General features: G+C 45.9%; 1 protein-coding gene across 3 annotated transcripts; it reads right to left on the reverse strand.

Annotated features, from left to right (window-relative positions):
* Positions 1-32,907: 32,907 nt before the first annotated feature.
* Positions 32,908-93,659, reverse strand: fax (failed axon connections). 3 transcript variants are annotated; one of them, XM_076178620.1, is made up of 5 exons: positions 93,193-93,659; positions 65,635-65,837; positions 35,797-35,929; positions 35,308-35,445; positions 32,908-35,141 (listed from the first exon to the last, which is right to left on the reverse strand). In XM_076178620.1, exons 1-5 carry the CDS (start codon positions 93,529-93,531, stop codon positions 34,770-34,772), a joined length of 1,185 nt encoding a protein of 394 aa, XP_076034735.1. In that variant the 5' UTR covers positions 93,532-93,659; the 3' UTR covers positions 32,908-34,769. The 3 variants fall into 3 exon arrangements, with proteins under 3 accessions (XP_076034735.1, XP_076034736.1, XP_076034734.1); XM_076178621.1 differs by lacking the exon at positions 35,797-35,929 and adding an exon at positions 41,112-41,244; XM_076178619.1 differs by lacking the exon at positions 35,797-35,929 and adding an exon at positions 41,703-41,835 and having other exon boundaries at positions 93,193-93,658.
* Positions 93,660-117,606: the final 23,947 nt, after the last annotated feature.

The following is a 117,606-nucleotide window of genomic DNA, read 5'->3' on the forward strand; positions in this document are numbered from 1 at the left end:
GAAAAGACTTAAAGCTAAGAAAAAAAACGAGAGCAGAACAGAGTCAGAAAAAAAGAGATTCTATTGGAGAGTAGTGAATGTGAAACTAAGGCGGTTCGACATACAAGAGAAAAACAAAAAGGAAACGGAGAACACAATGGAAGTGACAGAAAACTAAGAGTGTCTTACACAAATATAGATGGATTAATAACAGGATTGAATGAGCTGAATTATTATTTGAAAGAAAAGGAACCGGACATAATGGGAATTGTAGAAACAAAATTAAAAGGCCCACTACCACCCAACAGTGTAGGACATGATGAATTATTGAATTAAAAACAGAGAGAAAAAGCAAGGGGGTGGAGTTATGTTCCTGACTAAGAAGGATATAAACGTGAAGGGTGTCATATATGGAAAGAATACAGTAGAGATGATTATGATAGAAGTGGAAGACAGAGATAAGAAGAGCAGAAAATTTGTGATAAATTATGTGCCTCCAAAAACAGCCTCATGGGAGGAGAGTGAACATAAAAGTATGTTAGAGGACACAAAGATAACATTAAATAAAATAATGGAAGATGGAGGAAGAATAGTTATGATGGGCGACTTTAATTGCAAAGACATCTGCTGGGAAGAAATGACAGTAAAGGGTGGAGACGGCTCATGGGGAAACGCTCTACTTGATATGATTACTGACCATACAATGACACAATGGATACAGTAGAACACTAGGTATAGAAATGAAGAAGAACCATCGAGACTAGACCTAATAATTACATCTGAACCTAGAATAGTGGACAAGATTGAATATAAAACACCAATAAGTAAAAGTGACCACATATTGATTGAACTGGAACTTAATGAAGAAAAATATATGAAAAGAAATTAACAGTATAGAAAAGGAAGAATGATGTATGAAAAAACAAACTTTGATAAAATAAGAGAATTCTTTCAAAAAGAAAACTGGGAAGAAATATACAAAGAAGAAGCAACAGTGGAAGAGAAATGGAATATTTTGACAAAAATTTACAAAAAAGGAGTGGAAAAGTATGTCCCAAGACAAAAACAAGAAAAAGAATATGTAAAATGCTGGTACAACAAAAGTTGTAGGGAGTTAAAAGACAAAAGAGACAAAGCCTGGACCAGATGGAAAAAAGACAGAAGACCTGAAAAATGGAAAATATATACCGGTTATAGAAATGAATATGTACAAGCATGCAGAGAGGAAAAGAGAAAATATGAAAAAGATGTCATAGAAAAGTGTAAAGATCAACCAAAACTATTTTACAGATTTGTAAACAATAAACTGAAAAACAAACAAGACTTGGAGAAATTAAGACAAGGGGGAGTTGAATACACTGAGGAAGTGAAAATGGCGGAAATTATGAACAAACATTTTAAATCAGTGTTTACAAGGGAGAACATACAACCTGAAGAGATTGAATGGAAAGAGAAAGTCCCCCCTATGGAAGAAATAGAAGTAACAAAGAATGAAATATTGACACACTTGAGTAATCTTGATGTCAGAAAATCGCATGGACCAGATGAAATGGCAAACTGGATTCTGAAAGAATGCAGGAATGAACTGGCAGACAAAATACATAGCATACTAAAGAGTTCCTTGAAAGAAGGAAAAGTTCCAGAAGATTGGAAAAAAGCAAATATAGTACCTATATATAAAGGAGGAAATAAAGAAGACCCTACCAACTATAGACCAGTCTCTCTAACAAGTACAATAGCAAAAATTTGTGAAAGAATTGTCAAAAGTAGATGGGTAAAATATTTAGAAAAAAAAAAGTGTTAAATCCAAGGCAATTTGGATTCAGACAAGGACGATCATGCGTCACCAATTTAATATGTTTCTATTCAAGGCTAATAGATATAATACAAGAAAGAGATGGATGGGCGGACTGTGCATTTCTAGACCTAAAGAAAGCTTTTGACAAAGTATCACATAAGAAGTTGCTTAAGAAATTAGAAACCGAAGGAGGAATACAGGGCAAACTGCTAAATTGGATGGAAGACTTTTTGCAAGAAAGAATAATGAGAGTAGTGATAAGAGACCAACACTCAAAATGGGATAAAGGAATAAGCGGTGTTCCGCAGGGAACAGTACTGGCCCCAATAATGTTTGCTATATATATTAATGATATGGATGAAGGAATTGAAAGCTTTATGAGCTTCTTTGCAGATGATGCAAAACTACTAAAAAGAGTGAAAACAGAAGAAGATTGTGAATTACTACAGAGAGATCTATATAAAGTACAGGAATGGAGTAGGAAGTGGGAGATGGAGTTCAATACAAAAAAGTGTAGTATAATGGAATTTGGAAAAAGCAAAAACAGAATAACAGGATCATATAATTTGGGAGAAGAAGGAATAAAAAAAGTAGAGAATGAGAAGGACCTGGGAGTCATTGTTATGAATAATATGTCACCTGAGAAACATATAAATAAGATTTTTGGAGAAACTTATAATTTAATAAGAACAATCAAAGTTGCATTTACATACCTGGATGAAGAAATGGAGAAGAAAATACTAATCACCCTGATAAGACCAAGATTCGAATATGCAGCAACGATATGGTCACCAAATACAAAAAAATGTATAAAAAAAAATTGAAAGAATACAAAGAGCAATTACAAAATTGGCACCAACACTCTCAAAACTATCATATGAAGAGAGACTAGCAAAACTTGAACTACAGACACTAGAGCAAAGAAGAGAGAGAGGAGATTTGATAGCTATTTACAGAATCATGAAAGGCATGGAAATTACTGATAGAGAGAATCTGATAAAATGGGATGATAGAAATACAAGAGGACACGGAAAGAAAATAAAAAAAGACAGCTATAGAAGAGATTTGAAAAAGAACAGCTTTCCTCACAGAGTAATAGACAGTTGGAACAAGTTAGATGAGAAAGTAGTGTGTGCAAAAACAATACATGAATTTAAAAATAGTTTAGATAAAATGAGATATGAAGACGGGACCTCACGAGCATAGCTCCCCTTCCCGTAAAATACAACTAGGTAAATACACACACACACACACACACACACACACACACACACACACACACACACACACACACACACACACACACACACACACACACTTTCGTCGGATGGACGGCGAAGATTGGAATTCTGAAGAAAACTCAAATTTTACTTGGATCTCAACGTTAAGGAAGTACCTTATTGTATTTGCAGGGAAGGGGAAAGCTCGTGGTGTAGTGGGAAGTTGGAAAAAAAGGAGAAGGAGAGGGATTACTGAGGGAAATGGAAGGAAATGAGGAAGGGGAGGACTTGGTCCAGGAGGCCAGGCGTCTTGTAAACAAACGAAGGACTGAGGATTTTGGAGAAGAAGGGATTAACAAAAATGTAAAGATTAGAAATATAGATAAGAGCAGCACAATGGAAGATGAAGATAATAATTTCCAGGGATTTAATGGGGGGGGGGGGGATACCAACCTCCCCCGATTAGCAAGACTAGAGGAAAAACTTGAAAAAATGACCAAACATTGGGAAAGTAGGTTCGGTAACATAGCAAAGATTGCGCAGAGAGTTGAAAAATTGGAAGAACTATAGAAGGTGAACAAAAACTTAACTAATGAAATAGAAGAACTAAAAAGACAGTTAAAAGAAGTAAAAGATGAGAATGAGGAATTAAAGAGGAATAATAAAGACAATAAAGAGGCCATAGCAAAAGAAGCACAGGGTTGGAAAAAAATCCAAGAAAACAGTAAAGTTGCATTTACTGACATAATAAAACAGCAAATGAAAGAACAAACTGAAGACTCAGTTATTAAAGTGATGAGACAGAAGGAGAATATAGTAAGAGACTTAGCAGATAAAAAAAAAGTATAATTATATCAGGAATGGAAGAGAAATATAACCTAAATAGAACCACAAGAATCAAAGGGGAAAAAGAAAAAGTAAGCAGTAAACTAGAATTAGTTCAGGAAGATGAACCTGAAATCATGAAACAAATTGAAGAGGTGTATAGATTCGGAAAGTATAGTACAGATAAGACCAGACCAATTAAGGTTAAATTCAGGTCACAAACGACAGTAGAGAATATCTTAGCAAAAACAGGGAAACTAGCAGCAAGTGAACAATATAAAAAGGTATGGATAAAAAGAGAAATGAATAAAGAGGAAAGAGAGGAGGAAAAATGAAAAGACGAGAAGCTAAGGGGAAAAAAAAAACGAGAACAGAACAGTCAGAAAAAGAGAAATTCTATTGAAGAGTAGTGAATATAAAAGTAAGGAAATGCGACATACTAGAGAAAAACAAAAGGGAATAAGAGAATACAATGGAAGTGGCAGAAAACACAAAGTGTCTTACACAAATATAGATGGATTAATAACAGGATTGAATGAGCTGAATGATTATTTGAAGGAAAAAGAACCGGGCATAATGGGAATTGTAGAAACGAAATTAAAAGCTCAACTACCACCCAACAGTATAGGACATGATGCATATAATTATTGGATTAGAAACAGAGAGACAAAACAAGGGGGTGGAGTTATGTTCCTGACTAAGAAGGATATAAACGTGAGGTGTGTCACATATGGAAAGAATACAGTAGAGATGATTATGATGGAAGTGGAAGACAGATAAGAAGAGCAGAAAGTTTGTAATAAATTATGTGCCTCCAAAAACAGCCTCGTGGGAAGAGAGAGAACATAAAAGTATGTTAGAAGACACAAGGTGAACATTAAATAAGGTAATGGAAGATGGAGGAAGAATAGTTTTGATGAGCGACTTTAATTGCAAAGAAGTCTGCTGGGAAGAGATGACAGTAAAGGGTGGAGACGGCTCATGGGGAAATGTTCTACTCGAGATGATTATTGACCATACAATGACACAGTGGATACAGGAGAACACTAGGTATAGAAATGAAGAAGAACCATCGAGACTAGACCTAATAATCACATCTCAACCTAGAATAGTGGAAAACATTGAATATAAAACACCAATAAGTAAAAGTGACCACATATTGATTGAACTGCAACTTAATGAGGAGAAATACATGAAAAGAAATGAACAATATAGAAAAGGAAGAATGATGTATGAAAAAACAAACTTTGATAAAATAAAAGAATTCTTTCAACAAGAAAACTGGGAAGGAATATACAAAGAAGAAACAACAGTAGAAGAGAAATGGAATATTTTGACAAAAATTTATATAAAAAAAAAAGGAGTGGAAAAGTATGTCCCAAGACAAAAACAAGAAAAAGAATATGTAAAGTGCTGGTACAGCAAAAGTTGTAGGGAGTTAAAAGACAAAAGAGACAAAGCTTGGACCAAATGGAAGAAAAACAGAAGACCTGAAAAATGGAAAATATATACTTGTTATAGAAATGAATTTGTACAAGTGTGCAGAGAGGAAAAGAGAAAATATGAAAAAGATGTCATAGAAAATGTAAAGATCAACCAAAACTATTTTACAACAACAAATTGAAAAACAAACAAGATTTGGAGAAATTAAGACAAGGAGGAATTGAATACACAGAGGAAATTGAAATGGCGGAAATTATATCAGTGTTTACAAGGGAGAACATACAACCTGAAGAGATCGAATGGAAAGAGAAAGGCCCCCCTATGAAAGAAATAGAAGTAACAAAGAATGAAACAATGAAACACTTGAGTAATCTTGATGTCAGAAAATCGCATGGACCAGATGAAATAGCAAACTGGATTTTGAAAGAATGCAGGAATGAACTGGCAGACAAAATACATAGCATAATAAACAGTTCCTTGAAAGAAGGAAAAGTTCCAGAAGATTGGAAAAAAGCAAATATAGTACCTATATATAAAGGGGGAAATAAAGAAGACCCTACCAACTATAGACCAGTCTCTCTAACAAGTACAATAGCAAAAATTTGTGAAAGAATTGTCAAAAGTAGATGGGTAAAATATATATATATATAAAAAAAACGTGCTAAATCCAAGGCAATTTGGATTCAGACAAGGACGATCATGCGTCACCAATTTAACATTTTTCTATTCAAGGCTAATAGATATAATACAAGAAAGAGATGGATGGACTGATTGTGTATTTCTAGACCTAAAAAAAGCTTTTGACAAAGTACCACACAAGAAGTTGCTTAAGAAATTAGAAATCGAAGGAGGAATACAGGGCAAACTGCTTAAATGGATGGAAGACTTTTTGCAAGAAAGAAAAATGAGAGTAGTGATAAGAGACCAACACTCAAATTGGGATGAAGTAATAAGTGGTGTTCCACAAGGAACAGTTCTGGCCCCAATAATGTTTGCTATATATATTAATTATATGGATAAAGGAATTGAAAGTTATATGAGCTTCTTTGCAGATGATGCAAAACTATTAAAAAAAAGTGAACACGGAAGAAGATTGTGAATCACTACAGAGTGATCTAAATTAAGTCTGGGAATGGAGTAAGAAGTGGGGGATGGAGTTCAATACTAAAAAGTGTAGTATAATGGAATTTGGAAAAAGCAAAAACAGAATAACAGGATCATATAAATTGGGAGAAGAAAATATAAAAAAAGCTGAAAATGAGAAGGACCTGGGAGTCATTGTTATGAATAATGTCACCTGAGAAACAAATAAATACGATTTTTGGTGAAACTTATAATTTAATAAGAACAATCAAAGTTGCATTTACATACCTGGATGAAGAAAGGGTGAAGAAAATACTAATCACTCTGATAAGACCAAGATTGGAATATGCAGGAACGATGTGGTCATCAAGTACAAAAAAATGTATAAAAAACAAACTTGAAAGAATACAAAGAGCAATTACAAAATTGGCACCAACACTCTCAAAACTATCATATGAAGAGAGACTAGCAAAACTTGAACTACAGACACTAGAGCAAAGAAGAGAGAGAGGAGATTTGATAGCTATTTACAGAATCATGAAAGGCATAGAAATTATTGATAGAGAGGATCTAATAAAATGGGATGATAGAAATACAAGAGGACACGGAAAGAAAATCAAGAAAGACAGCTATAGAAGAGATCTGAAAAAGAACAGCTTTCATTTCAGAGTAATAGACAGTTGGAACAAGTTAGATGAGAAAGTAGTGTGTGCAAAAACAATACATGAATTTAAAAATAGTTTAGATAAAATGAGATATGAAGACGGGACCCTACGAGCATAGCTCCCCTTCCCGTAAAATACAACTAGGTAAATACACACACACACACACACACACACACACACACACACACACACACACACACACACACACACACGCAAACACACACTCCACCGAACGGACGGCGTAGAGGACGTTCTGAAGAAAAAGTGAAATTTTCGTGGATCCCAAATCAAGGAAGTACCTATTGTATTTACAGGGTGGGGGGAAATTGCTCGTGGTGTAGTGGGAAGGCGAGGAAAAAGGAGAAGGGGAGGGATTACTGAGGGAAATGGAAGGAAATGAGGAAGGAGAGGACTTGGCCCAGGCAGGCAGACGCCATGTAAACAAAAGAGGTCCCGACCAATTTAGTGACGACGAAATGTCTAACAAAAATGTAAAGATTAGAAACATAGATAAGAACAATTCAATGGAAGGTGAGGATAATAATTTCCAAGGATTTAAAGAGGGGGAGGCGGATACCAACCTCCCCCGACTAGTAAAACTGGAGGAAAGGCTTGAACAAATGACTGAACATTGGGAGATTAGGTTCGGTAAAATGTCAAAACTTGCAGAAAAGGTTGAAAGATTGGAAGAACTAGAGAAGGCGAACAAAAACTTAACTGATGAAATAGAAGAACAAAAAGACAGTTAAGAGAAGTAAAAGAGGAGAATAAAGAATTAAAAAGGAACAATAAAGACAATAAAGAAACAATAGCACAAGAGGCACAGGGGTGGAGGAAGATACAGGAAAATAGTAAAGTTGCATTTACTGATATAATTAAACAGCAAATGAAAGAACAAACTGAAGACTCAGTTATCAAAGTGATGAGACAGAAGGAGAATATTGTAAGAGACTTAGCAGACAAAAAGAAATGTATAATTATATTAGGAATGGAAGAGAAACATAACCCAGATAGAACCTCAAGAATCAAAGAGGAAAATGAAAAAGTAAGGAGTTTACTACAATTAGTTCAGGAAGATGAACCAGAAATAATGAAACAAATCGAAGAGAAGTTCAGACTCGGAAAGTATAGTACAGATAAGACCAGACCAATTAAGATTAAATTCAGGTCACAAACGACGGCAGAGAATATCTTATCCAAAACAGGGAACTAGCAACAAATGAACAATATAAAAAGGTATGGATAAAAAGAGAAATGAATAAAGAGGAAAGAGAGGAAGAAAAAAAGAAAAGACTTGAAGCTAAGGAAAAAAACGAGAACAGAACAGAGTCAGAAAAAGAGAGATTCTATTGGAGAGTAGTGAATATGAAACTAAAAAAAGTCGACATACAAGAGAAAAACAAAAGGGAAACAGAGAACACAATGGAAGTGGCAGAAAACTAAGAGTGTCTTACACAAATATAGATGGATTAATAACAGGATTGAATGAGCTGAATTATTATATATTATTTGAAGGAAAAAGAACCGGACATAATGGGAATTGTAGAAACAGAATTAAAAGGTCCACTACCACCCAACAGTGTAGGACACGATGCATATAATTATTGGATTAGAAACAGAGAGAGAAAACAAAGGGGTGGAGTTATGTTCCTGACTGAGAAAGATATAAACGTGAGGTGTGTCACATATGGAAAGAATACAGCAGAGATTATTATGATCGAAGTGGAAGACAGAGATAAGAAGAGCAGAGAGTTTGTAAAAAATTATGTGCCTCCGAAAACAGCCTCGTGGGAAGAGAGTGAACATAAAAGTATGTTAGAGGACACAAAGATAACATTAAATAAAATAATGGAAGATGGAGGAAGAATAGTTATGATGGGCGACTTTAATTGCAAAGACATCTGCTGGGAAGAAATGACAGTAAAGGGTGGAGACGGCTCATGGGGAAACGCTCTACTTGAGATGATTACTGACAATACAATAACACAGTGGATACAGGAGAACACTAGGTATAGAAATGAAGAAGAACCATCGAGACTAGACCTAATAATTACATCTGAACCTAGAATAGTGGACAAGATTGAATATAAAACACCATATAAGTAAAAGTGACCACATATTGATTGAACTGGAACTAAATGAAGAAAAATACATGAAAAGAAATGAACAATATAGAAAAGGAAGAATGATGTATGAAAAAACAAACTTTGATAAAATAAGAGAATTCTTTCAAAAAGAAAACTGGGAAGAAATATACAAAGAAGAAACAACAGTGGAAGAGAAATGGAATATTTTGACAAAAATTTACAAAAAAGGAGTGGAAAAGTATGTCCCAAGACAAAAACAAGAAAAAGAATATGTAAAATGCTGGTACAATAAAAGTTGTAGGGAGTTAAAAGACAAAAGAGACAAAGCTTGGACCAGATGGAAAAAAGACAGAAGGCCTGAAAAATGGAAAATATATACTTGTTATAGAAATGAATATGTACAAACGTGCAGAGAGGAAAAGAGAAAATATGAAAAAGATGTCATAGAAAAGTGTAAAGATCAACCAAAACTATTTTACAGATTTGTAAACAACAAATTGAAAAACAAACAAGAATTGGAGAAAGGAGGAGTTGAATACACAGAGGAAATTGAAATGGCGGAAATTATGAACAAACATTTTAAATCAGTGTTTACAAGGGAGAACATACAACCTGAAGAGATCGAATGGATAGAGAAAGTCCCTCCCATGAAAGAAATAGAAGTCACAAAGAACGAAATATTGAAACACTTGAGTAATCTTGATGTCAGAAAATCGCATGGACCAGATGAAATAGCAAACTGGATTTTGAAAGAATGCAGGAATGAACTGGCAGACAAAATACATAGCATAATAAACAGTTCATTGAAAGAAGGAACAGTTCCAGAAGATTGGAAATAAGCAAATATAGTACCTATATATAAAGGAGGAAATAAAGAAGACCCTACCAACTATAGACCAGTCTCTCTAACAAGTACAATAGCAAAAATTTGTGAAAGAATTGTCAAAAGTAGATGGGTAAAATATTTAGAAAAAAACAAAGTGTTAAATCCAAGGCAATTTGGATTCAGACAAGGACGATCATGCGTCACCAATTTAATATGTTTCTATTCAAGGCTAGTAGATATAATACAAGAAAGAGATGGATGGGCTGATTGTGCGTTTCTAGACCTAAAAAAAGCTTTTGACAAAGTACCACATAAGAAGTTGCTTAAGAAATTAGAAACTGAAGGAGGAATACAGGGCAAACTGCTTAATTGGATGGAAGACTTTTTGCAAGAAAGGAAAATGAGAGTAGTGATAAGAGACAAACACTCAAAATGGGATGAAGTAATAAGCGGTGTTCCGCAAGGAACAGTTCTGGCCCCAATAATGTTTGCTATATATATTAATGATATGGATGAAGGAATTGAAAGCTATATGAGCTTCTTTGCTATATGAGTTCAATACAAAAAAGTGTAGTATAATGGAATTTGGAAAAAGCAAAAACAGAATAACAGGATCATATAAATTGGGAGAAGAAGGAATAAAAAAGTAGAAAATGGGAAGGACCTGGGAGTCATTGTTATGAATAATATGTCACCTGAGAAACATATAAATAAGATTTTTGGTGAAACTTATCATTTAATAAGAACAATCAAAGTTGCATTTACATACCTGGATGAAGAAATGGTGAAGAAAATTCTAATCACCCTGATAAGACCAAGATTCGAATATGCAGCAACGATATGGTCACCAAGTACAAAAAAAATGTATAAAAAAAACTTGAAAGAATACAAAGAGCAATTACAAAATTGGCACCAACACTCTCAAAACTATCATATGAAGAGAGACTAGCAAAACTTGAACTACAGACACTAGAGCAAAGAAGAGAGAGAGGAGATTTGATAGCTATTTACAGAATCATGAAAGGCATAGAAATTACTGATAGAGAGAATCTGATAAAATGGGATGATAGAAATACAAGAGGACACGAAAAAAAAAGACAGCTATAGAAGAGATCTGAAAAAGAACAGCTTTCCTCACAGAGTAATAGACAGTTGGAACAAGTTAGATGAGAAAGTGGTGTGTGCAAAAACAATACATGAATTTAAAAATAGTTTAGATAAAATGAGATATGAAGACGGGACCTCACGAGCATAGCTCCCCTTCCCGTAAAATACAACTAGGTAAAACTAGGTAAATACACACGCAAGGAGGAGATGACTCGTGGGGCAATGTACTGCTAGATATGACCATGGAGTACACAATGACCCAATGGGTCCGTGAAAACACAAGGTACAGAAATAATGAAGAGCCATCGAAACTAGATCTAATATTTACAACAGAACCTGAAATAGTGCATAAAGTCCAGTACGAGACACCAATTGGAAAGAGTGACCATGTACTCATCGAAACTGTACTAAAGGAAGAAATAGACATAGAGAGGAACGAAAAGCATAGGAAAGGAAGACTGATGTACAACAAAACAGACTTTACAAAACTAAAGACATTCTTCCGGAATGCAAACTGGGAAAATTTTTACAGGGAAGAGACAACAGTGGAAGAGAAATGGAATATATTGATGGAAAACTACAATGAAGGTGTAAACAGGCATGTACCAAGACAAAAGCGAGAGAGAGAGTACATTAAATGTTGGTTCAACAAAAGATGCAGTGAGGCAAAAGACAGAAGGGACAAAGCTTGGAAAAAGTGGAGAAAAGACAAAAAACAAAGCAAATGGCAAATTTATGTTAACTGTAGAAATGAGTATGTTAATGTGAGAAGAGAGGAAAAAAGGAACCATGAGAAGGATATTATAGACAAATGCAAAGAGCAACCCAAACTATTCTATCGGTATGTGAATGGTAAACTTAAAAACAAACAGGAATTGGTGAAACTATGCCAAGGAAACATAGAATACACAGAAGATTTAGAGATGGCCGAAGTCATGAACAATCACTTTAAATCTGTTTTCACCAGAGAGAAAATACCGAATTGTGACATAGACAAAAACAAGAAATCTCCCCTCATGAATGAGTTTACAGCATCACTAAAGGAAATATCAGAACATTTATCAAGGCTGGATGTCAGAAAATCACATGGTCCGGACGGTATTGCAAATTGGATTCTAAAGGAGTGCAAAGAAGAACTAACAGACAAAATACACATCTGCCTTCTCCCTTTCTTGCTGAACAGACATTCCCCCTCTTGCTCAGAGCCCCTTTCACCCCATCCATCCAGCTTATCTTCAGTCATCCCCTCAAGTTCACTCCATCAAGCTTTGCTTTCCACTCCCCTTAAGCTAATCTTTCTTCAGTCATTCTTTCCATGTGTCCAAACCACCCCAATAATTTTTCATCACCCCTATCAGCCAGCTCCCTCCTCTCCAACCCCGGTCTCCTCCTCACCTCATTTCTCACTCAATCCAACCTTGTAATCCCTACCATACTTCTGAGACACTCAGATACATTTAAACTTCTCCTTTCTGGCTTTCTTAAATTCTAAGTCTCCGCCCCTCACAGTATTGTAGGCACAATCACTCCTTCATACAATCATCATGTTGTATTCGTTCCCAGATGTCTATTTCTCATGACATTGTTAAATCTCCAAAGACATTTACTTGCTTTTCTCACTCTACAGATTACTTCCACCCACACTCCTTGATTTCCTGCCACATGTGACACAAAATAGTTAAAATTGTCTACTTCCTCTGGTCTCTCTCCTTTAAGACTTACTTCTAACTGCCATCCTTTCCCCTTGTACATCTCATCACCTTACTTTTACCCACATTTGCCTTCAATTTTCTCATATCATATACCTTCCTATTCACAATCACTAACTTAATCCCTCCACTGACACTGCCACAAGTACAGTGTTGTCCACAAACAACAACTGATTCACCTCTTCGCTATGTCTAATCATCTCCACTTGTCTGCCTATTACCATCAAATTTACCTCCCCATCCATATAAACATTGAACAACTGTGGCAACATGACACAACCCTGATGCAGCCCCACTTTTACCTCAGAGCACTTGCGCTCTCCATTACCAATCACAACACAGGCTCTACTACTCTTGTAATAACTCTTGACTATCCTTAATAGCTTTCCCCCATCCCATATATCTGCAATATTTCCCACAATGCCTGTCTACCCTGTCATAAGCCTGTGCAAGATCTATAAAGGTATATATATATATATATATATATATATTATATATATATATATATATATATATATATATATATATATATATATATATATATATATGACAAGTTTGCAAGTGCGGATGCCATTTTTGTTGCTGCTCTCTGGATTCTTTTTATTTTCTTTATATTCCTTTTGGTACTGGGTGACCACAATGTCGAGCATATTCTAGTCTAGGCCTTATCAGTGTGACCAATATTTTTTAAATAATTTCTTCATCCAAATATGTAAATGCCACTTTTATTGATCTTAGCAAGTTGTAGGATTCTCCGACAATTTTGTTTATCTGTTTATCATAGGACAAGTCGTTTAAGATAATTACACCCAATTCTTTTTCGGATTTCTCCTTCTTTACCTCCTTGGTTCCAATTTTATATTGTCATTATATTCTATTTTTGTTTTTTCCAAACTCCATTATGCTACACTTCTTAATATTGAAGTCCACTTCCCATTTCTTGCTCCAGTTCCATACCTGATTCAAGTCTTCCTGCAGTGATTCGCAATCCTTTTCAGTTTTTACTTTCCTTAACAGTTTGGCGTCGTCTGCAAAGAAGCTCATGTAACATTTCACATCATCATCCATGTCATTCACATAAATAACAAACATTGTTGGAGCCAATACAGATCCTTGTGATACTCCACTGATCACCTCTTTCCAACCTGAATATTTTTCTCTTAGCACTACTCTTATCTTTCTACCAGTCAGAAAGTCCTCCATCCATTTTAGTAGGTTCCTTTGTATCCCTCCCATATGTTCCATTTTTTTTAAATAATCTTTTGTGTGGTACTTTGACAAAAGCTTTTTGTAAGTCCAGGAAGGCACAATCAGCCCATCCATTCCTTTCTTGCACTATGTCTATTAATCTTGAATAGAAACATATTAAGTTTGTGGGACATGATCTTCCTTGTCTAAACCCAAATTGTCTTGGGTTTATTATTTTGTTGTCTTCCAGATGTTTTACCCATCTATTCTTGATGATTTTCTCACAAATTTTGGCTATAGTGCTTGTTAGTGAGACTGGCCTGTAGTTAGTTGGTTCCTCCTTGTTTCCTCCTTTATATATTGGTACAATGTTAGTATTTTTCTAGTCTTTTGGTATTTTTCCTTCTTTAAGTGAGCAACTTATTATGTTATGTATTTTATCCGTTAGTTCTCCTTCGCATTCTTTTAGAATCCAATTTGCAATTCCATCCAGGCCATGTGATTTCCTGACGTCAAGGTTTGATAGATATTCCATGATTTCTTTTTGTGTTATTGTTATATCGCTCATGGGGGAGATAGCTTTTCATTTCCTTCGTCCCAATATTGTGCTTTCTCTCTAGTGAAGACAGATTTTAAGTGATTATTCATGACTTCGGCCATTTCTAGTTCTTCTGTTTATTCTATATTCCCTTGGCGTAGTTTCACCATTTCCTGTTTGTTTTTAAGTTTACCATTCACGTATCAATAGAATAGCTTGGGTTGCTCTTTGCAGTTATCAATGATATCCTTTTCATGGTTCCTTTTTTCCTCTCTTCTCACTTTGGCATACTCATTTCTATAGTTTTTTTTTTCTATCTTTTCTCTATCTTTTCCAAGCTCCGTCCCTTCTATCTTTTGTCTCACTGCATCTTTTGTTGAACCAGCATTTAATGTACACTCTCTCTAGCTTCTGTCTTAGTATATGCCTATTCACCTCTTCATTGGAATTATCCATCAAGATATCACATTTCTCTTCCCCTTTTGTATCTTCCACGTAAAAAATTTCCCGGTGAGTATATGGTCGCTCTTTCCAATTGGTGTCTTGTATTGGATTTTATCCACAATTTCAGGTTCTGTTGTAAATATTAAATCTAATTTCGACGGCTCCTCGTTATTTCTGTATCTGGTGTTTTCACTGACCCACTGAGTCATTGTACATTCCATGGTCATGTCCAGCAGTACATTACCCCACAAGTCTTCTCCTTCTCTCACTGTCATGTTCTCTCAACAAATTTCTTTGCAATTGAAGTCCCCCATAATTACCAGATTACCCCCCGCCCATTAGTATCTCATTTAGTGATTGCTTTGTATCTTCTAGCATTTTCGTATGTTCGTTCTCTTTCCAAGCGTTCGTTTTTAGGGGCACATAAGTCACCACAAACTTTCTTCTATTCATGTTCTTGTCTTCGACTTTTATCATGATCAGTTCTACATTACCTTTGCCCTCCACAATTTTTGTCACATTCAAGTTTTTCTTGCCCAAGAACATGATTCCTCCTCCCTGTTTCTTGTCTCGGTTTTTAATCCAATAATTGTATAGTCCATGTCCAACATCGATGGATGGTATTTCCATTAATTTCCATTATGTCTGGTTTTTCTTCTAGCAGGTAATCATTAAGTTCATTCAGTCCTGAAATTAATCCGTCGATGTTGGTATAAGCCACTTTCAATTTTCTTCTTTTTCTTTTCTTTTTTTCTGTCTTTGGTTCGCCCATTCTGATGTACCATTTCCCCAGTCTCATGTCGATTACTCTCCAATAGAATTCCTTGCTTTCGGTCTCCGTTCTCTTCGCATTTTTTTTTTCCTTTTCTTCATCTCTCAATTATGTCTTCTACTACCATTTGTGATCTTTGTTTTATATTTAGGGGTCGATTTCTATCCTCAGAATAGTGACCAATCCAATATGCATCGTCTATGTCTTTCCCTTCATCTTGGGCTCCATTCTTTATTTCTTTTAGGATTGCTATTGCTGTCTCTTTTCTCTCATGTACCTCGCCAGACCATGTTTTTCTTTTAGTCCAAATACCACAATACATTTTTCCTATCCACTGTGCCTCTGACCCAATTTGCTTTTTCATTAATTACTTGGATAATTGTGCATTTTCCTGCATTTGTTTTTTGACTATTTCTTTGAAAATAATTTCTTTATTTTTAATGTTTTCCCTCCATTTCTTAATCTTTTGGATACTTTTCTCACCTAAGTTCATTTCGATTTTTTCAGTCATTTCTTGAATTTTGTTGTTTACCTCTCTTTTTAAGTTTTCGCTATTGGTAGTATCATTAATTCTCTTCTTTTCATTATCACTCTTCAGCTATCTTATATAATTTTTTATTTCTTTAATTTCAATATTTGCTTGCGCTAAGCAATCCATTAGTCCAGCAATTTTGTTCCTTAAATCCATAATTTCATTCTCCCACCGTATCCTATTTTTGCTCATTTCCCTCTCTATCTCTAAGATTCGACTTAAACTCCTTTCGTACTTACTGAATCCAGAAAAACATCGTTGTGATATTCCCTCATGGTCGCTGGAGTCCTGTAAAGTTTGTTTACACCGGGGTTCAGCATGGCGTCACTAGATTGCTCTGATTTGAAGTTGTCGTTCGAGTCAGACTTTTTTTTTTTTTCTAATTACGTCTTAATACATTTAACTAGCACCGTAGAGATATCATTTCGGACACCCACATTTTCTCCCCACATACAATACAAACCAGGTTTCATTTTTTTATCCTCTTCTTTGGAGCATACATATATGCATATAAACACATACACATACAAAAGACCCTTTTTCAATTATAAAGGGGGTGGCCAAAACAAAACACACCCACTTCATACACAACCTTTATATTGCAGGCGGCTGATAAGTTCAAGGCCTCAGGCAGGACTTGGGCAACAAATTTCTAGTTACATTCACTTCCAGTTCAAACTTTTTAGAAGCAAGTTGCATAGTATAATTTAATCTTATTGTTCATTTATTTATCTTTTTTTATTTAGTTGTATTTGTGCTAATCTTTTAATCTCTTACTCTCACGGGATCCACGACATTTGGGCACAGGATATTTGGGCACAAGATATTTGGGCACAGGATATTTGGGCACTGGACATTTAGGCACAAGACATTTGGGCACAAAGTGGCAGGTACGACATTTGGGCACAATATGAAATCGTCATAGTAACAATCAAGCAAATTAGTCTTTTTTCAACAACTGAGCTTTATTAATTCACACTGCTGTTTCACTTGAGTAACTCAGAGGCTCAAGAGATTACATCACTGCTTTCGTACTAAGTCGGGCACTAAAATGAGTACTTTTTTCAAACTAAAGTTTATTCATCACTGTCATGTCTTTATAAATGCATGCTGTGCCTATCAATAGAATAATATTTTGTATCAAGAAAGTTACTAAGTCTAGCAATAAAATGAGTATTTTATTTCAAACAAAACTTTATTCATCCATGAGGATTTGGAGACCACAGATCTTCAGATTTCTGGTTCATCAACATTGTTCACAGGTTTCCAGCGGATATTGTGGCCGGCACCTTTCAGGCACTCTTCAACTGTTTTGGCTCCAGAAGCTCTAGCCTGGCACAAGGTCTTCAATCTCTGCTGAAGATCGGTGTAGACTTTACGCATACGTTTCATAGGTGGCTGTCCTCTGGCATCCTGCTGTATTGTCACTGATGCAAAGCATTCGTCCTTCTTGAGTGCCTCTATAAGCTTCCACACAGATGGGTGGTTGTGGCCAACCAAGTTGGAGAATCTGTTATTCCATGCCTCGCAGAGGTTGTTGGTGCGTGGCTCATCGTTTAGTGTGGCCTCGTGCACATTCCAGAGATGTGGAGGGAACAGTGGCGGTATTCTTCTCATCCGTATACCAGTCTGACCTGGGATCGCTTGGGCCCGCCGGAACGTACCTGTCACATACGTCCTGTCGAAGTACTCGACAAGTGGCTCAGCACCATCGGGTATATGGTCCTTCAGCCACCGAAACCCATCCTCAACATCACAGAGTGGCAGAAGAGCGAGCGCATCCAGCATCCCACAAAAGAGTTTCATATCTTCATTTTTGCTATACAGCTGCACAAGACCAAGTTCTTGTACTTTTCGCCATGTACTCTGGGTCAAATGGAAAAAGCACCCACGAACTTGAACGTGCTCACCAAGGACAACCTTTATAGCACTGATGACTGCTTGTTCGAAGTCGCATAGGACAGTGGTCGGATCTGGATAAAGGTCCTGTCTGGCGCAGTGGTCCAACACTATCTGAATAAGATCTTGATAGGTTTCCTGTGATTTTCTTTGAAGAAGCGCATAAACTGTTGTCACTGCGGTGTCACCAAGCGGTACCCTGTTTACAATTATCCAAACAGTATTTTTAGAAAGGTAGTTAATGTACACCGGAGGGATGATGTGGACCAAAACTCCGGTGTATATAAATTACCTTGTAAAGACTGTGATGATGTTTACTGGGGCCAAACTGGCAGGGATTTGTCCACGAGATTAAAGGAACATAAAAACTCCATAAAATATGGACAAGTTAACTCCGCTGTGTTCCTTCATGTCAGCCAAAAAGACCATAGATTAGATTGGGATAATGCATCAATTATTTTTATATCACACTGTAGCTATCGAAGGAAAATTGTAGAATCTTCCCTAATAAAACATCATCCTAACTTTAATACCTCAAAAGGACAGTGGCCCCCAGATTGTATTACGAAGTTAGCGGTAAACAAATTATTGTCAAGAGCGGTCGGACAAAATAGCCCTAAATGTCCTTCCGTGACCCGGCCATTTCAAGGGCATGTAACCTGAGTCCCCCCACTTTGCCCCATCCCCCACTTTTATGTACCACCTCACCACCCTATATAAACTTGTATCTTAACTTTCTGTAAGCATTCTGCTGAAGAGGACTACAGATAGTAGTCGAAATATAGTTTCTCTTTATTTCCGTTATTATTTCTCCGATAGTGGGTTTACAGTGAACCATTAAGAAATATAGTATAATGGAATTTGGAAAAAGCAAAAATAGAATCTCGGGTCAATATAAAATTGGGACAAAGGAAGTTATAAAAGTAAACTCAGAAAGGGACCTAGGAGTAATTATCTCAAACGACATGACTCCAGACAAACATGTCAAAAAATAGTTGAAGAAACTTATAACATAAGATCAATGAAAGTGGCCTTTGACTACATGGATGAGGAAATGGTAAAGAAGATACTAGTTACACTGGTAAGACCAAAATTGGAATACGCAGTGTCTCTATCGACACCTGGTACATACATACATACATACATACATACATACATACATACATACATACATATATACATACATACATATACCAAAGGCTTTTTCCACTTACAAGGGAGGTAACTAAAAAACAAAAGCATAAAGACCACTCCCACCCATTCCATCCTTAATAAACTCCACTCCCCTCCACCGTCTACCCTCCCTCTTATCTTGGCACCTCCTGGATGATGGGTTATCCCTGCATCTTGTCCACTGCCCTGGGTCAGAAGCAGTGTCGCAAGACACAGCACATCCACAGCAAGGCCGCGATCCCCCCTCTCCGTCCCCTCATGCAGAAAAGGAGAAGACGGGGAGAAATCCCTTCGGGCTGCGTCAAATTTTTCTCACACATACTACCTCACCCCCTATCCCTTCACCCATTCCACCTCATGCATCACAACATCATCCATATACAACCATTCTCCATTCACCCCTGTCTTATGTCCTCTCCCATCCATCCTCCACAACATTCCCCTCTTCCCTAAAGCCCCTTTTACCCCATCCATCCATCTCATCCTAGGTTGCCCCCACATGTTCACTCCCTCCATTTCTGCCTTCCACACCTCTTTTACTAGTCTTTCTTCATTTATTCTTTCCATGTGTCCAAACCATCCCAACACTCTTTCCATCCTATCTCCCAACTCCCTTACCACCCCCGTTCTCCTCACTCCCTCATTTCTTACTCTATCCAGGCTAAACCCCTATCATACTTCTCAGACACCTAATCTCAAACACATTCAAACTCCTCTCTTCCTCTCTTATGTTTCATGTTTCTGCCCCATACAGTACTGTCGGCACAATCACTCCTTCATACAATCTCCTCTTAGCATCCATTCCCTAATGTCTATTCCTCATTACACTTTTTAATCCACCAAGGCATTTACTCGCTTCTCTCAATCTACATTCTACCTCCACCTCCACTCTTCCCTTTCCTGTCACATTCACACCCAAGTACCTAAAACTATCCACTTCCTCCAGTCTCTCTCCCTTAATGCTCACTTCCAGTCTGCTGCCACTTTCACCCCTTGTACATCTCATCACCTTACTTTTACCCACATTTATCTTCAGCTTCCTTCTTTCACACACTCTCCCAAACTCTGTCACTAATTTCCTCAGTCCCTCCTCTGATCCTTCTATAAGCGCAGTGTCGTCCGCAAACAACAGCTGTCTCACCTCCCACTTTTCTCCATTTTCTTTAATAATTTTCAATCCCTTACCCACCACCCATGCATTTACCTCTCGCACTACCCCATCCATGTATAAGTTGAACAGCCTGGGCGACATATCACATCCCTGATGAAGTCCCACCTTTGCCTCATACCATTCACTCTCTCCATTTCTAATCCTGACACATGCTCTACTACTCTCATAAAAATGCTTGACTGCTCCTAAAAGCTTTCCTCCTATCCCGTATATCTACAAAACCTCCCACATACAAACCAAATTTTTGGAGAAACTTATAATTCAATAAGATCAATCAAAGTGGCATTTACATACCTTGACTAAGAAATGGTGAAGAAAATACTAGTCACTTTGATAAGACCAAGATTGGAGTATGCAGCGACGACGTGGTCACCAATTACGAAAAAATGTATAACAAAAATTGAAAGAATACAAAGAACAATTACGAAATTGGCACCAACACTCTCAGAACTAACATATGAAGAGAGACTAACAAAACTTGAGCTACAGACATTAGAGCAAAGAAGAGAGAGAGGGGACTTGATAACTATTCATAGAATCTTGAAAGGCATAAAAACCATTGATAGAGAGGATCTAATAAAATGGAATAGTAGAGGTACAAGAGAACACGGAAAGAAACAAAAAATCAAGAAAGACAGTGATAGACAGGGTAATAGACGTTTGGAACAAGTTAGATGAAAATGTGGTGTGTGCAAAAACGATACACGAATTTAAAAACAATCTAGATAAAACGAGATATGAAGACGGGACACCACGAGCATAGCTCCCCTTCCCGTAAAATACAACTAGGTAAATACATAATCGGATTGACGGCAAAGATTGGAACACCGGAAAAAAATCGTGGATTTCAGCGACGATGGAGTACCTGTGTTGTATTGGTAGGGAAGTGGAAAGCTCGTGGTGTACTGGGCATGTAAAATAAGGCGAAGGGGAGGCGTTATTAAAGAAAATGGAAGGAAATGAGGAAGGAGATGATAACACCCCAAACGCCAAAAGGGGAGTGAATAAACGATGTGCAGACGACAGATGATGTCGATCAAGTAAGCAGAGCTGTTAAAAGTAGGAAGATAGATAAGAGCAGCTCAGTAGAAAGTGAAGATAAATCTTTCTATGGATTTAATGAGGGAGGAGATGACAACCTCCCCCGATTAGCAAGTCTAGAGGAAAAACTAACAAAAATGAACGAATCATGGGAGGTTAGGTTTAGCCAACTCGCAATAATTACACAAAGAGTTGATAAATTGGAAGAACTAAAGGAGAATCAAAACCTAACTAAAGAAATAGAAGAATTAAAAAGACAGTTAAGAGAAGTAAAGGATGAGAATGAGGAATTAAAGAGGAATAATAAAGAAAATAAAGAGTCCATAGAAAAAGAGGTAAGTGGTTGAAAAAAGTCCAAGAGGATAACAAAATGGATTTAGAGATATAGTGAAACAACAGATGAAGGAACACACTAAGGACACAGTTATTAAAGTGATGAGAGAGGAGAATATAGTTAGAGACTTAGCAGATAAAAAGAAATGTATAATTATGTTAGGAATGGAAGAGAAACATAATAGGACTACAAGAGTAAGAGATGAGAAAGAAAAAATAAACAAGGTATTAAAATATTTCAAGGTAAAGAGGAAATAGGGAAAGAAATTGAAGAAATATTTAGACTTTGGAAATACAGTATAGACAAGACCAGACCAATTAAGGTTAAATTCAGGTCACAAACGACAGAAGAGAATGTCTTATAAAAAAGCAGTGAAACTAGCAAAAAGTTATCTTATAAACAGGTATGGATAAAAAGAGAGATGAATAAAGAGGAAAAAGAGGAAGAGAAAAGAAAAAGAATCGAAGCTAAGTGTGGTATAGTGTATTGGGCATAGGACTAGTACGAACTAGTGCAAGGGTGGAGCGCTGCGTGCCCGACCCCCAGACGCTCCCCACTACTAGGGCCTCATTCATACTTATAACAAAGATCCTATTGTATGTGTTACAGTACCTAGCACCTTCGCCCACGGGCAGTTGCTCTGTAGACCTCTTGGGTACTTGACGTGCCCCCTCTACGCATAACCTACCGATTAATAAACCCACGAACCGTACGACCTGTTTCACTGCTGCCCCCTGCAACAATGCTTGCGATCCTGGCGCAGTGAGTAGGATCTTGCAATTGCAAGCATCCTTGCACCGTGCAACGGTGGAACACGAGTGCGGTTCGGTAATCGGTGGCGTGCAAGTGAACAAGTGCCAGTACGCGAGAATACACGATCCTGTGGTGCTTACGTGAACGAGGTGTTGCAGGAGTCCTGCAATAGTGTGCACGTCGAACCGTGCAGTATCGTGCACTGCAGTTCAGCAGTGGAGCCCTATCGTGCGACGCGCTTTGGCAGGCCCCTAGAGGACCGAACAAAAAGGTCCTTCATTCCAACCCCTTGGATACAGCGCTTTGGTAGAGCGCCCCCGACGCGGCCGCGACCCACTTAGTGAACGCGCTTACGTCACGCAATACCCCAGCTGACTCGTGTAGACCGCACCCCCCAGCCCGGTCCATGGCACAAAGGAGCGATTAACCCTCATCGCAAGACAGGGACGTCGAATTACACGCCCCGCCCGCGCTCACACCAAATGTGACGCTTCCACGGGATGGTGGCAACGACGCCGTGCAACGCCTAGGGGCGAGCATAGCGGTGATCCGAGATGAACGGAGGGAAGACCGCGCGAAAATGGACGCAATGGCGGAGGCCCACCGGGCGAAAATGGACGAAATGGCGGAGACCCATCGTGACCTGTTCCAATGCAGGCAAGAGCACGGCGAGTCCTTCGATGACTTCTACGGCCGCGCCAAGGACAAGGCCCGGGAGGTAGACCTATGCACCGTAGGTGCCGTCGCTTGCGCGGAGGCCCAAATGAAAACGGTCATACTCATGGGCGTCCAGGGCGAGGAACTCGTTCAGCGCATCAGCTCCCTCCCCGCAACCGCATCACTGCAGGAGGTTGTGACCCACTGCCTTTCACACGAGTCGGCAAGGGAGACAGTCTCGGACCGCCAGGGCAACCCGCAGGTGTGCGCCGTTTCGTCATATAAAAGTGCTCAACGCCAGGCGTGCGCACCCCCACCTCAACCGCCTCCCGAACCCTCCTCGCGACCTGGCGACACCTACCACAATTGCGGGACCAAGGGACACCGCCCTCACACCCGCCAGTGTTCTGCCAGGAACGCCCGATGCCGCGTCTGCGGCAAGAAGGGTCACTGGGAGAAGTATTGCAAGTCGTCAGGGGATCGGGACGAGAATCACCACGAGCCGCCAAGCCCCGGTGCCCCCGCACCTCCCCTTGGGAAGGCTGGCGCCTGCCGAAAGGTGTCCGACGGCTCCGGCCACTCCCCGACACCTGTCAACATTCGCATCCGCTTCGGGAACGTGTCCTCGAGTTTGCTTATGCTGCTGGACACGGGCGCGGACGTCACAGTGATAGGTGCGCGGCACCTGGGCACACTGGGGATATCTAAGGCTAGCTTGCAGCCACCAACCTCAGCGCCGACGTACATGGCCGACGGGTCCAAGATGCCCCCCGCCGTGGGACGCTTCCAGGCCACTGTCGGCAGTTGGCTATAATCCCGCCCGACTTCCCGAAGCCTATCCTCGAGGTGATGTACCCAAACAGGTGCGCCGCGCCAGCACTTCCCTCTGACAGCTCGCCAGCTGCCGCCCGCGACTACTTCCTACGAGAATTCAGCGACGTGCTGGTCTCCAAGGATGACCTCCGCTCCAACCCCTTAGGGAAGATGGTGGGTCCCCCCATGCGAATCCACCTGAAAGCCGACGAGGTGCCCTTCGCCATCCACTCGCCCAGGCCGATACCGTTCGCGTTCCGAGATCACGGCCGACCTGACGAAACTCAACTCTCAGGTAACGCGCCCCACTCACCCTTCGCCCACGCCGTTTGCTGCGGTCCGCGGCGTCACCCCCTCCGCGAGGTTCTTTACGACGGCGGACGCTCTCCACGGTTACTGGTAGATAGACCTCGCAGAAGAGGACCAGCACCTGGCTACGTTCATCACCCCGTATAGGTGGTACAAGCACTGCCGGGGACCGATGGGCTTCGCAGCCACCGGCGACGCCTACTGCCTCCGGGGAGACGCGGCTCTGCAAGGCGTGGCCAACTGTGTGAAGATGGTGGATGATATTCTTGTGTTCGACGACGACCTCCCCTCCCACTTCCGGAGATCCACCACATGCTTACAAGGTGCCGCGACCACGGCATCACCCTTTACAAGGAGAAATTCACATTCGCCGCTCCCAGCGTCAGCTTCTGTGGTTACCACCTCTCCGCCGACGAGAACAAGGTCAGGGCCATCCGGGACTTTCCCACGCCCACCAACCTGACCGACCTACGCTCATTCATGGCAAGGTCTATATATACCAGGTCTAACCACTTCCGACCGAATTTCGAGGGTGTTGGCGCAGCGGGCCCGTGACGTCACCGGGCTGGTCAAAGTGGGGTTCGCGCGTCCCATTGCTGTTAGTTGTAGATGGTTCGTTGTTGCCTCCTCTCGCACCGCTCCACGCAATTGGTCATATTCTGACAATGAAGATCTATATATACTGGTATATATAGATCTTGACAGTATGGCTTATTGTGCCATTAAGGGTTGTGGCTCAAACCAAAGAGGAAGTAAGCCAAATGTAAATTTTCATCGTTTCCCTGCAAATCTGTACATATGTGACATTGCCTCAAGAGGTTATTAATTTTTTGTAAGGACACGCATGTTTTTTAGAATGCGTAACCTAAATAGAAATCTAAGACTTCACAAGAGTGAAAAAAGGAAATATTCTAAACTAGTAAAATAAAAGTTATCACCTGTTATTTCGGTTTTGATATTCCATTGTATGTGTGTGAGAGAGAAAGAGAGAATGTTTACGTACAAGCACATACTAATCATTATCATCATCTTTGACGCCTGCTCCCAGGAGCTCCCACAGTGAGATGACCACGGCAGAAGAGTTTCCATCTCTATCCAAACACACTCTCCTTGCCCGCTCAACAAGATCTCTCAATGATCTTTCACACCTCTCAGTCACTGACATAGTCCCGCACCCTATCCCTCCATCATTATACTGGAGGTCACCCTTTATCATCCCCCCCCCTCTATCTCACATACACCCTCTTGATCATCCTACTCTCTTCCATTCGCTCCATGTGGCCAAACCAATTTAACGTCTATCTCTACCTCTTCAACCACTCTACATTTCTTCCCCTCGCCTTTGAGACCCATTGGAAAAATCTCATACACACTTTCATTACTCATTCTATCTATTCTACTTACACCACAAGCACTTCTCACATAACTCATTTCCACTGCCTGCACTCTAGACCTCTGACTCTCATTCCAAAGCCATGTTTCAATTGCATATGTGAGGGTTGGTACTATTATTGCATTTCTTAAATCCCTCTTGGCCACGCACACATACTAATGCATCACAATTTTTTATGAGTCCCAGCAGCGACAGGTGTAGATATAACACACACACACACACACACACACACTGATAATAACAATGAGCTAGAGAGAGATAACGGGGGAGGAAATATAATAATTTCAGTCTTCCTTAGTGTTTCACAGTTTTCTTCAGTGTTTCACAAAGAGAAAATGGAAGCAGCCCGATGACGTCAGAATGTGCGCAGAACGGCTCAAATGGTTAGACCTGGTATATGTAGACCTTGATTCATGGGCTTGGTGAACCAACTGGCGGACTTCACTCCGGTCATAACGGCGGTGGCTCAACCACTACGGCCTCTGTTGAGTCCTAAGTGCTCATTCACCTGGACCACGGATCACGACAAGGCTTTCGCCGACGTCAAGCGAGCTCTGTCGTCACCGCCCGTGCTGGCGCCCTTCGACCCCGCCCTGCCGGTGCTACTGCAGACAGATTCGTCGCGCGTTTACAGCATTGGGTACGCTTTCTTCCAGGACCACGGCCAGGGGCACCTGCGTCTCGTCCAGTGTGGCTCGATGTATGGATTCTTTTTTCAAAAAGCAGACTGGAAAAGGGTACACAAGGAGGAAACAACAGTAGAAGAGAAATGGAATATTTTGACAAAAAAAAAAAAAAAAAAAAAAAAAAAAAATATATATATATATATATATATATATATATATATATATATATAAGGGAGTGAAAAGTATGTTCCAAGACAAAAACAAGAAAAAGGATATGTAAAATTTTGGTACAACAAAAGATGTAGTGAGTTAAAAGACAAAAGGGATAAAGCTTGGATAAAATGGAAAAAATACAAAAGACCTGAAAAATGGAAAACATATACTGGTTATAGAAATGAATATGTACAAGTGCACAGAGAAGAAAAGAGAAAATACAAAAAGGATGTCATAGAGAAATGTAAAGATCAGCCAAAACTATCTTGTAGATTTGTAAACAAACTGAAAAACAAAAAAGAATTAGTGAAACTACGAGGAGGAAATAGAAATGACAGAAATTATGAACAAGCATTTTAAATCGGTGTTTACGAGGGAGAACATACAACTTAGAGATGTCGAGTGGGAGGAGAAAGTCCCCCCTATGAAAGAGATAGAAGTAACAAGGAAAGAAATAATGAATCATTTGAGTAATCTCGATGTTAGAAAATCACATGGTCTAGATGAAATGACAAACTGGATTTTGAGAGAATGCAGAGACGAACTGGCAGACAAAATACATAGTCTAATAAGCAGTTCATTGAAGGAAGGAAAAGTTCCAGAAGATTGGAGAAGAGCAAATATAGTACCAATATATAAGGCCCTACTAACTATAGACTGGTCTCCCTTACAAGTACAGTAGCTAAAATTTGTGAAAGAATGATTAAAATTAGATGGGTAGAGCATTTGAAAAAAAAAGTACTAAATCCAAGGAAATTTGGATTTAGACAAGGAAGATTATGTGTCACACACTTGATGGGTTTCTATTGAAGACTAGTAGATATAATAAAAGAAATGGATGGGCTAATTGTGCCTTTCCAGTCCTGAAAAAAGCTTTTGATAAGGTGCCACATAAGAAATTAGAAACTGTAGGAGGAATACAGGGCAAACTACTTAAGTGGATGGAAGACTTCTTGCATGAAAGGAAAATGAGTGGTGATAAGAGACAAACATTCAAATTGGGATTAGGTGATTAGTGGAGTTCCACAAGGAAGTTTTGGCCACAATGTTTGCCATATATATTTATGATATGGATGAAGGAATTGAAAGTTATATGAGCTTCTTTGCAGACAATGCAAAAATGTTGAAAAAAGAACACCAAAGAAGATTGTGAGTCACTGCAGTGATGGATTTTGGATTGTGTGTGTAGTATACCACTGGGGTGGTTTTGTCCTGTCATCATTATCAGGGCTTGATATTGTATGATTTTTAAGGTGTCCAGGTTTGTTTTCCCGATTGTTAGGAACCATGCTGTCAGGTGTGAGTCATGAGACATGTTTGTAAACTGGTTAGAATTTCCTTCTCCTGACCCAAGTCTATGCTATTGATTGTAATATGTTTATTTTCACTGTCAAGTCTTTCATGTACGGGCTGAAAGACATGTATCCGAAGTGAAGCCACCTATTTTAGGATTCTTTTCCAATGGAAAGATTTTGCCATTCAATTCCTTGATTGATGTCTGGGGCGAGTAACATTGCTGCCGATTTCTGAAGGGAGGCTCTTTTCTATTTTTTCAAGGCCACTGTTCAATTTTGGTATTCTTAGCAGCTATTTTGTAGTTGCTATGCAGAGCACCTAACTATATATTTGTTTCCTTCATTCTTACTCTAATTCACCTCTGAACACTGTTGCAAGTGATACTATATACTTCAAGCTCTTCATTTGTGTGTAATTAGGAGTGTTTTTCTTGTACAAATTTTGTGCCTGTGTCAGCTTCAAGTAGGTTCAATTTATTTCCCTTTACTGTTTTATTTCTGTGGTGTTTACATGGGTGTCCTATGTTAGGCCCTATATTTTAGGATTTTAAATGTGCTAGAATGTGCAGTCCGACCATTAGGTTTTAGATTCATAGAAATCCGAGGTGAGCACCGTCAAGAAATAACATAGGAATGAAGGAGACTGCAAAACCATAAACCTATACTAAGCAGTTCCATGTCCGTTACCATCTATCATCCCTTGACCTCTTAAAACAACCAATAGTTTCATTGCTCACAATTGGTTAACCAGCTCTTGCCCATTTCCTCATTGAATCTAAATTTGTCCAACTTAAAGCCATTACTGTCAGTCCTGCATTCCTCTCTTAATAAGATAACCTAGTCTCCATCACCCTTATTCAAGCCCTCAACCCATTTGAATACCTGTTAGATCACCCCATATTCTGTCTTTACAGATTGCAAGTTTAGGTCCCTAAGCCTGTCTTCATAAGGTAAATTTCTGAGCCCATGTATCATTTAGGTCATTCTCCTCTGTACTGATTCTAGTAAATTAATGTACCTTTACTCTTTGTAGGATGGATAAATTCAAAGTAACAACACACCAAACTCATTTAACATCCCTTCTACCTTAGCACATTATGGTTACAGGGTCATCCCTGTCCGTATTTACACCACTTTGGTCCAGGCAATGCAGTGACCCAGAGCTCTTCTACACAGGTTTGCTTAACCCTGCCACATTATGTGGTGACCCCTTCTTCATCTATTTAAATTAATTTACAAAGACATTATCCATTTGGGTTGAATCTTCCTTTCATCCATTCAATATCCACTCCTTTGTTGCACTCTTCCCTGGATCCATCAATATCCCAAAGGCTTCTTCCCCATTAAAAGTGGTAGCAGTCAGACACCCCCACCCTCATTTCACTCCTATCCACCACCCTTAGTTTTCCTCTCATCTGAGCTCCTCATAGATGAAGTCATACCTGTCTCCTGCCCAGGTCAGAAGCAATGCAGCAAGATGGTACTTGTACATCCATTTCCATCTAGATCTGAACCTCTAGTATCCATCCACCTTATTCTCAATATCTACTTCAGTCTTTCCACTCCTTGCTAGTTTCCATTTACACTGATTTACCCTACAACAAGTCCCTTTCCATCCTTGTTCTTTGGCTCAGGACCAATGATGAGTAGGCTATACTTGTGGTGGTCCTCCAAGACCCACAAGCTGCACTTTTCAAAACCTGTCTACACCCTCACCTCCATCAGGAGGTGCAGCCAGTAGTGTGCAGAGGTCTGGTGATGTCTGAGGCCAACTCCTTGATTGTATGCCCCAAAGATTCAAGTATAAGGCTTTGTACAGAGGAAAAAGGAAGATATTTTGAATATGTAAACAGATGAAACATACACTTTATTAAATTTAAATATAAATCAACCAAATTTATCAAGTTTTTCCCCAAATGCTCTGACTGGATGCCACCCACCACCCTTGCAGACCACTGAGCTATCAGTATCCAAATTGCTCAAGATCTCTAATAACATCAACTGTGTCTTGCACCTTTTCACCTATGAACAGCTAACAACTGGTGATGGGTCCCCTACATTCAGCTGGTAACAAACAGGTTTTCCACTTATTGAAACTTTAGGCAACAATTATTATGCCTTGTCTCACCTCAACATCTTTCTTACTCCAATGTATACCAAACAGCTTTTTCCCCCTCATTAGGTAGCCAGCCAAAGCATGCACCCATGAATATTTTTCCTAATTTCCAAGTCAGCTCCACACAGTGACATTGTAAAGCAACTACTTTCATGTTTCTCCAAATAACAATTTTTCATAGCACTTCATTCCAAGCATTTACTCATTTTCACATAATTCACCTCCACATCTATTCAACCATTCACTGCCACATGCAACCCCAAATAAACTGTTACAACAACCAACACCACAGACGAGTAAGCTAAACTATATATTTAGATTGCTGACTGCAAGCCTATTCAGTAGTACAGTGGAAGGAGGATGCTGTCTTAAAGTGTTTACTCCCTTCCATGTAAAGATTGTAACCTTTCATACACAGGCCAGATGGGGAGATTCCCAAGGACAAGATTGAATGAACATAATAGGTCTATCAAGTATGATCAAGAAAGTTCAGCAGTGTTTCAACATGAACAAATTTAATCACTGGATGGACTGGGAAAAATCAGACCTTATTTATAAACAAAGCTGTGGGTTCAGAAGGAAAATGGTGGAATCCACTTTGAATATTTGCCCATGATGAACATTTCCAAAGGTCAATGGACCCCAGATTTATCAGGATTATTCATCAAATTGTCGTTTCCTTCCCCTCCCGACCCGACCTCGAGTCATCCTCAGGTCACAAGGGTTGGGGTAATGACATTCTTTTCCTAGTTCCCTTCCCTTTGTAAGAGGTTGCTATTTAAGACTGCATCCTCCTTCCACTTTGTACTACTGAAGAGGATTGCAGTTAGCAATCAAAATATATAGCTTCGCTTACTCAACTCTTGTCTGACTGTGGTGTTAATTGTGATTTACAAATGTGTTACTACATTTCTCACCAGTGAAACTGTTACAAGTTGAGAATCCTTCATCTGTAACCTTCTGTGACAGCTCTGAAGATCTTCATTCATATTCGGTGATAGGTTGGGTAGTCAGGTGTCAATGTGTCCATGATATGACCATTGGGAATAGATTCATGGAGGGGTGGCAGGCAGTTTTAATTTCAGACATCCTGTGCCTCTTTCAATGCACACAGACTTAGCATTTAATAATTCTAGCTTGTACAAACAGATCTACTTTTGATTACTTCAGCAACAGATACTATTCTGAGCCTTGTAGTGGAGTTTGGTACCAAGCTTAGTCACAGTATCAATCTTTGAAGTTTGTTCACCTTTAGAAGTTCAATATATAAAAACGTGAATTTTGCAGTTTTAGCCTTTAAAATATCAAGCATCAAGTATCCAGATTTTTTTTTTCTCTGAGCACTTTCAATCCAACTGGCATCTGCATAAATTACTTCAATTATGGTATTGTAACTGCAGAATTTAATTTGTGACTAGATCTTGATATTCAAGTCGCATGGCATTTTATTTGTGCCTACTAGGAGTTCAGGGTGAAATACAGTTTAATTACATTCGAGGCTTTATTATATAAACTTTTAAAATACAATAAAACATGAGCACTTGTTACATGTAATGATTACTTCCATAGATGAACAGGAACATGGAAGTGAGGAAGTGTGACTTGGCTGCTTATATAATGTCATTAGTAGTCCAACTTTCACTTTCCCACCCACGACCAGATACAGTAAGCATTCAAACATTTACTGGAGATTTACTTTTCAAAGTAACCAAGTTAGTAACAAATTCCAGTAGCCCTTTGTAAATGTACAATTTCCCATATACTTAGTAAACCAGAGGCAAAATAATTAAAAAAAGTACAATACCTTTGCTTCTACAAGGTTCTTTAAAGCCAGGAACACTGACTTTTCAATCATACAAGTGGTTAAGTAGACATTCCATTTTATGCACACATTTGAATAATTAACTGGATACCCATTTTCTGATTAACATCCTTAGGGCGAAACTTTAAGGTTAACGAGCTGCTGACTGTCGGTACACTTCCTCGTTACCTGCCCGTTCTACTGGGTCCTATGTCTTAACCCAGTAATTCAGAATGGCAATCTACAATGGGAATAGAAAAAAGTATTCTGGGGATGGTTACACCATATTTCACAATGGAGAAGTTTCTAAACACTAACTACACACTGGTGAACCTCTGACCTTTGTATAACTACCATGCAAAGTAAAACCAATTTGCAGCATGGTGTTGCACTAACCACTAATAAATATACTAAGACGAAATTAAATGGGGGGAAAAAAATGGACATTCGTTCAATATTCTTAATTTTAATGGTTCAAGCCACAATTATAGAACTTTGAAATTTACCCCACATTTAAGGTACATCTATGGTTTCACCTAATCAGATTGTCATCCACTTCCAGAACAACCCACTTACTAAAAAACTTCAGACCATTTTGAACATGGGTCGTAAAGTCCTCTAGCACTAGCTGCCCAAATGATTAAAGCTTAGTACAAGTGGGTTTGGATGGGTAAAACTTTCCTTCTAGCTTTTAATAGACCACACTAGTTTCTCGTATCTTTCTTTCTGCCTGCAAATATGCAACAGAGGTACTGAAAGGTGGCCTACACAGCTTTGGCAGCCCATTGCCATTCACCTGCCTGAACCAACTTCACTTTAGCTACACACAAGTTGTATGGCACTTCAAAGTAACCAAAATTGTGCCATGAAACGTTTAGTCAAGAAAAAGCTGTCACAGCCAATCTCACCAACTGCAAAGCTCATATGATGCCCAAGTATTCTCTGTCTGCATTGGGACTTCTTGACTGCAGCTCAAGAACTGGGTGTTATGTGCATATCAGTTTTTGTAGAGGCTGTCACCCCACCTCCCCCCCTCTGCATGGTGTCAAGTTCCTTTATGCAAATTAGACTGGTCTACAAAGGGTATTCAAACCAAGTTTCCTAAAAGGATACATTTATTGAGGAACAAATAGTCCGTCTGTGTACTACAGGGTTGCTATGGTGTACCGTGGATGTGCTAGTAATAGAAATGCATATATCTTGACAACATCAAAGCGGAAGCAGTTCGAGTACAAAGTGTACAAAAGCAATGGGCAATTCATGGAGTTGGGGTTTCCAGGGTCAAAACCAACCAAGCCTTGGTCGCCGAGTCCTACAGGAGGAGGTCTTTGAGGTCAGGTCCAACATCCAATACCCACACTTGCTCTCTTCATTGTAGACCCTAACAGCTTCCTACTCTGTTTCAACACTACAGGGAGATGCCAGACATTTCGAGCGAAGGGAACGCACCAGACCAGTGTTTTGTAGACCAAAGCGACCTGCTTGTGACCTCGCGGCTCGTGCTAGGTGTCGTGATTACACTATCGGACACAAGGCTTTTTACTAGTCTTCTATTGCTACTCTTCTGCAGTATGCAATTCTTACAAAACTGGTGTTTAAGAAAGTTATCACAGCAATTTTTTCGTCACTGACCAAATAGTAATGTCAAACGTTACTTGTATCAGACAGTTTATCTTTAGCATAAAAGAACTTACATAATTGTGCCCTTAACCATAACCACTTGTGCTCGTTCATACCTATGCAGCAGACTGACCCACAAGCTGCAGACAGCTGGGGGGCCTCCCATCTTGTGTCTTGTAATGGAATTTTGATTGCATGGCACTGACTCATCCCCATACGAGGAGCGAAGGCCGGCCCCCTTGTTACAGATTATTCCTTGGTAATGGTGGTAGTGGTAGTAGTGGTGGTGGTGGTGTTTGTGGGATGAAGTCCATGGAGTTGGGTTACCCGGTACTTTGGAGATTCCAGGGTAGGCAAAACAGTCTTGCTGATTCCTTCCCAGGTCTAGTTCTGCAGGCAGTGCAGGTGTGGTTGTGACACCATGCCCTTGCAACCCTACTGGGGGGGGAGGGGAACAGGCAAGGAACCACAAGATCCTCTGCCTTATGGGTGAGCATTTCTATCACAAAAGCGGTGGGAGTCAAAAATTCCCTCTGGTATCAAAGAGAACCTATAAAATGAGTATTTCTTATTACAAAATAACTTTTGTCCATAAAAACTATCATAATGATCTAAATGCTGTAGTAAAAGCTAGTAATTTACAAACTAATGATACAAAAGTAAAATTGGAAAAAAAAAATAAAAAAAAAAATAAAAAAAAATATATATATATGGTAGAAGTGGCATGGTAGCATCCGAGCAAATAAACCATCAAATAATACTGCTTAAAATTGATTGTGCTCACCTAAAAGCATCAGAGATTACAACTTACAAGCTAAAAGAGCCACACACACGAAACTTGACTTCCAAGTTCCAACCTTCAACCTTTTCCAAACGTGACAAAACAGGCCTAAGCTTCCTTACACACTGCCTTTGACAATCGCACTACAGATCTCGGCCGCAGGTAAAGCGGTATGGTACAAACTAAGGGGTATGGACTGCGGCAGAGGCGGCGGCTGCGGTACAGGAGGAAGGAGGAAGAGGTAGAGGATGAGGAGTTTTAGTGAGCTCTAAGGTTGCCCGGAAAGCAACTGTCATGATATTTAAACTTTGGTGAAGGTGAGAACGAGCTGATTTCTTGACATGTGGCCCGTGAACCCCACGCCGACTACTTCGACAAGGGGGAGTGCTGTGTCCACGCTAACAAGAACTATACAAAGAGTCATGAAGCAAAGAAAAAAAAATAATAATAATAATGATTAAAAAAAAAAAGGCTTTTCAATAGCAACATTTATCACATTTATATTACAAATAAAAATTTGGTTCTAGACTGCTTTTAACAATATCGAATTGTCTTTCTTTACTTCTTTTCCTCTTTCTCTTTCTCCTCTGCCTTCTTGTTATCTTCCTTCTCTCCCTCCTTCTCATCTTTTTGAGACTTTTCCTTTTCTGAATCATCCTTTTCCTTTTCATCTTTCTTATCTTCCTCTTTTTCTTCCTTCTCTTCCGTTTCCTCTTTCTTTTCTTCCTCCTTGGGTGGCTTGGGGAGGTGAGAGTTGAGATCAAGGTTAGCACACATCTCTTCCCAGTCGGGGAAGGCCCTGTCCTTTACGCGGTTACAGAAGTCTACAAGATTACTACAGTGCTCAATCATCCAGTCACGCAGAGAGTAGCTTACTTCCTTGTCCATGAAAGCTACTTGGACTAAGTTAGCAAATGCGACCACATCCAGCTGTAGATGCAAGAGAAACATTATGGAGTTTGTCAATTTCAGTGTCATTGATGTCATGCATAATCCTTACACAGGAGAACTAATTCATGGCGATGATAATTTTACATTCCAGAAGTAAAAAACAAGTCTATCAAAAATAACTAATTGAACATGTAAAAATACTTACAGTAGTTGGTTCATCCCCAAAGAAGAATGGTTTATCAGCCAAGAGATCTGACAGGACCTTGAGGTCATTGTGTCCGAACTCTTCAATCTCTTCAGGCTTGTGCACTCCAATTCCATGTGCACGAACCTTCTTGGCAGCCTAAAAGTGGTATTAATGTCTTAGACACTAACTTGTAAAATTTACTTCATGGAAATTATTACAATCCTAGCATTCAATATATTGACCTAAGATTTATATCAAGAAAAACACTGGGCAGCAACACAGAAAGTAGAGGAAGGGAGGGGAGGGAGGGAATGAACAAGATACATGCATAAAACCTACTATAGTGTTGGTACACCTAGGGGGCTGCATCTATATTACATTTAAGCTTAGTCCACTACTACACGAGTGGCCATGTGCAGGACTGCATCAACAATGCTCCCTTGCTTCAGTCCATTGTGACCAAAGCCACATTTTCCACCCAAGATCCAGCAAGACAACTTGACTCACCCGCTTGAACTTGAGCTTGAAGATGAACTCAAGAACAGGCTTAGGCAGCTTGATGTCAGTCATGTGGTGAAGGTCCACCTTGTAGGCGCTAAGCATGCTGGCGGGATTCTTGGTGCGCCACGATTTGTTCACCCTACAAGAAAAACAACAGCCATGCAGCATGCTACCAAAGAACTCCACTTATCACCAAGGCTCTGTACATTAAAACCAGCAATGGGAGGTTTAAAAAAGGTTCAGTATCAAGTTTTGGGCAGAAAGGAAGGAAAGGCAAGGGCATTTCTAGGTTTAGGTATCTGTGGACAGGCTTTAGAAAGGATGATAGATTGAACAGTCTGCCAGCTGGTGTGATGAGGCTGGAAAACCCCAGAGGTGCAACTGAAAAGAGTCGTGAAGGGCCAAAACTGCGGCACCTAACCAGCATCAAAAATATCAAGCTGTAGAAAAGTTGAGAAATTCAGAAACAGGTGAGGGGATGGGGGTTGGAAACATTAAAAAGAAATGCAGTTTTAGAACAATGATAAACAGCAACATAAACAGTGGTGGCAGCAATGGCTGCATTGGCGTCGGCGGCAGGAGCAGCGCGGCAACAGGACAGCAACTGGCAAAAACAGCGTAGACATGAGGAGCGTGGCAAGAGCAGTGCAACTACATTTACAAGGCACAGTGAAAACAGGACAAGACTATAACAAAAAAGCCTTAAGGAGGAGGCGGCCGAGCATTGGGCTAGTCCATTAGTGGGGATGCGTAGTAGTGGTGGTGGGAGTGATAGTGGCAGTAGCAATGGTGCATGATAACCATGATGGCAAGTGTTGATAATGGGGTGGGTGGGTTTGATGGTGGGGTGGTGGTGATAGTGGGTGGTGGTGATGGTGGGGGGTGAAGATGGGGGTGATGATGGGGGTGGTGATGATGGGGGTGATGATGGGGGCGGTGATGGGGGTGGTGGTGATGGGGGCGGTGATGGGGGTGGTGGTGGGGGTGCGTGGTGATGATGGGGGTGGGTGGTGGGGGTGATGGTGATGGGGGTGCGTGGTGATGATGGTGGTGGGGGTGGAGAGACGGTGATGATGGGGGCGGGTGGTGATGGTCACACGATGGGGGCGGGTGGTGATGGTCACACGATGGGGGCGGGTGGTGATGGTCACACGATGGGGGCGGGTGGTGATGGTCACACGATGGGGGCGGGTGGTGATGGTCACACGATGGGGGCGGGTGGTGATGGTCACACGATGGGGGCGGGTGGTGATGGTCACACGATGGGGGCGGGTGGTGATGGTCACACGATGGGGGCGGGTGGTGATGGTCACACGATGGGGGCGGGTGGTGATGGTCACACGATGGGGGCGGGTGGTGATGGTCACACGATGGGGGCGGGTGGTGATGGTCACACGATGGGGGCGGGTGGTGATGGTCACACGATGGGGGCGGGTGGTGATGGTCACACGATGGGGCGGGTGGTGATGGTCACACGATGGGGGCGGTGGTGATGGTCACACGATGGGGGCGGGTGGTGATGGTCACACGATGGGGGCGGGTGGTGATGGTCACACGATGGGGGCGGGTGGTGATGGTCACACGATGGGGGCGGGTGGTGATGGTCACACGATGGGGGCGGGTGGTGATGGACACACGATGGGGGCGGGTGGTGATGGTCACACGATGGGGGCGGGTGGTGATGGTCACACGATGGGGGCGGGTGGTGATGGACACACGATGGGGGCGGGTGGTGATGGTCACACGATGGGGGCGGGTGGTGATGGTCACACGATGGGGGCGGGTGGTGATGGCGTCACGATGGGGGCGGGTGGTGATGGTCACACGATGGGGGCGGGTGGTGATGGCGTCACGATGGGGGCGGGTGGTGATGGCGTCACGATGGGGGCGGGTGGGGATGGCGTCACGATGGGGGCGGGTGGTGATGGCGTCACGATGGGGGCGGGTGGTGATGGCGTCACGATGGGGGCGGGTGGTGATGGCGTCACGATGGGGGCGGGTGGTGATGGCGTCACGATGGGGGCGGGTGGTGATGGCGTCACGATGGGGGCGGGTGGTGATGGCGTCACGATGGGGGCGGGTGGTGATGGCGTCACGAGGGGGGCGGGTGGTGATGGCGTCACGATGGGGCGGGTGGTGATGGCGTCACGATGGGGGCGGGTGGTGATGGCGTCACGATGGGGGCGGGTGGTGATGGCGTCACGATGGGGGCGGGTGGTGATGGCGTCACGATGGGGGCGGGTGGTGATGGCGTCACGATGGGGGCGGGTGGTGATGGCGTCACGATGGGGGCGGGTGGTGATGGCGTCACGATGGGGGCGGGTGGTGATGGCGTCACGATGGGGGCGGGTGGTGATGGCGTCACGATGGGGCGGGTGGTGATGGCGTCACGATGGGGGCGGGTGGTGATGGCGTCACGATGGGGGCGGGTGGTGATGGCGTCACGATGGGGGCGGGTGGTGATGGCGTCACGATGGGGGCGGGTGGTGATGGCGTCACGATGGGGGCGGGTGGTGATGGTGTCACGATGGGGGCGGGTGGTGATGGAGTCAAGATGGGGGCGGGTGGTGATGGCGTCACGATGGGGGCGGGTGGTGATGGCGTCACGATGGGGGCGGGTGGTGATGGCGTCACGATGGGGCGGGTGGTGATGGCGTCACGATGGGGGCGGGTGGTGATGGCGTCACGATGGGGGCGGGTGGTGATGGCGTCACGATGGGGGCGGGTGGTGATGGTGTCACGATGGGGGCGGGTGGTGATGGTGTCACGATGGGGGCGGGTGGTGATGGTGTCACGATGGGGGCGGGTGGTGATGGTGTCACGATGGGGGCGGGTGGTGATGGTGTCACGATGGGGGCGGGTGGTGATGGTCACGATGGGGGCGGGTGGTGATGGTCACGATGGGGGCGGGTGGTGATGGAGATGATCGGGGCGGGTGGTGATGGAGATGATCGGGGCGGGTGGTGATGGAGATGATCGGGGCGGGTGGTGATGGAGATGATGGGGTGGGTGGTGATGGAGATGATGGGGTGGGTGGTGATGGAGATGATGGGGTGGGTGGTGATGGAGATGATGGGGTGGGTGGTGATGGAGATGATGGGGGTGGGTGGTGATGGAGACGATGGGGGTGGGTGGTGATGGAGACGATGGGGGTGGGTGGTGATGGAGACGATGGGGGTGGGTGGTGATGGAGACGATGGGGGTGGGTGGTGATGGAGACGATGGGGGTGGGTGGTGATGGAGACGATGGGGGTGGGTGGTGATGGTGATGATGGGGGTGGGTGGTGATGGTGATGATGGGGGTGGGTGGTGATGGTGATGATGGGGGTGGGTGGTGATGATGGGGGTGGGTGGTGATGGGTGGTGATGGGGTGGGTGGTGATGGTGATGGGGTGGGTGATGGTGATGGGGGTGGGTGGTGATGATGGGGGTGGGTGGTGAATATGATGAGGGTGGGTGGTGAATATGATGAGGGTGGGTGATGGTGATGAGGGTGGGTGATGGTGATGAGGGTGGGTGATGGTGATGAGGGTGGGTGATGGTGACGGTGATGAGGAGGGTGGATGGTGGTGATGATGAGGGTGGATGGTGATGATGGGGTGGATGGTGGTGATGGGGTGGGTGGTGATGGTGATGGGGTGGGTGGTGATGGTGATGGGGGTGGGTGGTGATGGTGATGGGGGTGGGTGGTGATGGGAGTGGGTGGTGATGGTGATGGGGGGTGGGTGGTGATTGTGATGGGGGTGGGTGGTGATGGTGATGGTGGCGTGGGTGGTGATGGTGATGGGTGGTGATGGTGATGGGGGTGGGCGGTGATGGTGATGGGGGTGGTCGGTGATGGGGTGGGTGGTGATGGTGATGGGGGTGGGTGGTGATGGTGATGGGGGTGGGTGGTGATGGTGATGGGGGTGGGCGGTGATGGGTGTGGGGGGCGGGTGGTGATGGGTGTGGGGGGCGGGTGGTGATGGGTGTGGGGGGCGGGTGATGGGGGTGGGTGATGGTGATGATAGGGGTGGGTGATGGTGATGGAGGTGGGTGGTGATGATAGGGGTGGGTGATGGTGATGATAGGGGTGGGTGATGGTGATGATAGGGGTGGGTGATGGTGATGATAGGGGTGGGTGATGGTGATGATAGGGGTGGGTGATGGTGATGATAGGGGTGGGTGGTGATGGTGATGATAGGGGTGGGTGGTGATGGTGATGATAGGGGTGGATGGTGGTGATGATAGGGGTGGATGGTGATGGGGGTGGGTGATCACGGTGATGATGGGGGTGGGTGGTGATGATAATGATGGGGGTGGGTGATGATCAGGGTGATGATGGGGGTGGGTGGTGGTGATCACGGTGATGATGGGGGTGGGTGGTGGTGATCACGGTGATGATGGGGGTGGGTGGTGGTGATCACGGTGATGGGGGTGGGTGGTGGTGATCACGGTGATGATGGGGGTGTGTCGTGGTGATCACGGTGATGATGGGGGTGGGTGGTGGTGATCACGGTGATGATGGGGGTGGGTGGTGGTGATCACGGTGATGATGGGGGTGGGTGGTGGTGATCACGGTGATGATGGGGGTGGGTGGTGGTGATCACGGTGATGATGGGGGTGGGTGGTGGTGATCACGGTGATGATGGGGGTGGGTGGTGGTGATCACGGTGATGGGGGTGGGTGGCGGTGGTGATGATGGGGTGGTGATGGTGATGATGGGGTGGTGGTGATGATGATGGGGTGGGTGGTGATGGTGATGATGGGGTGGGTGGTGATGGTGATGATGGGGTGGGTGGTGATGGTGATGATGGGGTGGGTGGTGATGGTGATGATGGGGTGGGTGGTGATGGTGATGATGGGGTGGGTGGTGATGGTGATGATGGGGTGGGGGGTGGTGGTGATGATGGGGTGGGGGGTGGTGGTGATGATGGGGGTGGGTGGTGATGGTGATGTTGGGGTGGGTGGTGATGGTGATGTTGGGGTGGGTGGTGATGATGATGGGGTGGGGGGTGGTGGTGATGATGGGGGTGGGTGGTGATGGTGATGTTGGGGTGGGTGGTGATGGTGATGTTGGGGTGGGTGGTGATGGTGATGTTGGGGTGGGTGGTGGTGATGGTGATGGGGTTTGGTGGGTGATGGGTAATGGGTGGGAGGTGGTGTTGGTGGGGTGTAGGTAGTAGGGTAGTGGTGGTGGTGCGGTGGGTAGTAATAATGGTAGTTGTGGCGGCGCTAATGGTAGTGGTGGTGGCTGCGGTAATGGTAGTGGTGTTAATGGTAATGGTGTTCATGGTAGAGGCGGTGTTGGTGGTGGTGGTGGTGGTGGAGCCGGAGCTGACCTGTCGGTTACGTAGCTTGAAGGCAAAGGTGAGCACGGCATTGGGGATCTTTGTGTCGAGCGCCTGCTGGAGGTTAAGCTTGGCAGCGCGAACCCAGTCCCCCGGACATCGGCATCTCCACCATTTGACAACCCTAGGACAGTCAGCAACCGCCGTGTTAGTCGGCAACCATCGTGTAAGTCAGCAAGCGTCATATAAGGTGATAGTCGGCATGTTGAAGGTTCCTGCTCGTCTCCACCCCAACGCTGCAACATGGTTAGTGAAACGGCTACAACACGGGACTTGTGGGGGGAGGGGGGGGCGAGAAGTAAGAGCAGCATTTCTCCACAAAATGCTTCGCACCAAACAAGCATCCTAACCCACACATGCAAACTATATTAGTTCGTGTTAGTAATTATTGGGGGGAAAGGGGAAATGGGGGGTTAACATCAGTGAAGTTTTTTTTGGGGGAAGGGGGCTCGCGTTAGTCATCGAAGTATTAGGGGGGAGGGGGGAAGACAACACCAGAGAAGACGAGGAGCGAGAAGTAGAGAACCGCGTCCTGTGGCTAGTAGTTGTTGCTGCGCCAGAGGAACCAGTGTCGTCACCCACCGATTTTAGTTTTCGCTTAAAAAGGAAATTAAGGACGAATTGGGGAAGGTTCATCTGCAAAGCTTGCTGAAGGTTCACCTTGAAGCCCTGCAGTAACTCGCCGGGATGTGTTGAAATGAAAGACTTAACCACCCTGGAAAAAAGGTCAGTAGGTTAGAAACGGGGGGCATTTTGTGCACAGCAGGGAACCCCAACTCGGGAGGAACAAAGCACAGCATAGTAGTTTATTTGACAGTCATGAAGGCGGCGCTACAGAAGGCAGGAGGTAGTGGGCCAGGCACCGTCAGCAGCAGCAGCAGCAGCAGCAGCAGCAGCAGCAGCAGCAGCACCAGCGGCAGCCACCCACCACCGCCGCCGCCACCATGAAGCGCGTTTCTGAAGCAACGGCAACAGCTTCCAGTATCGTGAGAACGTAGTTCCGTAGCTACGCCAACAAAGAGTGGTTGGACCCGAGAGAGGATGCGTTCACACACCGTCCAGACAGGATCAATACCTCTCCCGCCTCGGTGCCAACACCCTTCCCTCACCTCTCTCCCTTCTCCAGTATCCATCACTGCCCTCTCTCTCAACGATATCTTTTCCCAAAGCTGGATACTTTTCTCCTTTACCCCCAACATTGTCGTACACTGGTTGGCCACCATTCCCTTGGTGCCATCCGCAATGCGTTGGCTCGTGCGGAAACCAAATGCAGCACAAATACATTTTTTGTAAATTAAGTATCCACACTAAGTATTCAGGCTATCAAATTCAGGCAGTCATTCAGTCTCCCCAAACGCCCGAATCGGCGATAGCCTTGCCCCAGCAACACGCGGGGCAACGATGACGACGTCGACGTAGATTCGTACCCAAGCTGCCTCAGTAAAACGTTTCTGGGTCGCTACAGGTGTCCGTGACGGCAACCTCAGGCGCCGATCATCCAAGACAGCCCTAACCCCACCACCACTACCCAACTTCCTCTGACCACCTTCCCATCGATTAGTACCGTCATACGCTTAAGTAGCGAGTAGCACGTCTAACTACTGGGCGTGCCTGCAGTGTGCATTCAACATGCACCTGAGGGGGCGAGCACAGCGACTGCGTGAAGCACAACCTTTGCATGCCTCGCTTCCAAACTATTGATCCAGCAGCAGCAGCACCCGTCGTCGCAGCTCCTGCAACAGCCCCGCCGCCACCGCCGTTCTGTCTGCAGAACTCTCTCGGAACCCTAGTCACCCTTGTATCCCAGGGTCCCCACCACCAGCCCGGCTGCCTACTCGAAAGGCAAGAGCTTCAAGTCTCTTGCTGCCGCTGCTGTCCTTCCGGCACAATTTCTTCGGAAGGTGTGGCCGTAGATGCAGAGCACCAACGCGAGACCAAAGCATCCCAACGCAACCTGCACGCACGCACGCCCTGCAGCGTCACTTGCTAACCCGTTTGAAGTAGTCCATCGACCTGACTGCCTGCTTGCCTGTCTGAACGCTCACCAACCTGCCCGTCCCGATGGCGAACAAGAGATGCTGTTCCACTCGTCATCTGCCGTGCTAATCAGACCGAAAGACGATGTACAACAGCTTCCCACCCACCTACTCGTCCCCCCGCTCACATCCATTCGTCTCGACCACTTCCTTCGTCTGCACCGCCCCCTCCATCGCCCCGGTCCCGTTCACCCTCCCTTCCTCCCTCCACCTTCGCCTCCCCCCCCCCTGTCTCTGGCGGCTGTCTCCTCAGTGACCTCGAATCCGCGCAATCCAAGCAGCCCGGAAAGTGACACCACCGTCACACTATGCCGTGGCATGGTGTCATGGCTTGCCACGCAACTTTCCCATCTAGAAAGGCGGCACATAGTGACGCTTCACCGCGAGGCCAAGTAATCCTACTCGGGTCAGAATTGACCTGGCACGACGACGATACGCGAATGTGGTCAGAATAGGCGTGGCATGCCAGCTCACGAAGACTCTCAAAAGGGACAATTAACGCACGATGTCCCTGTAGCCAACAAACTCTACAATGATCCTCCAGCAGTGGCGTAAACAAGATGTCATTAATAATATGATATGGGGGCAACGGGGGTACCTGCCCACCATCTCCCCTTCCCACTGGCGACGCCGTTTCATTGGGCGCGAATGCTGGGGTCAGGGGAACATTGATACCATTGCCACCACCGACACCAGACTGCTGCGAGAAGCTGGATGGTCGAATAGGTTCAGCTGCTGGGGACGCCAAGCCCCCCCCCCCCACACACACACACGAGATTCCTGCCTGCTCGGGTACAATGCCTCGATGCACCGTCATGTTCACAGTACAGCTAGAATTACGAATGCGATTACGATTTTTGGAAACCGTATTCTGGGAGCAGAACACTGGGGGAGAACTAAGCCTAACAACACGCCCAAGCAGACAGAAGTGCAGTCGGGCGAGCGACAGTGCCCTCCTGGCGTACACCCGCCCGCCGCCGTCCCATCCCGTCTCGTTCCCCTCCCAACATCCCCCTCTACCTCCCCTTCCTCCTCCTCCGTCGCCCAAACTATCATCGTCTTCTGTAAACAGCAGACAGGCCCATCCTAGTGACCCGATGCCTTTCTTCCGGGCCTGTCGATTCCAAAGTGAATCTAAACTGCTCACCCAGATCCAGCTACCGCCTTTCCCTCCTCATCTTCCTTCCTCCCAGCCCCATCTCTCCCTCCCTACCACCCTCACCAAACCGCAGTTCTCGCATGTCTCCAACAGAAGATAATAACACGTACAACAAAAACAGTTGCCGGCTCGCAGGATCCTGCGCTTGTGTATCCAAGACGAAGACAACGACGTTCAAATCTTCCCTTCTCTTACAGCTATCATACACGGCGCTCTGTATATTCATATGCAGATTGACACTATCCACTACCCATTACTTCTATTCATATGCAGATTGACTATCCATTACCCATTATTTCTACCATCACCTTCCCATGTACCAGCCAACGTTGAGCATCCTGGGTTTATGCGATGCTGTTCACGCGTTAGACATAATATTCGAAAAATGACCTACGAATCGGGAGGAATGCGCAGGCGTACAGAAATGTCAACTTATGTGACCCAACCAACCCCTTGGGAAGAGTCCACAGTAACAGGTTCCTTCGGAGAAAAAGGACACCTGCAACCGGAAGATCAGGCTCATGCTGAAACCATTAGTCATTCCCAGCTGCTCGACTCAAACAGGTTGTTCCTTTCAGATTTTTCAGAGGCAACTCCTCCCTCCACCCCAACCCATCTTATTACTAAACATGAACCAAATAAACGGCCTTTGCAATTTATTCCTTACAAAGTTGGATCACGTTTGGTATCTACCACGCTATACAGTGGGCTGCTATTCTACACTTGTCGTCTGCACTGGATTAACTAAAAGACTATGGGATTGCTTCGACAATGCCGTCGTAATGTACAAAACGAGACTAGATCCTCGACAATGCACGAGGCCATTAGGACACCATGGCGATATAGCACTCCCAAGAACCCAACATAATTTAATCAGAAAATGGGATGTGGTCCGGGTGGGAGCGAGGGGTTGCGCGCGCACAGGAAATCTTCACCCAGCGGAGAGACGAGACGAAGTACACGTTTAGCACCTCGTGGCACTAGACACCACATTTCATTCGACTCCGTGGCACTCCTCATGAGGCCATGGGGTTGTGCAAAAGATTTTCCCTGTGGGAAGCTATGGGCAAAGATGGCTGAAAACTGGTCAAGTGAGCATCGTGAAACTAGAAGCAAGGCATCCGAAGTCTGTCGAATCTGTTGTAAGTCCAAATTTTGACATCTGTGCCCAGACAGTTTTCCTGCTTGGCGCTCTGCCTCCTCTCCATTTACAGGGGAGGGAGGGGGAATGTTAGGAAATGGCTATGGACGTGATGAGGAAGAGAGGACGGGAGGTTGGAGGGTGGTAAAATAACATGGGACGTGATGGATAGTAAAGTCTGAGAGAAGGAAATATGGGGGTGAAGTACGGGTGGGGTAGAAGCGACCAGGAGGGTCGGGGGGAGAGGGAAAGTCAATTCATTAGCGCAGGGAAGAAGTTAGGGAGAATCGGGAGGGTGAAGCCCGGAGGTACCTATGGCAATGTGAAGGGAAGAACAGGGAAAACTAAAATATGCTCTTTTATTCTTCTTAGAGCTTCACTTCCAAGATCGAGACACGAGTGAAGAATGGAGAAATTGATGGGGTGGGGGGGGGAAGGATAGGAGGAGAGAGGAGGGTGGGGGGGAAGGATAGGAGGAGAGAGGAGCGTGGTATGGGTGCGGGGGTTGTCGAGGTGCACGTCTCGAACCGACCAACGCAGCTTTGACCCAAGAAACCTACCGGCACTGGTACTGTGGATCGACTTGTGGCACTGGAGGCTATGGCGGAGAGTGTGGGGACCACTTCCAATACCAGAGAACAGACGGATCACGAAGAATAACCCCCGACTTCGACAGGGTGACAATTCTTCGGTTGTACAAGTTGACAACAATAAGCATAACCCTCATTCAACCTAATCTTTATTCCACTTGTGATATTCGGCGTACTGGGATTCTACAGGTTCTCATGGGGTGACATTTTTGTGGGCGTTCTGGAGGTGAATTCTTCATGTAACCCGAATGAAACCAAGAGACGTGGATTCCCAAGAACGATATATAAATTGCGTGCATTGCTCCTATCACAATGACTCAATTATTCTCCTGTCTACATCTTCATTGGGTCATATTTTGAAGTGGCGAGTTTCGACACAGTTGCCTCCATTTGTTCGCATTGTCAGGAAACCAATCTCCTACCGATTCAGCTGCCAGCCACGGTTGTATTTACAATTGAAGCCAACTGTACACAATTTGACCAAGTAGGGCCAAGTCAACAAGGTAGGTTAACAAACGAGAGTCTGTGGTAGCAACGAGGGAATCAAGCCCAGAATTTAGAGGTCGATTTAGTTGTGCTTTAAGTTTACATTAACTTGGCAAATGTTCCCTTCCCTGATTTAGTTCAATGTCCAAGATACCTTGGTCCCCGATTCTACACAATATTTCAGGGCCCAGGTTTAATTACAAGACGTTGAAAAATAAGAGTTTCCTCAGTCCCGATCCGACGGGTAGGTGGCTGAACAATTATGCTTCACCATCCGCCCATGTCGATGACCAGGTGAATCCTAGTTCAGGATCAATAGGATCAAATCACATTACTTTTCTCAACCTTCGACAACCGAGGGTGGCAGGAGTGGGAGGGGGTAAAAATCATGTGTAAAACTAGGCGGCGGCAAAATACGTGGTGAACTGAGGAAAGGAGAAAAGAATATGATGTAGGAGGAAGTTCGAGTACGTCATGGAGAGAGCAAGAAGTGGAGGAATAAATGGAATGATGGGCTAGCACAAGTACAAGATGAGCACGTGGACAAAGACGAGGATAAAGAGGAAATGAAAGAACAGTACAATGATACGCGAGACCGAAGATGAGGATGTAGAAGAGGACAAGGATGACAAGGAGGACGAGGATGAAGGGGAGGACTAGGAAGAGGACGAGAAAAGCGGCGGCCTACGAAACCCGAGACGAGTGAATCTTCTCCCAGCGCGCCGTCGACCAACGGGGCTTGGCCAGTGAATCGACACTCCACTGGACACCATAATGAACACGTCTGGCCAACAGACAGATCCGAGGCACTAACATTGCGAAATCTGGATTACATTCATGAATACCGCACATTCAGTGCCGTGAACAACCATTTCCATACATTTCAAATGAACTCCTCACCCACCACGGCAGCATCCGTTATGCATGCGAAGCTAACGCGTTGGACTTCAAATCAGTCGTGTAAAACTCGCTCCCTAACTACTCCATCTTTCATCTCCCCCGTCCCTCTCCGTTCAAGGTCGAGGGGGCGAGGAGAGGTTGGGTTCCACCACAACCACCGCACATCTCACCACAAGCGAACCTCAAGGTTCAGGCTGTATTCCGGCAGCCAACGCTGCAATGGCAGCCCGCTCCCGCGCACGCATACAAACATCCTCTTTCCCTCCCACCCGCACCCACCCATATCGGCAGAACGCGCCAACCGACTTGGTAGCCGTCGGTTTGTCTGCTCGTCCGACTCGCATCATCTCCAAACACTTAACAGATGTGACCCCACCTACCCACCCACATACATACATACCCACTACCCTCAGGACGGGATTGGTCGATTGGCTGGCTTGGCCAACCATCCACTGCCAACAAGGGAAGAAGCCCAACTTTTCTCCCCTCGCTCATCCCAGCCAGGCGGTGGCAGCAGCAGCGTCGACGTCCAATGCAGCTGGCGGCCATCCACACTCCCCTCCTCCAGCGAGTCCCCGGACAGTCACGTGAACCTAGTCACGTGGAGGAAGACGTCGTACAGATGCTCCCACACTCCCTCTCCTCTCCTCTCCTGTCCCTTCCCTTCCTCCCTTTCACTGCGACGTCAGCGTCGAAACTTACGGAGAAGGTACTCATGCAATTATCGTTTCTTGTCCAATCTGGCTGTACTGCTGTCCTTCGATAATTTACTTTCTTCCGAGTCTACGTAAGATTTCTGCACCCAACCTCGTTTTGAAGAGAACAAAGGACTTGTTTAACAATAACCTAAAGAAGCTTACTGCCTGCGCCAAGTTACCAAGCGCCATCCCATCGCCACGCTCAATATAACGGCCACCAAAATGTTTAATTTAATTAGAATTCCAATTACCAGAACGATCAACCTATGCGAGGGGTGTAAGTGGCCGGATGTGTACGAACTGATCCAGAGTGGGCTCCTGTACTCTTGCATCTGCATCCTCTCCCATGAAGGATGTTCCACTGCTTCGCTTGACCCAAAATCTTTCCTCCACTTAAGTACAAGTTGAGCTGACAACTGGACGCTGACTCCTCATTCCCCTTCAACTCTACTGCTCCTATCACCACCACCGCTCCTTCTAGCCCTTGGGAAAAAATATCACCACACTTGTACAACAGGAAGTTCCTCTAGCGGTTCCTCCAGGAGAGATTCAAGGGTAAGCCTGCGGACTTGTTAACAATGAGGACTGGCTTTCCAAGTCAGTCCAACTTGGGGCAACAATTACTAGACACGTTCAGACAGCAAATGGAGACTCGAATGGCGGAAGCATAGACAATACATGCTGCTGCTGCTGTCGGTCCCGCCAACTAAAAACGCCTACGAACCGCACGGACAGCGTGCACCTGCTGGGCCACAATGCTCCTACGGCGAGTTCCCTCGCATCCTGGCTTCGTGCACCGCTGCATTAGAGTTGCAAACACCATACACCACACACAGCCCTTGCACAAGGAGTGGAGAGGTGGTGGGAGGGTACTATTCCAGCTACGCCAGCAGCCGACCGGGCTTCTCGAGTCATGCAGGATCCGGGCATCTTCAGCCGGTCTAGTCTCTCCTTGGACGTCTCCTGGCTATTTCTCCTCTTAAAAGTTTCAATTGGGAAGGAACGGGTCCTAGAATGCAGTCACTGGGGATCCAATTCTCTATCCACTGATCATTGTGGGAAATGGTCAACAAAATTAAATTTCAAAGAGGATATCGTGCGCGACAGTGGTCAAGTAACCGTGCATCAAATCCCTCTGGGTACGGAAATTGAGAATAAAACTAATGCAATAAAAGAATGTTGTCTCCAATTTCAAGACAAGAGCAATGAAAAATCTAAATTCGTCCACTTCATAGTGTGGCGAATCTGAACGTACCGCGAGGAGAAGGAGGGTAGACGCCTGATTGCAACGGAAATGGTTGGGAAGCTGAATTATTAATGGAGACTAGGCTACATGAGTCATCCATAAGCCAGCTGGATCTGCTGGGGTGGGCGGGGGGTCGTCTAGGCATTCCACCTTCAGTTTTACCTCACGTAATTGCATACATACCACATCATTTGAATTTCCTACCTGTGTCGTCTCGACAATCACGTTGAAGACGTCTTGGGCAATAGCACTTTTGGCAAACTTCGAACCATTTTACCCAGACAGGAGCGCGAAAGGGGGGGGGGGGAATAAGATTACATGGCAGGGTTTCTTCAGCAGTTCCAATGCATACGAGAAATTTGTCGAAATTTGGCCTGGTATAACAAAATGCGCCAAACTTTAACTAGTTCTCAATCCTGCCGACACACGGTAGGAAATAGGTTCCAGTCAAGATGCCGACTTTAGTGTACTCAAGAAGTTGCGTCACGAAATTTAGAGAATGCATGTCAAAACCAGTTTAGTTTGATTGTATTTTGGATAAACGAGGTTAATTTATTCATCTTCGTGACAAAACCTCGGGATCTGATCGCCTTTGAACCTCGAACATTCTTAACGAAAACATTCTTGGCAATTGCTTCCGCACTACAGTAGTTCGTCCTGAGACACGAACATTATTCATCGATCCCACTCTTTTACCCTATTACCACACTGGGTCTTAATTACACCCCCTAAATATTCATCGCCCACCGTATGAACGTTGAACAACTTTTCGCGGCTCGATGACGAAAAGCTTCAACGAGGTTTCAGCCGACCTCGTTTATTATCAGCAAAGCTGTCGCCAGATTTTATTCAGCTGGCATGGGAGACCATGAGCCGTGTGGTTAAAGTTTCCCCTGGCATGAATGGGTCAAGTTATTTCGAACTATCATTCAAATAATGGCCAGTTTGGGTTATTCTATTCTAGACAACTCCAGACTAATTTTCCAGCCAAGCTAGATGGGTGTGGGCGTCGGAGGGGAGAAGGGAAGAGGGTGGGGGGGGGGGGGCGAGGAGGTTGAGGGTACGAAACTTGTGATCATCCATTTACCCACTCCTGCTGTACTCGACCATGCTCGGAAGGGGCGGGGCTTCGGGTAGGAGTAGGTCAACACGGACACGGGAGCAAGGGCGCGAGTATCGATCCTTTAGGCACCTCACCTGTACTACGCTTCGACTAGGTCCAAACCTTACTCTAACAACTTGTTGCTGCATATCTGTCAACCTACCTCAACCCTTCAACCATCGGAGTTTTGTGGATTTACATTGTGGTCATTGCCCCCCATCCTAACAAAGTAAAATTAAAAAAGTGCTAATGTATCGTCACTGGTGCGTACGTGTACACAACAGTACCTGGTTCCATCACCTATTATAAGAACTGCATTTGCCATACATTTGGAGAAGAATCTCATTGACAGCTGCTCGATATTGTTCCTAACTGTTCGTATGGAAATAAAACTGGCTATTCTTAACCTGAATAGCAAATTTGTCAGCTAAATCGTTTCCCTCCTTCACTCCTGTCTGATTTTCAGAACCAGATTGCCCCCGGACACCCCCGCGTCCAGAACCCCCCCTCCCCCCCTACTCTAAGCAAATATAGCTACGACCAGCCTATGAAAATGCCTTAGAGATGCCGACATGATTACCTTCGCCACTGTCACGTACTCTTCTGATTAAAGGGCAACAATGAAGACCATTTTGCCCAGCAACCAATCATGGCCGTGGCACTCCGAACTCCATCTACTCCGGGGAATAATCCCCATCTACACGTTCACCGGCGACAACTCTGCCTAACCAAGCCCACTCCTCCTCCCTCCCCGAGGTCAGCAATCCAGATATACAGTTTCAAATCACCAAGACCGTTAACGGCGCAAGTTTTCTTGGTCAACCACTTTCTGTTCTGGAGACACCGGTACGACTCCCCTTGGCTCGCGCCCAAACATCAAGATGCAATATCAAAGAGGTATGCAACTCTCCCGCCTCAATTCTTCAACACTCCCGCCTTTCGCTAACAGAATCACCCATAAACTACCATGAAGGGCCTTCCATGTCAAGACAGTGCCATGGATAACGTAAAAGTTATCCAAATTCTTAACTACTGCTTTCACAAATCTACATTACACATTTGCTGCGTGCGCAAGTGCGTGCGAGTAGTTACTGTACCCATTTCCCTATTGTGACAAACCAGACTTCTTCAGGGACCATCCATCATCCGAGTAAAATAATCGTTGCATATTCTTTCCAAAGGGGGTCAAAAGTTGAACTTCAGTTCAGAGAGGTTAGGAGCGATATTAGCTCGAGGGAGGGGGTGGAGGAAGGCGGTTAATTTCAGTTATGAAATTAATTTCTTCGACGGTCTAACAGATTAAAAATAAATGCATTAAGACATCTGCAACGCCTGCCGTTGCTGCCCCCTTCACACAGGCGGGCAAACAGGATGACAAGACGCCAGACAGCCAGCCAGCTGCTGCATCAGGTGGTTTATCGAACCAGCTGCTGCATCAGGTGGTTCATCGAACCAGTCCCGCCACATGGCACTAAAGGGCATCCTACGTCTGGGCTCCACGACAGGCCGGACTTCCTGAACCGGAAATGCACCTCCCAAAGGCTTCCGGGTGTTGGCCCTACCGGACGACTTTCGCGATATTTTTTTCCGGGCAAATATTAATCATTTTGAGAGCTTGAGCCCAGCGATGAGTGTCTTCAGGCTACTCGGGACTTTTACGGTCAGAGTGGTGGTTGGGTGAGTGGGGAGGAGGGAGGGTCTATGAACCCGAAATAAAACAATTCTTGCCTGCAGGCTGCATTAAACAATTCATCAAGGTTCATATAGAACAAATTCAAGAATAGAATCATCAATGGGACTGATGGCACACGTCTCAAACAGACACGAGGCGTTGCAACTGAAAGCCGATCTTTTGTCGCACCAGCTGTGACGTACGTGGAGCAACGTGACGTAACGTGACGTGACGACGTGACAAACTGCAAACCGCGTGTCAGCAGCGGCGCCGACGGCGACCGTGCCGGTTGCAGGTGGGGGGGGGGGGGGGGGCTGGCTGGCCGTGAGGTGCGGTCTCAGAAGGGGGGAGGGGGAAGAGGAAAGTTGGAGGGAGAGGGAGGAGTTGGAGGAGGGGGTAGAGAAAATGACAAGTAGTGGGGAAAATTGCGTCGACAACGAGTAGGGAATTCACATGGGGAAACTAAGAAACAAGGTGGGGAATTTTTGGGGAGTGAATGGGGGAGGACTGGACGAGAAGAGGTATTGGGGAAGAATGTGGGGGCAAAGTGTGGGGGTAGAGAAAAGAGGGAGGAAACAGGGCGAGAAATTTAAGAATGGAGAAATTGAAAAGAATTGTGAAACAAAAGAGGGTTGAAGAAAACGGGGGTGCAAGTTACTGGGAAAAGAAAATTGGAGCAACGAGTTGGGGGCAATTGAGGGCAATGAATGGGGGAAACAAGTTGGGGGGGCAATGAGAATGGGGAAACAAATGGGGGTGATGAGAATGGGGAGGGTTTCAGCTGGCCTCGTCGCCTGGCGAAAGCGAAGGAGGGCAGGAGGTGGAGGACAGAGGAGGAGGACAACAGGAGGAGGACAGGAGGAGGAAGAGGAGGACAGGAGGAGGACAGGAGGAGGAAGAGGACAGGAGGAGGAGGAAGACAGGAGGAGGAGGACAGGAGGAGGAGGACAGGAGGAGGAGGACAGGAGGAGGAGGAGGACAGGAGGAGGAGGACAGGAGGAGGAGGAGGACAGGAGGAGGAGGAAGACAGGAGGAGGAGGAAGACAGGAGGAGGAGGAAGACAGGAGGAGGAGGAAGACAGGAGGAGGAGGAAGACAGGAGGAGGAGGAGGACAGGAGGAGGAGGAAGACAGGAGGAGGAGAACAGGAGGAAGACAGGAGGAGGAGGAGGAGAACAGGAGGAGGAGGAGGAGAACAGGAGGAGGAGGAGAACAGGAGGAGGAGAACAGGAGGAGGAGGAGGAGGAGAACAGGAGGAGGAGGAGGAGAACAGGAGGAGGAGGAGGAGAACAGGAGGAGGAGGAGGAGAACAGGAGGAGGAGGAGAACAGGAGGAGGAGGAGAACAGGAGGAGGAGGAGGAGAACAGGAGGAGGAGGAGAACAGGAGGAGGAGAACAGGAGGAGGAGGAGAACAGGAGGAGGAGAACAGGAGGAGGAGGGTGTTAGAGGCCGGACGCGGCGTCCTGCCGCAAGTACACAAAACCTCAATTTCCGCCTGCCTCCCTCCTCCTCTTCGAGTATCGGGTGAAGGCAGCATTCCCGGGGCGATATAAACCCCTCAACCAGGAGGAACAAGTCAAGATTGTAGGCGTCAAGGCATCTGGAAGGACTCCCCAACTCTAAATCTAATCATCTTAACTTTCTAAAATGGGGATACTTGTGGGAAATCAGTCTGGTTGATTGGGGGTGAATCTAGAGGGGATGGGACCTTCCTTTTATATTCCCACCGGTTCAGTTACAGTACCAAGATATTAAAGTTACTCACGGTAACCATTTCAAGAATGTAAAAAAAAATAATAATAATAATGTCCATGTCTTGTTTATCGAGGTTGATTGATTGATGTAAATACGTTCCAACTTTCTGGTTATTGCCCCTCCCCTTCCCGCCACAAGAAATATAATGAAGGACAACTCTCTATCGATGGATAGTCTTAAAACTAATCTTTTCCTCTCTTCCGGGAACCACTACTCTGCCTGGTCATTATGTAAATTGACCAAGACGACCGTTGCGTTGCCAGACAACTGTCGCCCACAGGCACACCTGCTTTAGGCCCATCGCACACGGCCCGCTGGCCGCACATTCCGCCGAGGGAAAACTCTGGGTCAGCCGACAACGTGCGACGCCATAGATGTGGGACATCGTCAGCGAACGGTGACGATTTAATGTTTCGACCTTTTCCACAACATTTCTCAGTCCTGGGGCCAACCTATTTCAATCAAATGAAGGCGCCCCCATTCGGGTTGGGGAAGGTGGGGGGCGTTGCTTGCTTGCTTCAAGTATATAAAAAAAGGCAAGAACATAGCGACTACATGGGAATCCGCATCAAGAAGAATTAAGAGATGGAACGGTCAAACCAACAAGCTCCACGGCCCAACAACCAAAGATAAACTAGAGAGCACGGTGACCCGACAAAGCAAACCGGGCCAGTGTGAAAGCGATGGCTGGCGCCAAATGCGGCTGCGGCTGCTGCGGCGGTGATGAAGGACCGTGGTACCTACCGGAGGCAGTGTGGACGGCCGACGGTGTCAACGAACGATGACCCCCCCTCCCCCACCCCAACCCCCTCCAACCTGTCCACTGACCTTTCATGATGGTCGCCCGTGTTGTTTAACCCCAAGTTAATGCAAGACCTGTTCATTTTGATCACATTGTTCGAAATGAGCGTTACGAGGAGGTGCAACTCACTGGCTGCCGCAGACCAATGACTGACCACCCATTGACAAGTTTCTTCCTGAAGTAGCCCGAAACTAATCTCACGAACAGATACCTTGACCAAACGAGAAATCTTCAGAAATGACTGAAGTGCGTGCGTGCGTGCGCATCGCCTCGCCCTCACCACTAACGAGGCTCCGGAACATCTAAGGACAAAGGAACACGTCGAGCAACTGTGAAAGAAACAATGTTCCTGCTTAGTCTTGTCCCAGACCCTACTCAGATGGGCAACATTCGCTCGAAAACGTCGCCCCCTTTCTCCCCTCCCTCCCGGCACACAAACAAGCATTTCATGCACTAACCCTTTATAACTACTCGGCTAACTAGTCATTCAAGCTCCCTCCCTCCCTTCCCCCCAATCTTGAACCCTGAAACCGGGAGGCACCTTGGAGGCCAAGTTTCTCCGATAACACAATTCAAGGGCAACTCAGCCCATGGACAAGCTGCATGCCCAACAGGAACGATTAGAACCCACGGAGGCGAAGGCGTGGGAGGTCTGAACTGGGCCACGCTGCAACACCCCCCACCCATCCTCCCCCGCCCCCACTCGCAACTGGTGCCCATCAACCGCACGAAGACTACTGGCGTTAATCACCCACAATCCGTCACTGCCCTCGACACTCATCACCACCACGGAGAAATGGGAGGGGAGGGCAAGTAGGGAGTGAGTGAGCGAGAGAGAGGAGGCCGATCAGGGCAGGGATGGATGGATGGATGGATGGATGGATGGATAGATAGGAGGGGTGAGGAGAAGAGTGGAGAGGAGCGGAGGGGCCTAGAGGCTATGCACAGTTGAGCCAAGAGCTGGCGGGGGACGGCACAGCACAAGAGGCCGCAGGTGCAACTTAACGAGGTGGGCGAGGCAGCCTGTGGCTTCAGGAATGTATGAAGTCTATTTCATGGGAGCGGAGGGGGGGGGACACTGGGGAGGTCACTCCCCTCTCCCAACTCCATGACAACACCCCCCCCCCCCTCTAATCATCCACTACCAGCCCGGAAGATCCTCCCCCTACTCCCCACACCCAAGTGGGGTGTCATCCATGCAGAACGTCATACGAAGTGAAACGAGGTGACATCCCAGTTCGATGGAGAACCTTAGGGTGTCAACTAAGTCCAAAGGGCTAACGCCCAGGCAAGGCTTCCAACACAAAGGCCGTCCCGACAAGAATCTTGTCCCTCATATCGACTACATTAAGAGTTTTGTCGATAACATTCCGTTGGCATTTCAACTGGATAGTAATGAGAATTCTACATCGCAAACGTTTCCATGCCATCTAGCACATTTCTAAAAAAAAAAAAATCGGAATTTAGGGAGACTGACCACTTACTTCCAAGTGTTGCAATACACTCACTCAATGTACATTTATCAGTGAACAATTCTGCTCACCGTAAACGAATTCTTTACATTTGTACAAAACGTTTAATCATGTAGGGCAATAGGTCAGACCACCCTCTTGACTGACCTGAACTCCTCTCCCCCCACCAACGAATCCCCCCCCCTCCCTCCGACCTTGCAGCCACCATCGCCTCGGCTACGTACCATACGAGTAAAAGTTTCACAATTCCCGATGAAACAGAACTGTTCTTGTTGGGGCAATAACACTGTTCTTGACGCAACGCCCATTCTACGAGAACAAAGCCTTCCCTCCACACCGTCAAGGGCTCCTTGATGGGCTCTGCAGCCAACCTGAGCCGAAATCTGGTCAAGGACTCGTCAAACCTCCGAGATCCCAAGTGTAGGAAGGAAATCCACTTTGAGGCCCTCCTTAAAGCTCTTGCATTTCTATGAAAATCCCTCCCCCATACCATTCTCCAAGAAGGGTTAAAAGTCGCATTTCTTCCGGTGGTGCTTACTCCAATAACTCACTAAAATATAACTGAAAATAGAAAGTGTTAGCTACAATGCAATTTCAACCACCAACTTGCCTTGCCTTGCCACCCCCCATCCCTCCCCTGCAAATTAGACTCCATCGGCCAAGACTATCCCAAATCTACCGACTAAAACTTGACATCAGGCGAAACAAGTGATACGGGGCATCATTTGCTAAAGCAGTGTAACAAACCCAACACCCGACCAGACATGTGACCACGCGGAGCGTCTCCGGGTCAGGTCAGGTCAGGTTGCCTCAGGCAGGCAACTTGTTCGCGTCTCAAATGCTGCGACATCTGGACGGAAACTTGCGTTGTCTATAAAGATGTACCATGACGTCATGTCTGTTGCGTGTGTCAAGGGGGAGGCTGCTTCCCTCAAGTGTTCAAGAATCTAGTCATCTCAAATCACAGTACAAGTGGAAGGATTGAATTCTAATCTATACGAACCACCATGACTCGATTCACGCCCATGTCGAAGCGAGAAGCATATCCTTGTATCCTCCCTCACTTCTCATGACATGCCCACACATGTTGGCCTCGTCTACCTTCAATACCAATTGTTCCATTGGTCTATTTACAAATGCAACGAGACTAACTGATCGTTTGGACAGTAGTTATCAAAATTCCACCTACTGTAGAAAATGCAAAAGCAACACCGGCGAATTAACGACCTGTATCAGTGTTGAAATAATTGTTACAAAAAAAATATTTCCTCTATTTTTTAATGAAAATTACAACTATTATCCAAATATTCGTTGCACAAACCATCACCCCTCCCGCCAGGTCCATCACACAAATCAATCCATGGAGACCGTGCACAAACTCTCCCGCCCCCACACCCAACCCATTCTCCCACCGAGTCCACACTTTCAATTACAGAGGTTGAGATGCGGATCACATAGGGGAAATCCGTCGACTTTAGCCGAAGCTACTATTTCCAAATGAACACCACACTTCAATCTTGCTAAAACAGCCGGGTTAAAAAAGAGAAAGAGAGAGAGAGGAAGAGAGTGGAGGGAGTGAAAGGGGCGAGATTTTCCCACAGGACAATGACGAGCACAGGCATGATGCGATGCCCTGCCAACACAACCACCAACATTCCCACCACTCCCATCTCTCCAACAACGCACCCTCTGCAGCCACCTACCTACCTACCTACCACACCATAGGAAGTCGACCAGCTGTGAATGCAGCAGACTCCATACCGGGCGTAAATCGACGACAGCAGCAGCAGCAGACAAACCAGCCAGCCATCCATCCACCCACCAGCTGCAGGCAGATGGCACGAAGCAACGACACGGGTGGCCATCATGTCCCCGTAATGTTCAACGGCTCATGTTCAGTTGACCTACAACATCTTCCCTTAACTAGCAGAGGAGGGTTTGCGTCTGTCCGTCTGCCTCACCCAAACAAGACTTAAAAGTAACTTCCTCATTTCTGTTACAATGATCAAATCTTCACAACCCCATCTAACATTTCAGATTCTTTTAAATTTTCACTAGCGACTTTACTCGCCACTGGGGAATCTATTCCCACCCCCACTCTGCAGCGAGTGGGTTTCGCCCACATTTGATGAACTAAACTCCAAATTCATCACTTGGTATTTCTTTTTCTCGATTCCGCCGGAGATTCCCGCAAGACCCGGTCCTCCTCCCCCAACTGGGAGGAGGAGGAGGTGGTCCTCCGGAAATGCCCGAACGCAATCTGTGCCAACCATGCCTGCGGAATCTTCGAGATCAGTCTGGGAAATACGAATTTAGATACAAATGCTGAACAGTGTGCCCGGATCGTACTACAATCATTCGCGTCGTGTATGCACTATCTGTTCATTTATCTATATATTGCGGGAGGACAATTTCCCATTGGCCGTCAAGTGTATACTTCACTAGTTTCAACAAATCTATCAACATCAACTTTTGTTCTAAAATCTAAAATAGCAAATCCTTGGGGGGGGGGGGCTGGTTAGATTTCAGAACAGTCCACCTTCCAAATTGTGCAATAATGAAATCGTGAAATCTAAAATAGAACAATCACGTTACCCAGAGATAGCTAAAAACTTCCCAAAAATTAAAATAATTTGCTACTGGGACAGACATCCAAACCTGACCCACGAATTGGGAGCATACGCCGGGTGTGTGTTGGGGGGGGGGGGTTGCGTCGCTTTACTCACGCGCCGACCGACATCAATCGCCACACCATGATGATACTATGCAAATACACATTTCGCTGTTGCGTTGAGACCAATTATTCATAAAATCCACAACATCTACTGTATGTATGGCGCATGCTCATCAACAGTGGATGCATTCGAGTACTTTTTACGTATCGTGGGACAGTTTCTTCTGTCCCCACCGCGGATGCACAGCCATGAAGACGTGTTCACGCGCAAGACTACGTCATGGTGACGAGAGGGAGACAAACACCATAATAAAAACGCACAAGCGAAGCTTATGACGGAGGGGATCGGAGAGGAGTGGGAAGGGGTGGGGAGAGGGATTGGGAAGGGGGGGGGATCGGAGGGACGGGTCGAGCAGACAGGCTGCTCTCGCTTTGCTCCTGCCGCACACAATCCTCCCTGCTGCTGCTGCTGCTGCTGCTGCTACCGCCGTAAGGCTGCTGTTCCTGAACAGACAGACTGACTGACCGAGAGACCGACCAGCCACAGCCACAGCCCACCCACAAAAAGGAAACGACTGAGGTCTATTTGCAGCCTCCACTCTCAGGCAGAAGGCACAGCTATGTACATGCAGCCACGTACAAGCACGCGCATGCGTAGACAAACACGCACGCACACAACAATCGCGCACACCAACACAAGGAGGGGTGGTGGGGGGTTGCGAAGGAAAGGAGCGTCCCCGTTCGAAAGGGAGCGGGGTGGGGGATGGAATGGTGAAGGGGGGGCAGGGGGGGAGGGGCGCGGCCGTGGGCGGAGGCGGAGTGAAGGGAGACCAAGGAGTAGATACACAAGACTTGGTACAACCAGTGACAATCGTTCGGGTTACTCGTTATGGTTTGTCTGCAGAGGCGCACGCAGGCGCTCTCCGAAGTGTCTCCACGAGAAGCCCGGCTTCAGAAGAGCTTCTCCCACCACCCCGTGATGCTCTCTGGGTTCTGTTCCCTTCTCGCCTACACTGTCTCGTCCACAGATGCCATACAAGGACTTGCACATTTTATTAGGGGGGATACCAAGCTAATTTTCCTTGTAGGCCTTCCTGTTGTGTGAATCTACTCCTTTGTAGTGACTAATAGTAACCATCATGGGTGTCTACACGACACTAGATTATCATATCGCACCGTCCTACAACTTCGTGGGAATCGAAATCTAGACCAAAAAATTAAGGCTACTAACACCCTTCAGGTCTATATTAGTCCCCTTTCCCCCCTATAATCTTACGAACGAGGAACCCACGTCCAATCCAAACCAACACATGCATCACTCCACCCCCCGGATCCAAGTAGTTCGCATGGACAACATGTATAAAGACCGCCACAATCTGTTGCCTGCCGGGTGCATCCCCGCCAGCCCAGGGGCGAGGGGAAGAACACTGCTACTCGGTCCCCCTCCAGCAATCAATTGTCCCAAGAGCTCTTTTCCTCCGCAGCAGCAAGGCCGGAGATTCAACCTTCCTAAGTACAATACACATGCGCTCGCACGCATGCGCACGCGAGAAATAGCCTACTTCAATAGCAATGACGCCTGCCCTTTACTATACATGAGGAAAGTGGGCCTTACCCCACAGGAACAATGGTCTTCGTGTCGCCCCAGACTTCCGAAGAGCAGCGTCGTAGCCAGGAAAATGACCAAAATGCTACTGCCCCGCTGGGCACTGGGCCTCTTCCGAATGAGGAGCGCCTCATACTGGCAGAAGGGGAGAGGTAGGCAGACAGGTAGCAGGAAGAGGTAGTCTAGTAGCTGGAAGGAAGAAGCAGACTGGCAGGAAAAGAAAAGACAGAAGGGGAAGAGGCAGCAGGGAGGAAGAAGGGAAGAGGCAGCAGGGAGGTAGAAACGAGAGGCAGGCACGCAGACTGGAAAATATGAAGAAAGACAGGAAGAAAGAAGAGGCAGGCAAGCTGGCAAAAAAGGACGATAGGAAAAAAAGGGGGGCAGGCAGGCAGGCAGGAAGATCATGGAACAGGCAGATCAGAGGCAGGAAGATACGAAGGAAAATGTCTAGGCCACATTCCGAGCATTCCTACAAAGAGGCAAGTGGCGAGGGCAGGCAGACGGCCGGGCCGGGCCGGGCCGCGGCGGGCGAAAGTGGGGGGGTGTGGGGTGTGGAGTGGGACTCGAGTTCAGGCTACACATCTGCTCCCCTCCAGCAACAGCCGCCGCGTCGACCACCATTTTCCACCCATCGCGAGCGCGCGCGCACACATGCATAGTCTAGAGCGCATAATACACGAGCGCCACTACAGTCCCAACATCGCGAGAACTTTATTCAAATTCATTGGGAGGGCCGGAAACTGGGTTAAGACCTTTGTCTTGTTCCGTTTCGTACCAGATTCACAACGCGAAGATCACAAACATCATATTAGGCGAAATTAAAGCGTGCGCCTCTGTTTAAAATTTTGTTTCGGGAAGGGGGTGGAGGCAAGGGAGGGAACGAGGAAGGATGTGGGGGGAGCAGTTCTCGGCATGAGTAGATTTTGTAGTAAAACAGCGAGACTGTTCCAATTCATTTCAAAATCGACATTGCAAAACCTTATTTGATCACTGCTTTGTCGAACTGGTTCAATATAATCTAACCCAATGACAGGCACAAAAAATGTCGACCTTTTTGGAACTGAATACGATAAATTCCAACGCTCGTGTCGTTCATACTTCAGTCCTATCAAAATGGTGCGAGGGCGAGAGGGATGGGGGATCCTTTCCACCTTTTCGTCCCGTCTCTCCCACGCTTCACATGTCCAGTCAGAAACGCTACCTAAATTACCCGTTCTCCATTCTAGCTAACTTCCCTGTATCTCTGCAGCGTCTCCATACAAAATGCCTAAACCAAGCCAGCTGACTCAATTCGGTCAGTAAACACTTCCTAGAATACGCGCGGATACTAACAGGCGAACAGTTGGCCTCACTCATGCACCCTTCAGAATGGTGCCTAGTCCGCATCTCCTGGAGACTCGTCAAACATCAACCTGAATAAAGCCTGCCGATGACGTAACCATGACAACGGGATTAGACAACACTGGCGACAAGTTAATATTCGCCAGTGTAATTTGCAAATGGTGCCGCCGTGATAAAGGCTGTCAAGTGCCGCCGTGATAAGGTTAACTCCCAAATCCCATCAGTCATAAGTGAAAGGATCCAATCTTTCTTACACAGCTTCAGACTTCTGGTTCATGACAATTCATTTCTTGCATGATTGTATAATTGTTCAATACTGCCTTGGCAATACTCACTCGATAAGAGACACCACTTTTGCCAGCACTAATAAAAAAAAATGGAATCCGCCCCCCTCCCCCACAAAGACACGGCGCAAACCTATGCATGACCAACTTTGTATTACCGGTATGAAATTCAAAACCGTGCCAACCCTTATGGTCGATTCTATCGTTTCCCCATGTTATACAATTACACAATTTAAATCACAACACAAGTTTCCTCGGTCAGTTTCTCCAAGAGAAACTACAGTACATAGTTTTGAGGACTAACTTCACGAACACTGAAACAACCAAGAACCACAATTATACCTAACGTTTTCCCTTTCCCAGCACCTCCCATCAAGCACCTGTTGGACACCCGTATCCCAGACCTGCACCAGGCTCCGGGGCAAGACTAGGCTTGGCACCAGTGCTATCACGGCGGCAACAACAATAATTACAACCACCACATCCTTATGTGTCATGACGCCACGGTGAGGCAGACTTGGAAGATTTTGTTCCGGTGGGTCCAGGGCATGGCGCCAAGCCTATTACGCCTCCGGGGCCCCTTAACGAAAAAGGGAACCCATCTACATCACAGTGAGTGGTGTGTTTACCGTGATCGTGGCTGATGCATCCGATCTACTCTATTCACCCGTGCTTAAACCCTTCGGTAGGCACGCTGACTGTATCGACTACCATCACACCTCTGGTTCCCACCGACAATGCCGCCAATAAATGATTCATTTCCGTCCGCGCCTGCGCTGCTCCACACGCCCAACCACTGCCACGGTGTCAAGCCTCCCCCCTGCTGGTGTTCAGACACCAGGACCATGTTCACCAGTAGTACAACCTGATGAAGGAAACCTCTCGCATCACAGCTCAGCGAGAGGCCAAGTTGAACGAAACTATAGTTGCGAAAACTAATGAGTCTTTTCGTCCTTCCATCTTCAGCCACTCCTACACCTAACAGCATCATCCCCCAGCCTACTCTGCACGAACCCTTTAACCCTTCTTACGTTCCGTTAAAGCCCCATTAACTCCTTTAGTAACGAATATGGCTTTATTCTTACTGTCGCCAAGCTATTTCATCCACCTCCCTCAACCGCCGCAAGGCCTTGTGTAAGCACTCGCGACACCAACCACCATAATGCGCCACATGGAGCCACAGAGCACGCCCCTGTTCAAAGAACGACCCGTCCGCAAGTAAGCGTCAAATCACCAACGAGCAAGAAACCGATATATCCAGCAATGCCATCCTTCTATCATCGAACTTTGTGTAGTTCTCGGTCCACTCTTTCGAGCACTGCATGTTCGTATATGGACGGGCATTCTTTCCAGGAACAGTACCAGACTACCTGGAAGACACGACCAGGGGCGGAAGTCCTCCATTCCCCCCGCAAGAGTTCAAGTTCCTCATTAATATCTGTCGAGTCTTCATCGAACTCGTCCACCGCCACGAACATTCATCTGCAGCCTCGCGAAACCGGGACCTCATCAATGCACCAATTATCGACCAACCAACCTACTGCCACCTGTTCCTAAATTTGTACAGCCTGACTATATACACCACTGATTAATTATATATATCGCCCTTATGCAGAGAAAGTGTTACGGTCTCTGTCCTGCAGTTTCTTTTACGAAAAACCCAATGGACTGCACTTCTCGAGGATTAGCTGCAACTATCCACGATGAAGCTACTGCACCACGAACGCTTCTATTCAGGCGTAGTTTCCAAGCTGCAAGAGCTCTGCGTGACTGGCGCCGCGTTGCCGCGCTAATTATTAGCCTCTCAAAGCGGGAAGCCCCCTTGGCGCCAAGCGAAACTGGAATCTTGACGCCAAGAACCCAATGTGCAGGCCGCGTGTTGGCAACAGGGCAGCTCTTGCCAAAGATTGACCAGCGCCGCCTCTAGGTCAACTTCGGCACTGCGTAGTAGTGGTACCAAGGCTGTCAATGAGAGACTACACCTCCAGAACCCCCCCCCCAACCCCCACAGGCTACAATCGCCCGGTGCAGTGGGGGGGGGGAGGGAGAGTCAAACCTAGGGCCATTTGGCCGGGGGCGAGGGGATACCGCAACACCTACCGCGGGTGCCTGGGACCGAAGGAACGTACGCATTTCGTACAACCACGTAGTCTGGAGGACAAGACAATTGCTTCATCTTAGTTTTCCACGGTGAAACTTCGAGAAACGAAGTTTCGGAAGTCGCTAATCTGCGTCTACGAACTCCACCAAAACTTGCATCGAGTACTTCACTCACGCTATACTCTAACTTGCAATGTGGCGTTACGTACATTTGTTACATTCGACGGACTTACGCAGACGTGGGCGGAACCCTGAGTCAGACAGGAATTTCGATCGACTGTGGGGCGGGGTGGTGATGTATGTACGTTCGAGTTCTGTAGGGGCGTCATAGTTCCTACCGACACAGACCCCGAAGTTAAGTGTCGATCATAGACTCCTCTCAGTAATCTGAATTTCATCTTTCATCGGGAAGTCCAGAATTTTTCGCGCTTTAACTTCTGTATGATTGAGAGTTTGTTTCCATTCAAACTGAGGTTATCGAAATTCTGTATGCATGATAACAGAGGATCGAAATGGTACCCAGCCAATCCAACCCACTGCTGTTGGGAGGGGCGGGGAGGGGAAATTTTGCAGAACAAATGACTGGATAACAAGAGGCGCGATCGAGCCAGGAAGGAACTGGATGGATGGACGAGTCAAAGAAAAAGGAGGCTTGAATGAAGAACAAAAGGGGGGGTAGTAGAGTGTGGGAACATGTTCGCGACGCCAATGGCAACCCAGACTATTTCATTCAGCTCGGGGGGGGGGGGGTTGCTACGAACTGGTTTTCAACGGACCGCGGGGACCAGTCGTGACTTTAGGAGTTTCCCATACCACCAACCCCCGTCCCCCCAGACTGTCTAACCACCCACATTTTCAATAAGGCAAGCACGCCCAAACCATGTACTGAATTCGGCTTGACATACGTTATTAGATTGCCCCTTCGCCTTCACAACGCCTTTCAGAAGCGTCAGTCAACACAGCCCAAATTCAACCAGCTGGCGTGAAAGGAATCTTGAAAACTGTGCCGAAAACTCAAGAAAAAGTGCCCATCCAGTCCAGGGCATTTTTTCCCGGAGTCCTTAACTCGTTCCAAACAACTTCGATCTTCATCCCGAGGGGTGGTTACCCACTGTGCACCTACTATATTAGGGTTGTGCCCTCTGAGGGGAGGAGGGGGGGGCAACTGCGCCCCCCCCGGATTTTTTTCAATTTCTTAACTTCCACATTTTCTGGTAACCACCTCCATCAATTTGGTGTAGTTACCAGAAAAGGTGAAGTTGTGTTTTTTATGGGGGGGGGGCTGCCCTCCTCGTCTCCCCTCAGAGGGTACGGCACTGTTTTAGAAAAAAAAATATATATATAGTCCTAGTCATCACCGTTTTCTTCCTTGCGTCTCTGGAAAGGAGTACTGTGGCATAAAACATGGACGACGAGGGCGACGAAGGTGGAAAAGGAAAACTGGGAACCTACCAGGCCAAGTGATTCTCTATCATGGATGTGGTGGCGTGTGCCACGTTCCTTTGCTCGGTGGTCAAGTGTGCGTCGAGATCGCAGTTGTAGCGCGCCGTCAACTCCTTGATGATGATGGCGGAATCCGCGATCTCCTCGCCATTGACTTCCACGAAGGGCAGCTGACCCTTCTTGCTCTTGAACTTCATCTTGTGGTCAACGTTCTGAAACGAGGCGAGGGAGAAGTGGTTAGATTACTATACACCAGAGGGTTCCTTATCCCACTTATGTGGGCGGCAATCAGCCAAGAGATAGATACACCTACACCATCCATTTCCATTTTAAAAATAATTGGTTAGAACAATGATAATTTCACAATTAACAGCCTTCCTAATCATGACCACAAGTCACATGAAAATCAAACAATGGAAAAGAGGATGATGAAGTGGGTTAATGTCATCCATTTGACCCAGTTTCCATTCAGAATGCGCCCCCCCCCTTTTCACTTTTCGCAACAAATTTTCTCAATATACTCCAGACAAGCCGTGCAGTACATTGTCCCAGTTTGAGTATTGCGTTATGCCGACTGTCAAACAAAATTCACAATATAATATAAACATTGGGATGGGGGGGGGGGGGTCGGATGAACTCTGAAACAGTTTTGCATGAATACTTTCCAAAGATTATGGAATAAACAATACGCAGAATTAAATACTTGTCGAAGAACATTGAAAACATTATGGAAAACGCTATATCGATTGCTACTTAAATACATGGACAAAATCTAACCGTACAATTTTGATCAAAGTTATACACTTTTATAAAGACTGAGAAACTGATTACAAGTCTGACATAGTTGGGTCGTCAAGGATTTGATATTTTTAGATAATCCTGTATTAGAATACCTAAATCGTTAACATCTAAGGACATTAAGGAGAGACTAAGTGATGAGAAATCTTTAAAACTTTCAATTATTTTGAAATTTAAGTAAACCAAAATGCTTACGAAGGTAAGTTTTGCCATGATCGATCTGGAGAGGATTGGGTTGCTGCATAGTAAGGTTAAGAATGCTCAAACTACACCAAAGGCCTCTTCCAGACTTCTCTACCAATAAACAACTGGCATTTTATTAAACGAATGATACCTTGTTCAAATCAGTCACGAACTTAGTCATCCCGACTACCCTCCGACAGCCCAAGCACAGTTGCCAGTTACTCCTATTTCTGTTTTGCGCTCGTGAGGGATCCCCAAATTTGATGGAACATGCAACTACGAAATTCATTTAGCACAAACTACACCCCAACCTGCCAAACCAATCCTAATCTTCCAATACTTTAACCAAATAACTGCGTCACAGTACACTAGCAAACAATTTAACTATTCCATATGTGGGCATACGACTCGCTGAAAACAAGTTTTGGTACGATCGCTTCACCGGCTTCAAAAATGCTTTTGAGAGCCAAACCAAACCAAGAAAATAAAATTGTCCACAATATACAAATTTAGAATATAGAATGCGCCATCGTACTAGAGGCGGTTAAAGCAAGCAAGCAAGCAAGCAAGAGCACAGACCGTTGGAATCACGACAGCAGTGCAGCAGTCTCACCTCGCCCGCCAAAGCAAAACGCCACCTACACCGCCTTGCTCCCTTTCCCTACCGTTTCTGCCAGTAACATCTGTTCGCCACTTTCAACACAAGCATGCAAACACGGGAACTTGTCCTTGCTACCGCCACGATCCCAAGCCGGGATGGGATGCGGTCGAAGTTTACTATACAAACATGAGAAGGCGACACCCAAAAGGGGTGGAATCCACTGCAAATTCCAGGCCACACCAACGACCACAAGATGATGGACCCACCACCCATGCAGAGGCGTTCGACCTCGTTTCAACTCGACCAATAGGTCCATAGACGATCCGGAGAGTTGGGAGGGAGAACGGGGAGTGCCGAGGCGACAAGGGCCTCGTGACAATCCACCACTGAATGAAGACCGAGGGTAAAACTTGGTTACACTCGGTCTAAGGTAATGGAAAAGGGAGAAAGATCAAAGGAAGAGAAGAGGGGGAGGGGGAGGAGGGAAGAGAAGAGGGGGAGGGGGAGGAGGGAAGAGAAGAGGGGGAGGGGGAGGAGGGAAGAGAAGAGGGGGAGGGGGAGGAGGGAAGAGAAGAGGGGGAGGGGGAGGAGGGAAGAGAAGAGGGGGAGGGGGAGGAGGGAAGAGGAGAGGGGGGAGGGGGGGGAGGGAAGAGGGGGAGGGGGAGGGGGAGGGGAAAGGGAAGAGGAGAGGGGGAGGGGGAGGGGAAAGGGAAGAGGAGAGGGGGAGGGGGAGGGGGAAGGGAAGAGGAGAAGGGGGAGGGGGTGGGGAGAGGGAAGAGGAGAGGGGAGGAGGGAGAGAGGGAAGAGGAGAGGGGGAGGGGGAGGAGGGGAAGGAGAGGGGGAGGGGGAGGAGGGGAAGAAGAGGGGGAGGGGGAGGAGGGAAGAGAAGAGGGGGAGGGGGAGGAGGGAAGAGAAGAGGGGGAGGGGGAGGAGGGAAGAGAAGAGGGGGAGGGGGAGGAGGGAAGAGAAGAGGGGGAGGGGGAGGAGGGAAGAGAAGAGGGGGAGGGGGAGGAGGGAAGAGAAGAGGGGGAGGGGGATGAGGGAAGAGCAGAGGGGGAGGGGGGAGGGAAGAGGGGGAGGGGGGGAGGGGAAGAGAAGAGGGGGAGGGGGAAGAGAAGAGAGGGAAGCCGAAGAGGGAAGAGAAGAGAGGGAAGCCGAAGAGGGAAGAGAAGAGGGGGGAGAGAGGAAGAGAAGAGGGGGAGAGGGAAGAGAAGAGGGGGAGAGGGAAGAGAAGAGGGGGAGAGGGAAGAGAAGAGGGGGAGAGGGAAGAGAAGAGGGAGAGGGAAGAGAAGAGGGGGAGGGAAGAGAAGAGGGGGAGAGGGAAGAGAAGAGGGGGAGGGAAAAGGGGTAGGGGGAGGAGGGAAGAGAAGAGGGGGAGAGGGAAGAGAAGAGGGGGAGAGGGAAGAGAAGAGGGGGAGAGAATGGGGAGGGATAGAGAAGAGGGGGAGAGGGAAGAGAGAGGGGGAGAGGGGGAGAGGGAAGAGAGGTGGAGAGGGAAGAGAGGTGGAGAGGGGGAGAGGGAAGAGAGAGGGGGAGAGGGAAGAGAGAGGGGGAGAGGGAAGAGAGAGGGGGAGAGGGAAGAGAGAGGGGGAGAGGGAAGAGAGAGGGGGAGAGGGAAGAGAGAGGGGGAGAGGGAAGAGAGAGGGGGAGAGGGAGGGAGAGGGAAGAGAGTGGGGGAGAGGGAAGAGAGGGGGAGAGGGAAGAGAGGGGGAGAAGGAAGAGAGGGGGAGAGGGGGAGAGGGAAGAGAAGAGGGTGATGAGGAAAGAGAAGAGGGGGAGAGCGAGGAAAGAGAAGAGGGGGAGAGCGAGGAAAGAGAAGAGGGGGAGAGCGAGGAAAGAGAAGAGGGGGAGAGCGAGGAAAGAGAAGAGGGGGAGAGCGAGGAAAGAGAAGAGGGGGAGAGCGAGGAAAGAGAAGAGGGGGAGAGCAAAGAGAAGAAGGGGAGATGGGAAGAGAGGATGGGGGAGAGGGGAAGAGAAGGGGGAGAGGGGAAGAGAAGGGGGAGAGGGGAAGAGATGAAGGGGGAGAGGGGAAGAGATGAAGGGGGAGAGGGGAAGAGAAGGGGGAGAGGGGAAGAGAAGGGGGAGAGGGGAAGAGAAGGGGGAGAGGGGAAGAGATGAAGGGGGAGAGGGGAAGAGATGAAGGGGGAGAGGTGAAGAAAAGAGGGGGGAGAGGGAAGAAAAGAGGGGGAGAGGGAAGAGGAAAGGGGGAGAGGGAAGAGGAGAGGGGGGAGAGGGAAGAGGAGAGAGGGGAGAGGGAAGAGGAGAGAGGGAAGAGGGAAGAGGAGGAGGGGGGAGGAAGGAAGAGAAGGGGGGAGGAGGGAAGAGAAGGGGGAGGAGGGAAGAGAAGGGTGAGGAGGGAAGAGAAGGGGGAGGAGGGAAGAGAAGGGGGAGGAGGGAAGAGAAGGGGAAGGAGGGAAGAGAAGATGGGGAGGGGAGGAAGAGAGAAGATGGGGAGGGAGGAAGAGAGAAGAGAAGATGGGGAGGGAGGAAGAGGGAAGAGAAGATGGGGCGGGGGGGAAGAGGGAAGAGAAGATGGGGAGGAGGGGGGAAGAGGGAAAGAGAAGATAGGGAGGGGGAAGAGGGAAGAGAAGATGGGGAGGGGGAAGAGGGAAGAGAAGATGGGGAGGGGGAAGAGGGAAGAGAAGATGGTGAGGGGGAAGAGGGGAAGAGAAGATGGGGAGGGGGAAGAGGGAAGAGAAGATGGGGAGGGGGAAGAGGGAAGAGCAGCGGGGGAGGGGGAAGAGGGAAGAGAAGATGGTGAGGGGGAAGAGGGAAGAGAAGATGGGGAGGGGGAAGAGGGAAGAGAAGATGGGGAGGGGGAAGAGGGAAGAGAAGATGGGGAGGGGGAAGAGGGAAGAGAAGATGGGGAGGGGGAAGAGAACATGGGGAGGGGGAAGAGAAGTTGGGGAGGGGGAAGAGAAGATGGGGAGGGGAAGAAGAGAGAAGATGGGGAGGGGGGAAGAGAGAAGATGGGGAGGGAAGGAAGAGAGAAGATGGGGAGGGGAGGAAGAGAGAAGATGGGGAGGGAAGGAAGAGAGAAGATGGGGGAAGGGAGGAAGAGAGAAGATGGAGGAAGGGAGGAAGAGAGAAGATGGGGAAGGGAGGAAGAGAGAAGATGGGGAGGGGGGAAGAGAGAAGATGGGGAGGGAAGGAAGAGAGAAGAGAAGATGGGGAGGGGGAAGAGAGGGAAGAGAAGATGGGGAGGGGGAAGAGGGGAAGAGAAGATGGGGAGGGGGAAGAGGGAAGAGAAGATGGGGAGGGGGAAGAGGGAAGAGAAGATGGGGAGGGGGAAGAGGGAAGAGAAGATGGGGAGGGGGAAGAGGGAAGAGAAGATGGGGAGGGGGAAGAGGGAAGAGAAGATGGGGAGGGGGAGGAGGGAAGAGAAAAGGGGGAGGGGGAGGAGGGAAGAGAAGAGGGGGAGGGGGAAGAGTGAATAGACCAGCGGGCGGGGGTCGAGGGAAGAGAAGATGGGGAGGGGGAAGAGGGAAGAGAAGATGGGGAGGGGGAAGAGGGAAGAGAAGATGGGGAGGGGGAAGAGGGAAGAGAAGATGGGGAGGGGGAAGAGGGAAGAGAAGATGGGGAGGGGGAAGAGGGAAGAGAAGATGGGGAGGGGGAAGAGGGAAGAGAAGATGGGGAGGGGGAGGGGGAAGGAAGAGGAAGAGAAGATGGGGAGGGGGAAGAGGGAAGAGAAGATGGGGAGGGGGAAGAGGGAAGAGAAGATGGGGAGGGGGAAGAGGGAAGAGAAGAGGGGGAGGGAAGAGGGGGAGGAGGGAAGAGGGGGAGGAGGGAAGAGGGAAGAGAAGAGGGGGAGGGGGAAGAGGGAAGAAGATGGGGAGGGGGAAGAGGGAAGAGAAGATGGGGAGGGGGAAGAGGGAAGAGAAGATGGGGAGGGGGAAGAGGGAAGAGAAGATGGGGAGGGGGAAGAGGGAAGAGAAGATGGGGAGGGGGAAGAGGGAAGAGAAGATGGGGAGGGGGAAGAGGGAAGAGAAGATGGGGAGGGGGAAGAGGGAAGAGAAGATGGGGAGGGGGAAGAGGGAAGAGAAGATGGGGAGGGGGGAGAGGGAAGAGAAGATGGGGAGGGGGAAGAGGGAAGAGAAGATGGGGAGGGGGAAGAGGGAAGAGAAGATGGGGAGGGGGAAGAGGGAAGAGAAGATGGGGAGGGGGAAGAGGGAAGAGAAGATGGGGAGGGGGGAGAGGGAAGAGAAGAGGGGGAGGGGCCCGAGTGAAGAGAAGATGGGGAGGGGGAAGAGGGAAGAGAAGATGGGGAGGGGGAAGAGGGAAGAGAAGATGGGGAGGGGGAAGAGGGAAGAGAAGATGGGGAGGGGGAAGAGGGAAGAGAAGATGGGGAGGGGGAAGAGGGAAGAGAAGATGGGGAGGGGGAAGAGGGAAGAGAAGATGGGGAGGGGGAAGAGGGAAGAGAAGAGGGGGAGGGGGGAAGAGGGGAAGAGAAGATGGGGAGGGGGAAGAGGGAAGAGAAGATGGGGAGGGGGAAGAGGGAAGAGAAGATGGGGAGGGGGAAGAGGGAAGAGAAGATGGGGAGGGGAGGAGGGAAGAGAAGATGGGGAGGGGAGGAGGGAAGAGAAGATGGGGAGGGGAGGAGGGAAGAGAAGATGGGGAGGGGAGGAGGGAAGAGAAGATGGGGAGGGGAGGAGGGAAGAGAAGAGGGGGAGGGGAGGAGGGAAGAGAACAGGGGAGGGGGAGGAGGGAAGAGAACAGGGGAGGGGGAGGAGGGAAGAGAACAGGGGAGGGGGAGGAGGGAAGAGAACAGGGGGAGGGGGAGGAGGGAAGAGAAGAGAACAGGGGAGGGAAGAGAAGAGAAGAGGGGAGGGAAGAGAAGATGGGGAGGGGGAAGAGGGAAGAGAAGATGGGGAGGGGGAGGAGGGAAGAGAAAAGGGGGAGGGGGAGGAGGGAAGAGAACAGGGGGAGGGTGAAGAGGGAAAAGAAGAGGGGGAAGGAAGAAAAGTGGGGAGGAGGGAGATGGAAGGAGGAGGAGGCGGGGGAGTGGCGTCAGTGTTTGGATCAATATACGCACGTGCAGCCAGCAGCCGCGTGACCCGTCCGTGCCAAAACGTTCAAACCCGTACAGACACCAGAGGCACGAATATTCTCCACTCCCCCCCCCCCCCCCGAGTGTTGACTAACACGCACGGCAACGCTAAAAACCCACTGGGTTCCCACCCTGGGGCAGCTAGGATTTCCATTTGTAAATGTATATATGCAAGTATGTGTATGTATATGTGCATGCATGCATATATGCATGTATATATGTATGTATATATGTATGCATGTATGTATATATGTATGCATGTATGTATGTATATATGCATGTATGTATATATGTATGCATGTATGTATGTATGTATATATGCATATATGTATGTGTGTATATATGCATATATGTATGCATGTATGTATAATGCATGTATGTATAATGCATGTATGTATAATGCATGTATGTATAATGCATGTATGTATATATGTATGCATGTATGTATAATACATGCATGCAAGTATGCTGTGTGTGTGTGTGTGTGTGTGTGTGTGTGTGTGTGTGTGTGTGTGTGTGTGTGTGTGTGTGTGTGTGTGTGTGTGTGTGTGTGTGCGCGCGCGCGCGCGCGCGCACTCAAGAAAAATTTAGTATGACTACATACGAACTTTAGTACGACTACATACGAAGTGTCAATGCGCAATTAATACCGGAATAAAGTTTAAAAAAAAATGTCCACCCGGTAAGACAGAGCAAGTGCATCACTGGAGCTTATAGTGGTCCCGAGTTCGCTGCATCAACAAGATGAGTTACAGAGTCAGCAAGAGCTGTGACGGGACTAACCCATCGTGTGCACCACCCAAGTCTGCAGGCATGAAGCCTGCTTCGCCAAGGTACTGATTGTTTTGTCTAACATCAGCTAACGAAAATTTATGAAAATCTATGAAAATAAATGTACATCCTTCCCACCCTTCGCTCCCATGACCAATTTTTGCAACTGGCAGCGTAATATACCTCAGGTTTTGTCACCAAGAAAGCATCCTCATTGTTATCCATATTATGACGAAATATTGGCTAAAAAATTCTAACGAGCAGACTCAAATTCGTCTAGACAACACTTCAGACCAGAGTCTGCTCGTCAGCTGAATAAAACCGGTTGTGCCATAGGACAAGATTAAGATCAGCAACCCCACCTCCACACAATTTCCAGAAATGACCACCCCATGAAGCAGCCCTAGGGGTAGACGCTCTCCACAATCCCTCACAGTGGGACAGACTCCCTATTTTCGATCGAAATATCGAGGCCTAATGACACGCTGTTACAGCTCGCAATGACAGGCCGAGAGGAATATCCGGCTCCCAGTTCCACTTCGAGCGACACTGCGACATCCTCTGGTCGAGTGCGTGTGTGCGTGCGTGCATGCATGCAGGGAGTCATGTCGCCAAGTGTGACAATGCAGGACGGCAAATACATACGCGACGTCCTTGAGGTTTCTTCGTCGAAGCACGCAACTCTCATCCAGAACGTACACGAAATATGTCCACTTTCAACGTGTGACGTCATGTCTTCTCTGTCAATTCGTTGAAAGACGAAAAGAGATGACGTCACTATTCAAACTTCTCCATGTACGTGGACATATTTCAACTCCAATACCGAGAAATACCTATTTTGGCTAATACCAATTTATCTGATCCTGTTACAGGGTAGGGGCGTTCGAACGTTTTAATTATATATAAAGTGGGTCGTTTGTTCCCATATATCTTCCATCGAGGCGAGAAATGGCCACCATTTTACAGTAAAATAGACTATTCAAGATAAGTTTACTGAAACTCTTGAAACAGCAACTGCTTGCAAAGCCAACCAATGTCACCATGAGCCAAGCAATAAAGATTACAATCTTTCACAGTCGACACGTCACAATGAAGTCGGGAAGTCCTTGATGCAGTGTTAGTTCCATCCCGTCGAAAATCTTTTAATGAATTTCTTGCATTAAGATTGTGCGCAACGTAATAAATGGCGAGCCCTACTGACCTCAGGTGCGCATACGACTTCATTTATTAAACAAAACATTAACTAGAATACCTATTTTGTGAACCTGACCCAGTTACTCCCAAGGTAAATCGGTCAGACGAACCCTTACCTTTCTTGAGAAGTTTGTATCAACTGATCATTTCTCGTTCATGTTGCTGACAAAAATCAAGAATCCAATTAAAATCTAAACAGGAAATTATCCCTCCCTGCTTCCCCTCGTAGATTTTACCAATGATCAAGTGTACCACGCGAACTTTTTTTGTACCAAAGGAAAAGGTTGGGGACCATTAAAGTTGTGAAGGAGAGAAAAACACCACTAAAAAAATCCTTGTACAATACAATTAAAAGTGTAATGTATAACCACATTCTTAAATGGAACAATACACCATGCAGACAAGGTAGCAATTGCTATACCTCGCAACAAAGTAATGAAGTATCCAAAAAGACAGCTTTAAATAAATTGAGAATTACAATCCCCATCAGTAAAATTTACACATCCCTGCTAACGATCTAAGCATGGCTAGATTAAATTCAGGTAAAAGCTGCCATGTGCTCATCTTATCCCATTACCTGTCAAAATTCACCAAAAAAAGTACCCAGTCCCTGGACTGACATTAGCAATGCCAAGTACTATGCTAGAAACCTGGCAAAAAGTGTACTCTTTATATAATCTAAAATTAAGAACAATTTACAAGAACAATCACGTCAAATCTTATCGGGACTTCTAGCTGGCACATGTTCTTCATAGAACATTCAATCAAATGCATCAACTTTACGTACCTATACCAACATCAAGGGGCCATTCAGGCCTTTGTATTCCTACTGATGCTTTGTATAGTACTATGATTGTAGTTTTAATTCTGATTAATCTCTGCAGTTTTGCCCCAAGAAAAGCAAATATGTCAGAACAGTAAAGGTATCTGCATAAACATTGCACTGCATTGCACTATCTGCAACCCTTGAAGTACTTCTAATCTGGGTCAGGCTAATGACTGCCTACTTCATGAAGGGCTGTTCTATAAAGACATCATTCAGATTCAGGGTATCCCTCTGAACAACTGTCTGGTTTTGGCCAAGAATCAGGATATGCTTTTCATGCAATCTTGGGTTGTTCCATCCTGAGCACATAATGGATCAACATCAAATCCAATAATACCAATTTTTCGTACCCAAACTTTATTCCCCCTACCACTAATCTAATGAATTTGCCTTCAACCCCTCCCCTCCAGCAATATACACCGATTCTCTCTCCATCTTGTCCTGTCCAAGACGCCTGTCCATAATTTGGCCTTGCTTACTTCCACTTTACTCTGCATGCAATTCTTATCTCAAAGATCAATGCAATTCCTCCACTCCTAAATAAAACTGCTTCAGTAATTTTAAGATAATTCTACACAATCTTTCATGTGCAATCTTTACTGTATATAATAAATTATAAGAATGCAAGCTTAGTCTAGTGCCTTCAACTATGAGAACTGACCCATCCATCAGTGAACAGAGGCAGTTAAAAACTCAAGTCAATTCACCAACATTTGTTCATGACAAATGTAGAACAGTACACTTAGATATGCCTTCATGTCCTGAACAATTAGCAGACTGGACTTGACACCAAGTTATATACAACATTGGCATGACCTGTACAGCGAGGCATATTAAGCACAGAACTGCAGAAATGCACAGAACCATCACTAAAAACACCCATATACAATCTACATGCAGGAGTATTACGCTTGTGCCATCAGACATATAGGTAACCAATACACAGTATCTGCTAAATATCCTCTGCACCCACATTAATCAAGAACATTTACCAAGCATCAGACTCCCACAAATACAATCACACCCTAGCATGAACAGTTCAAGAGTTTAAGCTAGCCTTGAACCATGTAGCATTCTTGGTTATGCTGCTGCCGCCACCACCACCACCACACTATTACCCAGTTATACCAAGCAGAATATTTCCACTGGCAAGATTGCCGCAGCCATACATCACTAAACATGTACCAACAGACAAGGTATATCCAATGCCAGACTGCCTCACATGATCAACCACATTTATACTGTTCAGCACTGACAACAATCATTACAAAATATTTGGGTCGGAGGATAATTGGCATGAGCTCTGATGCCGTGCCTATCCACAATACTATTCCCCCCCGAAAAACCAGTGTTAAAACCCAATATCCAAGTCTATCCAATATTACACAATTTGGATAAAGTCAGTGAAAGAAAATTGCTTCAAGACAACTCCCATTGTAATCTACACTTTCTGAACCTTCAAGGTTTTTTAACCACAACCTGAAGTTAAATTTCACAACATCCACAAACACTAACTTCCAATCAATAACCAGCTCCTCAGACCATAATTCAGTGCCTACTGCATTTTTATGAATGCTTCTGCTGTTGCTCCCAACCCTCCAATACCATCTGTTGCACTGGCACAGCCTTCACATCCAGAAAAATGTTTAAGTTGTTAATGCAAAGAACATACAGAATGCATCATCCCATTAGCATCATTTATAGCTACTTGCACAGTTTCATGTTATCTCCACATGGCAAAAGAAGAGCATGCCGACGGGAGACCTTTTGTGGAATAAAGTGGAAGAGTCCAGACAAAAATTAAGCATTTGGAAGTTTAAGAAATTGGACCCTACAAGCATAGCCCCAATCCCATATATTAGCCAATCCAATTGTTTCAAATTTCAACGTCCAATTGTTTAAAATTTCAACAACTGGAATCCACTCCTAAAACACCTGGGAACCTTGGACTTGCGTCTGCATTGTATTAGTATTAGTGTGGGACTCTGCTGTCAGCTGTGCTTAAGGTTGGAGTGGAGAGAAGAGGGGGAAAAAGGTAAGAGATCCTCAGCCCTTGTTCAAAGTAGTTGAACAGTTTGAAAATTAGTACCACAGGAATACAACTACAATTCTGTAGGTAAAATTACATGTATTTGGGCAATTATCCAACTGATGTTAAAACTTCTATCTGTACTAGTGATTCTACTAGAAGTTTCTGATAAGTTTTATACAAAGTTTGCAAAGAGTAACAAGTTTTCATTATGGGGGTTATTACAATTACTTTCTCTGGAGCAAGAGAAATGCTCATCTATTCACAACTTTCATCCTCCCTTTTTACAAGTAGCATAACATTCCCTGTATTTACACACCCAAGTAGACAATCTTGGGCCATCGCATACCCTAAATGCACGAGACGTTGCATAAGCACATCTATCTGGTGCAACAGCTGTCACTTGTGTGTCCATTTAAAATTCACCACTCCTGAACATACAGAACTATATCAGCTACCCACACACAGCCAAACTTAAAAACCTACAAACACCCTAAAATACAAACAAGCATTTAGAGCTGCATTTGTTCTTACAAATGCCATACACATACCAGTACAAACCAAATGGGCCACACACCAACCTTTAAGGACTACACTTTAATTATATAAAAAAAAATTGAACGAAAAAAGTTCCAAAAGAATAACTAAATCATTCCAACAAAGCAGAAGCAGCCATTTAAAGGAAACAAGAATGCAACCCCCTCTATTACAAACTACATTGGGTGGAGACCATGCACTACCCCACCATGGATACAATAAAATTGGAGAAAACCTGCCATGACTAACTCCCTACTAAAATAATACAAATGTAAAATAAAGCAATGACTAGTTCACAGCAAACAAATCACAATGCATTACCATTAAGCAATCTATTTGTTGCCCCAGTTCTCTTACAGAAGACATGCAGGGGAAATCTGCAACAGCCACATCACAAATCACTCAAGAAATTGCGTTGTCTGGAAATGTCGAGTGTATGGCAATATACTAAAAGATGTGAAAGCAACAGATGTTGGGACAACAGACTTATCACTAAATTATGAATTTGTTTTTAAGAACCATATATTAGAAACTGGCTACACCAAATGCAGCCAAATATCACATTGAAAAGATTCCCCACAGAGCACTGCACAAGGCAATACATGCATTTCTACACAAGATCCCTAACTCGTAACATACCCCATTGAACTTCCTCGGCAGAATTACTCAATTTTGCACAAACCACTAATACCCCACAACAGTGAAAAACTAATCAAAACAGCACTGCACCAACTGGTAAATTTATTCCATTCCTTCAAACATTAAGGTTAGTACCCGGCTTTAAGATAGTATAGCAATGAACTACACACTACATAGCACTTCAGTGTCCTACACTACTTGCCCAACGTTAAGGGAAGTGTTACATCCCCATCAATAATATAAAATCGAGCTTACAGAATATAAATGAATACACACACACTACCCTCAAAAACACGTACTCGCAAAATTAAAATTCCGAACAAGGTATCCTCAAACAGTGCATGAATGACGAGGTACACCAGTTCCCACGCCCAATCGTGGAGAAGTGGCCAGACGGTCAGCAGTAAACTCGCCTCGTCTTTACCTTTATACACGAAGACCAAGACGTTTACGAGAAACAAGTTGACATGACTATCGCCTAGCAGTGTTGGGGAAATGTGCGAGATCAACCTGAGAAAAATCTCCAATACAATCCATTCGTATGCCTCTTCAGGTAACAATGAAAATATGCATTAGAATTGTACAAATGTAAAGATCCAACTAAAACTACAAAGCAAAACAAGAAATACTCAAAACACTTGAAAACAACTAAGGCTTTAAGACATGCGTGGAGTGGAACAGCTGTCCATCCGCAACGACCTCATTAATTTAAAGTCCCTCCTTACATTCCGTTACCCGCCGTTTAAATCTGCGCCACATGACCTACAGTGGTTCCTTAACCCACACCACCCGGTCATCCCCGTGTGTGCATTATGCTTGCCTGCGTGTGCATGCCTCATCAGGTAATGAAGATTACACATTTCACTGAATAGTTTGCTACTTCCCGTAGAATCACGGGCTGACAAGTTTCCAAAGTTCTACACAAAAGATCAAAACCAAATACTGGTGAACTTAATTTTAGTCTTGCACATACATGTCTACAGACGTCTGCGCTTGTTTGTGTTTGCACGTACACGAAACTGTCCCATCAACATTTTCAACGTTGCTAAAAAATGAGCAATTACTTCAGCAATGAAAACCTTGAAACTACAACTAAAAACATGTATACAATGACATCTGAAAACAATGCTTCAAATCTATCAAATCACCATGGAGTAAATATACCACTACTCAGAGGACGAGATTTACAAACCCCAAACGAAGCAAACAATACAGTAGGGAGAATATGCCCACCAACCACAATCTGGCTTCCCCAAGCCTGGGTGAACACCAAGGCCAACTGGCTGGCGCGACCCATGGGAAAGCTGAACCATGTTTTTAGCCGAACGAGCACCAGGCCGACTGCTTGCGAGCAGGATCCTGCTGGCTTGTGACGACAGCGGTTGCCAGTCGCACCACTGGCTTGCCGCAGTCTTAATCACACGGGGCCAGCTGCTCTGCCTGCCTTGACGTCAATTGCGTCCCGTATTGTCACCAGTCCATTGCAATTGCCCGCTTCCTCCCCCCAGCCCAACAAGATCTTTGCTCATCAATGCAATGCAATGTTGGATATGACCCACACCCACCCCTCCCAATCTCAACGACACCTAACCCCTTCCTATGCTTTTCACGTTTCTTTGTCACGTCTGTTCCTCTGCAATCCACCCAGCCAACGAACCCTCCCCTCCCCGAGTTTTGCTAATATGGCTAATGCCAGGCGACTTTATTCAGAAGAGTGACGACAGTCAGAATTGACACTGCCCTTGGTAACATCTGAACGTGCACTAACATTTCTAGTTATCCCTTCACACTGCAAAGTGGCTCGAATAAATTCTAATAAAAATGAAATAAATGTTGTGCCTGGTTTCATACATTTTCAGTAAAACATTCAAATGTCTTGAACTTCTCCAAAACTATTTATTTTGACCATCAAAACATTATGTGGTTGGTCAAAAGGAGCTAAGCTAATCACTAATTCCGGAAATCAATCGATATTCTTAACTACATTATTTTGAACCTCTACACCTGCACAAGCTAAACTCGCTATGATAATGACCAAGTTGTAATCACAAGATACAAAATTTATAAACTACATGCACATCTTGTTCGCTTAAAGGACTATTCAAATACAAACAATACATTCTGTAGAGAGACGGCCGCCGACTTTATGTACACCTCCTCTAACATCTGGCAACACATGCAGTGTCACGCGCATGCGCGAGCTTGCCCGCCCACAAATTCAAACACTTGTGCAAAATAACAACGAAACAAGGACAATTCTCGATTTAAACAGCGAGACACCACAAGCAACCCTGCCAAGTAAGTCATTAGTCAAGCATGTATACATCCAGTTCAGTGAGAAAACGACATCCACCCTAAGAACTCGTGCAAGAAAGACGCCGGTCGACCCAAACCACAGAACCAGTCCGACGTGACCAAGAACGACTTGCAAAACCGAACTTTGATACATTCCTCAAAACTCTTCACGACTGAGCTTCTACAAAATTGTAGAAAAAGTTTCCAGTGCAACAACGAATCTGTAATACGATTATAGTCAGCTATTCCGAAAGACCGAAACCCGCTCGACCCAGCTACATAAATGAACTCCCAAAACAACTCCAGATGCATTCATTACCCGGAAACAGAGCTTCAGCACTATTAGTACTACTACACGAGCGTTGGCCGGTCTAGCTGTCGGCTAGATGGACCAGCAGGCTTGCCTGACGCAATGTCGCTGCTGAACAAGCAGAGCAACAGGAAGGAGGGCTATTGTCAACATCGCGGTGCGCAAGGACCGCCCGACTCGCTTCAGCTAGCAAGCGCAGCACATCCGTGGCGAGAGGGCTACTGCCTGCCCAGCCAGCCTGCCTGCCTGCACGCCAATCAGCCATCCAGCCAGCCTGCCTATCATTCATCCAGGCTGCCAACATCCCTGCCTATCACCCATCTATCCTGCCAGCCAGCCAGAATTCAAGCCTATCAGCCTGAACGCCCAGCACGCCTGTCAGCCAGCCAACCTATCCGCACGCCATTCATCCAGCCAGCCTATCTGCACACCTGTCAGCCAGCCAGCCAGCCAGCCTGCCTGCCTGAACGTCAGCCAGCCAGCCTGCCTACCTGCCTGAACGCCCGTCAGCCAGCCAGCCTGCCTACCTGCCTGCCTGCCTGCCTGCCTGCCTGAACGCCCGTCAGCCAGCCAGCCTGCCTGCCTGCCTGAACGCCCGTCAGCCACCCAGCCAGCCTGCCTGCCTGAACGCCCGTCAGCCACCCAGCCAGCCTGCCTGCCTGAACGCCCGTCAGCCAGCCTGCCTGCCTGAGCGCCCGTCAGCCAGCCTGCCTGAGCGCCCGTCAGCCAGCCTGCCTGAGCGCCCGTCAGCCAGCCTGCCTGCCTGAGCGCCCGTCAGCCAGCCTGCCTGCCTGCCTGAACGGCCGTCAGCCAGCCAGCCAGCCTGCCTGCCTGCCTGAACGGCCGTCAGCCAGCCAGCCTGCCTGCCTGAACGGCCGTCAGCCAGCCAGCCTGCCTGCCTGAACGCCCGTCAGCCAGCCAGCCTGCCTGCCTGAACGCCCGTCAGCCAGCCAGCCTGCCTGCCTGTACGCCCGTCAGCCAGCCAGCCTGCCTGCCTGCCTGAACGCCCGTCAGCCAGCCAGCCTGCCTGTACGCCCGTCAGCCAGCCAGCCTGCCTGCCTGTACGCCCGTCAGCCAGCCAGCCTGCCTGCCTGTACGCCCGTCAGCCAGCCAGCCTGCCTGCCTGAACGCCAGTCAGCCAGCCAGCCTGCCTGCCTGAACGCCCGTCAGCCAGCCAGCCTGCCTGCCTGTACGCCCGTCAGCCAGCCAGCCTGCCTGCCTGTACGCCCGTCAGCCAGCCAGCCTGCCTGCCTGTACGCCCGTCAGCCAGCCTGCCTGCCTGCCTGTACGCCCGTCAGCCAGCCAGCCTGCCTGCCTGTACGCCCGTCAGCCAGCCAGCCTGCCTGTACGCCCGTCAGCCAGCCAGCCAGCCTGCCTGAACGCCCGTCAGCCAGCCTGCCTGCCTGAACGCCCGTCAGCCAGCCAGCCTGAACGCCCGTCAGCCAGCTAGCCTGCCTGCCTGAACGTCCGTCAGCCAGCCAGCCTGCCTGTACGCCCGTCAGCCAGCCAGCCTGCCTGTACGCCCGTCAGCCAGCCAGCCTGCCTGCCTGAACGCCCGTCAGCCAGCCTGCCTGCCTGCCTGAGCGCCCGTCAGCCAGCCAGCCTGCCTGCCTGCCTGAACGCCCGTCAGCCAGCCTGCCTGAACGCCCGTCAGCCAGCCAGCCTGCCTGAACGGCCGTCAGCCAGCCAGCCTGCCTGCCTGCCTGAACGCCCGTCAGCCAGCCAGCCTGCCTGAACGCCCATCAGCCAGCCAGCCTGTCTGTGTCTGAACGCCCATCAGCCAGCCAGCCTGTCTGTCTGAACGCCCATCAGCCAGCCAGCCTGTCTGAACGCCCATCAGCCAGCCAGCCTGTCTGAACGCCCATCAGCCAGCCAGCCTGTCTGTCTGAACGCCCATCAGCCAGCCAGCCTGTCTGTCTGAACGCCCATCAGCCAGCCAGCCTGTCTGTCTGAACGCCCATCAGCCAGCCAGCCTGTCTGTCTGAACGCCCATCAGCCAGCCAGCCTGTCTGTCTGAACGCCCATCAGCCAGCCAGCCTGTCTGTCTGAACGCCCATCAGCCAGCCAGCCTGTCTGTCTGAACGCCCATCAGCCAGCCAGCCTGTCTGTCTGAACGCCCATCAGCCAGCCAGCCTGTCTGTCTGAACGCCCATCAGCCAGCCAGCCTGTCTGTCTGAACGCCCATCAGCCAGCCAGCCTGTCTGTCTGAACGCCCATCAGCCAGCCAGCCTGTCTGTCTGAACGCCCATCAGCCAGCCAGCCTGTCTGTCTGAACGCCCATCAGCCAGCCAGCCTGTCTGTCTGAACGCCCATCAGCCAGCCAGCCTGTCTGTCTGAACGCCCATCAGCCAGCCAGCCTGTCTGTCTGAACGCCCATCAGCCAGCCAGCCTGTCTGTCTGAACGCCCATCAGCCAGCCAGCCTGTCTGTCTGAACGCCCATCAGCCAGCCAGCCTGTCTGTCTGAACGCCCATCAGCCAGCCTGTCTGTCTGAACGCCCATCAGCCAGCCAGCCTGTCTGTCTGAACGCCCATCAGCCAGCCAGCCTGTCTGTCTGTCTGTCTGAACGCCCATCAGCCAGCCAGCCTGTCTGTCTGAACGCCCATCAGCCAGCCAGCCTGTCTGTCTGAACGCCCATCAGCCAGCCAGCCTGTCTGTCTGAACGCCCATCAGCCAGCCAGCCTGTCTGTCTGAACGCCCATCAGCCAGCCAGCCTGTCTGAACGCCCATCAGCCAGCCAGCCTGTCTGTCTGAACGCCCATCAGCCAGCCTGTCTGTCTGAACGCCCATCAGCCAGCCAGCCTGTCTGAACGCCCATCAGCCAGCCTGTCTGTCTGAACGCCCATCAGCCAGCCAGCCTGTCTGAACGCCCATCAGCCAGCCAGCCTGTCTGAACGCCCATCAGCCAGCCAGCCTGTCTGAACGCCCATCAGCCAGCCAGCCTGTCTGAACGCCCATCAGCCAGCCAGCCTGTCTGTCTGTCTGACTGAACGCCCATCAGCCAGCCTGTCTGTCTGAACGCCCATCAGCCAGCCAGCCTGTCTGAACGCCCATCAGCCAGCCAGCCTGTCTGAACGCCCATCAGCCAGCCAGCCTGTCTGAACGCCCATCAGCCAGCCAGCCTGTCTGAACGCCCATCAGCCAGCCAGCCTGTCTGAACGCCCATCAGCCAGCCAGCCTGCCTGCCTAAACGCCCATCAGCTAGCCAGCCAGCCAGCCTGCCTGCCTAAACGCCCATCAGCTAGCCAGCCAGCCAGCCTGAACGCCCATCAGCCAGCCAGCCTGCATGCCTGCCTGAACGCCCATCAGCCTGCCAGCCAGTCTGCCTGCCTGCCTGCCTGCCTGAACGTCCATCAGCCAGCCAGCCTGAACGCCCATCGGCCGGCCAGCCTGCCTGCCTGAACGCAAATCGGCCGGCCAGCCTGCCTGCCTGAACGCCCATCCAGCCTGCCTGCCTGAACACCCATCAGCCAGCCTGCATGCCCGAACTCCTATCGGCCAGCCTACCTGCCTGAACGCCCATCCAGCCTGCCTGCCTGGACACCCATCAGCCAGTCTGCATGCCCGAACTCCTATCGGCCAGCCAGGCAATCTACATGGCCGCCTATCAATCTGCCAACCAACCTGTTTAGACATATGCCTGTATACATGCCGGTACACGAGCCAGGCAACCCGGCCTGCCTGCCTGACAGCCTGTCCATTCGGGCACATTAAGTCATGGCGCCTCGGATCCAGACACTGAGTCACGTTCACAGGAAAGGTCGCCGGTCTACAAGAATCCTGTGACGAGTACAGGAAGTGGCCAATTTTCTGACTAACGTCACTTTCTAGAACATTTGCCACAATGACCAAGAAAATTGACAAAGGACTTTTACAAAACACCAATGATGAATCAGAGTTGACACCACTGCCCTTCAGCCCTGACAGCTGATGCATGCTATACAGAATGGCGTCATGCATGGTAATTCCCTGGCTAGGCCCGACCGTATTTTGAAAATTCAAAACTTGAAAATCGTTGGGGGTGAAGATGGACGCTGACAAGACTGCTTCGCGCAATGGAGAAAAAAAATTCGCGGACTTTGCCTCGTCACTTTTTATTAACCACTATCGACCTCTTACAGTTTATCTTCTGGAATCAAATGCAGTCCAGTGATTTTAGTTGTAGATCCCTCAGTTTTATGAAAACTAAAGCCACATATTGTCCAGACCAGGGATACAACGCGGCAATCTTGAGCTTGCGACAGTCTACTAAACGCGCTGACTGAATAATTGCACTGCAGGCGAGTAGGAACTGGCTCAAGACCTACTTGCTGACGAAGGCAAGGCGGGAGAGACTTCGGGGCGACATGCGCGCACACACCCAACCGTGCAGATGTCCATAAAACTACTAAACCTTAACAAGGAACATCAACTTTAGTCCAAGATAATCGGGGCTCTACTGTCCTTAGGAATCCAGAAGCTTATCTGAGGACAGTTCAAAAATATTGGGAATTGTCACCAGACTACTGTTGTTGAACTCTCCAGAAAGCTTAACCTATGAGTATGGAAGACAAAAAAAAAAAAAAAGTCAGGAGCCACTGTTCCAGAAATTACAAGGAATCCTGCATTTTCTTCATTGAAAGCATAAAGATTTTCTTCATCTGAAAGAATAAAGTTCAAACTGGTAACGATCTAAAGATGATCTAGGGCACCAGTGGACAATCCAGATCTCTCAGGCATCTCACACGCGGACTAGGCCAGTCTCAACTTTCGCCCGGCATATGTACGTCATGGTACCACGTTCTCAAAGAGCACAATACCGACCGCTATGCAAATAATTTCCACGAGAAATATGCACGAAACATTTCAGCATTCCATGGACACTTCCAAACCAGCTCGGGGAGCTTTGAACAATTCATCTGGCAAACATTTGGATCAGTTTCAATTTGTGAAAAAATGTACAAAGTCTCCACTACCTCGGGAACGCAAGAACGCATCATGCACGCTTCAAGTATACACAACTATCCTTTATTCTATTTGTCATGGACAGGACAAATAGCAAAGGTCGACTGAAGGCACTGTGGGAGATCATCTCTTGTGCACGTTGGCTACACAACCACGAAGACTAACAGAATCCCACATCCCACGAAGTGCGACAAATCACGAACTCGAGAATGCAGGAGTGCCAAACGGAAGAGGAGACAAAGGCCAGTGCCGGGCAACGAACCTGCGCGCCCTTGACTTTAAGAACAGGCGCGTGGCACCCACGGGAGAGCGAGCAGTCTCCCGTATTGACCAGCTTCAGCTTGACAAACAACCACTGGGCAAAACATCCGATGGAATCTGGGATTATTTGAACAGTTTCGAATAGGTGAAAACCCCCTTTCATACCCCCCCCCTTTTTTTTTTTGCAACATTAAGGGCACGAGGCTCTTGTGCTCCGTGGCACACCGGGAAGTGGTGGGGAGAAGGGAAGTGGACAAGAACGAAGAGAGGAGGGAACTGGAAAATATAATAAAAAGTTGGGAGGGAAAAGGATTGAAGATATGGGGAAGGAGGAAGAAGGGACAGCGAGGGGAAGGAGGAAGAAGGGACAGCGAGGGGAAGGAGGAAGAAGGGACAGCGAGGGGAAGGAGGAAGAAGGGACAGCGAGGGGAAGGAGGAAGAAGGGACAGCGAGGGGAAGGAGGAAGAAGGGACAGCGAGGGGAAGGAGGAAGAAGGGACAGCGAGGGGAAGGAGGAAGAAGGGACAGCGAGGGGAAGGAGGAAGAAGGGACAGCGAGGGGAAGGAGAAAGAAGGGACAGCGAGGGGAAGGAGAAAGAAGGGACAGCGAGGGGAAGGAGTAAGAGGGGCCAGCGAGGGGGAGGAGACAAGAAGGTACAGCGAGGGGAAGGAGGAAAGAAGGAGACAGCGCAGGGTAGGAAGGTGAAGAAGGGACTGGAGGGGGAAGATGAAAGGAAGGGACAGCGAGGGGAAGGGAAATGAAGGGACAGGCAGAGGGGGAAGGAGAAAGAAGGGACAGCGAGGGGAAGGAGAAAGGAAGGGACAGCGAGGGAAGGAGAAAGAAGGGACAGCGAGGGGAAGGAGGAAGAAGGGGAGCAGCGTGGGGAAGGAGAAGAAGGACAGCGAGGGGAAGGAGGAAGAAGGGACAGCGAGGGGAAGGAGAAAGAAGGGACAGCGAGGGGAAGGAGAAAGAAGGGACAGCGAGGGGAAGGAGAAAGAAGGGACAGCGAGGGGAAGGAGAAAGAAGGGACAGCGAGGGGAAGGAGAAAGAAGGGACAGCGAGGGGAAGGAGAAAGAAGGGACAGCGAGGGGAAGGAGAAAGAAGGGACAGCGAGGTGAAGGAGAAAGAAGGGACAGCGAGGGGAAGGAGAAAGAAGGGACAGCGAGGGGAAGGAGAAAGAAGGGACAGCGAGGGGAAGGAGAAAGAAGGGACAGCGAGGGGAAGGAGAAAGAAGGGACAGCGAGGGGAAGGAGAAAGAAGGGACAGCGAGGGGAAGGAGAAAGAAGGGACAGCGAGGGGAAAGAGAAAGAAGGGACAGCGAGGGGAAAGAGAAAGAAGGGACAGCGAGGGGAAAGAGAAAGAAGGGACAGCGAGGGGAAAGAGAAAGAAGGGACAGCGAGGGGAAAGAGAAAGAAGGGACAACGAGGGGAAAGAAAGGGATAGTGAGGGAGAAGGAGTTTAAAGAAGGGATAGTGAGTGGGAAGGAGGAGAAAGTAGAAGGGATAGGGAGGAGGGGAAGTATAACTAAGGGGTATAGGAAAAATAAAGGATAGGGAGAGGGAGGGGGAAGGGAAGGAGAAATAAAGGATAGGGAGAGGGAGGGGAAGGAGAAATAAAGGAGAGGGAGGGGAAGGAGAAATAAAGGAGAGGGAGGGGAAGGAGAAATAAAGGAGAGGGAGAGAGAGGGGAAGGAGAAATAAAGGAGAGGGAGAGAGAGGGGAAGGAGAAATAAAGGAGAGGGAGAGAGAGGGGAAGGAGAAATAAAGGAGACGGAGAGAGAGGGGAAGGAGAAATAAAGGATAGGGAGAGGGAGGGGAAGGAGAAATAAAGGATAGGGAGAGGGAGGGGAAGGAGAAATAAAGGATAGGGAGAGGGAGGGGAGGGAGAAATAAAGGATAGGGAGAGAGAGGGGAAGGAGAAATAAAGGATAGGGAGAGGGAGGGGAAGGAGAAATAAAGGATAAGGAGAGGGAGGGAGAAGGAGAAAAAGGATAGGGAGAGGGAGGGGAAGGAGAAAGTGGGTACAGGGAGGCGGAGGAGAAAGAAGGTACAGAGAGGGGAAGGAGAACTATAGGCTGTACAGGAAGATTACTTGTGTATCGAACGAGTCCCTCCCCTATCCGATTATAGTTTCCATCTTAAGTTGCCCATGTAGTTACTCTGTAGCAACGGGGGTGACAATTGATTAGCCCCATTGTGAACTACCAACTCGAGAACACTGACATTCACTCACGGGAGACCGGTGAACTACAACAGAGCGACGTCGACATATGGTTACGTACGAAAGCCCTTACGACTGGAAAGCCATTGACTAAACCCGTTAGCCACCAGGTTGAAGCAAATGTCCGCTTTCACCTGATGGGACGTAATGTTAGTTGTGTTATTCTATAACCCCCGATACGAGATTGAGGTTACGGAACCAATCTTGTACTATACAAGACTCCTTCCCCAGTCCCTCTTAACCCTCTCCCCAATTCCCTTCCCCCCCCCTCAAAGGATTTTTGACCTACTTACATTTACCCCTAGCCCAAGTACTGGGGTATCTCGTGCACCTTCAACTTTCCTTGAACTATCCTTTCACAACATCGTATCACGTACCATCCTTTCACCTCTTATATTGTACTACCCTTTCACTTGTCCCCTTGTGCTATCCTTTCACAACACCTCATCCCCTTGAGCTATCCTTTCACAACACCTCATCCCCTTGAGCTATCCTTTCACAACATCTTGTACTATCCTTGCACAACCTTCTCATTCCGCCATTCTTATATCATTGTACAATCATTTCACAAATCTTGTACCATCCCTTCACAACCTATCTCATTGTACCATCCTTTCACAACCTATCTCATTGTACCATCCTTTCACAACCTATCTCATGGTACCATCCTTTCACAACCTATCTCATTGTACCATCCTTTCACAACATCTCTTTGTACCATCCTTTCACCTCTTATTTCCTTGTGACATTCTTTCACAAACCCTTATCTCGTACCATCCTTTCATCTCAGATCCTTCCCCAACTTCATTGAACAATCCTTTCACAACCTCATCATGTACCATCGTTTAACCTGATAGTACTATCCTTTCACAACCTTTTATCTCCTTGTACTATCCTTTCACAACCACGTATATCCTTGTGCCATCTTTTCACAACCTCCCTGTCCCATCTAACTGCCTATCATGCCCTTCGTCCGCTTCATCTGCCTAGTCCAATTCGAGTCCCACACCAATCCCCAGCAGTGACTAACCTACCCCAACAGTCCAAGCACATGGGGCCTCTCAGCGTGCGCGCTATAGAAGGACTTCAAGGATCTTACATCTGCTTGTCACAGGTGTAACCCAATCCAACCCCCCTGGGGTCACAAAAGGGGGTTGAGTAGAAAGTCCGCCCCACTCCCGGGATCAGACCCACCCACCTTCAAGTTAAAGACCAAGTGAGAAGGGAAAGGAACTGGTCTAATCCGGAAAGGTTCGCTTTGTCAAACGACGCTAGTCGACTCGAGACTACTCTTGCGGAGGCCTAAGCCTAGCACGGCCAAGGCGGCGAACAGATTTATATCTCATGGCCAAGGGTCCACCTGCTCTCCTTAGCAACAACTAAAAGCACAAAGCTCATGTTCACATTGAAAAAGGGTGATGTACATACAAGATACTATAGTTACATTACTACATTAAAGACTATACAATATCCAAGATCATAATTACACAAAAAGGTCAATGAACATGGTCATCCTTAGTCCTAATACAATAAAATCATGCATAATTTACAGTCAGCGAGAACAAGTATAAACTGTTAACATCTTAAATTGGAAAAAATAGATTGACAAATTTCCATTGTCGAGGCCTCTCCCACAACACCCGATTATTCGATGCCTTGTAGGTAGAAACTCTCGAAAGGATCGAGCTTTTAAATTCTTTAAGGGGCAAAGGGGGAAGCAAAAAGATCTTGGGTCACGAGGAGAAGGGGGAGGGGGTACTAACGAGGACAAAAAGAAAGGATTGACAGCAGGAGAGGACAAGAGTAAGGTGGGGGCAGGGAGGACAAGAGGGGCCCCGATGTGTGTGGAGGGGGAGGACAAGAGGGGCCCCGATGTGTGTGGGGGAGGACAAGAGGGGCCGTGATGTGTGTGGGGGAGGACAAGAGGGGACGTGATGTAGTGGGGGGGGGAGATGATGGGCCGTGATTGAGTGGGGGAAGGACAAGAGGGGGCATAATGTGTGGGGGGAGGGGGTTGTGGGCTTGGGGGAGGGGGTTGTGGGCTTGGGGGTTGTGGGCTTGGGGGAGGGGGTTGTGGGCTAAGGGGGAGGGGGTTGTGGGCTAAGGGGGAGGGGGTTGTGGGCTAAGGGGGAGGGGGTTGTGGGCTAAGGGGGAGGGGGTTGTGGGCTAAGGGGGAGGGGGTTGTGGGCTAAGGGGGAGGGGGTTGTGGGCTAAGGGGGAGGGGGTTGTGGGCTAAGGGGGAGGGGGTTGTGGGCTAAGGGGGAGGGAGTTGTGGGCTAAGGGGGAGGGGGTTGTGGGCTAAGGGGGGAAAAGGGGAGGGGTTGTGGGCTAAGGGGGAAAAAGGGGAGGGGTTGTGGGCTAAGGGGGAAAAAGGGGAGGGGTTGTGGGCTAAGGGGGAAAAAGGGGAGGGGGTTGTGGTCTAAGGGGGAAAAAGGTGAGGGGGTTGTGGGCTAAGGGGGAAAAAGGGGAGGGGGTTGTGGGCTAAGGGGGATTTATTGGGAGCTAGGGGGAGGGGTTGGGAGGCTAGGAGTGAGAAGAGGGATAGACGAGACTGAGGGCAGGGGAATGGTAAGGGCAAGGGGAGAGCGTGAAGAGTGGAGATGGGGTTGTGGGGAGGCAGGCAGGAAGTGGGGAACAAAAGAGGAGAGGGACAGGAATGAAGAGAAGCATGGGGAACATATAGGGGGAAGGGGGGAGATGGATATAGGTAGGCAGGGAGGGTGAGAAGAGGTTGCAGGGAGGAGAAAATGATATAGGGAGGAAGAGGAAGAACAGGAAAGAGAGTGAGGGAGGGAGACAAGAAGGCACGGGGAAAGGATAGGAGAAAGGAGGAAGCTGGAAGGATGAGGGAGTAAGAGGGGAGGGGAGAGGAATGGGGAAGGAGGAGGTGGGGAGTAGGGAAGAGTGGTGGGTGGTAAGGAAGCAACGAGCGGTGGGAACGTAGAGTTGGAAAGAGTGCAAGAGGCGAAGGAAGAGAGAAGGGAAGAGCGAAAGGATGTGTTGGTGAGAAAAAGGAACGAGGCGACATGGTGGAGACAGGCGGGCGGGCGGGAGCGTGCGTGTGAGGGCGCGCGCACGCCCGTGCGTGCGTATGAATGCGCGCGCGCATCCGTGCGTTCGAGTGCGTCCCTCCCCCCCGTCTGCCCATGAGTGCGCGCGCGCGAGAAGTGTAATGGGTTGTCGATGGAACTAAACCGTACTTCCATTGCCTACAATGCGACAAGGCAAAGTTTGGCTCCCCATGTATATGTATTCGGAGAGTAGCAGACTGCGTTCGCTCATGGGAGGAACGGGGAGGCGAGGAGAGCAGTCAGCCAACCAGGCTGGCTGGATGGCTGGTCAGGGCGTGGCAGTAGTCTACGGCGGCCAGCCCCAAACGACCGCGGTCCCCTTACTGAACTTTACCACAACCTATAGCGTAATGCAATGCCTTCATTACATCCGACGGAAACTGACGCAATCACGGCGTTATCTCTGCCTTCCACTGAAGACAAGGCGTACCGGAAATAACATACAGGTCACGTAACTTGGTTGAAACAAAAATCCATACCTTTAAGTTCTTAACGCAAAGGTCTCTTCTCCAATACACCTTTTACGCTACATCTACAACTCCTTAACCCAGACATACTAACTACAGCACCTCCCACCCCCTTTTAAGCCCCAAACTAACCCCCCTTTCCTTTCTACTTTACAGAAAGTCCCTCCATTTACGCAAATAAAAACACCAATTATGATCAATATTAATTCTGCCGTGATACCAAATACGCAAGCAAACATCACGAACTCGCTAGGCTACGTCTGGTACCAGATATACGTAAAGCCAATGCACAGATCTACCATCCAAATTTCCGAAGGCTCAAAGAAGCTCGAACCCTACCGAGTATGCATGACCCAATACACACATTAACCAATGTCCCAATACGGTTACAGCACAAGAACGCCTAGAACGACCCCTCCTAGCATACGCATCATTCTCATCTTATAACTAGCTAACTAGCATGCACTCAAAACTATCACACTCGTTTGAGATCAGACTTAATTTGACAATTGTCACTCAGGTTCCTAAACGTTAGCCTTCGTACCCAATATAATACACAAATAAAACATCCACACGCCTTGTAAATCGAACCGACCCAAGAAACGAGAGGACCAGCTAGCTAATATCCAGAATTGCTTCAAGATGGTTTTGGATAGTCAAAAAAACTCCCCGTTTCCCAAAGGAAAAAAAAAATACTACTGTCAAGTCTTCACACTTCCAAATCCCGTGGAGCTGTGACGACATTCATTTTCGGATGAGATTTCCCGAGCGCGTCGGTAGTAACATTACGCACGATTTTCATATCTGCTTCTGGCACCGGCTAAGTGCCCATAGACGATTTTGTCTGGAGGAATACGTTCCATGACGTCCAACACGTCACCACACCCCCAACACTGACAGGAGACGGCGTTGGCGGCTGCCATACGCCAAACGCGCCGGTTTCATACGACGACGCCCCTATCGACCTAAGCCTAAAGCAGGGAGGGCTCTTCTCTGGGAGAACCACACCCAGCCAGCGTAAGAGTACGTGCCCTGCCCCAATCCTCACGCCCGGGTTCAAGTCCCCTCAGGCCTCGCTACCCACGGGTGAGGCGTCAGGACTGGGGGGAACGAGGCGGGGGAGACTTCAACGCATCCTTCAAAGAACTTCACGCCCACCCCATGTCGAGTTTCGGGGCACCACGCCTACACAGTGAACAAAAGTCGCTTGTCTCACGGTCTGGGCATCTACGACAAGTCGCGGCCACCGCTGAGATCCCAGTCGCTCCCATCGCGACCACTTCCTATCACTTTCGTGCCTATCGTTAAGGCTACACAAGATTCACAGCATCGAGAATGAACACTGGAGTATACAGAGCAACATATAAACTACTCACCTCATACTTTAGACCAGCCAGCCTTAGCCAAGTCTCAACCTTGAGACAGTATGGGCTGAGCGATGGAAGGACGGGAGTGCGAGTGAATTGGTACAAGTAAATCACTTCCTTCTCGTAATCAGCCTTATGTACCGTAGGCTTGGGAGGAGCTGCCTCCTTCTTTGGTTTCGCCTCCTTTTTCTCTTCGTCCTTCTTCTCCTTGTCGGCCTTCTCGGCTTTGTCGTCTGTCTTCTCCTCCGCGTTGTTGGTTTCCGCTTCTTCCTTCTTCACCTCTTCTTTCACTTCCTCTTTCTTCTCCTCTGTCTGCTCCACTGGCTTGGTTTCCGTCTCGGTCGTCATGGTGAATGAAGATTAAAACAAGAATAAAAACCCAAAAATTGAAGTCAGAGAGCTAAACCAAAGAGATGTCGTTTCCTTGCTCCACCTTCGCAACACTCGCCTGGCCGACTGGACTATGCTCGCCCCAAGTCCCCCGCCAAACCCAAGCCAGTGACGTCACGAACAAGCGAGATTCTCATTGGTTCACACCCTCTTTGTTCAACTTCAATATACTTCTAATGTTTTCTATGTATTAAATCTCTTCCCTGTATATATGAATGAATGAGTATTTAACAAAAATAAAACAGCGGTGCAATGTGTGATAAGAATTTATATATTTATCTTTAAACTACAAGATCTTACTTGTCACCGGCGAGCGCCATTTTTAAAGTCTGTTCTTTTGTTATGCGTTTCGTTCTAATTTTGCATAATTTCACGTGCTTGTTTCGTTTTCCTTCTAACCAATACAATGTATCGATAGAAAAAAATATCTGAGCTAGTATGCAGTTTATAAAAAATAATCACATTTCGTGATAAATAATAATCATATACTTTAGCAAGAACTGACAATCAGAGAGCTCCATAATACTACCACATCTATAGTAAAGCTCACAAACCTAGAAATTCGTTCACTGGAATTTGAAAGGGTATATATTGTTTAAGACACAACGTCGATACGTGCAGGATTTGTGTCCTTGAGCTTAGGTACATTAGTAAGAATGCTTGTTTTAGATGACCGCGATTTTTTTTTTTTTTTTTTTTGTTACTTAAAACCGGAGATAATTCTTCAAGAGGACATCAATAAATTGTCAGTGTCGTAAAACAGGGTACGCAAGAACATACAGGAAGAGCTACACTGTGTTAACGATGAGAACTAGGTGATCAGGTTAAGATTATTATAAGGATTATTTATGGTGCGTTGAACATTCCTTAGTTATGTGGATCTACAGTACATTAGATACGCATATATGTTTACTCAAGCACTAAGACAGTTCATTAATAAGAATGTTCGTTACAGCATTTCCACACTGTATCAAGACGACTAAAATATAATTTTCATGGACAAAGAAAGAAGGGACCAAATGAAAATAAATGGGAACAGTGCACGTGAACCTAGAGCGGAAATTCTTGGTCGTATAAGTTGTAGAGTAGCTGCGGTAATAAATAAGAAAGCGACCTGTGGCAACTGCCCCTGTGGATGATGACGGCTGAGTATGAGTCATCATCTATCAGACTTAACTACATCTCGCTCTCCCTCCCTCCCCAACACCCTATCTCTAGCGTAATAGAAAGGCTAGTTGTAGTCGCTATAGTAAATCTGAATGGTGGAGAGTAGGAGGAATACGCACGCCGGTTTTGCTTTAGTTTGACAAACTTTCGGCATTGTTTGACGGTTGTCGAGCGACTTTGCCAAGAACGTCGCGTCGACGCGCGTTCGAATACGAACGAATAAACACACAAAGGAAACAAGATAGAAAAAATAACCCCGTAATAAAACTGAAAAATATTAATAAAAAGAAGAAAACACGAGTAATGTCCAGGAATGTTAACTTTCATCTGGAGTGACATGTCACGCTCCAAGTCGAGAGGTCGAGAGCTTACTCGAGTTCCTGGCGATGTGACACACTTAAAATGTCACGCCATGCTACACATCACGTGACTCCTTTCTACATTATACTGCCCAAGGGCCACTACTCAGTGTTGTCGTGGTACTCGGCGTTCGCTCGACCCTTGGAACGTGCACGTATTCAGTGAGTGTGATTCACCATGGTCTTGGATCACGTGTTGGACTCGTGATCGACAGCTCCGAGCTCAAATATGCCCAGTACATGGGTAATGCTGAGACCTTACACACAAACGCCCAACTCCTTCCCCACGAAAGTTGAAGTGCCGGCTCGCAGTGCAGCGATGCTGAAATGACCTCAGCCCTGGGCGGGAATCGAATTCGGACCACTGGATTAGCGGTTGCGAACGGTACCACTATGCCATCGAGCTGTGTGATTGCGTCAGGTGATTTTATTCATTCCTGGATGACCCCTCCCCCCCGATAGCAAAGGCCTATCAACTTCCCCTTCCGTACCAGGTGTTCCTTTCCTTTCTGTCTGCCGCCAAGTGATTTTTATTAACATCTGTAGTACTCAATCCGCCCTTCAGTAGCTGAAAGGTCAACTCTGGGAGTCGCTAGCTTGTGACACTATAGGGGCGGTTTGTGGGTAAATGGTATGACACGTGTGTCAGCTCAATGGATCCTCTCTAGATTCTTTAGCACGGCGTGAGTCATGTGTGTGTGCGTGCGCGCGCGCATGTGTGTCTGCGATCTGGCTATATACTATTAAGAAATGGTATGTGGTATGGAGGATGCTATGTGGCATGAAGAGTTGTCATGTGATATGGAGAGTTATGGTTGGTACGTGGTTTGGAGAGTTGGTATGTGGTATGGTCAGGATGGCATCTGTGAGGTATGAAATTGGAGTGACGTGATGGTGGATGAGCTGGTGGATGCGTACGATCGGCCTGAGTAGAGGAGAGAAGGCAAGGAAAGAGGAAGTAGGAGAGGAGAAGAGAAGGCAGGAGCGGAGAGAAGAGGAGACAGAAGAGGGGAGAAGAACAGATGAGACAGGAGAAAAGAAAAGAGGAGGTAGAAGAGAAGAGAAGAAAAGAGAAAGCAGGAGAGGAGAGGATAGAAGAGAAAGCAGGAGAGGAGATGATGGAAGAGAAAGCAGGAGAGGAGATGATAGAAGAGAAAGCAGGAGAGGAGAGTAGATATGACGATAGGATAAGAGAGAAGAGTAGATAAGATGGTAGGGTAAGAGAAAGGAGTAGATAAGAAGAGAGAAGAGAAAAGAGTGGATAAGAGGAGAAGAGAAGAGAGAAGAATAGATAAGAGGAGAGGAACTGGGAGGGTGAGAGGTGGAGAGGGTCAGGAATCTCTCTTCACACGGGAGCGGAGGTCGGCCTTGCAGAGGGCGGTGGCGGCGGCTCGGCGAGTGTCCATCATGAGAGCAGAAGCAGCAGCAGGAGGAGGATGAAGAGAAGGAGAAGGATGAAGAAAAAGAGGGTGAAGAACAGGAGGTAAAGGAGGAAGAGGTAGAGGAGGAAAGAGCAGGAGGAGGTGGAAAGAGGAAGAGGTGGAGGAGGAAAGAGGAAGAGAGAAAGAGGAGGTGGAAAGAGAAAGAGGGGGACGATAGAGAAAGAACAGGAGGAGGAAAGAGGAAGAAGATGAAGAGGAAAGGAAGAGGGAAGAAGAAAAGGATGAGGAGGAAAGAGGAAGAGGAATTATCCTAGTGATAGCCATCGTCAGTCAAGGACGGGGCGGCACAGTATACTACCTACAGTACCGTGTCATTTGAAGCAAATTCTCTCCATGAAGGCCCCGATAGACTTCACTGACACACATTCACACAGCCAGGCCGACAAGACTGGCACCCGTTACTATACCTCCCCCCACCCCCCTATCCCTGGAATGTCAGATTCATCTTGCTGAGGAGAGGGTCAATGAGTTGAATAAAAGATCCTGGTGGGGCACAAGAAAAAATCTTAAGTGCTATCGTTCCAGCTGACGTCTGGTAGTTTTATTCGGATAAGGAAGGAACCGCCAGTTGAAGAGGATTGTGAGAGCTCTTCTGATGATTGCCCCTTGCCATGGCATCCCACGGTGGGGCGCTGGGGCACTCAAAAAGATCACAGTGAGAGCTTTGACTCCTCAGAATTCGGTGCCAAACCCTGCACATTTTATTGTGGGTGAAACGAAAATGATTTTTTTTTTGTAGATTAGGATGATGTGATTTCCTTCTACGTCGGTTGATATTTTTCCCTTCACACAAACTGCCGCCAGGAGATTTTTATTCAGGTCTGTGATATCCCTCAGGCAGTATAGTAAAGGGTTACGTTCAAGGGGATAATCTCATTTTACTGACAAATACACACGCACACACGTACTGTACATAACGTGTGTGTATGTGTGTGTGTGTGTCTGCGTGTATGTGTCTGTGTGCGTGTGTGTATGTGTCTGCGTGTGTGTGTAAATTACGTTAATTGTCACAATTATAATACTACCCTTCCCTATTTGTACCATTTCACGATTATTACTTATTCTATATCTTGCCAGGCGACTCAAGGGAGGTCTCTTACTCTTTTTCGTGCATTAGTTTTATTCTAGCTGCCGTCAGGCGATTTTATTCATGAAGGCATCCCTCTCCACACACCCTCCTTTTAGTAGAGCAATGAGCGGGAGTGATAATGTTGCAACGAGTCTGGCTGTCTGTCTGTCTGTCACGAGTGAAGCGACTACAGAAGCAGAGCTCGTGCAATTGCAGACTGACGACCCTGGGAATGGCTGCAAGGTCGCCCCCGCCCCTTTCGTACCGCGTGGTACTTTTATTTTTAGGCTTCCTGTCGCCAGGCGATTTCATTCGTCCCCGTGGCAGCCCTTCCGTACCGGATGGTCCTTGTCTTTGTGTTTCTGATGACGTCAGTGGAAGGGTTCAAAATGACGCTCCAGTCGTCAAATAGAAAATTGTCATATATATATACAAATTGATAAACGATATAAATATAAAAATAATCAAATATTGTCAAAAAAAATTATATAAATAAAAATTAAAAAAACATTAATCAAAAACGTCAATAATGAATATATAAGTAATAAAAATTTATTAATAAATGATATAAATAAAAATAAGAAATAAAAAATATCAATAACAAATAAATAGGTAAACAATAAAAAATAGAATAATAATAACAAAATGCAAGATCAACAACAGTTCGCTTCCCTTATCTTACACGCACAGGAACATTCTGGGAGGCTAAATGACGACCGGGGGCGTCTGGGGACATACCTCTGGTTTGCCTGGAGTCTGAGGATCGTCTGGGCTATTCCTTGCGAAGACCCAGAGAATTTGATCGTCTGTGGTCGATCCGGAAGGAGACGAATTATTTTCGACGGCATCCCCGAGTTCAGGTATCGTCCGGGAGGCTATCCGGGACGGCTGTCTGAGGGAGAATTCCGGAGGACTTGCCCGGGCCAAGATAACATCTGGTAAAACAATTAAGCGTCTCAAGGCGTCAGCGAGAACCTCCCAAACAAATTGTTGACAACGCCAGAGGTCGGGACCATCCTCTCGGCATGTCATTATGTCTTGGGAAGTGTTAAGTTCTTTGTGAGGAAGGATCCTGTACCCACGAAATTAGCTCGTATGCAGATGGATTACTCTCCATATTGTGCGATATCTATATCTATTTTAATCTAATAATCCATCACTCTTTTTATTCATTCAGGCTACCGCCTGGCGATTTTATTCATCTACGCGGAAACCCCTCAATACCAACGGAAAAACGCGTTAGGAATAACCTTATTTTTTATTTCAATGTTTCGAAAACGCTGTAAAAATGTACATAAAAACGCATGATTATATATTGTAAATGAATACGATACGGTGAAGTGCTTTATAGAAAGGCACATTGTAGAACCCCCCTTCATGGATTATGCAAAAAAGGTTAAAAGAAGATTAGTGCTAAAGGTTTAGAGGGGATTCGTGCGTAGGGGACCGACGGACAAGGCAGTTGTGCAACTCATTTAAGTCGACTCCAGCGGAGTATCGCTGCCCATGTCAACCTCTTCGTCAAGTACAACACTCGTACGAATTAACAAAACTGTCGTAGCACAGCCCCAACTTATTTGCGTGGGTTGAGCTCACTCCAATTTTACCCAATTTGTGCCCTTAATGTACACCCTTTTTTACCTCACCCATTTCATGACTCCCCTCCCAAATAGCAAATGCAACACCGGGTCTGTCCCTGGTCTGGGGAAGCCGTACTATTACTGGCTCGGCGTGTCCCACTCCCAACGCTTGCCCGAGTGACATCGAGTCGTCGGCGTGGCCCAGAGCATGGGACGTTGAAATCCACGGTACACAGTTGATCAATAGAAAAAAAAATATTGTTTATAGTTATTACAATGCAATGCTTTAAGTATGTTTCAATTAGTACAATTTAGTGATTTATATACTAATTTCACGCAATAGAAAAATATGCACCGATAAAGGCAATGCCAAAATAAATCTACTGAGCAAGTACGTAAGTGTCCGATGAACAGCTGTCCTACATCTGTCTTGGTTGTTGCAAGTTACCAAGGAACATGATTTCTCCTTCCCTCCCCGACCAAAGAACCTCCCACACAACCGAAAAGAATTGTCTACATAAAAAAAAAAATCTAAAAAGAAGTAAACTGTAATCTCTCGGAGAAAAAAAATATACTTGATAAATACATACAATTTTCTTTTCGCCTTTTCTTTTAATTTTATATATAAAATCGACACTTGTATCCATGGCTATGAAACGATTAAAATTACCCATAAAAATATATCCTATTTTACTGCAAAATAATCCAGTATTAATCAACTTTCTTTGCAACCCATACAAGATCACACGTTTCATAATCTCACTTTATTTGTCTTCAAAATTGTTGGTCCATGTTTTACATCACGTTCTTTTGTTTGTCTACATTTTATTAAAATAAAAGAAGATAAAAGAAATATTCATGAGATATATGGGAAGAGTGTTACGTGGGTTTTAATTGTATATGAGGTGTGTGTGTGTGCTGTCTCGGCTACCCCCATATAAGGTGAAAATGGCTTTGGTATGTATATGCCCTTAATATACACGCCCTATTTTAAATATTTTGCCACGGACCCTTTCCATCAAGTGAATAAAATCGCCTGGCGTAGAGGTCTAATTTGAGTGAATTTCACGTTCATCTTGTTATATATCAATGTTATATTATTTATCAATTATCTATTCATTGAACTATTCATTTATTCATCTTATCATTCATATATTTGTTTATATACCAGTCCTATTTGTTTATTTCCAATCGGCCATGTTTGTCTGATTCTTCTCTCTTGTAGCAGGCCAGAAACGCTGGTAAACGACATAATCTAACCTAACCTAAATAATACAATAACTCCAACCCCGTTCTACACACATGCCTCTTTTCTCTTCTCCTCTCTCTCTCTCTCTCATGGGAGAGTCCATTTGAAACTCAATCACACGCTTTGTTGGGTACATCGTTCCTGTGTCCAAAGAGTCCCATATACAATATCTGCCGCTGTAATTGCTGATCTCAGTCATCTGATGTCTCTTACTAGTGTTGGGTCCGCCCGGACTAAACGGCGACATGACCGGAAATGACCTTGTCTAGGACCTGACCTCAGATCTGGGGTACCATTTGGCTAAGTCTGAGTAGGATAGAAGAAAAAATGATAATAATAATAATGATGATAATTATAATAATAACAATAATAACAACAACAATAATAAAAACAATAATGATAATAATAATAATAATAATAATAATAATAATAATAATAATAATAACAATAATAATATTAATAAGTCGAAGAATAAGAATAGAAACAACAAATCAAAAATAAAAATAAAACAATAACAAAATAACAATAAAATTATAAAGAATAACAATAAAATACAAATAAATTAAATTTATATATATATATATATATATATATATATATATATATATATATATGTATATATATATATATATATATATATATATATATATATATATAAGGGGATGGGTTACTGTCTCCTTGAAGGTCGCCACGCCAACGTTGGTTAAATTAAATTAAATTAGATTAGGGCTTGCTTCTCCCTGGGAATCACAATTTCCTGTAATTCTGCCCTCAGTTGGATTACGATTACTACTGATTTGGACAAATGTGTCTAAAAATAAATAGAAGTATTAGAAAACCATTCAGTTTCCTCGTGTGAACTATGATGACGAATAAAATATGATCATATTTCCTGACGTTAAAATCACCTGGCGACAGCTGGTATCTAGACATGAATCGCAAAATACTTAGTAAGGTTTACTTTATCTATGTGATTCACCAATGCCTTGGATCACGTGTTAGACTCGTGACCAACAGCTATTACACTCCCGGATGGGAGCTCATATATGTCCGATCTATGGGTAATGCTGTGACCTCACACACAAACACACACACACACACACAATTCCCCGCCCACGAGTTGGAGTGCCGGCTCTCAACGCAGTGATACTGAATTTATTTCAGTCCTGGACGGGATTCGAACTCGGACCATTGGAGTAGCGGTTGCCAACGCTACCACTAAACCGTCGAGTCGTGTGTGTGATTCACCATTATCATGGATCACGTGCTGGACTCGTGATCGACATCTATTTCCCTCTCGGAAGAGAACTCAGAGCTCATATGGGTAATGCTGTGACCTTACACGCGCACACACACCCAACTCCCCGCCCACGAGAGTTGGAGTAACAATTCGCAGCGCAGCGATACTGAAATTATTTCATCCTTGGGCGGGATTCGCACCCGTATCGCTGTAGTGGCGGCCGGGAATTCTAACCACTACGCCAGTGTGTGTGTGTGTGTGTGTGTGTGTGTGTGTGTGTGTGTGTGCGTGCAAGCGTTTCTTTTTTATCAGGATTACAATAAATATTCACCTCAGTATTCGAAAATTGTTACTAAAATAATACTAAGTGCCTTTGACGAATACAGTGTAATCTTTAATCGATATTTTTACTCTTTTCCTACATAGACGGTCGTTGAGGTAAACGGGGATGCAATTGGCCAGAAGAAAGGCCGTTAAGGGCGTCGCCGGAGCTAAAGGATCGAGTAACTGTCTCTGATTACAGGTAGGATGACTGACAAGAGCCCTTCCACCCAACTGCTTGACTCAACCGAGGCATTTTGTTCTTCTCTATCAAATGCTCCCCGGTACTAAATTGAAAACAAATTATTTTTATAATAATGATAATAGTGATAATAATAATGATAATAATAATAATAATAATAATAATAATGATAATGATAATAATAATAATAATGATAATGATAATGATAATGATAATAATAATAATAATAATAATAATAGTAGTAGTAGTGATGGTAATGATAATAATAATAATTTCCTTCTGAACGCTGCTGACGGCAAACGTGAAAAATACATATATTTTTCCCTGTCCACCAAATGCTCCTTACAGCACTGACACTTTGACGGTGGTGGGTTGAGTTGAGTATCTTAATGAGGAGCAGAGATGAAACTCTCTCTCCAGGGTCACCCACATGGAACAGGTCCTGTGCGAAAGATAGGACCAAGTTAAGCTCGTGAGCTCACAGTTGCAGGAACTCAGCCAAGAGATCCAACAGGATTTAGAATCAGATAATCCACTGCTATCTGCAGACAACGAAACTAATTATGAGAGAGAGAGAATCCGACAAGAAATAATGGTCTCAAACTGTCAGGAAATAGATTTAATTTGGAAGTGGGTAGAAACAGCTTCGCCAACCGTGTAGTTAATGAATGGAATAAACTTCCTGCAGAGCCACTGCAATGTAGTTCAGTTCGAAGCTTAAGATTCGTGTAGACAAACACCTAAACAAGATGCTGTAATGCCTACCATTTATTTTATATTGTTTATTTGTTTGTTATTATTTGACTGTGTGTTTATTATTTCTTTGATTATCATTTATTATTTGTCAGTTTAAAATTATTTATTATTTACTTGTTTGTTGATAATTTAATTTCGCTTATTTATTTATTTACTTATTTTGTTTGTTACTATTTATATCATTATAGACATCATCAAGGGAATACCTATATATATACATTATAACTTCTATATATACATATATATTATTATAACTTCTATTTATGTGTTTATCATTTTTTGTTTGCATCCGACCTAGTTATGGACCAAAAGGTCTGCTTCGGCATGCTCCTCCTTTGTAATCCTTTGAGAGAGATAGTTTTGCTTTCGTAGATCACACAAATGTATTTGACTCAAACATCAGCAACGAATGATACGAAATAGTGCAAATGAACACATTTTACCATGTTTATCTGAACTTGACATGAGCGATACGGCCGTGAATCGAGTGCATAAAGACGGAGAGGAAATAGAGAAACGTAAAAACAAACATCGCACAATGATATAATTCACCCAAGTTGTTTATAGTTTGCCTCGATAATATCTGTACCGGGGAAAGATCTAAGAATTAAATGGGAACATCTAAATCATCTGAGGTTTGCCAATGGCATTATTCCCGTTTCTGAAGCAGCAGGAGATTTGCACGATGTGCTCAGTGACTTCAACGCTCTGGCACATGCACTGAGCATAGTTTGGAGAGTAGATTCTTCTAAATTCTTCTGTACAGTGTTGCAAGTGACATGCATGAAGAAATGTATTCATAGTACGTCATCCACAAAGCCTTGCATTTGTAATATGTTAGAATGTGTTGAAAGTATGCTTAAAATTCTAAGGAATGTGTATTTGGCTCAACTGAATAAAACAAATATACTGTATATGCATTGTATTACACAAGTAAACATATACATGCTTGGATACGAACGCATACATATGTCTTATATACTGCACACAGGTACACGAAAGTACATATATGCATGCATGATACACATACATATATATACATGCGTCCATACATGAATACATTTATACACAAGCATATAAATTGATAAACTATATATATTCAAAGGAACACACACATGTCATGAAAGTGTATAATACCGAGCGAGATTAAATAAGTACTAATATATATGCATGCATAAAGCGCACATAAACATAAACATGCAATAACAGTATACACAGAAACATATGTTTATAAACTGCACACACACACATGTATATGCATATACAGAGGCGTGCACTGACATACTTTCTAATGGCCCAAATGCAGTCTCGTATACTTGTGATAAGAAGAAGGGCGCATTCTTCTGTCTACCGCTACGTAATTATGGCCTTACCGACACGCGCGCGCGCGCGCATGCACGCAAGTTGCAAGTTGCAAGGTTGATTCAAGCCGCAGCGTTGTCACGGGACGACCTTCGTTCTCTTGTGACTCATTAGATTGTATTCTACTTTCACCTATGTTAAAAATATGTGTGTGTGTGTGTGTGTGTGTGTGTGTGTGCGTGAGCGCGCGAACGTACTTCACACACCCTTATGAACATTTAGCAAACTTATCCACGTTCTAAAGTGTATAATTACATCCGAGTGCATAAAATTGTCCACATTCCCAAATTGCACAGGCGTCTCTTTGTAACAAGCGAGATAGAGCTGTTTACTGGTAAACACTTATTTGTTAATTTAGGTAAAATTCTCATGGGACCAATACGCATGAATGACTTTATCTTTATTAATGATTTGTTAATTCAAGTAATGAAAAAATATTAACACATTTTGATGACGTTCATATCTTACATGTGTGTTCTGGTTGCAATCAAGTGATTTTATTACAATAAGACGTGGGGGGGGACTTGTTCTCAGGGGGTCTCGGTCGGTTATTGCCTCTTTCAGGCGAATTGGCCTGCCCCCTCGCCTGAAGAGAACCGATAGTCCTTTGCGGGATACGGACAGTTGTCCCGCGCAATTTTGATCCGCGGACATTTGTTCCATGGGCAAGTGAACATATGGGCAATTGCTCAACACTGTTTCAGTAAGTTACGTTACGTTGGGTTCGGTCAAGTCAGTCAGGTTGGGTCAGATGTTGAGCAATTGTCCATCTTTTCACATTTTCGTTGACAAAATGTCCGCCGACCAACTGTCCTACATCGGGACTGTTACCATAGGGAGTCTCTCAAGATTACTTTCATTAACTTATTTATGCATTTTTCGGACAACTCAACCGAAACCTTGACATGCGACACAAGTTCTTCAAGAGTGGAAGTTCTCTTGAAGGAGTAACTCGCTCTGCTGGTGTCGAGGTCAATTCGGTCGCCGCGGGTGGGGGTGGGGTGGGTGAGAAAGACGGGGGGCGGGGGGCAGGACCCCTCCCTCAGATGACCTTGTCGAAACACGCAATCCACGCACTGGTTCCTCCGGCAACCACAACATAGTAGTAGAAATACAATAATGATGTGTTAATGCTAACACAATACAAGAATACAAAGTAGTAGCCTACACCGGCAACAACCACAGTAATAATAACAATAATAATAATAATAATAATAACAACAACAATAAAAATAATGATAGTTTTCTGCCTCCAGCGTCGCTGACAGGGAAACCGCAGCCCCACAGCGGTGGTCAACAATCCTCAAACTCAGTAAGGGAACAGTTGCCAGTTGTATAAATATGAACGAATTTGAGTCGACGTTGAGAGAAATCTTGGACCGACTGTCAGCCCCTCGGGGATGCATCTCCAAATGGAGGTGGGGACGGTGAACGGACAACTCGTCCATGGATAACTGGTCCACAAAACTACAAACCTGGACAACTCGTCCAAGTAATTTTTTTTTTGTGATATGTCATTTTATCTGTTTGTTATACATTTTACAATTTTTTATATATTAGACCGTATAATTAAGGGGAAATGTGACAACAGTTTTATATATTAGACCATATAATTAAGGGAAAATATGACAATAATTTTATATATTAGGCCATATAATTAAGGACGTGTTGGGGTTTTGAAAGCAGGCGGTGGGGAGCTGAGCCTCTCCGACGCCTGCATGCAGGGACCAATTGTTGGTTCCGCCCAGTGATACTTGGTAAATATTCTGGGTTCAACCAGACAATTCCCAGATTACAAATAAACTAAGAACAATAAATACATAAACAAACAAATGTAAAAATAAATAAACAAATAAGTAAATAAATAAATAAACAAATAAGTAAATAAATAAGAATAATCACTGGATTGTCATATTTTAAATCCTTTGGTATTAATCGTAATCTTATGCTACTAACATAAAAAAATGTGAGCAAATACGTGTTGGTTTTCTCTTTATTTATGAATGTACTTTCATACAATATTATATGTTTACCCAACACACAAATAAAAATATCAAAATATCCACAACGCTATTTCCAGTAGATTCAGAATGTTATGACACACATACATTATGACAAATATGATGTTATGAAACAAATGACAAATATGATGTTATGAAATAAATGACAAATGTGATGTTATGAAACAAATGACAAATATGATGTTATGAAACAAATAACTAATATGTTATGAAACAAATTACAAATATGATTTTATGACAAATATGACATTATTTGACAAATATGACGTTATTTGACAAATATGTTTTGACAAATATGACGTTATTTGACAAATATGACGTTATTTGACAAATATGACGTTATTTGACAAATGTTATGACAAATATGACGTTATTTGACAAATATGACGTTGACAAATATGTTATGACAAATATGACGTTGACAAATATGTTATGACAAATATGACGTTATTTGACAAATATATTATGACAAATATTATTCTATGACCAACTGTATGACAAATATGACGTTATGAGACAAATATTTTATAACTAATATATTAAGACACAAATATGACGTTATGAGACAAATATTTTATAACTAATATATTAAGACACAAATATGACGTTATGAGACAAATATTTTATGACTAATATATTAAGACGCAAATATGATGTTATGACACAAGTATAATGTTATGACACAAGTATAATGTTATGACACAAATATGATGTTATAGTTGGAACTAAACTCTGCTGGCCCTAGACTGAACAACCTCTCGCTCGGTCGAGACCCCGTTCGGATCGGGTCTTTGACAGACGTTCGAGAGACTCATCTCCCCTAGTTGGTCTTCAGCTTCCATCAACACCCCGAAGGGCAGTCACTTGGTCCCCTGAGCGTGGTCTAAAGTCAATGCTTATCTCTTCCAGGTCGAATAAAGCTTCCCTTTCGTGCGTGAATCGCACGGCTTGTTGACTCAATCACACGTTATCATGTGGTCCTGTGCATGCAATGGGGATCTTTATATAGGTCAGTGAGGAACTAAGATCGTCTGGATTGAATAAAATTAGCTGGCGTTAACCAGAATAAAATACTTAAGTGTGTTGTATTATAGGTCTCAATGAGCACACATACAATAATATATATATATATATATATACACACACACACACACACATTGCGCGCAAAAGTAAATTTGTTTTGAAACAATGTTGCCATTTGTCAACTTTTTTTTTTTTACCAAATTTGTCACTTAGGTCCACATGCTCCAAAAATAATGATTAAAGAAATCACTGCTGTGGAGCGCTGTCTTCAATCTCACCTCGTAAGCACGGGGGCTTCATTTCGATCCCCATCGGCAACCGGCAACGGCTCCGGCCGCAGGCAAACTGCTCATCATCGTTAATAATAAGCAGGATGGCGAATGACACGTTGGCTACTAAGGTAAAATTGTCGATATAATTCATGATTTATAATTAATAATTAATACTTGACATTGCGTTCGTGGTCTCGATCGTCTGGGTCCTTTCAAAAGGGGGGGCCGAGGAATGGTCGTTGCACCAAGAATGTCGAACGAAATAGTCTAGTGTTTGCTTTTATCAAAAGAAAATCGTTATAACTAGACAATACATTATTCTTTTGTTTTGCTCCGTTTCATTTTGTTTCGTTGTTTATCATTTACCTATTTGTTCATCTATTCATGCATATTTTTAATTTCGTAATTTTATTTTCCACCAATAATCTTATGAAGATAATAGTGACGCATCAGGATGGTATAAACAATATGATATTGGTATGTTTCTATATGATTAACTTTATATTGAGATAGTTCTTCAGTATAGGCGTAAAACCAATTATTTAATTACGTGACGTTTAATAACATGATAATGATAAAATCATATTGTGGCCGTTCTGCAGAAGGCTTTACACACACACACACACACACACACACACATAAGCTATGAGACCTCTTCCGGGAGGGAAATAGCTGTCGATCACGAGTCCAACACGTGATCCAAGACAATGGTGAATCGCACGCACACACGCCCAGGGCTGAAATAATTTCAGTGTCGTTGCGCTGCGAGTCGTTACTCCAACTCTCGTGGGCGGGGAGTTGAGTGTGTATGTGTGTGTGTGTATGTGTGTGTAAGGTCACAGCATTACCCATAGATCGGTCATATATGAGCTCTGAGCTCTCTTCCGGGAGGGTAATAGCTGTCGATCACGAGTCCAACACGTAATCCAAAAGACCATGGTAAACCACACACAAACAAACATACACACACACACCCTCCCTCTCTCACGTGGCGTATTATTGTTATTGGTTTTGACTTGCAGCTCCTTTCAGCTCGACAAAATCGGCATTGATCACACTAGGACCGTTCTGCAAGGTTTCCACATATACACGCCAACCCCGCTCTCCCTCCCCTGAAGTATCATCGTATTATTTGTTCTAACTCGCCTCACCTCGGAATCCCGGGTCATATTACCAAACCTGCTGCTTGACCAAGGTCACCGCCATGCGTGGCACGTTCTTCCAAGTCGGGAGGAGTGACATGTCATTCACGTCGCCCTGTGCGTCACGTGGGTAGGAGGGAGGTAAACCCATGACAGATATCATGTCAATGACTCGTTGTCACTACCACTGAGTCATACTATGCTCTTATATCCGCTAGAGGCACTTGTTCTTCATGCCATGACTTTGTACTCATAAAAAAATTACTGCAAATTTTCTCCCTAATTCCCAGGTTGTCTTACAAGTTTATCTAAACTAACTTAATCTATACCTTAACCTCTAATGTAACTTTACCCAATCCAGCCACTTTCTTCAGTACGAAACGTTAAAATACATAGATAATTATGAATGATTTGTTTACGCTCACCTTTCTGAAGGAAGGATTATTATAATAAGTGGAAAATACGAAAAAGAATAACTACCAGATTGCTGTAGCTTTCAGTGTAACTTGTATAAAAGAAAATCCCTTCCTTCCTTGTACAAACACAAACGCACACATATAGTATATGTATAATATATATATATATATATATATATATATATATATATACACACATACACATACACTAATAAATATTTGGGTGTTGCAACCAGGATCAAACTCGGGTTTCTTGAATTACCAAACCCGTCTCTTACCAAACTGACCACAAAGGATTAAAAGGTTTGCAATCTCATACGACACATGCAAGTAGGAACTTGATGCCAATCGGAGCTCTGAACTGAGCATCACTTTTACCTAATCCCATCAGAGGACGTTGGATAATTGTAAACAACATTTTTATTCGCTTCCTGTCATATCATAATGTAACAGCTGTACGTTCTTAATATATATGAATGCATACGCATATAGCACAAGATAAATATGATAAATAAAGATAAATATAAACACAATAATATAATAAACAGATACACATGAACAAATATCTTATTGGCTCACTAAAGTCAGTTCCTGAAGCCAACACCATCCATCCATCGTCTGACAAACTCAACCAGTCCATTATGGGACACGTAATCCTCCTTTTATTCTGGCAGCCGGCACGCTATTTCATCCATCTCCAAAGTACATCCGTGCGTGCATATTTCCTCTATGAATATGTGACATGACGAAGACGAGCTTATCTCCAACCCCGACCGTCCTTATCGAAGACTTTCCCTTCGAGGAGATAAGGTGCCGAGACCGGCTGGGTCAACACAACCTTACCTGAGATAATAAAATCACTCGTGAGTATTCCCTAACTGAGGTCCCGTGTCCTTCGTTATCTCTGTTGTTAAGGATTAAATATATACTCTAACCTGACCAGGAACAATGGCTTCAAGCTGTCTGAGTCTTGAGGTAGGTAGAAACAACCTCGACCATCGCGTAAGTCGTGAGAGGAATAGATACATTTAACTATGAGGCAATGATTTGTAACAGTTCTCTGTCTCAATATTGGGTTGGATAAACGCCTGAGCAATTTGGAGTATTATCAATCAAATCTATATGTTTCCATGCTCGTTTATATGAATTTCTTTGTATTTATCTTATCTTATTTCTTTCCTCGTTTTCTAAAAGCTCCAAGATTGATATATTCTACCATTAATATCTGTTCTTAGGACAAGGTTTGCAATTGCAATCTATTTTAAGATAATACGTTGCCAATGCAATTTGGTCTAAGGACATGCCTTTCCAGTGCAATCTATTTTAAAACCGTGCTTTGACACTGTAAATCTATTCTAAGGACAAGGTTTGCAATTGGAACCTATTTTAAGGGTATGCGTTGCCTTTGCAATCTATTTTAAGGACATGTTTTGCCTCTGGAATCTATTTTAAAGACAAGGTTTGTCAATGCAATCTATTCTAATGACATGCTTTTCCATGGCAAGGTATCTTCGCTTATTTGTTACGAATATAATAACTAAACCTACAGTCTTTTCTACCCATTGTACCTCACCAACATAAGCAAATCGATTAAACAAATTGATGAATAGTTAAATAAATTATTAAATGAATAAAAAACAACGAATAGACTGATAATAAAAAAAAATACTCCCTAGGTTTATTGGTCCAAGTTGTACAAAGGAAAACGTACAATGACCAATGGTCCGTGAGTCACGTGACGCGACGGTACATGTGGTGACGTAATGTCGGGTACATATTGATCAGGCGAGGTGAAAGGGATCTCAATCAATAGTTTTGTGCATGATGGACAGAGGGTCGACTGAAGCACCCTCAGCCAGGTGGCCCCTTCCTCTTTGTTTACACTGCGATTGCGATGATACCGGACACTACGATTGCGAATACAACGAAAATGCAACTGCGGTTTTTATGAAATTGTGATTGTGAATGGCGTTGCTGTTGCGATTAGTAATAACAGTAATAACTATAATTTTAGTTGCGTGTCCGTGTACCCTTGCCGGTCCTTAGTGGGAGTAAAAATAAAAAGGATAAGTACCGCCAGGCAGAAAAAATATGCATTATCCTTTGTAGATCCACAATAGGGAAGGGGTAGAGAGGGTGTGTGCATGCGTGTGTGTGATTCAACATGGTTCACCATTGTCTTGGATCACGTGTTGGACTCGTGATCGATAGCTATTTCCCTCCCGGAAGAGAGTTCAGAGCTCATAAATAACCAATCTGTGAGTAATGCCGTGACTTTAAACGCACATACACCCCCAATTCCCCGCCCACGAGTTGGAGTAACGACTCGTAGCGCAGCGGCACTGAAATTATTTCAGCCCTGGCTAGGATTCGAACCCGGACAGCCGTAATGACGGCCGGAAACTCTACCACTGCGCCCTCAAATTGTGTGTGAGTGTGTGATTAACCACCATAGTCTTGGATCACGTGTTGGACTTGTAATCCATAGCTATTACCCTCCAGATGAGAGCTCAGAGCTTGCAGTATATATGGACCGATATATGGGTAATGCTGTGACCTTACACAACACACACATACACATATAATTCCTTGCCCATCAGAGTTAGAGTACCGGTTCGCAGTAAAACGATGATGAAATTTTCATCCCTGGGCGAGACTCGAACTCTGGTCGAGCACGGTGTGTGTGTGTGTGTGTGTGTGTGTGTGTGTGTGTAGGGAAAGGGGATCATATTGAAGCCCACATGCCAAAAGGAGTCGCCCCAATCTGTGCACATTTTTGAGTTCTTCGTCTTTATGACCCCAACGCTGAAGCTCACCGGTTATGGGGACAATTCGCCACCAACCCCGATCACCTACCCAGAGAGATGTTTGATTGGTCAAGTTAGGCTAAGTTAGGAAAGGTAAGTTTGATTTCCAGCTATCCCTCTTCCTCTGCTCCCTGATTTCTGATTTTTTTTTCTTTTTTGGTCGTTTTCGTTCTGATTTTTCTTTAGTGACTTTCAAAACTTCTTGTCCAAATGGAATTTGACTCTGAACGGGTAATATGATCTCCTTTCAGAATGGTCCTTTGCGGCCATATGATGATCATTATTATTATTATTATTATTATTATTATTATTATTATTATTATTATTATTATTATCATTATCATCATTATTATTATCATTATTATTATTATAATTATTATCATTATTATTATTATAATTATTATTATTATTATTATTATTATTATTATTATTATTATTGGCTCCACAAGGAGCTAAAATGAGAGGAAAGGATGATGAATGGGAGTGGAATGGGAGTGGGTATGTGCCCTTTGACTTGGGTAACTCCCTTATATAGGGGAAAAACTTTTGGTATATATATATATATGTACAGTATATATATATATATATATATATATATATATATATATATATATGTAATTATTAATTACTAATAGTATTATTATTGTTGTTGTTGTTGTTATTATTATTACTATTATTATGATCATTGCTATTTGCCTTTTTCCGTTCTTTGAAATATGTAGATAAAATAGGATGAAATAGGTTACGAATGATGGGAAGCAACGGGAAAGAAAACATCACTGAAATGCGTAGGGACGGGGATTAATCTATTTATCAATTCAGTTCATTTATTCATCTGTTTATGTATTTACCTATTTATTCACGTATTTATTTTGCTATTTCTGAGGGTCGATTCCTGTATGATCCAGTCTATGTGTCATCCCTTCCGTGCCTGGCGTCATCTTTGTTCCTTATTCTGGCTCCGGTGAGTCTATTCCATTCATTTTCGTGGTTCCCCCTGTAGCTGAATAAAACCATGTGGCGTTAGCCATAACAAAATATATGAGGTGCGTCATCGGAGCGAGAGGGGGGGGGGGCATAATGATAGGACAGATACAATTGGTCATATTTCCTCGTACTCCAGCGAGTAAAGGCGTCATCACACTGGGCTATTTTTCCTGCGACTGTTGGGGCCAATTTGCATCCCGCAGGTTTCGGAAAGGAATCTGATATGCTGGAGGAAATTAATTCTGTTCCAACGTATCAAATGACATTCTATGTATTTTTGTTGAGAAAACAAAATAGTTTACCATTGTGATTTTACGGCGGACATAGTTCTGGTACCGCCGATTAATTGGGGGTTGAAGGAAAAATAGCTCAGTGTGATAACGCCATTAACGAGGGATAGCCTATCTGGCAACACTGGTTGTGTGTGTTCACGGGGTGTATGTTGTGTTCATTTCATAATGGCAAGTGAACACGCGTCGACCTAGCGAAGGAGTGCCGTGGGAGATGAATAAAATCACCTGACGGCACTCAGAGTAAGAGGTAACATACCACACGGTATGGGAGGGAGCGATGGAGGCAGACCATAACACTTCTGATGAGGAATAAAAAAAAAAAACAAAAAAACACAAAAAAAAAAACAGCGACACAATGAATCAAAAGGAGAAGGACCAACCGGTGTGGAAGGGATTAGGGAACGAACTTTAGTCCCCACAGGTACTCCCTACTGTTAGGACACCTCACCCCCCCTCCCTCTTTACTCCCCTTCTTCCTCCCGACACCTCTCAAGAAGAGCGAGACGGTGTGACTTGGGGGTCTATACACAAAGCCTTTCGACCAACAGGTGAAAAGGAGTGACAGGTGGGGGGATGGGGGAAAATTTGGGGAGAAAGAGTGGGGGGAGCAGGAGGTTACTAGGCTGGGCGGGAGGGGGGAAAAGGGGGGACTAGGACATTACTTGAGTGGACGGCGGGGGAGGGGAATGTAAGGGGAGGGGAGAAAGAAGGGAAGGGGAAGAAGAAGAGGGATGATAAGAGGAGGGGAGAATGAAGGGTAGAAAGGGGGGATAGGAGGCAGAAGAGGGAGAAAAGATTACTAAAGGAGGAGGGGGAGGAAGAAAGGGAGTGAGAGATTACTAAAGTGGGCAAGGGGGTTGGGGGGAGATTACTGGAAAGGGACGAAGGGGGGGGGGTATTTTCTAAGGTCCTTGGGGGGAGGGGGGTGCCTCCATCGCCAGCCATTTGTGGTTCACTGCTGAACAAAGGCCTTTCCTACTTTTCCACGAGTCGTACGGTTGTAGGAAAATAAAATGAAATAAAAAAGACAAATAGGAAAAAAGAAGAGAAAGAAAAAAATATATATCGCAGGACACCAACATCTGCGGCAACATAAACAAAACATCGAAAAAAATATATAAAATAAAAATAAAAATTCTCTGACACGGAAAACGCCACGTCACATCCGGCAGAAGGGAATATTTGCAATGGCGTCACCTACACGAGGAGCCTTACAGAAAAAGAAGAGAGAGAGAGAGAGAGAGAGAGAGAGAGAGAGAGAGAGAGAGAGAGAGAGAGAGAGAGAGAGAGAGAGAGAGAGAGAGAGAGAGAGAGAGAAGTCGGGGACAAATGGAAACGACTTCTGCAAGATATTGCATCCTTTAGGCGCGCATTTGATGGCGACGAAGAAAAAAGGAAATTGGCGCCGAGGAGGATGAGCTGCACCCGCTCTCACTCCCCTCCCCTCCCCTCCCTCCCCGATGTCGGGGGAAGAAGGTGATCCCAATTGGGTAAGGGAGCGTAGGTGGTCGAGAGGAAGGAAAGGAGGGGGAGAGGGAAGGAGGAGGATGGGGGGATGGAGGGGAAAGGGAGAAGATGAGGAGGGAAAGAAGCAAAGGGAGGGGGGAGGGGGAGTGAGAAAAGTGGGAGGAAGAGGAACAGGAGAGAGAAGGGAAAAGGGGAAAGGAGAGAAAGAAGTGGTAGAAGGAGAGGAGGAGGGAGAAGAAGAGGAAGATGGTAAAAGGGGAGAGGAGAGAAGGATGGGGAGGGGAAGGAGGAGGAGGGAGAGAGAGGGAGAAAAGTGTGATGGAGGGGAAGAAGGAGAGGGGATGGAGGAAGAGAGCAAAGGTGACGAGAAAGAGGAGGTGATTAGGAATGGAGGGGGAGAAGGAAAGGAAGAGGAAGAAAAAGAGGAGAAGAAGGTAAAGAAGGAAAAGAAGAACAAGAAGAATAAGAAGATGAGGTGCGCAATAACAAGGGAGAAGGAAGGCAGAAGTAAACAAATATGTGAGGAATGAAGTGGAGGAGGAGGAGGAACAGAGATGGAGGGCAGAAGAAGAGGAAGAGAAGAAAAGGCATTGCAAATGAAGGACAAACGAAAAGATAAGGGGGAAGAGGAGAGAGAGAGAGAGAGAGAGAGAGAGAGAGAGAGAGAGAGAGAGAGAGAGAGAGAGAGAAAGTGAACAGGAGAGGAGGAGGAGGGGGAGGACGAGGAGACGGGGGAGGAGGAGGAGGAGGAGGACAATGAGAGCGCAATTCCGGAGACGGGGAGACCCTGACGTCTGGGCGACACGGACGGACAGACAGACAGACAGACGGACAGAAGGGAACGAACGGGAGGCCTGGCGGCGGCGGCGGTGGCGGGCGAGGAGAGGCGAAGAGGAGCGAAGCGAAGCGAGGAGAGGCAAAGGCAGGCCGGGGAGGAAAGAGGCGAGGAAGGACCAAAGAGAAGGAGTTGGAGGAGGAGGAGGAGTACAAGAAGGAGTAGGGGGGAGGAGTAGAGTGGGAGGAAGAGGAGGAGAAGGAAGAGTATGAGAAAGAGTGAGAGCATGGGAGGGAAAGAGTATGAAGAAGAGGACGAGGAGGAGGAGGAGGAGGAGTAGGGGAAGAAGGAGGACAAGTGTGGATAATTTGTCTTCTGAAGAAAGAAGGCAGGCAGGCAGGCAGGCGAGAGGACAAAAAGAGAGAGACTGACTCTTCTCCCTCCCGCCAAACTCCCCCCGGCGCCCCACAGTTGGGGAGAAGGGAAGGAGGGAAGGAAGGAAGATAAGAAGGATGCAGGGAATGAGTGAAAGAGAGAGAGGGAGGAAGGATGGAATAAGGTAAAGAAGGAGTGAGGGAAGAAGGTAGGGAGGGAAGGAGGGAGAGGGAAGGCGGGAAGGAGGGAGGGAAAGAGTGAAGGAAGAAGAGAAGGAAGGAGGGGAGAACGTAGAGAAGGAGTGAGGGAAGGAGGGAGGGAAGAAGGTAGAGAGGGAGGGAGGATGGGAGGGAAGGTGGGAAGGAGGGAGGGAAGGAAGAAGGTAAGAAGGTAGGGGAGGAATAAGGGAAGGCGGTAAGGAAGAAAGTAGGGAGGGAAGGAGGGTGGGAGGGAGTGAAGGATGGAGGGAAAAGAGGGAAGTAGGTAAAGGTAGGGAAGGAGTGAGGGAAGGCGGGAGTGAAGAAGATAAGGTAGGAGGGAGGGAAGGAGAGAAGGAGGGAGGGGGGAAGGAAAATGGGAGTGGAGTCTAATGCAGGGCAATAGTTTCCCCCACCATGGCTCTTCCCCCCCCCAACAAACACACTTCCTTTCCCCCCTCTCCCCCAAGGTCGTCGATGCGAGAATGTCAACCGGGAGGAGGTTCAGAACCTACGACCACAAACTTCAGCACCTGAAAAGAACTTCTTTCTATGAACTTCAGCACATCGGCGTAGTTTCCAGCCATCTAGTCCGACCCTCCTCTCGGTCTGGGCAGTCTGCCAGTCCTGTGCGTTCCCATGCTAAGGATGCTGGCCAAGAAGATGTCCCTCCGGCGGGAGACACAGAGAGCGAGTGAATGAGTGGCAGAAAGAGAGATAGGGAGAGAGAGGAGAGAAAGAGGGGAGAGGGAGGGCGAGAGATAGATAGACAGAGAGAGAGAGAGGGGAAGGAAAGGGAAGAGAGAGAGAGAATGAGAGAGAGAGAGAGAGAGAGAGAGAGAGATAGAGAGAGAGAGATAGACACACACACACACACACACACACATAGAGAGAGAGAGAGAGAGAGAGAGAGAGAGAGAGAGAGAGAGAGAGAGAGAGAGAGAGAGAGAGAGAGAAAGAGGGGAGAGAAAGAGAGTGAAGGACATAGATATTGGTTGGTAGTTTAGGACCATAGTTTAACAGCGCTTCTATCCTTTTGGACACTAGCGCCGGTGTCGCACGGAGAGAAAGAGAAAGAGAAAGAGAGAGAGAGAGCAGAATGGGCTCCCTGATAGGGCCACCTTTGTCTAATGTGCCGTGCATTGCCGTCTGGCCGCCCCTCGGAGGATTTCTACTTATTCATTTTATTCTGGCGAAATCCCTTCGACGTGAAGGGAACTGGACGCAGGGGACGCAAGGCGAAGGGAAGGGTAAATGAAGGAAATGGGAGGGGGAGGAAGAGGGAAGGGAGTGGAGGTGGAGGACAAAGGAGAGAAGGGGAGGGAGGGGAAGAGGGGCGGTGAATGAAAGAGGCTGTGAGAGGGAGGGGAGGAGAGGGGAAGGGAAGGAGAGGAGAGGCAGGGAGAAAGAAAGAGAGAGGAGAGAAAAGAGTGGAATGGACGAGATATAAAAGAAGGGGAAAAATATTGGAGGAGTGGGGGCGGAGAGAGAGAGAGAGAGAGAGAGAGAGA

Source organism: Oratosquilla oratoria, chromosome 41 (genome assembly GCF_046742065.1).
Source record: "Oratosquilla oratoria isolate Oo_2021 chromosome 41, ASM4674206v1, whole genome shotgun sequence".
Lineage (NCBI taxonomy): Eukaryota > Metazoa > Arthropoda > Malacostraca > Stomatopoda > Squillidae > Oratosquilla > Oratosquilla oratoria.

What these genes read in the sequence shown, in the direction of transcription:
- fax (XM_076178620.1), bottom strand. Translation starts at nt 93,531, where the DNA reads ATGACGACCGAGACGGAAACCAAGCCAGTGGAGCAGACAGAGGAGAAG. An exon ending in TGGCTGGTCTAAAGTATGAG is followed by an intron (nt 65,838 to 93,192) that starts GTGAGTAGTTTA and finishes GCCTCGTTTCAG; the next exon opens with AACGTTGACCACAAGATGAA. An exon ending in TTGGGGATGAACCAACTACT is followed by an intron (nt 35,142 to 35,307) that starts GTAAGTATTTTT and finishes TTGCATCTACAG; the next exon opens with CTGGATGTGGTCGCATTTGC.